We start from the raw sequence: 136,821 nt of genomic DNA on the forward strand, positions 1-136,821 counted from the left end.
CTGTCAACTAAGCCTACTAAGAATAAGTACATGGAGAGGACTTTTAGGACCAATAGACAGTCTAGAACTCCATTTGTGGTAGAAAACTCAGCTGTGATTTGTGAAGGATAATGCAACAACATTAGCTTATCTAGTCCAGGCACATATCACCATTTGGCAGTTGAATACACAGTAAAAGAAAGAAGAGGAGATTGATGGCTTCATCTGCAATAGACCTTCTGATAGGAAAATTGGTATCAGTTCTTGAAGACGAAGTGTTATTGTTAGGAGAAGTTCATGATGAGCTTGAGGAAATCAAGCATGAGCTGCTAACCATGAAAGCCTTTTTGGAGGATGCCAAAAGAAAACGAGCTCTCGGCAGTCATATGAGTGAAGTAGAGAAAACATGGGTGGCAAATGTGAGGGACGTCTCCATGGATGTTCAAGACATCCTTGATGAGTTCACATATGACATAAACAAGAAAAGAAGTAGGAGTCGATTGTCAAGAACCTTCCGTCAAAGCATTCGTTTCCCCAAGACTCTCTGGGAGAAGCATCAGACTGCGGTCAAATTGCGGAAGATCATCCAGCAAATCAAATCCATTCCTGAAAGAAACCAACGTTATGGTGTCGAAAGTATCGTGGTCAAGACTTCAAATTATGATCCCAATTGGATGAAAATCTTTGGAGAGTCATCTCTCTTCAATAAAGATGATGATCTCGTGGGAATCACAGATTCTAAAACCATCTTAATTGGATGGTTGTTGTCTGCAGAACCACAAAGAAGTGTAATTTCAGTGGTTGGAATGGGGGGTTCTGGTAAGACAACCTTAGTTGCAAACACCTTCAACAGTCAAACTGTAAAGAAACATTTCGATTTATACGCGTGGATCACTGTCTCACAAACTTACACAGTCAAAGATTTATTTAGAGTCATGATCAAGGAACTTTTCGGAGCAACTAAGGAAGATATTCCTCTAGACTTGAGCAACATGAGCTACAGACGTTTGGTGGAAATACTCGTCAACTATTTGCAGCCAAAGAGGTATGTGATTGTCTTTGATGATGTGTGGGATATAAATCTATGGAGATCAATAAATGTGGCACTTCCAGATGGAACACACGGAAGCCGGGTCATGCTTACTACTCGAAATGAAGACATTGCTTCTTTTCCATTTGGGGTTGGAAGTCATGTTCACCATATTCAACCACTCAAAAAGACAAAAAGAATGAGGCTTGGGATCTTTTTTGCATGAAAGCCTTTTCCAGCTGGCCTAATGGTTGTTGCCCACCAGAGCTTGAAGGCATAGCTAGAGATCTCGTTGGAAAGTGTGAAGGCTTACCTCTAGGAGTTGTGTCTCTGGGTGCTCTCATGTCAACCAAAAATTTGGTTACCGAGTGGAGGATAGTTTACAGCAGCTTGAATTGGGAGCTAAACAACAACTCGAGGCTTGAAGTTGTGAAGAGCATCTTATTGTTAAGCTTCAATGATCTACCCCATCGACTCAAGCATTGCTTCTTATATTTTTGCATTTTCCCAGAAGATTATGTGATTATGTGTGGAAGGCTTATTAGACTGTGGATGGCAGAGGGGTTTGTGGAACAAGTTAGAGGGGCTAAGCCAGAAGAGATAGCTGAGAGCTACATAGCGGAGCTCACTTGCCGATGCATGCTTGAGGTTGTAGAAAGGGAACCGTCTGGAAGAGCAAAAGCGCTTAAGATGCATGACCTTTTGCGAGAACTTGCTATTTCGATTTCAGGAGAAGAGAAATTTTGCAGAGTCGATAATGAGCAACAAGCAATTGAAGAGAGCAGAGTTTTCCGGCTGTCCATTCATGCAAATATTTGTGGAGAAATACAAACATATGGAGACATGTCAAAGGTTCGCACATTCTTTCTGTTTGCTCTTGATAAGGTCAACTCCTCTTCATTGAACGAATTGACATCTCATTTCAAACTGTTAAGGGTGTTAGATCTTGAAGATGTTCCAGTTTATCAATTACCAAATAGAACAGTGAGCTTCTTTAACTTGAAGTATTTAAACTTGAAAGGAACAAAAGTAGAAAAGCTTCCGAACAACATAGGAAAACTTCATAACCTAGAAACACTAGACATTAGAGATTCCAAAATTAGGTTACTTCCTGTTGGGATTGTGAAGTTACAAAACTTACGACATCTCTTTATTTTCCATTGCAATTATGGAGATTTGAAGGTTTTTGATCTCGTTTATGGCACACAAGCACCGTCGGACATATATAGGCTGATGAACTTACAAGTTTTGAATACTATCGAAGTAGGAGGCAATCGGGAGTTGATCAAAAAACTTGGATACATGACTCAACTGACAAGAATTGGCATAGCAGGTGTGACAGAAGCAGATGAGAAGGACTTGTGCAATTCAATTGAAAGCATGAAGCTCATTGAATGCTTAGTTGTTAAGGCAAGTAATGAGGAGGAGTTGTTACGCATGGATGCATTGTCATCAGCTCCTCCATTACTAAAGACACTTGTTCTCAGTGGAAAATTAGTGAAAGTTCCACTTTGGTTTCAGTCTCTTCAGAGTCTTACCACCTTGACTTTGCATTGGACGAGATTAACAGGAGAATTTCTTCCTCACATTCAAGCACTACCTAATTTGACTGACCTTGAGCTAAGTAATGCATATGCAGGAAATAACTTGCTCTTTTATTCAGGGTTCCCAAAGCTTAAACAGTTGCATCTAAACTACTTCCCGCAATTGAATTTTATTACCATAAAGGAAGGGGTGATGCCAGCGGTACAGAAGCTAGAAATTAGTGAATGCATGAACTTATGGGTAGTGCCTTATGGGATCGAACATCTTACATGTCTCCAAGAATTCAATTTGCGAAGTGTTCCCAATGAATTTGTAGAGCGCATACGTGCTGATGGAAGTGTGCAGTATTCAAAGGTTAAGCACATCCCCGACATAAATCTTTATATCTACAACACGGATTCTGGTTGGTCTGGCGAAAAGTTGTCATCCTCTCAACAACAAGATGCATAAAACCTCCTGTTCATTCTCATGAAAGGTACTCTTTCTCTCTCTGTCTCTCTGTCTCTCTGTCTCTCTCTGCCTCTCAAGGTCATTTTGCTAAGGATTTATAGTTTGGAACTCTTGTCCAATTTTAATTGTATTAATCCTGCGATTTTGGACAAATTTACACAGGTCTGTACATGGAATTATTATCCCAGGTTATGCTGGAATATTGTCTAATTTAACTGCATAGTCTAGCCCTTTTTATACCACCAAACAAGGGTCTTGTGCCCAATTTAATTGTAATTGTAATAGTCTAGTCTACACAATCTCTCAAAAGTCTGGCCTCTGCCACAGCTTGAACAATCTGTGCTGGTTTGCCTGTTAGAAAATTATACAAATTTACATGTGTTACACTTTGTTTTCTTTTAATGGTTAAATCAGAGTGGATGTTTCTTTTATTTTTTTATCATGAATATCAGGGTCATTTAAAACTTTCTAACTTATATTTCTGTAGAAATGTTAGACATAAGCTTGCTCATCAATGTTTTAAAAAAAACAAATATGAAGCTTAGATTTCATTATTTCCTTTTTATTCTGCTTTGATTGCCCCCTAATTCTCTTAATTGATAATTTACAGTCTGCTGGAGTTGAATTTGTACCATGAGAAGAGAACACTACCACTCTTTACTCCACCACCCAGCCAATAGTTTCCCCTGTTACAGCCTATGATGATGATGCTATTCAGGCTTCTCTGCAGTCTGATGCTTAAATGTATGTATAGAAGATTAAACATGTGCCAGTATTAGACTCCTCAGTCTAGCTTGCTGCTTTGTACTTCATTAATATAATCACAGTTAGTCAGTTACCAAAAGAGAAAAAAGAAAATCAATATCATTACAATTAAATATGATGTGTGTTGTGCAAGCTTTGTAATAGCAGAAGTTTTGACTATATATCCCAGAGGCCTTGTGATTTATTTCAATAACTTATATAGTCTTAAATAACCTTGTCAGTTCTTTGTTTGACTAGTACAATTTCCTCAACTTTATCAGCCAAGCAGCCATACCTTCTATTGCTATAAAATATGCCCATACAAGCAACCCTGTAGATGCAGTTGTATTTATCAGCAAGAAAGAGTTTATCTACTTTTCTAGCCTTGAAGTCCCTACAGATCAAAGCCCAAATCTGTTTTTAAGTATGATTGCCTTCATGAGCATTAATATTCTTGCAAACTTAATTAGCATCATTAGATTCCATTGTAAAGTAGCAAAATGATAAAATTCATAAATGAATGACTGCATCAGTTGATTTTACTATTTCTTAAGAGTGGTTTATGTTGTTTTAGAAAAGGGTTTTTTTTTTCAAATTTGGTACCTGAACTATTACTTGTGTCCCAATTAAGTACTTGAACTTTTATTTATCTCTATTAAGTACCTGAACTTTTATTTTGTACCAATGTAGTACCTAAGTTGATTTCCGTTAATAAAATTAACGGAAGCTGTGAAATCCAAGGCTTTTTTAGTCAATTCAAGTGGGATTGTTTACCCATCATCTCTCTTCCCCAGCTTGTCCTTTTCCCCACCATTGTCACCTTCTCTCCTGCGTTGACACCTTCTTTCCCACCATAACTAAGCCCCCATCCACCAAACTTCACCTATTTAAGACATAAATTGCAGAAAAAAGAGAGGAAAAGAAGCCCATTTTATTCCAACTTGACTACCAACTGACTATCCATTGATGGAAGAAGAAATTTCAAAGCTTTGAACCCAGGTAAATGTGTTATGAGTATTTCTAGTTTCTCTGGGGTGATGATATTCTTGATGTGGTTAACTGCGAAAAAAAAGAAGAAGCCAAATGTAGATTACAAATTTTGTGAGCGATGGGGTTTAGGATATGAGTAGTGTTACTAGTGTATGGTTTGGCAATGCTCTGTTTTTCTTTTTACTATTTTGTAACAAATGTTTGGTGGCTTTGTGATAGATAGAAGGCTATGTTTATTGACATTTGTGATGGAGGGCTAGGCTTGGTTGTTGTATGCAAACGTATATTTGGATATGCATCATCTAGCTAGTTGGATCAAGCTTGAATGTTACAGAGAGTGAGTTAGTGATTTTTAGTGGATCAAGTTGGATCATCAACTACGTTGGTGTATTTTTTAGTGATTGATTAATGAGTTAGTGACTCTATAATAATGTTTAAATTTTGGGTTAATTACATATATATACATCAACTATACATCACTTATCAGTTGGGTACCTCTGGTTTAAAAACTTTCATTAGGGTACATCAACTTATGTTTTTTGTTAATTGAATACCTCCGTTAGTCTGACCGTTAGGAAGACCGTTAAATGCCAACGTGGCGCTGACGTGGCACACGCGGACCCCACCATTAAATATTAATTTAGCATTTAAAAATAGCCACTAAACCAAAATTAATAAAAAAATAAAAAAAACCATTAAAATAATATAAAATTGAAAAAAAAGAAAAAAAGCCAACCCCCACCTAACACCCTCCCTCCCCTTCCTCCCCCACCCTTTCCCTACCCAGGCCACCCGCCCCTCCCCCCCAAACCCAAGCCACCCCCCACCTCCCCCGCCCTTCCCCCGCAAACCCAGGCCACCCCCTCCACCTCCCTCGCCCCTCCCCCCCAAACCCAACCCCCCTGGCCCGTCGTACCTCCCTCCCCCAAACCCAGTCGCACCCACCTCCCCCAAACCCAGTCGCACCCCCTCCACCTTCCTCGCCCCTCCCCCCCAAACCCAGGCCACCCCCCACCTCCCCCGCCCTTCCCCCCCAAACCCAGGCCACCCCCTCCACCTCCCTCGCCCCTCCCCCCGAAACCCAGTCGCACCCACCTCCCCCTCCATTTCGTGGTCCAACAATACATTGCTTGACTTCATGTGTCTGTGTATAATGTGAGGGATGCAATTGTGGTGGAGGAAACAGAGTCCTTTTGCTGCACCTCTTGCAATCTTTTCCTTTTCTCCCATGTTAGAATCCGTCTGTCACGTGTCTTGGTTCTCCCATGAAGCATTTCTTCAAGGCTTCCATACTCCATGTATTCTTACACCAGGAGCCTCTCTTCACCAATTTTGCAATAACCCAATAGGGGCACAAGATTTCGATGCTTAATCTTCCCCAGAGTTTCCATCTCTGCCATGAATTCATGGTTGCCTTGGCAACTCAACCTTATAAGTTTCTTGATTGCAACACTGGAGCCATCTTTCAACGTTGCCTTGAACAGTTCTCCAAAACCTCCACACCCTATAAGACTATCTGCTGAGAAGCCATTGGTTGCTTCAATGAGTTGGGAGAATTTGAGCTTCCTTACCTGTCTTTGGAAAGTAGCAACATTAATTACAACTGGGTTTGGGGGGGAGGGGCGAGGGAGGTGGAAGGGGTGGTCTGGGTTTGGGGGGGAAGGGCAGGGGAGGTGGGGGGTGGCCTGGGTTTGGGGGGGAGGGGCGGGGAAGGTGGAGGGGGTGCGACTGGGTTTGGGGGAGGTGGGTGCGACTGGGTTTGGGGGAGGGGGGGTGCGACGGGCCAGAGGGAAGAGAGGTTGGGGTTAGGTGGGAGAGGGGTGCGACGGGCCAGGGGGGTTGGGTTTAGGGGGGAGGGGCGGTGGCCTGGGTGGGGAAAGGGTAGGGGAGGAAGGGGAGGGAGGGTGTTAGGTGGGGGTTGGCTTTTTTTTTTTCAATTTTATATAATTTTAATGGTTTTTTTTATTTATTAATTTTGGTTTAGTGGCTATTTTTAAATGCTAAATTAATATTTAATGGTGGGGTCCGCGTGTGCCACGTCAGCGCCACGTAGGCATTTAACGGTCTTCCTAACGGTCAGACTAACGGAGGTATTCAATTGACAAAAAACATAAGTTGATGTACCCTAATGAAAGTTTTTAAACCAGAGGTACCCAACTAATAAGTGATGTATAGTTGATGTATATATATGTAATTAACCCTTAAATTTTTTTCTCATGGATTGAAAAGAAGCCATGTTATATATATATATATATATAGGCTCCTTCTATTGAGGTATACCTCAACTTATTTATGTTGAGGTATGACCTTGTTGGGGCTCACACGAGTCGTTTTGTGTCTATCCGAACCGTTCGCAAGGATAATCTTCATTGATAGATCTTCCTTGCAAAAAATTGGCCAAATCGGAAATTATTTGCCTATCTAACTTTGATAAAACAAATGGACGGTTTCATCAAAAATATTTAGTTCGTCCATTTATTTGATCAAAGTTAGATAGGCAAATGATTTCCGATTTGGCTAATTTTTTGCAAGGATCATCTATCTATGCAAATGTAAAAAATGAATGGTTCGGATCGACACAAAACGACTCTTGTGGGCCTTAATAGGGTATACCACAACAGAAGGAGCCTGTATATATATATATATATATATATAGCAAAACAATACAAGAAATGAAGGTATATTTAAACTTGACAATGACAAAAAATAATAGACCAAAAAAAAAATGATCATGCATTAATCCAAAAAAATTACAGACCCTATAATTCTTAGCTTCCAACAAAATAACAGACATGGGTTTATGAAGCAAAATGACCCTGCATTAATCCAACAAAATTACAAACCTAATAATCCTCAGTTTCCGACAAAATAACAGCCCCAAAATGAAATTCCATAGTCTAATTTCATAGTCTGGTTCTACTCAAAATACATTTTCATAGTGTAATTCCATCCAAAATACAGTTCCAATCACCCAACTAGATAATCTAATTAAATACACATAATCCAATCTTGCTCATGGCATCCAAATTGTCTTCTTTTTTGCAACTTTCTTAAATCTTATAGAAGATGTGCTTGTAACTGTGAAAGTTGGCTAAGATGGTTGTTGGGCCCTTGGCGTTGCTACATGAGTGGGTTGAGTTGCTTGTTGTGCTCTAGGTTGAGGAATTAATGCAGAAGTAGGTGGCATTGGTGCAGAGGTTTCTTTGGTTGATTTTCCCAAACCTTGCCTTGTCCTTTTAACCTATCCAACATTAAACCAAAGTTCTCATATATACATACATTTAAACCAAAACCAAAACCAAAGTACTCACACATGAATTTAAACATATGTACTGAGGTAATTTTGTTGGTCTTGTACCAACCCCTGATGCAGCAGCAGCCCTATTGGTGTTTGAAATTGTTCCTTCATTTGTTGATGAAGATAGTGCTCCACTGGTGCCTCTTATATTATGCTTTTTGTTCTTCTACATGGCAAATATTAAGTATTAGATAAATGCACACCTATACAAATGCACAAATACTAGTGTAGGGGTTTACCTTGGATTGAGTTGCGTGTTGTCTTCTGATGCATGATCTTTGGTTGTGCCCTTCCTCCCCACATATAGTGCACTTGATTTTGATGTAAAACCTTCTTAGCTTGTGTGGATTGTTAGGGTTGAGTATGGGGGCCCTCTTCTCACCAGGCTCTTTAATCCTAACCTTCTTGGGTCTTCCTGGTTGTTTATGGGATATGGGAGAAGCCAAAGGAGGAGTACCAGTTTTTACCCATTGATCTTGACCGAAAATTGGATGTATGAAAGGTCCATAAGCTTTGAGGTAGACATCTGACTTGTAACAGTTATCAAAAAAGTCTATAACATCATAGTCTTGCTTATATATTGCAGAAATAGCATGAGGACATGGTATGCCAGTTAGGTTCCACCTTCTACAACTACAGAAATTTTTTTGAAGGTCAACCGAAAAATTCCCTTCTTTCCAATGAGACACCTGGAACTTCAAGTCCCCTGGCCATACAGCTATGCAATACCCTGACTCTTGTTTGATCTTCTCTAAAATTCCACTAACCCTTGGCCCTATTCCATCAATCCATTTCTTCACAGAATCCTTCTTCTCTGCCATTCTGACCATGAGGTACATTCTAATTCTCTCAAGCATAGTTACTATGGGTTTATCTCTTGCATCTATAATGGCAACATTAAATGACTCACAGAGGTTGTTCAATAAAATATCACACTTGAGAGTGCAATTGAAATATGCCCTGCTCCAATGAGTTGGGGACTTATCAGCCAACCATATATTCAACTGCTTTGTCATACTCCAATTTCATTCTGCTCCATTTCATCCTTATATTTAGCCACAGTAGTGGCTCTTGCAGCAGCCCATAGTCTATTCTTGAGTGCAAGACCCTTATGCTCACCCTTAAAATTGTTATACAAATGTCTTACACAGTGCCTATGCTCTGAATTGGGCAACAACTTAGATACAGCTGGTAATAGTCCCTTTTGTTTGTCTGATATGAAACTCCAGTGCCACCCATTTTCTATGCCAACATCATTTATCAGAAATTTAAGAAACCATAGCCATGTGCTTTTATTTTCAACTTCAACCACTGCATAAGCAATAGGAAACAAGTCATTATTGCCATCTATTCCTACAACAGTTAACAATTGACCCGGATGAGGCCCTTTAATGTGACACCCATCCAAGCCTATCAATGTTCTGCATCCATCTCTAAAACCCTTCTTACAAGCTTCAAAACAAATGTAGACTCTCTGGAAGCATAATTGACTATCCATGTCCTCTTCAGTTTTCATAAAAATTGAACTGTCAGGGTTTGTCCTCCTTAGCTCTGCACAATAGTCCCAAAGTAATGCATATTGTTGTGCATATGTGCCTTCAATGGTAATTTGGGCCATCCTCCTAGCTCTATACAATTGGGACATGGATACTTTTAAAACAAAATCCTTCGTCACTGTCTCTCCAAAACTACTCACTGCCATATTAGGATGGATCTTGATCTGATCCACATATTTTTTTGAGAGCCACTTGTAGGTTGCAAACCTATTTTTTTGCTCTGTGTGGCATTTATGTGTGTTCATATACGTCTGAACTCGAAATGTGGAACTATCTTCAAGTTTGATAGCATACACTACCCATGGACACCCTTTATTTTTCTTTTTGAAAACTGCCCTCACTCTCTTTGTAGTGTTGTGCAAAAACCTAATAGGCCTACTAGTCTTGATTGAGTGTTCTTTCACAGCTTCCTTAAATAATGCACCAAATCCAAATTCCATCCCCACAATGAATCGAGGGTTGTTCATATCTGTTTGTGCATTAAATTGTGGAAATTTAGGCAACCTTTTCTTTTTCATATGTTTTCCAGTATCTTCATCATCATTTGATGAGCTATCCCCACTAAGTAGCTCATCAGATTCACCATAATCAGACTCAACAGCTTCTAATTCATTCAAATTGGGAGCACCAAAACTCGTATCCATATATTTATCAAATTGCTCATCATCATCACCACCATCTTCACACTCAGATTGTTCATAACATGAGTCAATAATATCTGAATCATCTTCTTCCTCTTCTCCCACTTCCCCAACATGAACATTAGTAAAGTAGGCATCTTCCTCTTCTTCCACTGCCCCAACAGGAACATTAGTAAAGTAGGCATCTTCCTCTTGTCCCACTGCCCCAACTGGATTTCCAATAAAGTGAGCCTCTTGCTCTATAAACTCATGATTAATAGATGGTTGGCCCTCCAAGATTCCACTAATGTTCTTGTGTTTCATATAAACTGTTGCAATTTTATTGTGTGGTAAATGTTTAGTGCACATATCTATGGCTTCTTTGTCAGTTAGTATACAAACTAAACTTCCAGTTTCAGAATTTTGATAACAAAATCTTACAGGGTCCATATAACCATGCAAGCTTTTTGGTGAAGTCATCCAACTCTATAAGTGACATGTAATCTATTTCACAGTGATCAAAGTAAGTGACCTGACCCCCAACCCGTACGTGTCTATGAACCTCCCTCCATGATGAATTTGGATGCTAAAATACCCAGATCCAGGATCTAAAAATAATAAAACCAACCAAGGGTCGCTATAATTATACATCAAACTTGCACAATAACAGATAAAGCATAATAACACATAATATAACTCATGTATTTGTTTTAAATGAGTAAATACTAAAGGACAAAACCTACTCTAGTGTTTCAATAACTATGTGCAGATTTGCAGTTGTTATTTTAAAGCCAAATGAAGTACACATGCCATTTTTTAAAAAAAAATTCTAAACAACAAATTAAAAGCAACAGTTCACATGCTATTAAACAAAATAGAGAACCATACAACACTCATTATGCAAACCCCAATACCACATATAGAGCACACAAAACTCTAACACATTTGTTGAAAACTAAGTAGAAATCAATATAATACAGGCGTAAATGCAACTTTAACTACCATTGGCCAACTCCATTGTCCCCCACCAACAAGATTCATGTGCAAAATGCCAAAAAAAAAAAATCCAAACATTACTTGAAAAGCAACAAAAAATTACCATATAACCCACAAAAGATAAAAAATAGAGAATCTATCACACTCACATCAATACATAGAGTATGATAAAAGTGAGAATCTTATACTTACCATACTGTGGATTTTCAGAACCGCGTCTAATGATTGGATTCATTTCTCTAAACCCTAATCTTCTTCGATTACACTTAATCAAAGAACTTTTTCACGTTTTTCCCTCTTCACTAACTGCCTCTCTCTCTTGCGCAAGTCCTAAGTTGTCTTCTCTTTCTCATTGACCTCAGTTGACCACAAATGAACATACGTACAGTGAAAGAAGATGTTAAAGTCACTAGAACAGAAAAGGGCTTTTATAGCACTCAAAAAACGCTATAAAAACCCTTTTATAGCGTTATTGAAAACGCTATGTCAGCCGACGTTATAATAGACCCAAGGTCTTTTATAGCATTTTTGGAACGCTATAAAAAAAAACATTTCTATAGCATTTTTAAAATGCTATAAAAGATATATATAATAGCGTGATCGAAATGCTATAGAAATATATACCATAGCGATTTTAAAATGCTATTATTGTGGCTTTTAATAGCATTTTAAAATTGCTACAATATGTAACAATCTTTCATAGCATTTTAGAGAAGCTATAATAATTATTACTATAGCATTGTTATAATGCTATCGTTAATTTTTTCAAATATATAATAATTATTGATTACATATTTTGGTACTAGAAATTTTTTATATATAGCATTTAGTATGAAAATTATGTGCTATCAAGTATATATGTAAATTAAAAGAAACAATTGGAACTAAAACACATCATTAAATATATTGGTCCTGAAATACAACATAAAGAAGTTATTACAAATACCAATGTTAAGGCTGGTTGCAAAAGCATAATAGTTTCATTCAGACAAGCACAAGGAATGGAGCAATCCTAGGCTTTATCTTGTGCCGCAATACAGAGAAATCACCACCTGAGAATATGACTCAACTTATAAGAACAAATTGCATACAAACAGAACTCTTCAGATAATTTCAGGCCAAACATGGATCATTTCAAACCCAAATAGTTGCACATTAAATGGCCAACTAAACCCCACACATGCAGTTGTAAAATGCTTAATTCAGCATACAGGTTGTTCTCTATCTCTGCCTTCTTTTTATTCAACATCTCTTATATGGTACTTATGCCGCAATTATAATGTACTTTTTTGTTTAATTTTCAAATTCCAAATATGGCAGTAGCATCCATATAATAAACCAGGAAAAAGGAGAAGAAACAAAGAAGCACAAATTTGAACAGATAAACATACCTTCTCAAAAAAGAAAAAGAAAAAGAAGCTAAACATACCTCATGACATGACATCGCGAAATCAGTTCATGATAGCAGAGGGGCAGCAGATTGCAAGGCCAAAGTTGTAAACCTAGAGATGAAGAAACACATTAAGCATATTAGAGACAAGATAAAGAACCATGCAAGAGATATCATGAGATATCAACTCAAGAGATATCATGCAATAAGTTATCAACTGCAGCTAAAACCTGCAGCAACATAAAGCTTGCAAAGAGAATATAGCATACATGACATGCATGAAATAATTTATCAAGCAGAGAAGCAAAACTAGGCAGCACTAACTTGACGCTTAACCCATGAGATCAGACAAGTAATGAGAACTTAAATAAACAGGTCAACATCAGAAAGCTTGTTTCACATTATTTACTTTTAGAACTAAGTATAATATAACTCCTAAATAAAACAGCTGAACAGTATAAATCTTCTAAACAAGTACCATTCTCTTGGACATGCTAAAAGAAAAATCTTGCACAGTTTCAAGAGCATAGATTTGAGATCCAAGATGGAATATACCACTGCGGCTAACAAAAAAGTGCTAATGCAGTCCACTAAGGTCCCTGTGGTGGGAGCTTGATGGTAAATCTACCATCCACCAAGAGCTTATCCATGGTCCAAATCCAGGCAATGTCCCTTATGTTGCCTAGCCAATGTTGTCCACTGAAAAGCTCAGCTACTCCAAGACTAATTCAGTTATGAATACTTTGAAATTCATACCTTCAATACTTTCAAATTCTCATCACTTTATGATGTATTATGCTCTATAGCGCCACAACTCAGCAGCTACACCACAAACTGTGCTCATAACCTGATTCTAAAAAATTTATTCAATTGTGCTCATAACCAGAACACTCCTTGGTTCGATGTAAAGCCTTTTCATCTAAAGTCAATATCCAATCTTCACCACAAGTTGGCTTTTGTTTTACCAAAATACTACCTAATGTCATATCCATCATTGTTTTCTTCCAACAGATGATGAAAAAAGACATTGCAGTAAAAAGGAAAGCAAACTCCAACTTAATTTTAAACTAGAATACATACATAACAGGACAAGAACTACCAATCAGTCAGAGCTTGCCCATCACAACAAGTAAGCAATCAAAACATCCCGAGATATAATCCTAATTTCTGCCAAGGTGCAGTCATCTAGACAACTGAAAAAACATTATTCCCTTGATTTGAAGTCTAAGGCCCAATAGATACAAAAGAGAGAATCCAGGAAATGAAACATCAAACTACCTTGATCACGGATTACTAGGAATTTCCTAAAAAATTTCACCAAGAGATATTGACACAAAATCCATCAGTCTGGTTTTAATGGAAAGTAAACCAAGTTTTATTTTTTGTACAGTCGCAACCAAGAGAGGGAAAGAATATTTAAAAAAAAAAAAAAAGAAGAAGAAGAAAAAACCGACGGTGAAAAGTCAGAAAATTAATCACTTACTTGACCAGAAACTCATCCTGCAGCTCCATTGTTGAGTGTCTTCCCAATGAACAGCATACCTCATGCTATGGATAAGCTTCTCTTACATTTAGCTGCTGTTCTTCTAAAACGAATGACATGGAAAGACTTCCTTTCTTTAAATAATAGTCCTTGAACCAAACTCAATGCACAAAACCCATGAAGGAGAAAAGAGGTCACTGTTTTCACACCTTAAATCATGTGTCCCTAACAGTCAACTCTTGTTGTTTAACAAATTTTGTAATTTATGTCTTGCCATAGTCCTAATAAAGTGAAGGAATATGACCATAGAACCTACTTGGATTGGATAGTCCATAAACTGAAATCCAGCCGTCAAAAAGGAAGGGGAAGGATAAAGACCTCTGAGAGAGAGAGAGAGAGAGGGAGCATCATACTAAAACTTTTGCATGATTCCCTTTAAAAACGGGTTTAGATGCAACAATGGTCTACACAACAGCTGCAGTGTGTCCATAACCACACTTCTCCTGCCCCAACTTTGGTGAAGGTTGAGAGCTTCACTACACAACAAATAAGAACCAAGCTACTTGTGTTTCCTGAAGGCAGGCATCAAGTATTGCCTAAATCAAGACAGGCTCAGGACACCTGGGCATAGAAAAAAGAAATAATATCCTAATAGTAGGCTAGCACAAAACAACACCAAGTTGAGTTATTATTTTAATTAATGAACTCTAGTCCTCTTTCAGTAATGAAGAGTAGAAGACAGAAGAAAAGACAAATTACTATGCTAAAGGACTTGAGTTTTCTAATGTATTAAAGAACTTGCAGAACAATTATCAAATATCAACTTGTACAGATTCTTAGACAGATGGTTTCTCACCAACCTCTCATGAGGATCATGGTTCTCAACTCACATGGAAGGAACAGTAACACAAATTATACATGACTGAAGCACTGTTCACACATGATATCAACAACATAACCTTTTGCCTAAAGGTCTAATAACCAAAGTGGCTATTGACAAATGAGGCTGTAAGAAAACCAAAGTTAATAAAATCAAACAATGTGGAACCTTCTTGAAAATATTTTAATAATTCCAAACTCATGGGTCCTGGAGACATGATGTCTACATGCTATAAGCCTAAATCAGTAGTAGTTGAATCAAAACCTGACAAATGATTACAAGAAAGGGAATAAAGCTAGGCACCTGAACAAAGTAAATGTGGTTGAGTCTTAAAGAGCACATACTGAGCCCAATGTCAAAATATATGCTTAGAAGCTAAAAAATATGACTATACGGTCATAACAAACTAAGGGTAGTCTTAAAGACAGTCATATAATAAGTAAAACCACTTTGCAATATTCCAAATTGCACAAGGAAGCGTCCTGAGGCACAAACCTAATTGAACCGTAAAATAGATTAGCAAACAAAATGCAGAAAGAAACTAACCTTAAACGAAAAACTATTCTTAATAAGAATCTCAAACAACAAACAATAATGGAGAAAATGAATTAATATATAAGGATCCTACGGGAAGATTATTAATTTATGGCGTTGGCTATAAAAAGGGGTTGACAAGTAAACGACAAAAATTCACATGACCAAGGGACAGCTAGCATAACTTTGCATTTATCCCAATAACAAACTTAGAGTTGTGAAAAGCACTAGCAATGTGCTTGCTTTAGATGACTAGAATTCAACAAATTGATCTTACAAACCAAACATCTCACATATGAAGAGCACAACAAAAATATACAAATATACATAAATATTTACGAAAAACATGATCTGCCATTTAAATATGACGTGCAGCAAAGTATATATAAATAGAACAAAAACAATTAATATCATAATGAAATGCACTTAGAGAAGTTGGAGCAAATATTTTCATCAAAGAACACCAAACTATCAATAGTGCACTGCACCTTCAAGGTAATATGGATTTATGATATGTTTAGGTACAGTTTCTAAAGACCAAATAGACAAGAAAATTTTCCAAAATGTCTAATATGAGATAACACTTCAATAACAGACCTAAGTATCTTGTATGGTGCATGCACAAAATTTAATTATGAATTGACACTTATGCAATGGCTTGTCCATCTGAAGTTGATGTCCCACATCCAAGTTCATTCAGTGCCACCAATCAATTATGAGTAGCAGATGACTACATAGAATATTGAAATATATGTTTAAAACAATAAATTGCTTAAAAGCACATACATATATAAATTGAAGTTACTCGATCAAAAGTCTTCAAAAATTTGAGGACCCAATGAACTCATATACTGATTTCACTCATGAAAGACAACACCTCATGAGACAAAATATTGGAATAACCTAAGAAGACATATGAGTTTATGAATATCTTCCATATAAATGCATATCATGATCAAGATTAGAACTAGATGTGGTAAAAATTTCAATCCACAATAACTAAACAATCTATTCATATGAACATGAGACATATCAATCACAAATCTTCAAAGGATTCATTTTTTATGATTTCTTTCTTATTCCTGAAAATCAGAACAAAAAAATTATCATCACTTTTAAATCAGCCTATATTAGTATGATATATATGTGAAAAAAGGCCAGCATCTAAAGCTGATTAAAGGCAACCAATAAACCACTTGTCTAATTATAGGCAGTTTTTTTTATAACCTAGACGTATGTACTTATCAAAAGAAAAAGAAAAGAGAATATAAAACCAAGCTCCTATCTTTACACAGATGTCTGATTAAAAAAGATTTAAAAAAAAAATCTAAGCAGAGGGATGACTGCATACCTGCAGTCACAAAGACCAATTGTCTCCATTTAATATGATGCTCGCAGAAATGTCCAATTAACCTCTACAAAATGCCTTTTAGTGAGGACACCTTATTAGTTTCAGCTTGTGAGAGATCTGTCAATGACTTCTTAATATTTGGTGTCCAGTACCTGAAGAAACCCTGCATATTTGTCTCTCATTGATCATTTACTTCCAGAAACCAACCCACTATCACCACGCAGTTTCCCAGACTCTGATACCGATCCTCCCCTCTCCACAACCTACGAAACATTTCCAAAAATAAGAAACTAAGTGCACACACAACCACACAAATTCTCATTCAAATCGATTCAGCCTAAGATATAATCCACCCAAAAATTCATCAAATTATCAAAGCAAACATAAAACTATTTCAGCTTTACAACAAACAGCTAAATAAGACGAGAAATTTCAAGCTCATTCATTTCAAAAACAGAAAAAGAAGAAAAACAAAAATAAATTAAACCTAACACCACACGGTCCACACTTCAATTTTGGAGCTGAATCATGTGGAAAATTACAAAATGCTCACTTTCCCCTTCCCCCTCAGATTCTATGCAAGAAACTTAACAACCTGAAATTCGTGCATAAACAATAGAAAATGTAACAATGTAAGAAGCAAAGTACCTGACTAGATCGAGCAACCAAGTGTGATGGTCGGTGACCCTTGGATTCGAAACCCTAAATCCCTAAATAGAAACCCTAAATAAAAATTACCTTCTTAAATTAGCGATGGGTGACTAAGTGAGAGTGATGGGTGAGAAAGAGAGAGGCGACGGTGGAAAGAGGGTGGCGAGAGGACACAACGGTGGCGAGAGGAAGCGACGGTGGCGAGAGGGTAGCGAGAGGGTGACGTGAGGACGTGATGGTGGCGAGAGGACGCGATGGTGGTGAGAAGGCGGCGAGAGAGAGTGGATCCGGTGAGGGAGAAAGGGCTGCAGGGAGAGAGACAGTGACAACTGGGGTGAGAAAGTAAGAAAGTGAAGAGAAGAAAGTGAAGAGATCGACTTTCTTTGTTCTCTCGGAGTTTTGAAAAGAAAAAAAAATAAAACAAAATAGGCCCATAGCGTTTTTAAAAAGTAATGCTATAATTATATTAAATATAATAGCACTTTTGAAACAATGCTATAACTAAATGCTATTATAGACCTCTTTTGTTGTAGTGAGTATTCATGAAATGGCTAAATTGGCCTTGGGTATGTGGTCACCTGCAAAGCACATGACTCACTTCCGTCCATTTCATTAACGGAAATCAACCTAGGTACTACATTAGTACAAAATAAAAGTTCAAATACTTAATATGGACAAATAAAAGTTCAGATACTTAATTGAGACATGGGTAATAGTTCAGGTATCAAATTTGAAAAAAACCCTTTAAAAAATTAGAATGATTAGTCACTTAATTATTCGACAATTATCCCCAGCCAATAAGGCAATAAGCATATTTTTACATGCTTGTTAAGTAGCTGTTATTATAAAAGTCTTGTCAAGTTGTCAGCCCATGTCTTTTATGAAAGACTTCATCCTCATTGAGTTTTTTTTTTTTTTTTTTTTTGTCTTGAGTGTTTGGCATATGCATGTGGCATGCATACAGATGCCTTAAAGAGGGCTAGAAACCCTTCAACATTTACCATTAAACAAGTTAAGCTAAAAAATATGCACCATGTATTTTTACAGCAATCCGAGCAATTTATTTGTTCATATCGATGCCATAGGGGCACTCTAGCAAAGATTTTTTAAGAAGCAGTGACACTTGTTAGGTATGTTGTCTTGACGCTCATAACATTACTAGGGGATTGGTTGACACTGACCACAAAGTAGGCATAGCTTATCATAAGTTCATAACTGAATTAGAGGGTTATACTGCCCATATGCATGTGGAGAAATTTTTGCATATTTAAGGGTTTTCAACTTATATGGACATGACAATTTTTCAATATATTGAAAAGTCTGCAAGTCCCAATTTTAAATAAATTGGGGTTGCAGCCCCAATAACTACATGATGTCTAACACGCTGACTGATCCACTCTTGCACACCACTCATGACTTGATCAAGTCTCACGGACTTAATTCAATTCAATGTAATGATGGTTTGAAAATTAGGTGTGTTTAATTTGTTTGTAGGGATTTAAGAATGGAGGAAATTAGGTGGTGGTTTTGTGAATTGCATTTACAGTGGTTGGCTAAGGTTGTCGGTGAGTATTTCGTGTGGCAGTTGGGAATTAATTTGGTGAATAATAACATTACTTGATATCCTTTATTGCTATTGACTGGATAGTGGATACAAAAAAATTTTAACTTCATAATAGATTATGCCTTGTATTTAAGCCAATAAATACTTAGACAGCCTCCATTTGTCTCTTATGTCTCCTTTTTCTTCAAAATGTAACATTTCTATCTTGTATGTTGCATGTATATATGACGTGACGTACTAGAAAATGACACTGATATTATCGTTTCTTTTCAACATGCTTATTTGTTTAGGATTATCTTTCCTGGTTTCAGTCAAACATTATTTAGCCGAAAGTCGTCTTCTACCACTCGTTTGCCGTAAGATTCTTGTAAGGCTGCTTTAACTTTGTGTCACTACAAATGGATAACTCTACACGTACACACCGACAACCTCACAGGGACAAAATAATATCTTCTTAGTTTGCTATATAAAACTATAAAAGGGGTTTCAGCTTCAGCTTCATCTCATATTCTCATTCCAGATTGTCAATCAGTTACCAACCGAAAGAAAGAAGAAGAAGTAAAGTTTCAGAGTAAGTATTAAATGGCGGCCGCGCAATTTACAGTGGAGTTCAACGTGGAAGAGAGTAAGCAGACCACCGAGTGGACAACTTACAAGAACTTCATCGAGGGCTTACGCCCTCGGTTAGGAGTGAGACGTTTACACGATGTTCCCGTCCTTCCACGTAAACAGAATCCACCCAGTCAATGGTTCGACATCGTACTGAAAACCAATACCCATTCGATCAAGCTCAGGATCCGAAGCGACAACCTCTACTTGGACGCCTACCAAATGCAAAACTCTAACCAATGGTTGGAGTTCGGGAAAGAACCTTCACCACATCTAATTCACGGATCCACCTTCCTGGGCTTTGGTTGTAACTATGTGGACTTGGCACGCGCATGCGATACTAAGATTGAGGACATCAAACTCGGCCAGAAGGCACTCACGAATGCTGTAAGTGAGCTGAGTAGCGCTACTACCACGGCGAGCCGTGCCCGGAATACGATCATCGTGATTCAGATGATATGTGAGTCGATTAGGTTTGCGGATTTCTCCAATCATTTCGCTAAAACATTCAAAGGCGACGGTTCGCCACCCGATAAGAGGATGCTAACCTTAGAGCATAAATGGGAAGACCTCTCTAAGGCGTTGCTCCGTGCCGATGCCAATCCTGAAAAATTCTTTAAACTTCCGCAACCCAACGATATGAAAATAGTGACTTATCTGGATGCGATCAAAGTACTTGGCATCCTGCTCAGTGACTGATTCGTTTTTGTGTCTGTTTGATTTTCACGTCTTTGTATAAATAAATAAAGGTTTTGTGTGGAAGGCGGTATATATAGAAATAGTAAGTTCCTTAAAAATGGTCAAGCTAGCTTCTCGAGCTCCTATTTTAAAAATAATGCGTGACTGATAGAGCTTTCTTGACTGTGGCCAACAATTCTTGAATACTCTGATCCCGATTCATTAATTACTTTCCCTCTCCATCTTTAACCTCAGCCATGCCTAGAATGTAGGGCAATATATTCATTAAACTCGACATCTCGGCTGATCACGAGCTTCTTAGTTCTTGGATTGTAGACGCGATAGCCTTTAAATTGGGAACTATATCCCATAAATCACTACAACAAAAGACTATATTAATAGCTTTTGATTATAGCGTTTTTTTGGAAATGCTATAAATTGTAAGATAGTAATAGCAATTTAACTAATAAATTCTATGAAAGTTTGGTCTTCACGCGGGGATGTTTTTTATTATAGCGTTTTTTAAAAACCCATTGTGCTTTAGCGGCTAATGAAAAAAGAAGCGATGCTTTTAAATTTTATACGTTTCGTAAATCCAAAAAACAAAAACTCAAATCTCATCTTTTCCTTCTCTCTATCCTCTCTTTCTCTCCATTGTCTACAGAGCACACATACAGCACCTTTATCCTCTGTGTCATAGGTAAGCACCTCTCATCCTCATCCTCTTCGTCTCGCTGTTTCTTTACTTCTATTGTGTCCGAGTAAGTTGATTCGATTCTAGGGTTAGGGTAAAGGGATTTTGACAAATCTGAGTTTGCGGATCTGCTCATACCAAATGCGAATCTGATGGTGCGCCTCTACCCTCACCGCCGAGCATAAGGCACACATGGAATTCCAAAAGCTGCTTGCCAAAGCCAGATGCAATCTCACTATCTGCTCCGACAGAGTCTCCAACTCTAAGTCCAAAGGTTAAGAAATTAATTAAACCCAAATTTCATTTTCATTTCATTTCCTTTCTGAATAAATAAAAATAAAATCTGATTTTTAATTTTGTAGGTAAAGGAGTGAAACTAGAGGAGCTGCTGGTGGAGGAGACGTGGGTGGAGGCTATACGCTAAGAACCTTTGCAAGTTCGTTGAGAGTGAGATTTGCGGTGGCCGTGGCCGTGGCGGTGGCATTCCCATATATTTGCTGACTCACTTGATCTTCAACACTCTCAACTCCACTCCTTTTGACCGGGTCAAGGCTATCATCCTGGGTCAGGACCCATATCATGGTCCGGGTCGAAGATACTAATCTTGTTGATGCCTACACAACCACCTATAATGTATGGAGCTATGATGAGCATCTCATCCGTGCAGTCATTTGCTATGGCCTATATCCTAGAATTTGCTCTGTTGTGGTAAGCCTAGCGCTTTTTTTAACCGTGTTTTCGCTAGATTATAATATGTTCTAATTACTTCTCTAAGTTCTTGATGCTATCAATCTCCTCCATCTATTGTATTCATCATGTTTACGCCATGATGAATACAGGCTTTTTTAATCATATTGGGAAGTAAACTTAAAATAGTCATAGGAAAGTAATTAAAAATGCTTTATCAACCACAGTTTGGCTACATGGTCCTCAATTGGCTAAATATTGTGCCAGTGTCTGTTTGTTGTGTGTGTATATATATAAAAAATTTGATTTGTCCCAATATGCATTATATGATTCATTTCCTCTTGTATGATTTTCTTGAGGGCTGACATAAATGGATATGCAGCACAATGAAAAGTCATTTTCGCTGAAAACTATGGAGGATGGCCAGGTGCTGCTATACTCAGTAAGGATTCTTGTTCATCTCATCAATGTATCATCAATATAAAGTAATGCCCTTGATTACGTGTCAGTTTGATTTTCTGTTCTTTGTCGTTTGCCTACAACTCTGTCAATGCTTGGGAATCTAAAATTCCATATCTGTGGCTAGTTTTCAATGAGAAGATAAAAGTGAACTCTGTTTTTCCTACGCGATTCAACAACTATGGGTCTGTCTTTCTCTGTCCCAGAGGGTGTCCAGTCTGGTTAATATATTCAAAGAACTTTACCAAGATGTTGACTGTTCAATCCCATCTCATGGCAATCTTGAAAAGTGGGTTGTCCAGGTTTCTTTTGTGAATTATGATTGACATTCATTTTTCAAATTTATTCCAGGGTGTTCTCTTGCTCAATGTTGTTCTCACTAGTGAGATTCTACTTGCCCTAAATTGTTCTCGTGTTAACACAGCCCTGTTGCTTGTCTTAGATTTTACAACTGTTTTTTATGTTACCAGTAATGAGATTCATGAAAATATGTTACCAGTCAGGTCAAAGAAAGAAAAGATGTTACTGGTAATTTTGTTAGTTCGATATTGTTCTAAACTATATTGTTCACAAAATGGCAATCGTTTTTGCTGCTTGTCTTTACCATTTTATCAATAAAATAAGTTGTAAGAGTCTTGCAGAAAGTGTGTTGTAACCAAAGGGTGATTCTTGCTTTTATTATCAATAAAATATATAGAACAGTTTCTTACTGAGCCTAATTGATGATCAATAGCGTGTATTGGTTGTTGCTATTACATGTGTACTAATTGATGAATAAATTTTAGCTTCAATGTGCTTTACGTATAGGTCGATCGAAATAGAAAATGTTTTTGTTCCTGAAAATGAGGTAGGCGCGCATGTGGTAGTGGCTTTTTGGCAAGAAAGTCAGTAGTATAGTTTTTCACAATAGTGGTCCAGGTGATGGATTTGTTGGAATTGCTGCACCTTCTATTGCAAGAATTCTACCGGTTTGTGATTTTAATCATGCCAAATTTCTATCAATAAGGCATTTTTTTGATACTTTTGCATAGCTTTTGATCGCAACCACCGTATATAACTTATGTATGGATTCTTCTTTTTTGACAGATTGATTTGGCAATGTTTGGTGGAGAGATTTTATGCCAGGTATAACTAACTTGTCCATTTGGGATTGTTCATTGTTTAACTGGTAATTGTTTTATGTCAGCTTCTATTCCCAGTTTTCTGTGAACAATTTTTGTCTTCATCAACTGAATTTTTATGCGAATTTGTTATAATTTTTGTAGCCAGATGCATTCCTTTGTTCTGTCATTGATGTTAAAGTCTGTAATACAATTGATCAAAGATCACATAATGTTATTTCTGGTGCGGAGGTGAGATATATATTGAGGAGTTTCTGAATTGCTTCTCAATCATTTTTTATTTTGTCTCTTTAATTTGTTTCTCAAAGCACGTTCATTTTTGTTTTCTTTTGTCTATCTGACTGTCATGTTAATGTCACTATAGGGATTTCTTAGACTGAAGCTATCTGGCTAAGGGCTTGCATTTATATATGCAGCTGGATATGGTATGCATTTCTTGACACATTTATATGTCTGCAAATTTCAGATTGTGCCCTCGTAAGAGTTTGGGTCTGGCCCAAATTCTACAAATAATGTTATTTCTAGCATAATATTGAAGGCATTTTATGCCTATTCAATGTCCAAATCAAATACAATGGTCCCATGAGAAGAGCAATGTTTGGTGTAAGTTGCTACCATTTATGGAAAGTTTCACTCTTTTTGCTATTGCTTCTATGTCGATTACATAAGGCAATGTATTACATGCTCATAATATTGCAGTTTGTCATGTATTATCAAACTGAAAGTTGATGTTATTCATTTCTTTTTCTTCTTTACTTTTCGAGGTTGTTAATTTCTTTTTTGCAATGTATGGAAATCTGATATTTAGTTTGGCAAGAAGAAGGATGTGTTCTAAGTGTAAAACTAACCATGAGTGTCAAAACTGCTACCTAAAGTAGCTTATTAATCGAATTCATTTTCTTCCCTTGTAAAATATATTCATAGTGTGATTGTTGTTAGTAGTTGTAGTTGCTAATGAAATAATGAAAGTGAATGATTGAGTGAAATATGGAGTTGGAAGATTTATGTACAAGTCCTGATTCTTCTAATGAAAAGTGGCTGCTATTTGTAACTTTAATTGTATATATATAAAAGATGATCTCTGCCAATTATGTAAGACTAACATTTAGAGTCTACTTTCTATTGTGAGGGACTTGAGATTTTGTGTTTTTTTTTTTTCATTGTTTTGACATTCAAGTTTGATTGTGGCAGCTTCTTTCAGGAATTTGGGACATGCACAGGTTTGATCTTGTGGGGATGTTTTTAGTTGAAGCATGTACGAGTTAGGCATTTGATGGACATGTTATCAAGTTCTTTTGAGAGAATATTATGTTAATTCCTTTTTATTGTAAAATGTATAATTTTTTATTAGCTCAACAATGTAAGCTTATATTTTGATACTTTTGTTTATTGGACCATATTACCATTGGCTTCCAGCGAGTGGGCCTGAGAGGTGCAAGGTAAATAATGGAGGTGGTTGGCATGAAGCTCAAGATGGACATGCATATTCTGCTTGTACGGCATTATCTTTATGTGTTCCCTTATTTTTCTGAAAAAAAAAACATTATGCTCTTGGAAAATAAATTTATTTTTAATTCCTATTATTTCTCTGAACATGATGATGGAGAGGTCAAATACAAGTGTCCTGTTGGGTTTAAAGGTGATGGTGTCAAAAGTTTTGAAGGTAAGAGAAATTAACGTTTTGGTATTTTTTGTTGTTGTTTTTTAGTTTCACTGTAATAGGAAATAAATATACTAATGGATTGATGTCTAAATAGCTCAAGTTCAAAAATTAAAGTCATATTTTTGTACTGTGACAACAATATGGGCTTCTTCCTCTTCCTTCAAGAATCCTAGGAATGGAGTCCTTGGCTTCTCTGATTCACTTCTTTCCAATATAATTACTTTCTCTTCCATTGGCATTGCTTGGTACTACAACAGGTCTTGTTCAATCTGATATGCTTTGTACTTTTGAATTAATCCTTGATAATCCTTCTTTTCTTTAATTTATTTTTCCCATTTTTTTTCTTGTGGTGATGAATTTGAGTTATGCATGCAGTAAATGAGTTGAAGGAGTGGTGAAATTGAGTTATTCATGCAGTCAAATTCACCACTCTATATAACTCACCCTTATTTATTTTGACTCTGTCATTTTCATGTATTGCATTTAGGTTGTTCTCTTGCAGGGTACAAGCTTATGTCATTAAGTTAAAGTCAAAATTATAATGTAATTTGCTATGCTATATATTTTCAGTGGTCTAATCCAAAGCACAAGCGAAGCGGTTACACCCAAGCACAAATTGATGAGGTGCGGGTTCAATGGGAACAGTTTGTCATCTCAAATTATATATAGCCATCTCGGTACGTATGGAGTAGGGTACGTTAGCCATTTTGTGGTATTTAGATGGCCAAGCCAATTTTTTGTAAAGAAAGAACAAGTGTATGCAGATTTTAGAACAATTTAGTCAAAGGTTAGGAAAATTGCTGCCATGCCAATATTTTGAAAGTGTAGGCAGCTTTGAATTGGAACAATTGATGGGTGTTATGCAATATTGATTATGGCTGTGACTATTGTTTTTGTGGGATTAATTTGTAATCCTTTTATTTTGTACTTAATTGGAATGTTTGGATGAATGGAATGCATTTTTATACTTAGAATGTTTGGATCAGAGATGGATCCAAGAATCCCAACTTGGGGGGTCATGTCAGGTGGAGCTTAGTGCTGCGAAGCGGCGGCAAAATTTTTTAGGGACCGAGCAGGTGACCGGCTTCGGTGGTGGAGGTTGGGTCAGTGGGTTGGATCTGTGTGGTGTGGGTTTTGGGAAATTTAATTAAGGAAGAGAATAAAAGTGACTGAGTGAGGAGTACACTGCACACACACACAAGTTAATAAATTCTGGAGATTTTTTTGTCTCGGAAAAATTCTTAAAAATATTGAGCAGGTGAGGTGTTGAAACCATTTGGCCATTTTGTTTTTTTCTTAAATTGATATTTATATGTCATATATTAAATGCTCTTAACAATGTCAATCAGTGTAAAAAACAAAACAAAAATTTGCCTAGAGCCGAACTTAAGGGTTTAGTAATATTAACAATCAACTTAAAAAAAAACTTTTTAGTTAAAAGGACTGCTCCACCAACTTGTATTAGCCCATTCCAATTGGTTTCCTTTTCAACTAGGCCCAGCCCACGTAGCCTTAAGTCAGCAGTATTCCCCTCTCACTCTTGATCTCTGTTCTCTCACTCTCTCAACTCTCAGCTCTCACTCTCTCTCACTACTCACCAGGCATCCAAATCATCACCACCCCCAGGCTGAGAGAAGTGAGGCCGTAAGGGTCACTGTCCAGAGAAGGGGGGTCGCCGTCCAGACACTCGGGGGGTCGTTGTCCAGAGAGATGGGGTGTTGTGGGCTTCTCGGCTGGCCGCCGGGGGGTCGCCTGAGCCCCCACCTTTGTATGTGGATCCGTCCCTGGTTTGGATGAAAGACAAATTTGAAAATGCACCAATTACAGGCCACACATTTGTGTACTTGCATGTCTAGAGCATTTATATGAGTTTTTGCACAAAAACAAAAAATTCAAACCAACCTTACACATCACTTTTTTCAAAGTTTTTAATATCAGTTCTATTAAAAAACTGATATATTTAGATGGATTTAACATCAGTTAATAACTAAGAACCGATATCAAAGTTTGTTTAAAAATCAGTTTAATAGGTAATGCGATATTTAAATATAGGTTTAACATCAGTTAATAATTGACCACCAATATGAAATTTAGTTTAGATATTAGTTTAATAAGTAATGCGATATATAAAGATGGTTTAATATCGGTTATTTACTGAAAGCTAGTATCAAAGTCAATTTAGATATTAGTTTAAAATACAAAAATGATATTTAAAATATGTTTAGATATCCGTTTTACCTAAATTCATTATCTTTTTGACATTTTAGATATCAGTTTGAGATGTTTGAATATCAATTTTTTCAAACTTTCTGATATTAAAACATGTAATAGTTATCAATGTATCACCGATATCTATTCTAGAGGTGGAATAGATATCACCCCTGAAAATATCGATTTTGCACTTTAATAGATATCAGTGTATTACTGATATCTATGACCTTTTTTTTTTTGTAGCAGTGACATGATGCCTAACCCACATTGACTGATCCACTTATGCACACTACTCAAGTCTCTCGGACTCAATTCAATGTAATGAAATTATTAATTATTTCGATTGAGGTGTACGTGTATGGTTCTTAATGATGGTTTGAAAATTATGTGTGTTTAATTTGTTTGTAGGGATTTAAGAATGGAGGAAATTAGGTGGTGGTTTTGTGAATTGCATTTACAGTGGTTGGCTAAGGTTGTCGGTGAGTATTTCGTGTGGCAGTTGGGAATTAATTTGGTGAATAATAACATTACTTGATATCCTTTATTGCTATTGACTGGATAGTGGATACAAAAAAATATTAACTTCATAATAGATTATGCCTTGTATTTAAGCCAATAAATACTTAGACAGCCTCCATTTGTCTCTTATGTCTCCTTTTTCTTCAAAATGTAAAATTTCTATCTTGTATGTTGCATGTATATATGACGTGACGTACTAGAAAATGACACTGATATTATCGTTTCTTTTCAACATGCTTATTTGTTTAGGATTATTTCCTGGTTTCAGTCAAACATTATGTAGCCGACAGTCGTCTTTTACCACTCGTTTGCCATAAGATTCTTGTAAGGCTGCTTTAACTTTGTGTCACTACAAATGGATAACTCTACACGTACACACCGACAACCTCACAGGGACAAAATAATATCTTCTTAGTTTGCTATATAAAAGGGGTTTCAGCTTCAGCTTCATCTCATATTCCCATTCCAGATTATCAATCAGTTACCAACCGAAAGAAAGAAGAAGTAAAGTTTCAGAGTAAGTATTAAATGGCGGCCGCGCAATTTACAGTGGAGTTCAACGTGGAAGAGAGTAAGCAGACCACCGAGTGGACAACTTACAAGAACTTCATCGAGGGCTTACGCCCTCGGTTGGGAGTGAGACGTTCACACAATGTTCCCGTCCTTCCACGTCAACAGAATCCACCCAATCAATGGTTCGACATCGTACTGAAAACCAATACCCATTCCATCAAGCTCAGGATCCGAAGCGACAACCTCTACTTGGACGCGTACCAAATGCAAAACTCTAACCAATGGTTGGAGTTCGGGAAAGAACCTTCTCCACATCTAATTCACGGATCCACCTTCCTGGGCTTTGGCAGTAGCTATGGGGACTTGGCACAAGCATGCAATACTAAGGTTGAGGACATCAAACTCGGCCAGAAGACACTCACGAATTCTGTAAGTGAGCTGAGTAGCGCTACTACCAAGGTGAGCCGTGCCCGGAATTTGATCATCGTGATTCAGATGATATGTGAGTCGATTAGGTTTGCTGATATCTCTGATCATTTCGCTAAAACATTCAAAGGCGACGGTGCGCCTCCCGATATGAGGATGCTGACCTTAGAGCGTAGCTGGGAAGGCCTCTCTACCGCGCTGCTCCGTGCCGATGCCAATGCTGAAAAATTCTTTATACTTCCCCAACCCAACGATATGAAAATAGTGACTTCTCTGGATGCGATCAAAGTACTTGGCATCCTGCTCAGTGACTAATTAATTCATTTTTGTGTCTGTTTGATTTTCACATCTTTGTATAAATAAATAAAGGTTTTGTGTGGAAGGCGGTATATATAGAGAGAGTTGAGGTATGTATTATTCTCTCTTTGATTTTCATATCTTTTTTATATATAAATAAAACGCCTCTTTGTTTAAGATCGCGCGATTACAGTTAATTACTTTCCCTCTCCATCTTTAATTAACCTCTGCCATGCCTAGAATGTAGGACAATATATTTAAGGTTATCTCATGAATTAGCAAAATCGACTTCACCCTAAAGCTCAGGTTAACTCACCATTTCATCTAGAGGTTTAACTTGTTAGTAGACCAACATTAAGCAAGGAGGATCAATGAGAACCTACAAAGCAATCCACGCATGCATATATGAAATTTCTACGTCAACAGAGAATAGATTAGAGTCAGAAACTATCTAAAAAATGATGAAAAGAAAAACAAAAGTTAAATAAGGATCGTCATGTCAAAAAACTTCTTGGGCTTCGGTGGTCGCTACAATGACTTGTCACTGGCTGCCAATGCTAGGATTGATAGCATGCATCAACCATGGTCAGCAGGCACTCACGAATGCTACTAGGGCGAGTCGCACACGGAATCTGATCATCGTGCAGCACTACTACAAAAATCTTCATCGATGACATCTAATATTTATCATACACATAATATGTGTCATAAAAACTTAATTTAAGTGTCGTTATAGATATTACATGACATCTCAAACGTGTCATAAAAACTTAATTTACATGTCTCTATAGATATTACATGATATCTAAACAATGTCATAAATTAATCAGATGAAAAAAGTCGTTTTACAGTAAAAATGACAGCTAAAACAAGTCATTGAAACTTTAAAATTGTCCCAAAAAAATAAATCCTTCGAATACACACCTCAAAAAGGTATTACTAACCAAACTTATATATTAGTAACCAAAATACTATGAATAGAAATACAAAACAATTTTCAAATTTACTAAAAAAAAAAATTACAATTAAACAAATAATTTGTTGTTAAAGAAATAAATAAACAATATATTAATTGCATCCACAGGCTTATCAACTATTGGCGTGAAGGTAGGTGTCATACTTGAAACCAACAAAAGATGAAGCGAATCGAATAAGCACATCAAATGATAAAGGCAAAGGCGAAATAGGAGTGCAGGATCTGCACTATATTTGAAAGTTAAAAACAAAATAAAGACACAACACAACTCCCTTGAGAACAGAATATTGCTACCTAGGTGAAGTTAAACAAAATATCTCATGCTTCTTACAGTGAAAATTTCTAGAGAAAAATAATCCGAGTCATAAAACAACAAATGCGTAGTGGAGCTAATATTCAATTACCAAAATCCATACTACTACAAAAAAGCTAATAGAGTACCGTGGAACAATTAAAAGACATTAAACAGATATTGGTACTTTAATTGGTGTATATGTGTGTGTTTGTGTGTGTGCATATAAAATACTGTTATTGAAGTAAAATAATAATAAATATAGAACTTTCGGTTAAAACTTGTACATGTGCTTCTTGAAATACTTAAAGGATTAGAACTTCTCATAACTTAGAAATAGATTTTTCTTCTATGTGATATATATTGCCTTCACTTTCATATTTGAATGAAGAAAATTAATATCACACAACTCACAATATTCACTCACACATTTGGAATATTTAAAGTAAGATGAAAAGGTTCAATTATAGACCGCATACACTAGAGACTCCCAGCAAATTATCTAGGAAGCAATCTTTTCCAAAGACGAATAAAGTAGGAATTAACCATGCATAGTTCTGTTAACAATATCCTGGTAGGCTACTTTCAGCCACAATGAAGAATATTTTGACACTCAATACACCCAATTGACTCAATTAACGGATAGAAAGATATATATATATATATATATATATATATATATATATATATTACAAACCCATCCAACCTAGAGAAAGCAGAATGTAACTAATAGTGTTATAAATTAATGATGTAACCAGAGAAAGCAGCTGGTAGATTAGTTGTGAACAAATCTTAAAAAAATAAAGGCAGGACCCATTAATATAAAAGATTAAATGCATCAGTGGATCTTTTGTTTTTAATTCAACAATAGAGTCCGTTAATATATAGGTATTGGCATCTAATTTTATTAATCAAAACCACTTAAAGCCTCATTCTTCCTTTGCGGGCCAACTACCACAAACCTATTCTTCATTTACGGACACCACACCACCACTAGATCCCCGCGCCACAAAAACCTCATCTAACCCGCCCATTGTTTTGACGAAAATAGATATAACAAAAACATAGCATGCAGACACCTTCCAAAATACCAGCATCAACGCATCACCAAAAGAACGGAAACTTAAACTGCAAGTCCGCAACTCCAATAAACTGCAGTTTCACTTGCAATTAGTAACTGCAACTGCAAGTCTAGAACTCCAATAAACTGCAGTTTCAGTTCACTTGCAGTTCCTAAAACTGCAGTTTCTGAAGTTTCAGTTCACTTGCAGTTCCAGAAATTGTAGTTTTCTGCAGTTTCAAAAACTGAACTAAACAAAAAAAATCAAGAACCTACTACTAATAAGGAAGGCACGAGAGTGGAGTTGGCTTCCCCAATAACCTTTTAGGCGTTGTTATAGTGAGGAACTTGATAGGGCGAGTCGCACACGGAATCTGATCATCGTGCAACACTACTACAAAAATCTTCATCGATAACATATAATATTTATCATACACATAATATGTGTCATAAAAACTTAATTTAAGTGTCGTCATAAGTATTACATGACATCTCAAAACGTGTCATAAAAACTTAATTTACATGACATCTAAACAGTGTCATAAATTAATCAAATAAAAAGAGTCGTTTTACAGTAAAGATGATAGCTAAAACGAGTCATTGAAACTTTAAAATTGTCCCAAAAAAAAAAAAATCCTTGGAATACACACCTCAAAAAGGTATTACTAGCCAAACTTATATATTAGTAACCAAAATACTATGAATAGAAATACAAAACAATTTTCAAATTTACTAAAAAAAAATTTACAATTAAACAAGTAATTTGTTGTTAAAGAAATAAATAAACAATATATTGCATCCACAGCCTTATCAACCATTGGAGTGAAGGTAGGTGTCATACTTTTTGGTGATTGAAACCAACAAAAGATGAAGCGAATGAGCACATCAAATGATAAAGGCAAAGGCGAAATAGGAGTGCAGGATCTGCACTATATTTGAAAGTTAAAACAAAATAAAGACACAACACAACTCCCTTGAGAACAGAATATTGCTACCTAGGTGAAGTTAAACAAAATATCTCATGCTCGTACAGTAGAAATTTCCAGAGAAAAATAATCCGAGTCATAAAACAACAAATGCAGAGTGGAGCTAATATTCAATTACCAAAACCCATACTACTACAAAAAAAGCTAATAGAGGACCGTGGAACAATTAAAAGACATTAAACACATATTGGTACTTTGGTGTATATGTGTGTGCGCATATAAAATACTGTTATTGAAGTAAAATAATAATAAATATAGAACTTTCGGTTAAAACTTGTACATGTGCTTCTTGAAATACTTAAAGGATTAGAACTTCTCATAACTTAGAAATAGATTTTTCTTCTATGTGATATATATTGCCTTCACTTTCATATTTGAATGAAGAAAATTAATATCACACAACTCACAATATTCAGTCACACATTTGGAATATTTAAAGTAAGGTGAAAAGGTTCAATTATAGACTGCATACACTAGAGACTCCCAGCAAATTATCTAGGAAGCAATCTTTTCCAAAGACGAATAAAGTAGGAATTAACCATGCATAGTTCTGTTAACAATATCCTGGTAGGCTACTTTCATTCTAAGCCACAATGAAGAATATTTTGACACTCAATACACCCAATTGACTCAATTAACGGATAGAAAGATATATATATATATATATATATATTACAAACCCATCCAACTAGAGAAAGCAGAATGTAACTAATAGTGTCATAAATTAATGATGTAACCAGAGAAAGCAGCTGGTAGATTAGTTGTGAACAAATCTTAAAAAAATAAAGGCAGGACCCATTAATATAAAAGATTAAATGCATCAGTGGATCTTTTGTTTTTAATTCAACAATAGAGTCCGTTAATATACAGGTATTGGCATCTAATTTTATTAACCAAAACCACCTAAAGCCTCATTCTTTCTTTGCGGGCCAACTACCACAAACCTATTCTTCATTTGCGGACACCACACCACCACTAGATCCCCGCGCCACAAAAACCTCATCTACCCCGCCCATTGTTTTGACGAAAATAGATATAACAAAAACATAGCATGCAGACACCTTCCAAAATACCAGCATCACCGCATCACCAAAAGAACGGAAACTTAAACTGCAAGTCCGCAACTCCAATAAACTGCAGTTTCACTTGTAATTAGTAACTGCAACTGCAAGTCTAGAACTCCAATAAACTGCAGTTTCAGTTCACTTGCAGTTCCTAAAACTGCAGTTTCTGAAGTTTCAGTTCACTTGCAGTTTCTACAGTTTCAGTTCACTTGCAGTTCCAGAAACTGCAGTTTTCTGCAGTTTCAAAAACTGAACTAAACAAAAAGAATCAAGAACCTACTACTGATAAGGAAGGCACGAGAGTGGCGTTGGCTTCCCCAATAACTTTTTAGGCGTTGTTATAGTGAGGAACTTGGCTTGTTCTTCGGCAACGTCGCGACAAGGCCGGGATCAGAGTCAACATCGGGGCTCCGATCGGGTCTGGGGGTTGCTAGGTGTTCCGAGCTCACAGGGATGAAGAGGGAAGAGAGAGGAACTCAGGAGTGGTCCTCTCATCGCCATCCATGACCGGATGCACACACACGCCGTCGAAGAAAGTTGTAGCGAGGGAGAGCAACAGAGAACACAGAGAGAATGCTTGGGGAGAGAGAAAGAGAGTGATGAAAGAGAAGATAAATTTCAGAAATGAGGGAGAGAGAGAGAGAGACATTAATTCAACATTCTTTATTATTAAATTATTAAATATTGTATGTTTGAAGTCAAAGGCAGTTAATAAATTTTCCACCCAGAGACAACAAGGCAACATGGCACGTGAATGGATTGGACATGAATGGTATGACCATCTGCTATGTGACTAATACTTACAAAAGTCTCCTTATTGTTAAATTTAAACAATAGGTATAGTAGAGGTTAAATAAAATGTTTGTCATGTATCCTACAGTAATTAATTCTCAACAATATGCTACCGTAAAACATAAAAGAAATAACTTGCAAGTGGAAGCCTCTTTAAGACATCTTATAATCCTTAATTTTATATATATGTATGATGTCCTAAAGATCTATAATTTTTTTTTTTGTACAAGAGCGGCCTAAGCCCAAAGAGGAAGACCTAAGGTCCTAAACAACTACAGCTCTAGCACAAGGAGTGCCAAGATCGAGCATCAGCAGAAAGCAAGGAAACGACCTCAGAAGGGGGAGAAACAAGCCAATTAATGAACTCCCGAATCCCTCCCCACACTCAAGGAGGCTAAGCAATCAGCAGGAAATATATTGTACGTTAAAACAAGCCAATTTTTTCGAGATTCAAGAGATGTTTTCTAGCAGACCATTACATTAAAACATCAATAACATAACCTGTATTGCCAACAGTTTCTTCAATATGCATGTATTGAAGTACATTTTGTAGAAATATATATACACACGCATATTAGATGTAAAATTCAAACAACCAATGAACACATATAGGACCCTACCTAGTTTCAAATTTCAATAAGCATCTACCATATACTATATTACTAATTTTATATCTTATAAATCAATTTATTGGTAGGTTATTTTATCAATTCTAGCATCGGATAATGATTTCTAGGTACTGAGCAAGAATTACAAAACACATCATCAAGACATTTAATTAGTCCCAGAGTAATTAGTAGCATAGCAACAGTCAGATACTCATTCTGAAACTAGAAGAGTTAGTAAATCAGAAAAGAGAGAAATACCTGCACAATTACCTCTATTGCAGTAGGATTGACAGGAAGGTATATATGGATTTGTATAGTCCCTGCAGGATCAATGCAAACAAAACTTATACACATTATGCAAAAGTTCCATGCACAAACTGATGTGAGAGTCTAACACATTGCCACAGAGTAGAAACACATCCATAAAGCCAATATTGAATCCAAAAAAAAAAAAGGCAGATCCGAATTACACATGTCTGTACATGGAATTATTATCCCAGGTTATGCTGGAATATTGCCTAATTTAACTCATAGTCTAGCCCTTTTTATGCCAGCAAACAAGGGTCTTGTGCCCAATTTAATTGTAATTGTAATAGTCTAGTCTACACAATCTCTCAAAAGTCTAGCATCTGCCAAAGCTTGAACAATCTGTGCTGGTTTGCCTGTTAGAAAATTATATAAATTTACATGTGTTACACTTTGTTTTCTTTTAATGGTTAAATCAGAGTGGATATTTGCTTTATGGTCATTTAAAGATTTCTAACTTATATTTCTGTGGAAATTTTAGACATAAGCTTGCTCATCAATGTTTAAAAAAATATATATATGAAGCTTAGATTTCAAATATTATTTCCTTCTTATTCTGCTTGGCTTGCCCCCTAATTCTCTTAATTGATAATTTACAGTCTGATGGAGTTGAATTTATGCCCATACAAGCAACCCTGTAGATGCAGTTGTATTTATCAGCAAGAAAGAGTTTATCTACTTTTCTAGCCTTGAAGCCCTACAGATCAAAGGCCAAATCTGTTTTTTAAGTATGATTGCCTTCATGAGCATTAATATTCTTGCAAACTTAATTAGGATCATTAGATTCCATTGTAAAGTAGCAAAATGATAAAATTCATAAATGAATGACTGCATCAGTTGATTTCACTATTTCTTATAGAGTGGTTTATGTTGTTTTTTGAAAATTAGAATGATTAGTCGCTTAATTATTCGACAATTATCCCCAGCCAATAAGGCAATAAGCATATTTTTACATACTTGTTAAGTTATTATAAAAGTCTTGTCAAGTTGTCAGTCCATGTCTTTTATGAAAGACTTCATCCTCATTGAGGATTTTTTTTTTTTTGTCTTGAGTGTTTGGCATATGCATGTGGCATGCATACAGATGCCTTAAGGAGGGCTAGAAACCCTTCAACATTTACCATTAAACAAGTTAAGCTAAAAAATATGCACCATGTATTTTTACAGCAATCCATTTGCCAAGCAATTTATTTATTCATATCGATGCCATAGGGGCACTCTAGCAAAGATTTTTTAAGAAGCAGTGACACTTTGTTAGGTGTGTCGTGAAAGTGTAGGACACCTGGCTGTTATTGACGCTCATAACATTACTAAGGGATTGGTTGACACTGACCACAAAGTAGGCATAGCTTATCATAATTAAGTTCATAACTGAATTAGAGGGTTATACTGCTCATATGCAAGGAATGAAATTTCGAAATTTCGATCGCCGAAAATTTCGTTTTTTTGGGTCACCAAGATTTTATCAAATACCCAATTATTTTCGGTAATTGTTTCAGCGAAATTTCTCGAAATTTCAGCTAGGTTTGGGGGAAAAGGGGCTGGGAGGGGCTAGGTTTGGGGAGGAGAGGGGCGGAGAGGGACTGGGTGAGGGGGGGTGTGTCGAGGATGGGCTGGGTTGGGGGGAGAGAGGCAGGGGGGCTGGTGCTTGGTGGGGAAGAAGAAGAGAGAGAGTCATGGGCAAGGAGGAAAAGGAAGGAAGAGAGAGAGAAGACTGTGAAGAATAAGAGAAAGAAAGAGAGTCACGGGTAGGAGGAAGAGGAAGGAAAAAAAAAACTTACTGTGAGCTTGTATGGGTGATGAAGAGATGATGGAGTGAAGGACAAAGCTTTTACATCAAATCCCCACGGCAGAGAAGAAAACGAAATCTAGGATTGTTATATAATTATATAGGCTTTTTAGCAAGATACCCACCTGAACTTTGACTCGATTTGCATGTTACCACATAAATTAAAAATTGAAGCAAGTTGTCCCCTGAATTAAATTTTGTTTGCAAGTTACCACCTCCATCTAAATCCTCATGGGGTTTTTGGTCTTTTCATAGAGAAGAACTTGGGTGGGGAAGCTTTTGTCACCTCACCATGCTAAGTGGCAAAGCCTAACCAATTACAAGTGGCCACATGTACAACCATTTTTTTATTTCTCTTTTCCTATTTTTACAAACTTTGAAATTAATTAAAAGTAGTTCCGGACTCAGAAAAATACACGAAAAATTCTTACGGACTCGTCTTGACTAATAGTAATTTACTATAGAGTCAAATTATCAATTTGCCCTCTGAGAGTTTCCAGTCCTAAATTTATTTCAAAAAAATTAAAGAAGTCCAAATTTATTTCTAAAAAATTAAAATACTCTTAATTCTTTAAAAATTCATAGGATAATCTCCCGAACTCCAAAAAATACAAGGTCTGCACAATTGGTCTTCTAAATCTCTGTTACACAGGTTAGCTTTTTCTTGTTTAGAAAAATAGCACACTCGTCCCCCAAGTCCCATCGGAGCAGATTTGACTCACCCTGAGAATGGAGAAGCTTCCAGCCCCTCCATTGCTGCTGTAAAATTCTTTACCATCAGGAACTTCTTTCGGCAATGTAAGTTGAGACCTTGTTGCTAATGGATGTTTGTACTATTGTAGGTAGTAGCTTCCCAGGATTGGTCTGAAGTGACCAAATATGTTGGATTAGTTTGTGCTGAAGCTCAAAGACAGGAACTCATTCAAGATTTATATAAAACATGGGAAGACCCTGTTCGTGGCACAGTCAGTGGTGGCATGAGGAGGTATGAGAGCTCTAGAATCACTTCTTTTGAACTTTCTCAAATAGTCAGTACTTCATTGGTTCACTCCCATTTGCTTGTACCAACCTTCTCTTGCCCATAGGCAAGCACACCAATATTCCCCAAAGTCTAAACTCATACAGACCCTTCAATTTGTTCCCTCGATATTCTGCTTGCCTATAATGCTACTCCCTGATGGAAATTGTTGCCATTTTATCTTTTTGTAAGGTGTTAATATTCTATCTCAATATCATATTCTATTTTGTCCAGGGATCTTCTGGTTTCGTGTAGGAAGGTAACAGGGCAGAAGCCACTAAGGATTATATTTTACAGGTACATGTTTGTATTCCTAGGTCAGTCTGTGCAACAAAAATTAACATTGGCACTGCATGTTTGTAAAAAATACTTGGGTTACCCTTCAACTAGGTTGCTCTGTTCTTATTTGAATGGCAAATATTTCTGATCAGGGATGGCGTAAGTGAAGGGCAATTTTATGAAGCCTTACTGTATGTGATTTATGCAATCCGAATGGTGATAATTGATTCATTTTGCTTCATTATCACTAGTATCAGAATGTTGGAGATAAAAAACGGAAATTTTTTTTGCAAGGAGCATCTAGATGTCTTAACACAATCATGACTCCATTATCAAATCAACTACATGTCTTAAAGCAATCTTGGGAATCCATTATCAGTTTACCCCTCCCCTCTAGAAAATAGTTATTAAAGAAAGAAAAACAAGGATTCAACAATTCAACAAGAAGAATATAGTCTCAACTTTTCTTAAAGAAGAAAGTACCCTTAATTGTTAATTTACTTGGCATAGAAGCCTACAGGTCATTCTAATTTACTTTCAATATACTTTTAGTTTCTCTCATTGTAGTTTTCTGTTATTTTTTAGTGTTTGTAATAAGTGGGTATTGATTATTTAATTCTTGATTCCTCACCCAGAGGTAATGTTGCTTTTTTCTTTTATTTATTTATAATTTTTGTATGAGTGTTTTATATGTTGAGGAGGAGCAGGTGTATTCTTTATTTTCTGTCATGTTCAAACAATGGATACTGCAGGCAGAAATTTGTAGCTATCCATATGTTGTGCAACTACATTCATTCATGATGCAGTAAGCCTTCAGTTGTTCTTTTGATGCTCCACCTTTTTTCTTTTGGATGTGAATGTATATTCAACGTAAAGTTGTAGCTAGAGGATTATAGCTTAGTATATTGGTTTTTTTTTTTGTTTTTGTTCTCAATAATTTTTTGAAACTTAGCATGACTTCAATTTTGTACAAGTTATGGAAAAAAGAAACAGGGATACTAATGGTGAAAATGAATGTTTTTTATATTTTCTCTCAAAGGTGAAACTATGGGCTGCTCTCGAGCTAGAAGGTATTTTTGAGATATTTCCATTACGAAACCTCAAGTCAGCAGTAGCTTAAGTGCATAATTTCACTCAGTTCTTGATTTGCTGCTAATTATATTTGGCTACCCACTCATTTTTACCCCGGTCTCCTTAATTAATTCATTACAAGTATACCCACAAGTTTATGACTCTGCTCCCCATTCGCTTGACCCTTTTATTTATTTATTTATTTTTTTCCATGAAGGACTCCTGGGTTAAGCAAACCAACATTCACATTGAAAGAAGTAAATTTGAAGGTGTTTGATCTGCAAGACAAGGTATTGTTGCAATTATGTTTCTGGATTAAGAAAATAATTGCTATGTTCTTTTATTCCACTTCAAATTTCAAATTTAATTTATGCATATATTCAAATCTCAACCACTCTCTTTTCTTAATGATATGAAAAACGTGATTCATAAATGCAGTTTTTTATTGTATGCAATTTGATAACAAAGTCATCTTTATTGAAGCATCCCAAATAATATTTTAGATATAACGTTTCAATACTTTAACTTGCTCGTTTAATTTTTTCAATTTTAATCACAGCCTATTTTATGTCATCATTTTCATCTAATTACAATATTATAACATTTTACCTTTTCATCCATTACAATATTTGTCCGCGGCATCAAATATTTTTTGTTTGCCTTTTCTTTGCGTTTGCTTGCTTGCCTTCTGTTTTTCTTCCTGGGTTTCGTTTGCTTGGTCGTCTGCATTGACCTGCAAGGTCCTCGAGCCTGTGAGTTTGTTTTGGGGGTGGCATTGTTATCAAATTCCCTCCACTTAATGCATGTGAATTTAAGCTTGCTAATTTTTTCCCTTTATGTTGGCAAAGATGGCAGTCTTTGATTTTCGTTATGGACTTGATTTCATTTCGTTTGCAACCCTTGAAAGGTTGGTTATGTCTAAGGCTGGTCTTGAAAGTAGGCAAATGAATGAGATACTTACATATCTCAGGCCGTCGAATATTTAGGACCCCAAAATTTTATAAATCCATTGTATATTATGTCTGCTTTTGGCAAGTTTCTACCTAAACAATAATGTTAATAAACACATAAACATGTTGTGAAATCATTTATTTTATCTTCAGGTTTCTTAAATAGTTGATGACATGCCCAAGAAAAGATGGTTTAATGGTGAATATTGACTATGTATAGATATAGCTACTTAGCTGGCTACAGACGTCGCTTAATTGATTTTGAAAGCTAATTCATGAGGTTTCTCAATTCAATTGTCCAACGTAAAATGGACATGCAGTCATTTGGGCCACGACTGTAAGTCTCTTAAAAAAGAGATTAGGCTTTCTGGTTTTCTTTTTTTCTTTGGCGAGGGGTGCTGTGGAAAAGTGGTTCCACTTTTTTGCCTTCTTATATAGATTATGATTTTAGTAGGTATCGATTCATGATTAAAACACTTTGATTAATCAAACACTTTGATTAAAATATTCTGATCATTTTGAATTAGTAGATGATACTTCTGTATTGCTCAGTAAGTTAGAGGTTCTTCCTTTGTTCTCAAAATTTGCATTTAAAAACATTTTTACAAATCAGTAAATTTGTACTACTGTGCAAAATTGCTTTTGACTGCTGATCTTTATGCTTAATCTATTAATTAGTATAAGTTACCAATTATCATAACATTTTAGGCTTGGTTACCACATTCTTGAACCAAGTTACCATTTTTTTGATCAAACCATCACGAAAGTTGTAACGTGTTTTGGTTGGCTGATTTGGTTACCATTTTCTTGATGTTTGGTTCAAGAAAATGGTAACTTCGATCAAGAATGTGGTAACTGACCATTTATTGAGAAAATGTAACCAATTCTTGAGAAAAAACATCAAGAAAATGGTAACTTTGGTCAACATTGGGCTAGGTTACCACATTCTTGAACCAAGTTACCATTTTAAAAACGAATGATCAAGAAAGTGGTAACGTTTTTTGCCCCACTGATTTGGTTACCATTTTCTTGATGTTTGGTTCAAGAAAATGGTAACTTCGATCAAGAAACTAGTAACTTACCATTTCTTGAGATTAAGTTACCAATTCTTGAAAACAAAATCAAAAAAATGGTAAGTTTGTTCAAGATGTAATTTTGTGATTGCATGTCCAAACCCGATTGGCAAACAGGAGCTTGTATATAATACTCGGAGAATGCAATTGCGTTTTCGTCTATATACAGTTGCATGCGTAGGTGGTTACCACATTCTTGATGTGAAGTTACCATTTTCTTGAATAAAAGATCAAGAAAGTGATAACTTGGGTTTTAAGCATTTGTGAAGTTACCACTCATTGAAACAACTCTCAAGAAAGTGGTAACTCTTAGTCAAGATTTGGTAAGACTGAGAGTTACCACTTTCTTGAGGCATGCATCAAAAAAGTGGTAAAACCCAAATCACACTCTCATTTCACTCTCCATTCAAAATAAATAACGTAGCCTCACCCAGACTCTCTCTCGCCGCCCTCGCCTTCTCAGTCTCTCACTTTCTCACTGAATCCTCGCCCTCTTGGTCTCTCACTCTCTCACTGAATCCTCGCCCTCTCGCCATCCTCGATCTCGCCATCCTCTCACCAAAAACTCAGAAACCCATCCCAGAAAGATCAGACTCTCTCTCGCCGTCCTCGCCCTCTCGTTGAATCCTCGCCCTCTAGTTGAATCATCGCCCTCTCGCCACCCTTTCGCCATCCTCTCACCAAAAACGCAGAAAACTCAGAAACCCATCCTAGCACGTCCATTGCCCAGCATCCCAGAAAACTCAGACCCTCTCTCTCACTGAGTTTCGAAACCTAGAAACCCAGAAATAGGAGTACATGGATTCATCTACACACTAGGGGGAGGGCATAGTATATTAATGGGGTTAAAGAGACCTGCTATCAATAGTTTTTAGACTAACCGATGGCGAAGTAGCTTCACCTGGTTCTCTACCTTCCATTTTTTTGAAGATTTTTTGTGGGACTTTGAAGGTTAGTGCGACAGTAAAAAGAAACTGTCAGAACTGAGCTCCAGTTTTTTAACTCTTGGTCTTGTTTCTCTCTATGCTTTGGTTTTCTTGTTATTGACACTTTTGGAGATCTCAAAAATTTAAATGTAGTTGGTATTGTGCAAAACTACGCTATTATAATACTCTTGGTCTTCTTTCCTTGAAGGCCATTAATCTATCAGGGGTTTCCTTGCTGGTACATCTCCATTAATTTTTTTTACTTATTATGCATTCTCATTTATCACCATGGTTGACCATTCTCTTTTCATCATTAGAATAAATTAAATGCATCTTTGCCTTCCTAAAAACCAATGTAGCTTGTAAGTTAATATTGATGAGGCCACATCCAACAAGTTGATATAACTATGGTTCTTTCTTGTCCTTGTCTTGTTTGGAATGAGTCGAATGACATGGGTCTTGTTATGGGCAACAACTTGATCTCTTTCAACTTCTGCAGGGAAGAGAAGAGGAGAGGTCTAAGGAAAAACAAAGCTGCCAGCAATAACAATGGTAGTGGAGAGTGAGCAATGGACAACCTTCCAAGTATGGGTGGTAAGTTACTGTGGGGGAATTAATGAGATGCTTCACTGGGAAGTAGATTGGCTTTTGAAAACTCTGCAGGGACTCATTGTAGCATGATACTTTCTTTGTAGCTAGGAATGAATCAGTTTCATATAGCTGGACCTCTGTGCTTTGTAGAAGTCCATAAAGTTTTGTTTAGTTCCTTTTGTTATTGGTTTTTGGCCAACAATTTGTTTGTTTGTTGAGAGCAGGAAAATGAATTAATATATTATTGTTTCAGAAACTCAAATAGTCAAATTTCTTGTATAGATCCCCAGTCCGAAACTCTCACTGAATCTCTTTCTCCCTTAATTTCCTGCTCGATCTCTTTCGCTGTTTCCTTCTCATCGATTCTCTCCTTGTAAGAGGCAATCCACACCTAATGTCATTTTAGTGGTCATCTCTTTTGCACAACAGAGAAAAGTAGAAAGAACATGCTCAAATCAGTAGTTGTCGATGGTACTCTTCTAGTTTCTTGGTTTGTTTTCGTTCTACTGTTGTGTGCTTGAGAATACCCATAGGTTTCAATGGAACAAAGAAACATAATCATGTTCTGCTGTGCAAATATGCGCTATGGATTCTTGTTTCCTTTCACATGCATCCCAGTAACTAACTTGCACACAAGTAAAAACTATTTTGCAATGGCCTTTTGAACTTGTTTCTAAGACACTTAACATTTAAACTTAGATGTGTTATGGGATTAATTGACTTTGAGTTTTAAGGAGACTATAGTAAGTTTCAATTTTCTTAAACATCCAACTTCAATAGAAGTTGAGTTGGTAATCACATATTTTGTTTATTCTAGTTTCCAGGATATGAAAGAAGACATTTAAACCAACTCGAAAGTTTTCACAAATTCAAGTTTGAAGAAGGCAGTAAAGATGCACCCCTGGCCTTCAAATTGCTCTGAGAAGTGATGTGAAGGACCAGTGCTTTCCTTTGGCTGTTAATTGTGCCTCTGTTATATGCTGCAGGGTCTCTCCAAAACAGAAGGATTTGGTAGGTCTATTATATATAATCTTCATTTTAGAAGTTAGGCAAACAGAAGGCTTCTTCTTCTTTTATATTCTGTACTGAATTTTATCATCTTACCAACTTCTGTAATTAAGAAAAACAAGCCGATTCCATCTTTTCATTTCAAAATATGTACGAGTGTCCTGAAATCAATCTTATATTTTTGCAGATTACTCGTTTGGTTTAAAAAAAAAAAAAACATACAGGAAGGACAACCTTGGCAATTGGAGATGGGGCAAATGATGTTGGCATGATTCAAGAGGCTGATATTGGAGTAGGAATCAATGGCATGGAAGGAATGCAGGTAAGCTTCAGAAATGATCTTTGACTTTAGGACTTATTTGTGGTGACATGGGTGATATGTATCTGTATAATATACCCTTGTTATTCAATTTGAAATTTGTCGTCTTTGCAGGCTGTTGAGATTTCAAGGACAGATTACAAGCCTTCGGAATGGACATCTTGTATCTAGAGATTTGCATTGTTGGGTTTTTTATTAAAATCTAAGTTGTGAGAGAGATGTACATGTTTTGATGGATAAACTTTGATATCCGAATACTAGTCACTTGTCATTTTGAAATGAAATGTATTAACATCTACTGTTGCTACTTATATTGAAAACAAAGCAGGATGTATTTAATGTTTTAATTTTGAAAAAATGAGTTTAAAATAGTAATTAAAATCGAATTTGTGACCAAATTCTATCACTAAATGTATCTACAATATTTTAGTGAAGAAATGGTAGGTTTTAGTAATGAAGATTTTGGTTACTATTTCATGTAACCACCAGATCCACCTCATCATATTTTAGGGATGAATATATTTATGTTCCTCACTAAACCATCATCTATGGTGATGAAACATAGGCCTTTAGTGACCAAAATTTTGGTATTTTTGGGATGGAATAGTTCATCAATAAATCAATTTTTTTAGTGAGGAAAGACTTTGGTCACTAAAAAGTATAGGTTTTAGTGATGAATATTTTTTGTTCCTCACTAATAGGCTTTAGTCACTTGGTTTGGGTTTCGGTCAATTTAGAAACTTAAACTTAAACTTAAACCCTATATTCTATATCCTAAATCCTACTGTGTTTTTTTCAAATTGTAAATCCTATAACTTACCCAATACACTATACCTTAAGACTATAATTCATAGTTGGTAACTTGGTATATAACTATAGAAGCAATTTGGTTGAGAATTTGGGATTGCATGTCAAAACCTGATTGTCAAACAGGAGCTTATGTTTAGTAGTCTGAGAATGTAATTGCTCTTTCGTCTATACACAGTTGCAGTGTGAAACAATTTTTGGCCCACTGATGATGTTACCATTTTCTTGATGTTTGGTTCAAGAAAATGGTAACTTTGATCAATAAAATGATAACTTACCATTTTTTGAAAAAAAAGTTACCATTTCTTGAGAAAAAAAATCAAAAAAATGGTAACTTTGGTCAAGGTTGGGCTTGGTTACCACTTTTTTGATCAAAGTTACCATTTTCTTGATTGAACAATCAAGAAAGTGGTAACGTTTTTTGCTTGGCTGATTTGGTTACCATTTTCTTGAGGATTGGATCAAGAAAATGGTAAGTTTGGTGAAGCTTGGGCTGGGTTACCACATTCTTGAACCAAATTACCATTTTCTTGATCGATCAATCAAGAAAGTGGTAACGTGTTTTGCTTGGCTGATTTGGTTACTATTTTCTTGATGTTTGGTTCAACAAAATGGTAACTTCGATCAAGAATGTGGTAACTTACCATTTCTTGAGAAAATGTTACTATTTCTTGAGGAAAAAAATCAAGAAAGTGGTAAATTTGGTCAAGATTGGCCTTGGTTACCACATACTTGAACCAAGTTACCATTTTCTTGATTGAACGATCAAGAAAGTGGTAACGTGTTTTGCTTGACTGATTTGGTTACCATTTTCTTCATGATTGGTTCAAGAAAATGGTAACTTTGATCAAGAATGTGGTAACATTACCATTTCTTGAGAAAATTTTACCATTTCTTGAGAAAAAAGATCAAGAAAATGGTAAGTTTGGTCAAGATTGGGCATGGTTACCACATTCTTGAATCAAGTTACCATTTTCTTGGTCGAACGATCAAGAAAGTGGTAACGTTTTTTACCCCACTGATTTGGTTACCATTTTCTTGATGTTTGGTTGAAGAAAATGGTAATTTCAATTAAGAAAATGGTAACTTACCATTTCTTGAGAAAAAAATCAAGAAAATAGTAAGTTTGGTCAAGATATAATTTTGTGATTGCATGTTCAAACCTGATTGGCAAACAGGAGCTTGTATTTAATACTCCGAGAATGCAATTGCTTTTTCATCTATAGACAGTTGCATGCGTAGGTGGTTACCACATTCTTGATGTGAAGTTACCATATTCTTGAATATAAGATCAAGAAACTAGTAACTTGGGTTTTAGACAGTTTTCTGAAGTTACCACTTTCTTGAGGGATGCATCAAAAAAATGGTAAAACCCAAATCACACAGAATTTCCGCTCATCTCACTCTCCATTCAAAATAAATAACCTAGCCTCACCCAGACCCTCTCTCGCCGCCCTCGCCCTCTCAGTCTCTCACTCTCTCGGTAAGCTATCCCTCCTCTCTTTCGCTTTGTAGCATTCTCTCTACCTTATCCTCTTGGGTTTCTTCTTTATGAAAAAGGGTTTCAAATTAGGGGTTTTTTGGGGTTTATGTTTTTCTTCAAATTAGGGGTTTTCTTAGGTTTGTTTGTTTCTTCAAATTAACTACACCTTCGTCCGACACTGGAGTCTCCCATTTTCTGCTTATCAAGGTTTTTTTCATTTTGGGGTTTTTATTTTCCTTCTGCATTTGGGATAGTTACAAGTTTGGTTTTTGGGCATGTTCGGCTCTGCATTTGGGTTTTGCATCTCACAGAGAGTGCAAAAAAAGACTAAGACAAGGAAATAGCCTTGTCCTTACCTACTGGCAGTGGCCCTGTTTACCTCACCATCATCGACGTACCCACTCGCATCCTCAAATATTGAGATATGGGTTGGTTGCTGCTATATCCAACTCCTCCAGCAAATTTATGGACATATGAGTGAGAAACCGTAGCCCTAAAACAGTTCTTTTATGTACTACTGAATTTGTAGATCTCACTGGCGCTATCAGGTGCTCGGCCTTTCTCTCTCAATTCAATCTCTGTTTTTGTTTTTGTATTTTTTTCTTTTTTAAATCTATTTATGTTGTCAATCAAAGTATATTTGGTTGAATTTTGTTGTAGGTTTTTGGTAGTTCTCTGTATCTATGTGAATCTGGTGTTGGTTTTATAAATTTCTTTATGATTTGGTATTATAGATCAACACTTAATTCCGCTGGATGTTCTGAGGCAAGAATAAAATCAAAAAAATCTGGCCTGAAGTTCCAGTTTTTGATATGCTTCCTTAATCCTTAGTTCTAAAATTATTTCTTCCCTTTTTCCTAATATAATTAGATATCCAAGTGTATATATTGAGGTGAGATTTTGAAACAGGATACTCGAACTTTGTTTACATGGGCTCTTGATGGTGAAATTCTTGTTCTTAACATTACCCAACAACAGATTTTTGCCTCCAACCCCCAATTAAATAGCATCAATGATTGCAGTTCTCATTTAAGAGGAATGATGCAAAACCCTGAATTTCTTTGTCAGTTGGCTTCTCCTGAGAATATGCAGGTATGGTAATGAGTTACTAGCTTGCTTTTGGAATTTTGAAGTGTTTGTTTACCTAGGCTACCCAATTCACATGAGAAGTCTACTGGATTGGGTTTCTACTTTGTAGTTGTTTTGGTTTGTTGTATTTCTTTCTACTTTTCTTGTTTGTATGAACCTCTTGTATCACTTTGGCGGTTTTCCTTTTAATGGTTGAAGTATTTTCTATTTTTCTTTTTTAGGAACATGTTTTGGGTTGGGATCATTGTAAATTGTGGAGTTGGAAATTAATAAAGCTATGTAAGGTCTTGATGCATGTTTTAAGTGAACTGCAATGAGTAAGGGAATATGTTGGTTTTGACTTGCAATAGAGCAGATGTAATTGGACACTTGATGAAATTTATATGAATAATACTTGAGAAATGTTTAGCCTTTTCTTTTCCTTAGATGATGGTGGTTCAGATCAATTTGTAGCTTTCAACTAAATTTATCACTTGTTATGGTTTTCTTTTGTAGGTTTGTATGTCAAGGGTAGTTAGTACGTACTCTGCATTGGGGTTTATTAGTTTTTTTGTAGTTGCGTGTGAATTATTGGAAAGATTTTCAAACATGTCATGCAGATTGGCCTGTAATGAGTTACAAGGAATTGTGTTAATGCATATTGGACTATAATGAGTTCCACAAAGCTAGGAAGACTGATATTTTGATTAACATACTCTGCAGTTGAAGGAGCATTTGAGGATGAGAATACTGGTATGTTTACTTTCTTATCTATTTTGTTTAATTTGTTTTCTATGTAAATGTCATCATAAGAAGGAAAAATTGATAACTTGTATTGCTGCTTTTGTACTGTGACAACTGAGCCAGCTGTTTGTTTGAGTACTGGTAAGCCCCTCTTGTTAGTATGGTGTTTTATTATCTGTTTGTTATTTTTTCATTCTGGGCTTGAATGTTGTGTTCACTATTTATTCATGGTAGATGTTGAGACGAATGCGTGCTTGGATAACAATGGTGGTTGCTGGCAAAATAAAGCAGCCAACCTCACAGCCTGCAAGGTATAGATCATAACTTACTAGCTCATCACATGCTTTTTGACAAATCAGAAAATCGTGTATTTTAACTCCTCTTCTTTGGGACTTCAGCTCGCACACTCAGGATACATTTCGTGGGAGGGTTTTTGAGTGCCCCCTAGTTGATGGTGTGCAGTTCAAAGGAGATGGTTACACTAGCTGTGAAGGTAAAACGAAAAAACTATATATTTTTTGTTTATGTCAAAAAAGACATGAAAATTAAATAGAGAAGGCAAAAGTGTGGTTAAAAAAAATTGTGGATTTTTTTAATGCTCCTGGTTTTTCATTCAAGTTGGTCAAAAGGTTTGATCAAGATTTAATGATCCTAGTTGTTTATATCTAGATATTGCAGACTTAGTTCTAAAAATAAATATGTATGGGTTACAGATCAATGGAAATCTGCACTGAAATTTCAGTTCTTATATTCTTCTTTATGTTAATCAAATTATAGCTAGAATACTTCCACTTTGCAAAAGTTTTCCTTTTGTTGTACATTGTATTTCAATATATTAATATTACCATTGGCTTCCAGCGAGTGGGCCTGGGAGGTGCAAGGTAAACAATGGAGGTGGTTGGCATGAAGCTCAAGATGGACATGCATATTCTGCTTGTACGGTAAGTGATCTTTATGTGTTCCCTTTTGTGAGACCCGGAAATTTTCAAAATTATTTTGTGATTTTTCCGTATTTTCAAAAAAGGTTTTATAGAATTTATTTGTTAGAAAATCTAATTTTTTTTTTCACCTTGAGCTTTAAATTGTTTGACCAATTTTGACTAGGGTTTTGACCCAAGTTAGAACTTTAAAAGGTAGTACTTTTACTCACGAACCCAACGGTGCAAGTCTCGTATTATTCTGAGTCCGGGAGATTATTTTATGAATTTCCTAAATTTTCTTAGTTTGTGGAGCTTGAAATTTTTGAAATTTTTTCTAAAGGGCAAATTGGTAATTTGACCTCATAGTTAATTAGTACTAGTCGATACGAGTCCGTAGTATTTTTCGGGGTATTTTTCTGAGTCCCGAGCTATTTTTAAATAATTTTTGAAGTTGGGGAATATAGGAAAAAGAAAATAAAATAGGAAATCACCAGATCGCGCCACGTGGCACGATCTGGGGCGTCCATCGCTGCATGGCAGCAAGATCTGATGGCTGCATGTGCAGCCAAGTGTCAAAGCCTTCGCCACGTGTCAATTTCTCATTGGTCAAAGTTATGACGGTTGACTTGAGTCAACCCAGTCAACTCGGATGAGTCAACCGAGTTGACTCACTCACTCTCCCTATAAATAGCAACGCACCCCCAGCTGATTTCCTCACAATTCAGCCGCACGCTTCCCAAGAGAGAGCTTCTCTCTCCTCTCTCCTCCTTTCTCTCTCTCTTCTTCAATCTTGTTTTGAGTTTATCTTGAGTTCTGAAGCTCCGATCGACGATCCGATTTCGCCTACGCGATCGTGGCGACGAGCTCTTCAATTCTAGTAGTGTGAAGGCTATGTTTTGGTGAAGTTTTAAAAAAATCATTTCTGAGCTCCATAGGTAATTTCTTGATCCCTGTCGAATTTCTGCCAAAATTTCGTTAAATTAATCTCTTGTTAATTAGGTTCTTTTAATCTTGTTACTTAGCAAGTCTAGTAGTACCGAGACTCTGCCCGTGGGAAGTCTTCAACAGGTATATCCTTAACCCAGCTTATTTAATCTGCAGTTATTTAAGTTGTGGTTATAGACGAAACGCTGTTTAACTGTTGTTATCAAATGAACTTAATAAATATTGAGGCCATATCAGTGGTAACCAAATAACGTGATGACTAAGGTCAGTCCATGAGCATACAGGCGTTGGGTACTGAGCCAGAGCTCCCTCAGTTTCCCCATGCACTGACCTGGTCACGTTGTAGGTTCATATCTGATCAACCTCCTCGACAATAAATTAAAATAGATATAGAAACCACCCGGTCTGACATGACTGTTTGCCTCGGGGTGCAAGGTCATATCGGATTAAGAATTCAGAGAAGCCTAGCAGTTACGCTAGTGCCAAACCTCTGAATTATACCTGGTCTTAACAGACAAGGTCATCAATTTACGTGAAGACTGTTTTTAACACCAGTTGTTGTCAAACTAGGAACTCCAGTTACCTAAAGGAGATCGTTGCGACATGGCAAATTGTGTTTTGTACTCGAAAACAGGCAAAAGCTTTGGACGCTAGGTAGGGGGACAACACACTCTGACTAGTGGATTTCCTGCATGTACTATATAATAAATACTGTGTGATAAAGATGCATGTTTTTTGATTGGCATATCTGCTTGGTTTTATGATGATGGGAATGATGACTGTTATGCATATTCTCGTGAGATTGTTATTGTGTTTGACTTGAGAGTGAAAGGTCCCTTACGGTAGACCCTGGGTTTCGATCCCCAAAACCTCATGAGGGGTTGTACGGACGGACTGGTCGATTGTCCTTCTTGGGAGGCCAGTCTAGGCGGTACAACCATGAAATGGCCACTTTCGCTACCCTGTCCCAGTCAAATGACTGCAGGACTTTGTTATGCTTTTGTGAGAGGGTAGTTAGCCCTAACGGCTGGTCAACAGGTATGATTCCGAACTTGGGCCCGGAAAACTGTATTTTGAAAATTGTATGAGCATGCTACTCGTTTTACAAAGCTTGACAACTGGTTTGTGTTGTGCATTTGATTTTAAATTATCCCAAACTATTTTTCAAACCTAGCAGGGAGTTCCCTGAGGGGGAGCAATGAACGTATGTGATGCTCACCCCTACATTGTTGTTTTTCTCCCTCTCAGGTGCTGCACGTGTGGACTTTGACGGCCTCGATTGAGGGGGTGGTGGTGCGGTCTCGAGCTTGTCAACTCCTGTGTTCCTGTTTAGTCAGTATATTTTTTCCTTGGGCAGGTCTTTGGTGTCCTTTTACTATCTTTATATACCCTTGGTCATATCTTGTATATACACTGAGTCCTTGGGTTGTCTACTTTTGAATTATCGAGTCTATATAAACAGTTTCTTTGAAGTTACTCTAAACAATAGTAGCTCCGAGGGTTGGTTTAATTATGAATTAACTATTTCTGAATAAATTTTCCGCTGCAAACTCAAGCACTCTGATCCAACCCATTTTTACTAAACCAAAAGGCTTAACCTATTTTGTGGATATTTGGGATTATAACACCGGGGGATTGGTTGTTGTAGTCTCTGGTATTCGCAAGATAGGTGCCTCTGTTACGTACCTGGGTTTCGGGGCGTGACAGTTAAAATGGTATCAGAGCGGTTTTCCTGAAAATGTTTTCAAAATAGAGTCTTCTGAAATTCTTTCTTCTTCCAAGAGTCTTGTTCGAAATTCTCTTGTTTATCATCCTTTTCTTCTATTCTTGAAAGTCATTGTTAAGTCTGCCCATTTTTCTTTTAGTCTGTCAGTTCTGTTGACAAGATGCCGCCCCGACGTCAAAACCGCGCTCAGCCACCAAACCAAATGAACGCACAGCAAAAGGGCAACGGCTAACATTGGGCGAACGACTGTTGTGAGGAGAAATTATCTCTAGTATCACTTATAGTCGAGATCAATGGAGGTCTCCGTTTTTCGCTTTAGTTTACGGGTTTGGTTATCAGAAGGATCCTCGACATTACGGTATCGTCAGATCAACGGAAGTGTCTTTGGGGACTGATATCAACCGTAGCTTGTTTTTATCTTTTTAAAAATGAGTCTCCAGTATTTCGACTTGATCAATAGAGGTATTTTTCTCGAGAGTTTTTGTTATGCATGCTTTATCACTCAAGTAAAGTTGGATTATGATTGATTGAGAACGTAAAGGAGAAAACGTTGTACGGGAACTAGAGTCCACGTACCCACTTTTGGTTCGAGCACCCTTGGTAATCTCGAGGACGAGATTTTTTCTAAGTAGGGGAGGATGTGAGACCCGGAAATTTTCAAAATTATTTTGTGATTTTTCCGTATTTTCAAAAAAGGTTTTATAGAATTTATTTGTTAGAAAATCTAATTTTTTTTTCACCTTGAGCTTTAAATTGTTTGACCAATTTTGACTAGGGTTTTGACCCAAGTTAGAACTTTAAAAGGTAGTACTTTTACTCACGAACCCAACGGTGCAAGTCTCGTATTATTCTGAGTCCGGGAGATTATTTTATGAATTTCCTAAATTTTCTTAGTTTGTGGAGCTTGAAATTTTTGAAATTTTTCTAAAGGGCAAATTGGTAATTTGACCTCATAGTTAATTAGTACTAGTCGATACGAGTCCGTAGTATTTTTCGGGGTATTTTTCTGAGTCCCGAGCTATTTTTAAATAATTTTTGAAGTTGGGGAATATAGGAAAAAGAAAATAAAATAGGAAATCACCAGATCGCGCCACGTGGCACGATCTGGGGCGTCCATCGCTGCATGGCAGCAAGATCTGATGGCTGCATGTGCAGCCAAGTGTCAAAGCCTTCGCCACGTGTCAATTTCTCATTGGTCAAAGTTATGACGGTTGACTTGAGTCAACCCAGTCAACTCGGATGAGTCAACCGAGTTGACTCACTCACTCTCCCTATAAATAGCAACGCACCCCCAGCTGATTTCCTCACAATTCAGCCGCACGCTTCCCAAGAGAGAGCTTCTCTCTCCTCTCTCCTCCTTTCTCTCTCTCTTCTTCAATCTTGTTTTGAGTTTATCTTGAGTTCTGAAGCTCCGATCGACGATCCGATTTCGCCTACGCGATCGTGGCGACGAGCTCTTCAATTCTAGTAGTGTGAAGGCTATGTTTTGGTGAAGTTTTAAAAAAATCATTTCTGAGCTCCATAGGTAATTTCTTGATCCCTGTCGAATTTCTGCCAAAATTTCGTTAAATTAATCTCTTGTTAATTAGGTTCTTTTAATCTTGTTACTTAGCAAGTCTAGTAGTACCGAGACTCTGCCCGTGGGAAGTCTTCAACAGGTATATCCTTAACCCAGCTTATTTAATCTGCAGTTATTTAAGTTGTGGTTATAGACGAAACGCTGTTTAACTGTTGTTATCAAATGAACTTAATAAATATTGAGGCCATATCAGTGGTAACCAAATAACGTGATGACTAAGGTCAGTCCATGAGCATACAGGCGTTGGGTACTGAGCCAGAGCTCCCTCAGTTTCCCCATGCACTGACCTGGTCACGTTGTAGGTTCATATCTGATCAACCTCCTCGACAATAAATTAAAATAGATATAGAAACCACCCGGTCTGACATGACTGTTTGCCTCGGGGTGCAAGGTCATATCGGATTAAGAATTCAGAGAAGCCTAGCAGTTACGCTAGTGCCAAACCTCTGAATTATACCTGGTCTTAACAGACAAGGTCATCAATTTACGTGAAGACTGTTTTTAACACCAGTTGTTGTCAAACTAGGAACTCCAGTTACCTAAAGGAGATCGTTGCGACATGGCAAATTGTGTTTTGTACTCGAAAACAGGCAAAAGCTTTGGACGCTAGGTAGGGGGACAACACACTCTGACTAGTGGATTTCCTGCATGTACTATATAATAAATACTGTGTGATAAAGATGCATGTTTTTTGATTGGCATATCTGCTTGGTTTTATGATGATGGGAATGATGACTGTTATGCATATTCTCGTGAGATTGTTATTGTGTTTGACTTGAGAGTGAAAGGTCCCTTACGGTAGACCCTGGGTTTCGATCCCCAAAACCTCATGAGGGGTTGTACGGACGGACTGGTCGATTGTCCTTCTTGGGAGGCCAGTCTAGGCGGTACAACCATGAAATGGCCACTTTCGCTACCCTGTCCCAGTCAAATGACTGCAGGACTTTGTTATGCTTTTGTGAGAGGGTAGTTAGCCCTAACGGCTGGTCAACAGGTATGATTCCGAACTTGGGCCCGGAAAACTGTATTTTGAAAATTGTATGAGCATGCTACTCGTTTTACAAAGCTTGACAACTGGTTTGTGTTGTGCATTTGATTTTAAATTATCCCAAACTATTTTTCAAACCTAGCAGGGAGTTCCCTGAGGGGGAGCAATGAACGTATGTGATGCTCACCCCTACATTGTTGTTTTTCTCCCTCTCAGGTGCTGCACGTGTGGACTTTGACGGCCTCGATTGAGGGGGTGGTGGTGCGGTCTCGAGCTTGTCAACTCCTGTGTTCCTGTTTAGTCAGTATATTTTTTCCTTGGGCAGGTCTTTGGTGTCCTTTTACTATCTTTATATACCCTTGGTCATATCTTGTATATACACTGAGTCCTTGGGTTGTCTACTTTTGAATTATCGAGTCTATATAAACAGTTTCTTTGAAGTTACTCTAAACAATAGTAGCTCCGAGGGTTGGTTTAATTATGAATTAACTATTTCTGAATAAATTTTCCGCTGCAAACTCAAGCACTCTGATCCAACCCATTTTTACTAAACCAAAAGGCTTAACCTATTTTGTGGATATTTGGGATTATAACACCGGGGGATTGGTTGTTGTAGTCTCTGGTATTCGCAAGATAGGTGCCTCTGTTACGTACCTGGGTTTCGGGGCGTGACACCTTTTTTTTAAAAAAAAACAAAACAAAACATTCTGCTCTTGGAAAATATATTTATTTTAAATTCCTATTATTTCTCTAAACATGATGATGGAGAGGTCAAATACAAGTGTCCTGCTGGGTTTAAAGGTGATGGTGTCAAAAGTTGTGAAGGTAAGAGAAATTAACGTCTTGGTATTTTTTGTTGTTGTTTTTCAATTTCACTATAATAGGAAATAAATCTAGTAATGCATTGATGTCTAAATAGCTCAAGTTCAGAAATTAAAGTCATGTTTTTGTACTGTGACAACAATGGTTCGATGCAATATATTGCCAATTTTGAAGGTAATCAACGCCCAGCCTGGGGATGCAAAGGGACTAATGTAAGTGAACGTTTTTGTTAAGTTTGGCCGACCATTTGTGCAACCAAAACATTGAAATGTCATAATGCATGTGTTTTGTATTAGGGTAAGGCTGACTGCCATGGCTGGATATGGGTAGATGAGTACAAGAACTGTGGATTCACCAATGTTTCGGCATCACAACCACCCAAAGATACCGGAGTGTCAAATGTCGCGGATTCATCACAAGGGTCAGCTGCCCCTGATTTATCTCAACAGTCCAGACCCTTGGATTTGGTGGATGAAGAACCTGGGAACGACTATCATTCAGAGTCATCGCCAGACTGCACCCCTGCCAATTAGCGTCCATGGTGGCCATCTGACTCATCGTGGTCACCTGATCCTGATGAAATTTACTCCCCGTATTAACAAATGTAATTATAATGTGCAAAACTGGTTGTGACGTCACTAAACTTGGCAGGCTACAATCAGGCAGATTGCTGTTACTCTTGATTAATTTTGCAGTTTTCATGTTGTGAGAATTGCTTCTTGGGTATCTGCTTGGTTATTGTTGTACTAAGACTCAATCTAAGTACTATGGATGAAGTGTATGCTTGGCCATTTTAGTTTATGCATTTTGTTCGTTCTGTTGTTTATGGATGTGAGTAATGTGACTGTGTATATATGAATACGTGGCTGCATTGTTTGGTAAATAAATGACGTATCGGTGTGCATCCTGAAAATTATGACAATTAAGTTATTGAGACGTTAATAAGTTCATGTTCGTTAGTAAATATTCAGGCACTCCAATTTAAACTAGCAGAGGATAATTGGGTATGTTAGACTAGACAAATACATTCATTTAAGAAGAGATGCTGAAAAACATAATGTCATGGGCAGGGGCTTGCCTCTGTAATAATATGCCTTATAGGAACCCTAGTTGTGCACGAGGATGCAGTAGACCTATCATTCAATCCCATGCAGAGTTCCATGTGTCCAAGAAGGAGGCAGATTCTTCAACAGATGCTGCCTCTGGCGCGTTTCCAGACTAGTCAAACTGTGTAATTTTGGATTGCATGTCAAAACCTGATTGTCAAACAGGAGCTCGTATTTAGCACTCTGAGAATGCAATTGCCCTTTCGTGTATATACAGTTGCAGTGCGAAACCTTTTTTTGGCCCAGTGATATTCAGCAACATGTAAATGCTTGATTCTAACATTGCTTGTTTATTAAGTCAAAACTATTACAAGGGGATCAATTAAATTTATAGTTTTTATGAAACTAGACAAACTCACATCTCCACGAAAAAGTTAAGTACATGTAGGGAATCAAATTGTAAGAGAAATGAGCTAAAAGGCTTCCGCCAAAATATATTAGTAGGAACCACAGTTACTGTCTAAATGTATAAATATGAGTGGTTTGGGTTTTGGTTAAATTAGAAACTTAAACTTAAACCCTATATTATATATCCTAAATCCTATTGTGTTTTTTTTTTTTAATTTTAAATCCTATAACTTACCCAATACCCTATACCTTAAGACTATATTTCATAGTTGGTAATTTGGTATATAACTATAGAAGCAATTTTGTTCAGAATTTTGGATTGCATGTCAAAACCTGATTGTCAAACAGGAGCTTGTATTTAGTAGTCTGCGAATGCAATTGCCCTTTCGTCTATGCACAGTTGCAGTGCGAAACGATTTTTGGCCCAGTGATGAAGTTACCATTCTCTTGATGTTTGGTTCAAGAAAATGGTAACTTGGATCAACAAAATGGTAACTGACCAATTTTTGACAAAAAGTTACCATTTCTTGAGAAAAAAAAATCAAAAAAATGGTAACTTTGGTCAAGGTTAGGCTTGGTTACCACTTTCTTGATCGAAGTTACCATTTTCTTGATCGAACGATTAAGAAAGTGGTAACGTTTTTGCATGCCCCACTGATTTGCTTACCAGTTTCTTGAGGATTGGTTCAAGAAAATGGTAACTCGGGTCAAGAAAATGGTAACTTACCATTTCTTGAGAAAAAGTTACCATTTCTTGAGAAAAATAATCAAGAAAATGATAACTTTGGTCAAGATTTGGCTTCGTTACCATATTCTTGACTGAGGTTACCATTTTCTTGATCGAACGATCAAGAAAGTGGTAACATTTTTTGCCCCACTGATTTGGTTACCATTTTCTTGATGTTTGGTTCAAGAAAATGGTAACTTGGATCAAGAAAATGGTAACTTACCATTTCTTGAGAAAAAGTTACCATTTCTTGAGAAAAAAAATCAAGAAAATGGTAACTTTGGTCAAGGTTGGGCTTGGTTACCACTTTCTTGATCAAAGTTACCATTTTCTTGATCGAACAATCAAGAAAGTGGTAACGATTTTTTCTTGGCTGATTTGGTTACCATTTTCTTGAGGATTGGTTCAAGAAAATGGTAACTTGGACCAAGAAAATAGTAACTTACCATTTCTTGAGAAAAAATTACCATTTCTTGAGGAAAAAAATCAAGAAAATGGTAACTTTGGTCAAGGTTGGGATTGGTTACCACATTCTTGAACCAAGTTACCATTTTCTTGATCGAACGATCAAGAAAGTGGTAACGTTTTTTGCTTGGCTGATTTGGTTACCATTTTCTTGAGGATTGGTTCAAGAAAATGGTAACTTGAATCAAGAAAATGGTAACTTACCATTTCTTGAGAAAAAGTTACCATTTTTTGAGGAAAAAAATCAAGAAAGTGGTAACTTTGGTCAAGATTGGGTTTCGTTACCACATTCTTGAACCAAGTTACCATTTTCTTGATCGAATGATCAAGAAAGTGGTAACGTTTTTTGCCCCACTGATTTGGTTACCATTTCTTGAGGATTGGTTCAAGAAAATGGTAACTTGGATCAAGAAAATGGTAACTTACCATTTCTTGAGAAAAAGTTACCATTTCTTGAGGAAAAAAATCAAGAAAATGGTAACTTTGGTCAAGATTGGGCTTGGTTACCATATTCTTGAACCAAGATACCATTTTCTTGATCGAACAATCAAGAAAGTGGTAACGTTTTTTGCCTCACTAATTTGTTACCATTTTCTTGATGTTTGGTTCAAGAATATGGTAACTTTGATCAAGAAAATGGTAACTTACCATTTCTTGAGAACAAGTAACCATTTCTTGAGGAAAAAAATCAAAAAAATGGTAATTTTGGTCATGATTGGGCTTGGTTACCACATTCTTGAACCAAGTTACCATTTTCTTGATTGAGCGATCAAAAAAGTGGTAACTTGGTTTGAGGCAAGGTTTTGGTTACCATTTTCTTGATGTTTGGTTCAAGAAAATGGTAACTTGGATCAAGAATATGGTAAGTTACCACATCTTGATCAAGAGTTACCTATCTTGAGGGATGCATCAAAAAAATGGTAAAACTTGTTTACCAGTTCAACAGGTTATCTATTTTTTTTTTTTTTTTGGTGGAGGCATTCTATGCCTGCAGTCATTATAGAAGCTCCCGACTACATGGTTCAATATACTGGCAAGAGGGTTACATCAACGGAGAAAGACCGCAACATAAGTTAACTTGAAATGGAAAAGAATCCATTCGATTGACCAAAAGAAAAATAACTTTGACATTTGATGCAAGGTGTAACCAGATGTCTATTATCACTTCTAATAGGTAGAATTACAAATGCACTATGCAACATGGTTCCAGTTATATTGCAACTAATGTACAAGGCAGTTGAAAATGCATGATGTGCAGCAAAGCACAGAAACTGTAATTAATTAATTAATAAATGACTTGGAAGTACAAATAGCAATACAAAGAAGTCTTGAAGCTCCAATTTAATTAAGTTGGTTCTCAAGTGAACAAAGATATTCAATCAGCTGACAATCTAAATTTTTGCTGACCTGGAACCTGCATTCATGCAAAACCTCATATGGACAATTGGCACGAAAATTTGGAGCATCCTTTATGTTAGACCTAATGCATGAAATAAAGTTCATTAAATAAGGTACTCAAAAGTATTACTCAATGTCCATTCAGCGTTTAAGATCACTGTATATCACAATTTCAGAACTAGCACCTCAAATAACTTACCCTTCTAGGCTCAAAGTGTAATATTAGCAAACAGTAGCACGTTTAAAGGTCTCCACTCTCCAACATCGAAATCTGCCCATAAAACAAGAAAAAAAATCAAAGGATTGCATGACCAAAATCTTATATAGCAATAGTGAATGACAACCGTAATTCACAATTGAAAGGGACCTAATTCACAATAGAGGAAGATATAATTATAAGAAATTCACAGTTGATCATAGAAATTATCATCAAAGAAAATACTGATTAACTGAAAATGTAAAAAGAAAAGTAATAATATGTACGTAAAAAAAAAAAAAAAAAATTTTAAGCCGCAAGTACCTTCTTAGTTTTTAGTACGTACCTTTCTTCCTCCAATATCTCTCATGGTACATATCATTAAGCCATTCACCAAGACTGACCAAGTTCCACCACCCACCAATTCTCAAATGAGGAGCTAAAATTAAACCCAAATGAGGAAACTAAAATGAAATTGCTTTCAAATACATTAGCCAATAACTTCGATTAATATGCAACACAAAAGGACTTACAAGTAAGCTTATTTGGATGATTTTGCCCTCTTCTTGAGCCTTTGAGTATGTTTACTACCCTTCAGTGCCTTTTTCTTAATCTGACAGCAAATATTAGCAAACTGAAAAAAAGTTGAGAACAGAATTAGCAATTTGCTAGAGTTATAGATAACATGAAAGCGGTAACTAGCTTTCACAATTTAACTACTTATATACATGTCAGAGAAGATTCAAAACACAGATCACCAGCTTAAGTTAAGCATTTTGGTGATTGTGGGAGGCCAAGAACGCAAGCACACAGTTCAAAACACGATGTTAACAGAGTGCCACAATCAAATATTAATAGCATGTTACCTTTTTAGTATAAGAGCTGAAATTGTAAGCTATAGGGAATTCCAAAACAGAGCTAGTCTGGTAGCAAATTTCATTCCACCGAGTAACTTTGGGATAATTACAATCATAATGTGGTTTAAGCACCATTTTAAGACAATTGGAATCCTGTCATATTAGACATTAAAATTTCATAATCATCATTAAGATTGCATCTTGATACTCAAGTCAAATGAAAGAATAAATAAACAATGCCATGGACCTGCATAAAGAACTAAATAGACAAACTTGCATATCTACAAACAAACTCTTCTTTAGCAAAATTCATTGAGCTAAAAAAGAAAAAAAATAATTGAAAAAAAAAAAGATAAAAGAATTAACAATAGAAGAGGTACCTGATTGAAAATTGAAAATAAGTTTCCACCAGTGCCAATGCAGGGGATGTGAGCAATATTGGGCCAATGCTTTCATTTCATTATTGCTTCTGCCGTAATATATAGATAAGATTGCCTTGCTTCTCTGTGCTTTGGAAGGGAGCTGGGGATTCATTGGTTTGATGTGCCTCCTGCTGAGGTCTTATCAATTTTGTTGGCTGATGCTTCAGGTTTCTCCTGTGCTAGAGCTGTGTTAGGCTAGTTTTTTTTTCTCGGCTTTAGATAAGAAAAATATAGTACTGAAAAAAAAATGGTTTATTCATACCATTGCCCCCTGTAAGATACACTTTTTTTCACTTTGCCCCCTGAAACTTAAATCCTCTCAGTTTGCCACCTGAACTTCGCAAAGTTGTTGCAAAAGACCCTATGCCGTTAACTCTGTCAATTTTTCCGTTAAAATAGCTGACATGGCACTTATATGACATGAGTGAGACCCTTTGTTAGTTATGTAAGATCCATGTAGACAAGCAAAATTATAAAAAATTGACATGGATCTTATTATTTTTAGTTTAAAAATTATTTTTTTTGTCCACATGGATTTTACATAACTAAAAAAGGGTCTCACTCATGCCATATAGGTGTCACGTCAGCTATTTTAACGGAAAAATTAACAGAGTTAACGGCATAGGGTCTTTTGTAATAACTTTGTGAAGTTCATGTGGCAAACTGAGAGGATTTAAGTTTCAGGGGGCAAAGTGAAAAAAAGTGTATCTTACAGGGGGTAATGGTGTAAATAAGCCAAAAAATATATATATATAGATAAGAAATATTTAATGACATGACAGCCTGAAACAATAAATAAATAATATTGTGCTTCTTCACTTAGTATGCATTAATTTTTAACATAAAGTGAAATGAAAAAAAACTCATATTAATTGGTACCTGATTCTTATTTGGGAGTTAAGAGGGAAATGAAAACCGAAACTTTTTGTGAGAGCTCATATGATCACTTGATCATCTATCTGTATGCAAGGAATCCGAGCAATCTTGGCCCAATCTTCTCTCGTCTTATTTTCAAAGTATCTTTTCTTCAGCGAAGAACAATCCTTGATACACAGTAAAGACAGAGATGACGGCAAACCCTCTGGCAGGCGTTCGAGATTGGGACAGTCACAGATTTGTAGGCTTTGAAGAGAAGTGAGGTGTTGAAGTCCCTTTCCGTTCAAAGATTTCAGGCTTAGGTCAGAGATCCAGAGAGTGTTGAGAGTTGTAGGGAGCAGCTGTTCCTTGAGCAACGTCTCCAACAGATGCTCAGTTCTGTAGATACGAAATGTTCGAAGGTTGGGAGGCAAACCCCCTTCTGCAATTGACACAACATTTGGAAGATGGGATATGCCCAAATATCGAAGGGCGGTGATGGTGTGAATTCGTTCGGGCAATGACTTCAAATTCTGGCATTCACTGACTGAAAATACAAACAGGTTGGGAGTGGGCAATCCTCCGTGGGGAAAAGAGACCAGATTTGGACACCTCCAGATATGCAAGTAGTTGAGATGGCTGAGATTTTCAACAACTCGTTCAATGGAAAGGGATTCCAGATTCACACAATCCCAGATTTCAAGATGGCTAAGTTTGGGAAAAATGCCCAACGGGAAGGACCTCAGTGAATCACAGCTGTCGTGTAAGAACAAAAGCTGAAGCGATGTCAATTTGGCCATCATCTCATGAGGTAGGAATTCTAATCTCCTACAATTTGTTATATGAAGTGTTTTCAACGTAGTAGGTAGACCATCTCTAGGGAACGACAACAGGGATGGACAATCATAGAGCCTCAAATATTGAAGACAGTTGCTGCTATGCACCATTTGCTTGGGCAAGCACTCTATATCACCAAAATTTTGAATATAAAATCTCTGAATTGAGGGCATAGACTCTGTTCTCTGACCTATTAATGATAACAGACCTGGGCATCCATCAACTCTCAATTCTTCGAGAGATTGTGGTAAGTAGTCCATGTTAAGGGTAGTAGTGCCCCTTTCGAATAGAACCACACACTTGTTCACTGAAAGTTTTTTCAAGCAAGGAAGATGATTAGGTAAGTTTCCTCTCAGCTTCGGACACTTCTTTAAAATCAGCTCTTGCAGACGAGGAAAATCTGAGCGTTGACCTCCACTTGGAAGCCATTCCTCCCACTCTGGCATCTTCTCAAACTCTAGCTTCTCCAGAGATTGAAACGACTGAATTATTGAAGATCCATTGCCATAGAACTCAGGACCTATCTTCGTAACAAATTCCATCGCAACGATAGTGAGCTCTTTGAGAGCAGGTAGCTGCCCAAGTGGTGGCAAGGACAAACAGTAACTACATTCACTTAGACACATGAATTTTATTTGAGAAAATGAAGAGTCTCCCAACCAATTTGGGAAGCTCGTTCCACCATAAAAATTGATGGTAAGTTTCTCCAAATTTATGGGAGGATGGAGCTTTTCAAGTACATCTCTCTCCTTTTCAGAATCATCAGTATCCTTACCCCATTCCAACATTAACTCCTTGAGATCTTTCTTTTCCTTCAAATTGGCATGCACGGCATCCATAGCATCAACTACATTTTGTAGCTTTCGAATACAAAGGTTTCCCTGAAGATGCAGTAATTGCCTCAATTCTCTAAGCCTTGAACCAGTTGACTTGCCAACAACAAATGCAGTCAATGTTCGCAAACTTTTTAGTCTACCCAATTGTAATGGCATCTGGTCTATTTTAGTTCCATGAATATCAAGATGACGCAAATTAATCAATTTTTTCATTTCGACAGGCAATTCAATGAGAGAGAAACAATTTAACAATAGTATTGTCTGTAAATTGCAGAGAGAACACACTATATCCGGTAACCTTTTGATTGCTGTGGAGGAAAGATCCAAATAACGCATGTGAATGAGATTACCAATAGAATTAGGTAACTCAACAATATTGGTATATTTTGACAATGACAGCACCCGCAAACATCCTAGTGTTAGCAAGAAATCATGTGAAATTCTTTTACTTATATAATTTGGCCAACAAAATGAATTTAAAGGTAGGAAGGTCCGCAAACACTTAACCCCATATAATGGCTCAAATTTTGAAGCAATATCGAATTCTCCTCTAATATACGAAATGTGACGAACTTTTTTGGGAGCTTCATGTGATTCCAACCCTTCCAACCTGAAACAAAATCCCTTAGCCACGAAGGTTGCCAGGTCATTAATGAGATCATGCATTATGAATCTGCTCCTTGATTTTTGAAATATTGATCGTGATAATAGTTCATCAAAGTATTCCTCAGCCACCTCTTCCATTCCTATTTCATTCTCAGCTTGTGGAATTAAACCATTTGCAACCCAAAGTAAAACTACATCTTTCTTTTCAAATTCATAATCTTTCGGAAAAATCGAACAATAAACGAAACATTGTTTTAATTGAGTTGGGAGATAATGGTAACTCAATTTCAGAGCTGGAAGAATATTACTTTTATTATGGGTTAGCTCCCACATATTGCTATGTAAGATGCTATTCCACTCCTTAGAATCTCTCTTGGAACGTAAGAGACCACCGAGTGTTTTTGCAGCTAAAGGCAAACCATTGCACTTGCGTGCAATTCTTTTACCAATTTCTACCAAGTTTGCATATTCACTTGGGTTTTCGTTTCCCAGTGCATGTTTTGAAAGTAGTGACCAACAATATTCATCCGACAATTGTTCCAAATAGTGAATAGGAACATTGTTCATGACAGATGCAACATTTTTATTCCGTGTTGTTATGATAACCTTGCTTCCCTTTGCTCCTAATGTAAAAGGAGCATGTAGGAGATTCCAATCATCATAGTTCTCATTCCACAGGTCATCCAACACAAATAAAAATTTTTTCCCCCCCACTTCTTCTCTTAGTTGAACTTGAAGAAGATTCAAGTCCATAATATTGTCATAAGATTTTGAAGTGACTGACTGAAGAAGGGCTTTAGTTACCCTAACCACATCAAAATCTTCCGAAACACAAGCCCAAGCTTTAAGAGTAAAATACTCTTTTACTTTGTCATCATTGTAAAGGAGCTGAGCAAGGGTTGTCTTACCAACCCCGCCCATACCAACAATGGGGATGACAGATACATCATTGTTGCTTGCATCATCAGAAAACAACAGTTTTGATAACTTTTCTTTATCTTCATCCCTACCATACACACAAGATTCATCGACCAAGGAAGTTGTTGGAGGTCTTTGTGAAACCTGATTCCCTCCAACGACTTCTGTCAGACCAAGGACAGTCTTTTGTTTTGCAAGGTGTTCTAATGTTTCAAATACCTCTCCTATCTTAGCATTCATGCCTTGACAAGAAGGATTAAAAGAAGGAGAGAGGAAGTTCCACACCTTGGTTAATTTGTGGGTTTGATCATATTCAGGTGCTTCTACCTTGCATCGCAAAGCTTCAGTGCTGATCTCATCAAGTAAGTCATCTGCATCAAAGACAGCATGTTTGAGCTCATCAAGCCACTCTCTCACAGCAGGGTTCACAATTTGCTTCTCCTCTGCATCATTGAGCAGTGCAGAAAGGGAAAGCAGTGTGATCTTCAGTTTCTTCAGGAGTGAATCGTCGAGCTTCTTCCTCCAAAACAAGTCGATGAAGTCGCGTGAGGCAATCCTGTCACACAACACCTGGATGGAAGCAGTGAGCAGCGCCTCTCCAACCAGAGCCATTTTTCTCTTGGATTCTTTGCAAAGGGTCGATAGGATTTCAATGAAGTTGGTGAATAACTTGAAAAACAGAACTGTTTTAGTCTTTTAGATTATAGCTCAGTGTCGTGCTTTTGTGGGAATGTGAGGCAGTTGGTCCACTCGGCTAAGCATATTATGTCTACAAAAAGCATACTTAGTCTAAAGATATTACTTGCAAAGGAAATTATTATATGCTAAGTACACACCCACTAGATATGCTAAGCATTCATAATTCATTCGATTTTTCTCATCACTGATAATTCATTCATTTCCAAAGTACTCTTATAATATAAATCTATTTTCTTAAAATATTTAATTAGACCATACATTTGATACTGATATTACAAATTAAATTGACAAATATATGTTTGCAAATTAAAAATGACAGCAAAATATAGGTATTGTGATTTTATAATAGAAATAAGTTTTAATATATAACAATATAAAAGATTATATGTAATTAAAGATTATATATGCTGTTAAGAGCTAGCTTTGTGAGTTTATGACATGGGTTGAAGATCAGCCAGATTGGCTTTCCTCTTTTCTGCATGCTAGTATGAATTATGAATTATGTGGGTGGGGTGGGTGGACATTAAATTATAAAATGTGCATCGCAATTGTCGGTGGACATTAAATTGGGTGGGTGGGTTCCACGGCCAAAGATGAGTAGTCCATAGTTATTGGACTTAAACATTTGGTGAGGTCCATGTATTTTTTGTGCCAACGCTTGCATTATTGGGGAGGTTTTACGTTTTTACCTCAGCTCATTAATTTTTGGAAAAAGAACTTTAATATATTTTGAGTAAAGTTAATCTGATCTGATAGTGAAAAATGATCGAGCTTATACAAAAACAATGGTAAAGCAAAAGAAATTGATGAACCTGTCATCTAGTTTTGAATTGGAGATTTTTTTAACCTCAATGAGAGGAGTTACCATGTATCTAAAGACTGGAAATCCTACCTTATCATCACTATCATAGTGAATGAAACATAATTATGTCAATGATATATTGTTTTATGAAATGGGTCTTTTATGTAAGAAGAAAGGCGTATAGGTGTTTAGAGCATCTCACTAGGGAATATAAAATTTACAGATAATAATTATAAAGTCTGCTTTTGGACTCTTAATGATAATTAAACCCACCTTTTAAAAAATTAACTTGGTGGTTCCTCTCTCTCCCTCCTCTTCTCCTTCTCTAATTACCTTTCTCTCTCTTCCTTCTTCGATCGAACCCTCACTATCGAACGAGTAAGGTCGACGGGACCATAACCCTGCTGCTCGTCTCCCTCTCCTCTCTCTTCCATAGCAGCCTTTCTCTTTCTACTTTGCTTATCTCTCTCTCTCTCTCTATTCTTTTAACTATAAGCCATTGTTGGATCCTTGAGGTCCAGATCGGAGTTTGTTGATCCACCAATCCAGAAGAGCACGCCAACCTCTAGATCCGAATGTGTTGAATTGCTGATCTGGAGGTACTATGCGAATTTCATCCATCTCTCTCTCTCTCTCTCTCTCTCTCTCTCTCTCTCTCTCTCTCTCTCTCTCTCTCTCTCTCTCTTTCTTCACTATAAAGCCATTGTTAGAGCCTTAAGGGTCTAGATCGGAGTTTGTCTACCGCCGATTTGGAAGTAGGCGCTGACCTCTAGATCTGGAGCTTCTATGCTGATTGTTACTATCAAACAATAACTATCTAGGACGATAGTTATTGTTGGGCAATGACAATTATTTGTTATTGTTAAAATTAAGATTTTTTACTCCAACAGCTTATTTTTTGTGTTGGTTTTATGCTTTTTTGACATGTTTATGGAGAGAAAAAAAAAAAAAAAGACAGTGGCAATTATCTGGTTTTGGGTATTGTTGCACAATAAGAATTGTCATTGTCCAATAGTGACTATAAGAAGACAGTGACAATTCTCCTGAGATGAAAAAACAAAGGCTAGGCGTGCTGGGCTTCATGCCCAGCGCATTTTTCCAAGTGATTTCATTAAAGTGGATTGCATTAAAGTTAATACAAAGTTAATCACCCTTTTGGGACCACCACACGATGTAATCTCATAACCTAAACGGTCCATTTTTCAGGCCCTACTTTAAAGATCATGTTTGTAAAAACACTCCAAAATCAAAAGTCACTTAGCCATTTGATTATAATAAGAACCATTTATATGCTTTTATCGAAAATTGTGTTCATCTATTTATTTGAACACAATTAGATAACTAAATAATTTTCGATTTCGTTGATTTTTTGCAATGATGATCTTTAAAGTGAGGCCTAAAAAATGGATTGTTCAGATTAGTCATATGGTGGTCTCAAAATGGTGGTTAGCTTCGTATTAACATGTTAAACAGTTAACTTTAGAGTGCTCCTCTATATAGAATGATAGGATCATGGGACAAAATTTTTGACAAATACTTTAACAAAGATTTTGAGCATTTAGATCTTAGAAGATCCAAGGGTCTGAAACAAAACTAATGTATATGGTATTTAATCATTAAATGACAGTGAATTGGGGTTGGCCAAGTTGGCCGAGGACAAAAATTCCCCCCTACACACCTGAGTTCGAACAACCCTTCTCCCTCCCTTGTAATAAAAAAAATCATTAAATGACAGGTCATTTAGTCATTTAATATGGAGTTAAGCAATACCAGACTTTTAATATTAGCCATTGAAATAAATACAATGATCAAAATTATGTCACATATTTAATAAACCAATTCTATTTTTCTCATTTTTCCCAGTTCACCTCTTTTGATCCTACATCGCGTTGGATACCTATAGCCACCTCCTTCATCTCATCTAATCTAATCTTGACGTTTGTCCAGTTCATCTCATCTCCCAAACTGAATTGCAAGAGCGAAATGTGTTGGGTTTCCTCTCATCTGCTAAACCACAATTTCCAAGAGCTAAAAAATGTGATGGGTTTCCTTTCAAACTCTCATCTTTGTTGGACTCCATTGATTTTAAAAGAAAGCTAGGAAGAAATAAGACTGGTGATGAAATCCCAAAGAAGAAATAGAATGAAGGAAATCCAGCCCAGCCCAAAAATTAAAGAAATAGGACAAAGAAATAAAGGCCAAAACGCAAAGCCACAGGCCTAGCCTAGATGGGAGGTGAACGATCACTTCGACGGGAGGAAGCTTCTGAAGCTTCCTTTCCGTGTTTTCCCTCTCCTCCGTGTGACGCTTGGCGAGTCACCATTTGCTACTCCAGCCCATGTGAGCTATTTGTCCTTTTTTTTTTTTTTTGCGGCAGTTATTCGGACCACCTAATGTTGCTGAGTTGATCACCCTCATCCTAATTTAGTAAAAGACATTTTTACCCCATTGTAAAATGACCATCTAGGACATCTTGTTTTCTTAAAGCATGTTTTCTCATTACACCCCTATATCCTCTTTACCACCATCAGCTGACTCCACCCACACCCACACCATCATCTTCATCTTCACACTTCACACCCAAACAATTTTACGTAACATTTTCATTAGGGTTTTCAAATTGCTGAATATTTTGAAACAAAATTCAACCAATAATCAACTACCCAAAAATATGACTCTTGCATGTAGGTTCTTTATAATTCAACTTCAAACCCATAACACCAAATTAACAAGGGGATCAGAAATTTGGGCTCCAATTTAAAATACAAACATACATATATATATATATATATATATATATCTGTGTGTGTGTGTGTATTGGAAAGAATTATATAACAAGCAACTGCTTAATAATTGGAAAGAATTTAGAACACCATAACCGAATGGAAGAACGAAAACCCTAAACCCACTTTCAAATCTCTTTCTAAATCATCTAAAATATCAAATCCTCAATGAAATTACCTAGTTTCAACGGATATTTAGACAAAGATTGTTGTGGGTGATGGAGGTGGTGGCTAGTGATGGTGACGGCGGCGCAATGACCGGAATTTAGCATAAACAACCGATATAGGTGGTTTAATGGGTTTAGAAAGTAAAGTTAGAAATTGGGGGTATTTGGGTCATTATGGGGTGGTGAACTCAACACAATTTTGAGAACTCAAAATAAAGGGTGGTGAACTAAGTAAGGGAGGTCAACTCAAAGACATTGGGTGGTCGGAATAGCCGCCGTCTTTTTTTTTTTTTTTTGCCAATTGGAAATTCCATTAGAATAAAAAAAACCATAAGGCAAATGCAAACACCAGTACAAATGACAAACATCACAGGAAACAACTACCAACACCATCAAAAACTATTGAGCATGCAACACAAAAAAAAAAAATGAAAAGACATTTCTTAGATTAATGTCAAAATATCCATGCTATTGTGTCTAGTAGATGTTGGGTTTTTTATGTTTTACAATATCCATTACAAGATTGTTGGAAATGCAACACCAAATTGATCTATTCAGTGTTGCTCAATCCAATTTATATAACTTCTTGAAAGACTTGATGAATTAATTCTCCAAAAAGGGAAGTAAAATATTCCAAATGAAACATTTTTTTGTTATTTTGTCAACCATTTCTAACAACAATTCATCTTATTGAGTTTATCAAGCTGGTTGAAAAATGGTTCTAAAGGTGGTTAGAATTTTGGATATGATAGGCTTCTTGTGAATGTTGTTCAGCTTAACGCTCCTTAAGATTCCTTATTTAGCTTTTTCTTACCAAATTGGGATGCTCAATTCAGTATTGATCGATGCTTATTTTATTCCTCCTAATCTTCTTTGATGGTTGTTATTTCATTTATGGGCTACTTTACTAGGCATTAATTATTATTTTTTTCTTTCCTCTTGAAGACTTGAGTCTTAAAAGCGGTTTAACCATACCAGCTGGAGTCCTGTGCATGTGCAATTGGTACAGATGGATGGTTCAGTTGGGGAAGTGATGCTGGTGAATTTAATCCATATCAGTTTTTGTCAAAGGCTACGGAGGGATTTGATTGTTTGCTCAATAACTCGATCATGTCTAGGTTTCTGCCAAAGTTTAGGGAAATAATTTTATGATATTGAATTAGGGCTGCCCTTTGGTTTGGTTTTTACCGAACCGACTGAATTTTTTTGGTTTGGTATACCGATTTTCACAATTCGAAAATTGTAAATCCAAAACCGAAAAAATCCTAAAAAAGTTGGTTTGGTTTTGGTAAAAATCGAAAAAAGTTTGTAAACCGACCGATTATCGAAAATTATTACTGAAAAAAACCGAATCGATTATTACCGAGAAAACCGAAATATATACCCAAAAAAACTAAAACAATTACCGAAATTTAGTTATATATACTTATATAATATTATTATGTTAGTGGTACAATAAATATTAAACTACTAATATCTTAAACAACTATAAGAAAATATAATTGTATAATGTTATCATATTAATATTATCAAAAGTGTGAGTTAAGATATAGAGTCATTCTCTAATAAAGTAAATATTATTATTTTTAGGAAAATAAGAATCTCATCTTTAGATAAGTAATGCATATATATATATACTCATATTTATCGGTATATATACATACTAAATTAATAAAATATGTACTAATACATATTATTGAACTAATTATACTACTATATATTATTACTAATATTAATATTATATATTACAATTAATACTAGTACTATACTAAACTACCAATACTACTCGTGCAAATATATATTCATCAAACATTATCTTTTATGCATTATATTTTATTAAATTTTAATTTATATTGGTATATAATAATTAGTATTATTATAATTAAACCGAAAATGAACTGAAGATATACTGAAGTAAACAAAAAATGAATTGAAGATATACCGAACTAAATCGAAAATAAACCGAAAGTATCCAAAACCAAAATTACCGAAACCGAACTGAAAACTGAAGTTTACAAAAAATTATCGAACCAAAACATACTGGAATTGAAAAATACCGAATTTTTTTGTTTTGATTTGGTAAGTCCCAATACCGACCGATGGGCAGCCCTATATTGAATAAAGACCACAATGGTGGTATAAGTACACATTCCAACTACAATTATAGGGAGGATTTATTGGTAAAAAAAATTTACAATCAATTACAGTTAATGGTATTTCTTAACTTTCTAACCACAGTTAATGTTATAGCTTGACTTTCTAACCATCAATACTGTTGACTCACTCTAACACTCCCCTTCAAGTTGGTGCATATATATCACACATGCCCAACTTGACAAGTGAGTTAAGGAACACTTTGCTGGCTACTGCCTTAGTAAGTACATCTGCTAGTAGGTCTTTGAACTTCACAAATGAAAAGCTAATAATTCCAGCTTCAAGCTTCTCTTTGATAAAATGTCTATCAATCTCTACATGTTTAGTCCGGTCATGCTGAACATGATTATAAGCAATATTAATTGTTGACTTGTTGTGATCACAATACAAATTCATTCCTTTCTTATGCTTGAACCCCAAGTCAATCAACAATTTACTTAACCAAAGCAGTTCACAAACACCAAGGGTGATAGCCCTATACTCAGCTTCAACACTAGATCTTACTACAACTAGTTGTTTCTTACTTCACAAAGTAACCAAACTCCTACCAACATAAGTAGAATACCCAGAAGTAGATCGTCTGTCATCAGTTGAACCTGCTCAATCTGCATTTGTATAGGCTTCAATATCAAGATGACCATGTTTTGCAAGCAGTAACCCCTTAATTACCAGGAGCAGATTTCAAATATCTCATAATTCGTTCCACCCCATTCATATATGGCTTGAGTGGAGCATGCATAAACTGACTTACAACACTAACAACATAGGCAATATCAGGATGTGTATGAGACAAATAAATTAATCTCCCTACAAGTCTCTGGTACCTTCCTTTATCAGTAGGAGAAGCACTAGAACACTCAAACAACTTATGATTTGCTCAATAGGAGTATCAACAAGCTTATAAGCAAGCATACATGTTTCAATCAACAAATCAAGCACATACTTCCTTTGAGATAAAAAGATTCCATGATTGGATCGAACCACCTCAATTCCCATAAAGTATTTCAGGTCCCCAAGTTGCTTCATCTCAAATTTAGCAGCCAAATATTTTTGCAATCTAGCAATCTCCTCATGATCATCATCTGTTAACACCATATTATCTACACAGATAATAAGGGTAGTAAGTTTATCATGCATGCGCTTTAAGAACAATGTATGGTCAGAATTACTTTGCTTTAAGTCAAGCTCTTGGAGACTACTTTAAGCCATACAAGGCTCTCTTCAACTTGCACACCATTCCAGTCTTTTTTAAATCTGGCATATAGTGAGGAAGATCCATAAACACCTCTTCCTTAAGCTCACCATATAGAAATGCATTATTCACATAAAACTGTAATAGGGGCCAATTACGATTAACTGCTAGAGGTAAAAGAACACGTACTGTATTAAGTTTAGCAACATGAACAAATGTCTCCTGATAATCTACCCCATATGATTGAGTATATCCTTTAGCCACCAGTCGAGCTTTGAATCTCTCGATCGAACCATCAGCTTTATGCTTAACTGCAAACACTCATTTACGTCCCACTATCTTCTTCCCCTTTGGTAAAAGAACGAGCTCTCAAGTGGAATTCTTCTGTAAAGCATCCATCTCTTTTGCCATAGTTAGGGTTCATCTAGAGTCTGCTAAAGCATCCTTCAATTTATTTTGAATAGATACAAAAGATAATTGATGCACAAAAGAACCATATGATTTAGCAGCCTATGAGAAGACAGGTGATTATTAATGGACTATTTAACCTTAGCTTTAGGATTAGGCTCATATTGAACAGGTGGTTGACCACAGGTAGAACGAGTTGAGAGTTCATATCTAGGTGGTTTTGGCTCAAGAGTAAACATGTTAACTAATTTATCATGGATATCAAGAATAGGTACAGACTCAACGTGATGTCACTCAAGCCTAACATGTAAATAATTCATATTGGGTGACATACGAGAACGTGTTGACATCGTTGAGCCTTAACACCTGTAATAACATGCTCTGATACCATGAATATATGGAATTGAAACATCCAACTCAAAACTAGTTGAAAATGGATGTGGAGGCCAACTCCCTAGCTATGAACCGCTAAGTTAGGCTATATCTTTTCAATGTAAGATCTTTCTCTCAACATATCCTACTTTGTTTCTTCCATGGTACTTTAAAGGAGTTTTAAGTTATTGTATGATATATAGACATTTTTTTCCTTCAAATAAAATAATTTTCATCTTAAACCAAAATTACCAGTTCACATATTTTAGAGAAACAAAATTCTACAACCACTATATCACATATTTTAATTAAAGAAAACAACTAAACCATATATTAAATATTTCTATAAATAATAAGTTAGCATCGCGGATTGATTTTGATGTTTAGCTAATAAATTAAGTTGGTAAATGGAGTTCTTGTTTTTAAATGATATACCACAATTCAAAGTGCATGGAAAACATGAGTATTAGAAGAAATGTGTCTACACATATTATACTTGTATAGGAATATTATGCCATTAATAGAAATTACATAGTTTTATTACGGTAGAAAAAAACAATTTAGGTCACTTTAAAACTCATTTAAAATTAATATAAAATTCTATGAATTATATGACATGTATGCATGCATGTTCTGTATCTTTTTTTTCTTTTTCTATTTTTGTCCAGAAAAAGAGAATATAAGTAAGAATGTTAATTTATAATTAATTCTCAAAAGTAATGCTCACCAAACTTCACGTACACATGTAGGATTAGGGGAGGTGCTTGAAGTTTCATTACAAAATGCGAAGTATTGACCACACACTTGGGATAGGTAACAATTCATTATCTCTAAAACAGGTTCTGATAATTCTACCAAGGCACATTATATATTTTGGATTCACAAGACGAGGGAGGAAGGTGAATGGCAAGTGAGGGAGGAAGAGAGGGAGAATGAGCATCTTTTGCTTGGTTTGTAGTAATTAATTTTGTGGTGCATAGTTGCTTTATATTATTGTATGGTTGGGCATTTGTTATAGGAAAAAATAAAGGGAGTGTGTAGTATTATATTATATTATTTTATTTTGTGCCACTAAACAGCCCAAGATTCCAGTCATATTCGTCCTAGATACAATTCTAGGAGAAAATCAGAGCTATTAGATATCCGCCACGTGGACAAATGCCCAATCGACACAACCATTACCTTACGCGGGCCATATCTTCCCTATATATAAAATCCTCAAAATATTCCTCTCCACGTTTCACCTACGTCACCCCTCTCTCTTTCTCACTACAAGAAAAATTGGATACAACAACACATATTTAACAGCGTGTATTTAATGTATGTTGCAAAAAATTAGTATTGACAACGTGCATTTTAGGCACTTTGTCAAACGTATATTTTGACTACATTCTTCTGTGCGTTGTTGGTTTTATTACTTATGACAATGTTCCTTGCATGTTGTAGATTTTTGCACTGAATACAACTTTTTTCTCCCGTTGGATAAAGTTCAAAGTTAAAGCTTTGTTAAAAAAAAAAAAAAAAAAAAAGAGAGTAAAAATGTTCTTACAGAATCATTTAGAAAGAGGGCATTAACTTTTCATACATCTGCCCAGTGAGAAACCCTAGCTCTCAAACTTCTGCGCTGACAAAAAATCTCTCACACCTAGAGGTGTACATCGGATTGGGTCGGGCCGGCCCGAATCCGACACGAACACAACCCGATTAAAGTCGGCTTGGCCCGTACTTATAGGTCAGGTTGGATCAAGATTTTCTATCTTGTTGGGTCAGCCCGGTACGAGCCCGTCATGGGTTGGGCCTTAGTTTTTCAATTATTTTTTTAAAATTTAAAGACTAATTTTTAGTTTCATAAATAAAAATGTTTTTCTAAAAAACTAAAATACAAGTATATATTCAATTACAAACTTATTTTCTATTAATTGCTATTTTTTAAATGTATATTGATATTGTTGATTAATTTTAAAAATTAAGTCTTTAATTTATTAAATAATTAATCAGCCGTTTAAAGTTGGCCTCGCACGAGCCTGTAATGGGTAACGGGCTTCGGCCGGCCTGTTTATATTAATTTTTCAATAATTTTTTTAAAATTTAAAGACTAATTTTAAGTTTCGTAAATAAAAATTTTTTTCCAAAAAACTAATGTATATTCAATTACAAATTTATTTTCTATTAATTGCTATTTTAAAAATATATATATTGACATTGTTGATTAATTTTAAAAATTAAAATTTTGTTTATTAAATAATTTTAAAATAATTGTGCTAACTCGGCCCGGCCCGATTATTAAATGGATCAGCTTGAGTACAGCACGAAGGACGAATGGGCCGGCCCATTGTACACCGATCTTCCCTTTCACCTTCAGTTTCTCTCTCTCTCTCTCTCTCTCTCTCCCTTTCTGCTACTTTTTGTTCTAAGCCGCCCCTTCAATTCTCACAGAGAGAGCCCCCAATGGCGTCCCAGAACGGGAATCTTACAGCCGAGGACCACCGCGACGCCCGATCGGCGCTCATCTTCCTCGGGACCGGGTGCTCCAGCTCCGTCCCCAACGCAATGTGCCTGATCCAGCCCTCCGATCCCCCCTGCCACGTCTGCTCTCAGGCGCTCTCTCTACCCCGAGACCAAAACCCTAATTACAGGTACTTTCATATCTTTCCTAGCGCTTTCGTCCTGTAATTGAAGCTTAGATTTGTAATTATGTGCTTGTTTACCGGGAAAGCTGGATTCAAATTAGCGTTTGAATATATGGTGTTTTTTTTTGGTGGGGTGGGGGGTTACTTTATGTCTACAGGTGCAATACATCGCTTTTGATTGATTATTGCCAAAGCGATGACAACCACATCTATATATTGATTGATGTTGGAAAGACGTTCAGGGAGCAAGTGCTTCGGTGGTTCACTCTCTATAAGATTCCTAGAGTTGATTCTGTGAGTTTTCTCTGTGCACATTTTGTCTCTCGCATTTATGACTAGTTGTGATGTCTGGACCATTTCACCTATTAAAAACCAATGTTTTAGCCAAATGCATGTTTGGTTTTGATAGTAATTCGGAATTACACAGTAATTTTCTAATCTGTACACTGAGGGATTTCGAGAAATAAACAAGAAAGAAGTTTGTTTTATTTGGAAAACATAGTAGGTGTAGTGAGGAATGCTGGGTTTCTCTGGATGTGTTCGCTATAACTTCCATAGGATGCTTGGTTGGGAAGAGGTTGTTTTCATTCTGTAAGAGCATGCTGAACACTCTTGATGTGAGGAGCTATAATTTGTACATAGGTTGAGGATTTTATTTTATGTTTTTAAGAAATATGGAGCAAATTATTTGATGGTGGATGGCTAATGTTTAAGAATGAAGTTCATGCCATCTGGGCTTTAATAGAATTTCCTCTTTCAGACTGTAACTTACTCTTTTCTAATAAAAAATTGTCTTGTGAATATGATAAGTTGAATGAAAATAACTTGTAGATGTTGCTGATATTCTTCTATTGACTATTATAATTTTAGGAGCAACCACTGCTTGTCATTGCAGTTTTTCATGTCCTTTGAATTCTTGTGCACTAGAAGGCCCGTGCAAACATGATGGTTTGCAACATGGCAAGAATTGGGGATGGAAAGAGAAAGGGAAAAAAGGGTTGGAGTCTAGAAGATAAGAGTGGGTTAGTTGAAACTTGAGAGAGGAAAGGTGATAGTAAAAATAAGAAAACAATTGGAAGTTGAACTAAAGGAATGGAGTAATGTGCAATGACCATGCCTCCTTGGTTCTTCAATATATTGTCAAAGTTGCTCATAAATAGTTGGTATATATAGGACACTTCATGTACACCTATGAACAAAGAGGGTTTCTTTAATAATGTTTCCAAGTTTGTTTAATACTTGAAAGCTTGTAATTATCGAGAGTATTATAACTAATTTTTGTATCAACTGCAGATTATTTTGACTCATGAACATGCTGATGCAGTTCTTGGTCTGGATGATATACGTGCTGTTCAACCATATAGTCCCACAAATGACATTGATCCTACTGCCATCTACCTAACTCATTTTGCAATGGAGAGGTACTGTATTTGACCTGGTTTATTATTTTAATACATGGGTGTATGATTTCTGAATATATTTTAAAGGTTAGAGATCTTTGTTAGCGAGCCTTTAAAAGGTTTTACAGTACAAAAAACAAACTTCATGAAATGAATGGATATATTACCGTTCAAGCTTCTGAATGGATATATGGTTGCAATTCATGTAATACCCTGGTTGCTTGTCTTCCTTTAGTGTTATGCCTTCATTAGTAGAATCAGATGCTTTCCGCCATTCTTTCAGATGTCCTGCCTAAAGAACCATAATAGATCATTCATGGCAAAATGAGTCGTAATTTGCTCACATGAACGCACTGACTTAAAACTTAGGATTCTCGTTGATCTTTTTTTTTTTTTTTAATAACTTATTTACTTAGCTATGCATGCAACTCAGTACATCTGAGTTAACATTTGAGCAAGAGCAATACAGTTTTATGTCTTGCAACCAAAATGAAGTTGATGAACACATCATAAAATGTAGATTGTGGATTCGACTGCTGAGAAAACTTTTCTGGATAAAACTACTCTGGGCTTTTTATTAGAAAATTTTTCATTCAATTTTTACGTGCAAATTGCAATCCAACTTATTGCTTTTGTGCTGTACCTTTGGATAGCATTGCTGTGAAGTTTCCTTACTTGGTTAAGAAAAAGCCTAAGGAAGGCCAAGAAGTGAGACGAGTAGCACAACTTGACTGGAGAATAATTGAGGAGAATTGCGAAAAACCGTTTGTTGCATCGGGCCTACAATTTGTTCCTTTGCCAGTTACTCTCGCCAAATCTCTTTTGCTCATGACATTAATATATTACTCCTTGTTTATCTTCTAGTTTTTTACTGTTTATTGCTCAAATGTAGGTGATGCATGGGGAAGATTATGTCTGTTTGGGTTATCTATTTGGTGAAAGATGTAGGATAGCTTATATATCTGACGTTTCACGCTTTCCTGCAAGCACAGAGAATGGTGAGTGGTCATTGGTTCCTTGTGCTTTATGGATAGTCCTTATACTTTAGTGCATATTATGAATCTTCACACTGTTGAAGATTAACCTTTGTATGATATTTATTTTTGCTTTATAGAATATTGTTTTCCATATAAATTTATTAGTTAGAAATCTCTAGGTTGACAAATGTCTAGATTAATTGGTCAAAAAAAGACAAATGTCTAGATTAATGGAACCTAAACTCCATTTGAGTATTTGAAGATAAGGGTTTTTGACTTTTTTGCTCTTACATTCACCAACAAAGCAGTGACCCCTTTACACAGGAGAATGTGAACACTCTTGGACATTTTAGTTTATACTTTTGTCAATAAGTTTGGATTAACTTATGCACAGATAAGGACAGCAGATCTGCCACCTTATGGAAGATCTGAGCTGTATTTTGATCTGGCAGATCTTATCTTTTTTTTTTTTCTTTGGGGGGAGAGAGTGGGGGAGGGGGAGGGGGGGGGGGGGGGGGGGGGGGGGGGGGGGTTTGCTATACACAAATTGTTTTATTAAGTGTATCCGTGTCTTGACTACAGGGATTGTTCTTATGGAACGGCATTTCGTAAAAACTTTCTCACCCAATAGAGAGGGTTGTTAAATGTATGTTACGTTTTCTATTTTTAACTGGTCAGTGGACTGTATCTTCTTGTTGGCATAACCATGCGGTAAGAGGCTCTCAATTTTGAACTGTTTGCCTTGAGGCATAGATACACTATAAGGACTTTGTTTATAAATAATGCTTACTAATGCTATCTGTCAAAATTTGAAGGGTATCAGTCTTTATATCTAGTAAGGAAGGTGATCATGTGAAAGCTGACATAACCCAAGATGTCTCCTCATGTGAAAAACTCCCCTTTTGGATTCACCATTTTCTTGTGCTTATTTATTGCTGTAAATCCTGATGTGCTTTGTCATTTAAAAAGCATTTGTTTTGTATAAAAAAAATACAAAAATAAAAAATAAACACAAGCGAGAATTTATATCATGGCTTAATTTTGCAGTTATTTCAAAAGATGGAGCTGGACAGTTGGATCTTCTTATCTTGGACACACTATATAAGGTCAGTAGAAATCTGTTCCAATATGTGTAGTATGTGTAGTTTGATGAACCATTAATACTCTAAATTGCATTCTCATTTAAAATGGGGATGCTGCCATTTCACCCCCCTCTTGATGCTTTTTTATGTAATTCCATACCAGAATGAAATTGTAAATATTTTTAAAAGGTGGGTGGGATGAATAGTTTGAGGGTGGCAAATAGCACTCTGATGTCCATGGTATATTTCCATTCATACATCAATCTGCATTGATATCTGTTAGCGAAAAATGTGATTATTCTGCCAACTCGTGTGCATCCTTTTCTTTCTGGAGCTTTGCTCATCATGCATTTCCTTATATTTTTCCAGGTATTCATATAGTTCATAATCTGCTTTGCCTTTTGTTTCATCGCAGAATGGATCCCATAATACTCACTTTTGCCTCCCACAGGTGTGGTTTATGTACTAAAAGAATATCTGCGTTTCTTATAGCCAAATGATTTTCATGTCACATTACTAGAATTGTTGCAGACTCTTGAAGCTGTGAAGAGGATTTGTCCTAAACGAGCCCTGTTAATTGGAATGACTCATGAGTTTGATCACCACAAGGACAATAAGTTTCTCATGGAATGGTCTAGAAGGTAAGAATTATGGTCACTTTCCTTTGCCCAATTGGATGACAGTCCCAGTGGTTCTGTGGCATTGGCATTAATCGTCTAGATTTAGAGTTGAGACTAAATGGAATTATGGTACTATTATTTTGTAATATGCACACTTCTTATATATAGGCAAGAAATATCATGACATAAGAAACTCATGTTTTCAGTTTTTTCTTTGTTTGCATATAGGGAAGGAATACCAGTGCAACTTGCGCATGATGGTTTAAGAATCCCCATAGACCTATGATAAGGTGTGCAAGCATTCTTAGAACTTTTCCTTTTAATCTGCCCATTTGTGAATTTTTGCAAGAATGCAAGTAGAAAAAGCCTATTTGAAATGCAAAGGTTACTGTGAACTTATTACTAAGTGGGATTCTAATTGAACAGCATGGAAGCCTTTGGAACTAGTGAATAAATAGATTACTTTTGCATTTCTTGTTTATCTATTCAGATATCAATACTGTTTGGAGAAAAATAAAAATGCTCATCTTTTCCGATGTTTTGTATGCAGGTTAATTTATTTGTGTGTTAAGATGATACATATATATACAGTTTCCATCCCATGTTGATGGGAGGAAGCAGATGCATATTCAGATATTCTTGAAGTCCAGATTATTATTAATCATATAAACCACTGTCTGAAGAGGTAATAACAGTTTTACAAGGATTAGGGTTGCTTTGTTACCAAAACCAACCTTACTTTGAGGCAGAAGAAATTTTATATTCATGAAACTTGTATTATGGTGAGCCTTGTATTTTGGTACGAGCCTTGTATTTTTCAGCTGATAAATCTTACATTTTTGAAAAGGAGTGTATATTAATTTGGAGGTGAACTCAAAATTTTAAGCTACGGTAATGACAATAATGCAAGAGCAGGTGAAGATCTTGAATACACTTGCATTATATAATTTCTTTTTTCCCATTTTTCACCTCAGATAAGTGTTCCATGTAATTCCATTTATTTATGTTTTGAACTCTTGGTTTTCTAGGAATTCATGGACTTATTTTTTGATTATCCACCTCATAGGCTCTGTTTAAGGTTTCAAAGCTTGATTATTACGTTATTTACGGATTTGCCAGCCTATATGCTTCTGCTTCTCACGGTCTGAAAGATTTTTTTTAGTCTCTTTTGCAATTACGGAATTGACCCTATTAATTACGTTTTATCTTAGTCTGAAAACAGACAAATTTAAAGGATGTTCATCCTAACACACGTAATACCCAATACAGATACTAGGCCTACAAAATCTCATTGGACCCACACATACTCACATGCAAAAACTCTCCTCACATAGCTATCTAAACCCATCTGTTTGATTCCCTTGGGGAATTACAATCTGTTCGTGGCTTTGTGCTTTGGCAGTCCCTGTTATTCAGCCCTGCAACTTGGTGGAGCGGTCCCTAAAGGTTTTTCTCTGGATAATGTGACTCTTCTTTACAAGAAGTGTATTTATGTTCCTCACTTTTTCGCATGGCAACACCGCATCATGACTGAATTTCATGCCACCCTTTCAGCCGATCATTCGGGGTGTTTGTGCACACTTACGCGCATTTCATGCAATTTTTGGTGGCTTGGAATTCGCAAAGATTTAAAATCATTTATCGCTTCTTGTAACCAAGACAAAACTATGAACCTATCCATTCTTTAGGTACCCTCCAACTGTTGCCTATTCTCGAATAGGTATGGGATGACATTGTCATGGACTTGACGGTCTTCTGCCCTCCAAAGGAAGGAAAAAATGACATTTGGGTTGTTGTGGATAGATTGAGCAAGTATGCTCACTTTATCCTAGGCCTGTAATATGGGCCGAGTCGGTTGGCCCGGCCTTAAGATAAAAAGGCCCAGGCCCTACCTGGCCCTAAAAGTTAGACGGGCTAGGCTGGGCCGACCCTATATTATTTTAGCTAAGTCCATGTCCTACCCAAAGCCCTATGACCTTCGGGCTTATGGCCAGGCCATTGGGTCGGATCCATTCAGCCTTACTAAATTTGCTCTTTTTTGTTCAAATAAAAAGTAATTTTGGTTAAAATGGGGTTTGAACATTGGTTCTACTAGTTTCTTTGATCACTCTTTTGCCACTTAAACAAAATATATTTCTTGTTGAAAGCAATGAATTAAAGTATAATATATAAATAAAGGGTGCCGCTATTCGGATCCAACTTTTTAATTAGTAGCCCCAACAACTTAATGAATTATTAATTTACAATTTTATCTTAATGTAATTTGACTATTAAGGACAAATATTTAATTTTAAAATTAAAAAACAATTAACGTAAAGTATATCCAACATTTTCAGTATACCTAACATCTTCACTCATCTCTTCAACATCTGTACACACGTCTCTTTTTTTATCAAAACTCTAAACCCTACCATACTAACATTTTTTATATCAAGGCAAACAAGTATAATATTGATGAATGAATACTCAAATTGCGATTTTGAAGTTTTCAAATGAGGTATTATCATCATTCTTTCGTGTTTTTTTCCAAAAATTTCATATTTTTAGAAACTGAAATCGCATCATATTTGGCACGTAACTGCCAAACATTTAATAGAATGTTCAGCACTGTAGAACTGAACATTAATAGAATTTTTCGAAATGAGTCAGCCGAACACGTGTTTTTTTTTTTTAATTCAAACATATTTGTTCCGTACAAAAAGACCAAGCACTACTACAACTACTGCAGGTGTTCGGCACATAGGAACCAAACACTTAGTGTAATGTTTAGCATAATACAACCGAACACTAAGTGTAATGTTCGGCATAGCGCGACCGATCACTGCTGTTACTGACATATTCATGCTTTTTATTCATCAGCAACAAGATTCGTCCATCCAAAGCAATGATGTTGGGACAAAATGTGTTATGGACTACAATAATGAGTTCATAACCAACGAGGTAAATAAACTTCTGTTTTGAATTGTTAGCTAGAAATTATTTACGTTGATTTAGCAAAATAATAAATGTTTATACATAGGTGTTCAAAAGTCGGGATGCATTAGTCAGGTGGACCTATGCACAAAGACAAAGGAATGGTATTGTAATCATTATTAAGAAATCTGATGCTGGGGAGTTAGTTTATTGAAGAGAGGTCGAATTAAATTTTCTTATGAAAGAAGTGGTAAACCTGCAAAGAAAAAAATTATTGTAAGATCAGATAACAATCAAATTGAAACAAAGATGTGTCATGAGAAATCTAATGGTCGGAAAAAAAAAAACACACACACACACACACATTCGAGCACGAAGAAGTGTGATTATCCATTTCTATTGAAAGGTATGAACATTGGTCATGGGGATGAGTGGAAGCTTGAGGTGGTATGTGGGGTGCATAATCATCTTACTGTATATCATAACGAAGGGCATTCTTCTGTAGGGTGGTTAACCAAAGAACAGAAAACCTTGTTGGTTGATATGTTAAAAAGTATAGTCGCCCTGAGGGACATATTATTTACTCTTAAACAAATAGATGAACTCAATGTCAGCACCATAAGAACAGTCTATAATGTAAAACAACGACAAAGAGTGATTGAGATGGCTGGGAAATCAGAGATGCAACTATTTCTAAGTAAGTTATTTGAACACAAATATGTAGAGTGACATTGATAATATTATCACTGATTTGTTTTGGGTCAACCCTGTTAGTGTCGATCTATTGCATGCATTTCTTCATGTTTTGATAATGAATTATATATACAAGACAAATAGGTTTCGGCTGCCACTCTTAGAGATTGTGGGAGTGACGTCCACAGATTTAACATTCTCTGTTGCATTTGTGTATCTTGTTGGTGAGGAAGAAGACAATTACACATGGGCCTTAATTAAATTGAAAAGTGTGATGAATGAGAATTGTCTTCCTAGTGTGATTGTCACTAATAGAGAGTTAGCACTTATGAATGTCATTGGTACAGTTTTTCCTAACACTCGACATTTATTGTGCATATGGCATATAGGCAAGAAAGTGTTGGAAAATTGCAAAAATTTATTTGATCATAAAGACTAGTGAGAAAAGTTTATATCGTCATAAAATATGTTGGTTTTATTGGATACAGAAGTTGAGTATGAAAGACGTCTATTTAAGCTAAATAGAGACTTCAACGAATATAATGATGCACTTTTTTATGTGAAAAACACTTGGTTGGATGAGAATAAAGAGATATTTATGGCTGTGTGGACTGATACTTGTATACATTTTGATAACACAACAACAAACAGGTAAATGTTATTATCATTTTTTTATGTCAACTACATATATAGTTTTGTTTATAAATATTAATTAATTTTTCTCTTTTGGTTGTTATGAATAGGGTGGAGAGGGTGCATGGGAAGCTAAAGAAACAACTTGGCACAAGTCTTTGTAGTTTTCAAACATTGTGGACCAAAACTCATGCTTTATTAGTGTTGCAACACACTGAAATAAAGGCAACATTTGAGAGAAGTTGAACATTTGTGTAACACAACTTTAGGAAGGAAGAATTAAGGCAATTGATAGGTTTTGTGTCACAAACTGCTCTAATAACAATTGTGTGCAAGTCCATGAAGATAGAATACATTGGAATTGATCGTATAGCTTGTAGTTGCATCATTCAACGAACACATGGATTGCTATGTGCTCATGAGATGACATAGTACAAAGAGGTTTGCCACCCAATTCCGCTTGATTATATTAATCTTCATTGGAAGAAATTAGATTTGGTTCATGTTCCACAAAATAGTGACCCCCTGATTCCTCCAATACAAGCATAAGTAGATAGATTCCTGAAATTGTACAATGAATGCGATGGTGAGACAAAGAGACATTTAAGTATGAAGTTAGAAGAGCTCATCAATCCTGCATCTACAGCATTTACAGTACCCCCAATAAAGATGAAGACCAAAGGTCATCCAAGTAAAATTGTTGCTTCAACTCATCGTAAACCGTTTGGATTTGAGATTGTCCAATCCACTCAAGATAGTCATTCTCCAACAGGCACCTCCAGATTAATTGGTAAGAAAATATCATATAAGCCAGAGGCTCAACCCTTCAAGTTACCTAAAATTTCGGTATTTACATACTTACTTTTGTGATATTTGAATATTTAAGTTATTATTTGCATATTTTACTTATGTTGATTTTATGATGCAAATGTCCAAAAATAATTATTTTCTTACACCAACTATAAATACTAAAAAAACATTGAAGTTACTGGTATGTATTTAGAGTATTATGTGTAAATTATTTCTCACTACGTATGTAATGTTCTTAAATTTGTATGTTATTACATTATATAGGTGTATAGGTCTGAAAGCATCGGTTCATCCCAATTGACACAAGTGTACAACAAGCAGTTTTGGGAGTCCATTAGACCATTTGTTTTAGGGGTGAAGGATGTCGAATTTGATGGTAATTGTGGTTTTAGATCCATAGCTGGACTACTGGGCTTTGGGGAGAATGAATGGTGTAAAGTGCGTCATGATTTATTAAAGGAGTTACGAAAAGATATAGATGAATATAAATTAATATTTTTCAATTGCAAGGACCTTGTTGAGAATGTTGAGTATAGGTTGAATCATTTTGATATAGGTTATGTACCTGAAGATAAGTGGATGGTTATGCTAGAAATGGGACATATCATTGTATCTTATTACAATGTTGTGCTGATGCATATTACTGGCGGAGAATGTCTTACTTTTCTTCCGATGAATAGTCATCCATTACCATCGATTGATCGTTGTGAGATTGTCATTGGACAAGTCAATGGTAACCATTTTGTGCAGGTATTGCATATCAATCAATGCCATTGATTGACGTTGTTATGAGTTTTCGGTTATATTATCCTTACAATATATGTTCATAAATTTTTTTGTTTTCATATAGGTTATTTGCAGTCAGACCATCCTATGCCAATAGTTAATAGTCGTTGGAACATTTTTCACCACCCACATGAAAAATTATGGTACAGCACAGATTACATTGAACATATTCTTCAGTTTAGACAACTTAATAGTGACAATAACTCTAATAGCGAAATATTCTATCAGATTGATATGTACTATAGTGTGAAAACATTGCATTTATTTGTTAAGTTACAGATTAATTTGACTAGTGAATTACTTTCTTTTATTTATGTTGATTTCTTTATATGAATTTGGAATATATAATAAAAGTTGGTTTTTGTGAATATCTAATATTTTTGGATAAAGTGTAATTAAAGTATTGAGATAGATATTATTACTAATGGATGCAGTAGTAATAGTAACATATACATATGATAAACATTAGAGTATACACATAAATTCCTTTTGCAGGATGTTCGTTCTTTGGCTAAAGAAGACGCATATGTTTTATGGTTTTTTTTTTTTTTTTCACTATGTGATCTTAAACTTGGCAAGATTTAATTACATATTATAATAGGATAGGTTAAAAATAATGAAAATAAGTTTAATAAGTTTAATAATGAAAATTACATATTATAATTTATCCATAAGCAGTAAAATTAATAATTAAGATATAATGGAATACATAATAAAATCATAATTCTAAATAACTGAATAACCAAATGCAAATAAAACAACAAATAAATATTAAGTCATGCTCTGTGATCAGTGGGATGACGAGATCTCCTACGCTGATACCCACGTGTGGTCGACACACGGGTACCCTCCAAAATATGTTTGATGGTCTCCATTGCCTCATAAAGCCCTGTCGGATGTCTCACAGACTCATCGCCACAAACAATGACTATGTTAGGTGATGCCCAAGGCACGAGCTATACGCTACATTGAAAATGAACAATATATCATTATTAAAATGAATTCGAAATCAACATATATAAAATAATAGTAATTGAAATAGTTACATGTTCTGGATTCAACCTCGCACTAAAGTCGACTGCAGCAAACCTACGTTCGGGGTGGTGGATGTACGAGTGGATGATGTTATGGTACCACACCATATACCTTGGAATGCAATCTAATGAAAACGTAAATGGTGCACTACGACTATTCCTGGACAACACGTGATCTTGCCACCTCGCCCAAAAGTCATTAACATAATCATATGTGACCTTATATGATTTAGAATCGACACTTTGTCTAACTTGGGAAGGGATATAAGACTTGTGGGGAATAGTCTGCACGCAGCGAAATTGACTTAGAACTTTATCAGGATAATAAGACTCAACAATATCCACATATTTGAGCATCCCTGAATAATATGCTATCTCTAGTAAGGGGTGCTGATCTTTAAGGCTATGGTATGGATCCCATATAACTTATAGCAAAAAAAAAAAACATATTACATTAGTAAGACAACATAGATAAATAGACAAAATTGATAAATTCTCAACAATAACATAGCTCATGTGCCTCCAATCGATTAAGTATTTGCCGCATAGCCTACACGTGATCTAATGATAAACGTACCTGTATATGATATCAACCCTGTTGCCAGTCTTGTCCACAAATAGTGTGCAACCTAATATATACAACATATATGTTCTAGCTGCTTACACTATAAACTGTGGAGTAGAAGCATCGGACACACCCTGAAAATTTTGCCTCAACCACTCAAATGTAACCTCATTCCCAAGGTTACGTGACAACTCTGCAAATGCTTTGTCAGTGGTAACTCCTAATGACCGAACTAATAAGTCGCGAATCTCCTGTTTCAACAATTTAGGTATACATATAGACCTACCAACCACAAGAATACCTAAAATGTTTGAGACGCCATCCCACGTGATTGTCATCTTACCGAATGGAAAGTGAAACGTATTGGTCTCAGGTTGCCACTTTCATAAAAGGCTAATACAACAACATTATTTGCAGTTCTGTATGAATAGTTAACTAATGGCATCGACTTAGACTGCCTAATATAATTCAAGTACACTTGGTTTGAAACTCTTGAATCAAACTGCCATTTAGCAAATTTACTTGCATGATTTTGCAATTTGAGGGATTTACTGTAATGTCCTATAATAATAATAATAATAAATAGATCAATAAACTTATTTTTATTTTGGCTTTAAAATTGGGCTACATTTCTAAGTTTGGGCTTTAGCCCAATTGTTTACAAGATACAATGCCCAACTTGAAAAAAAAAAAAAATGGAAGAAGGGATAACACCAACATCCATCAGCCCTCTAAATTTGGATCACCTAAGCTTAAGATCAATGGTGATGATCCCTTTAGAGGGATGAGTCCTTATCTAAATAATGATTAGATTCATTTCTTCATAACTGAATAAGCCAATTAGATGTTACTCTAACCAAAACTTTGGCTATAAATAAACTGTGTAAGTGTGCTTAAGCTACCCTTGAGCAGCAAGACTGAACAAAGAAAGAGAGAGAGAAAGAGAGAGAGAGAGAGAGAGAGAGAGAGAGAGAGAGAGAGAGAGAGAGAGAGAGAGAGAGCTGGAAAGGGGAGGGAAGAAACTTGAGAAAGAATCAAAAGTTTTAGCCTCTTTTTAACTCCAAAGAATAGGAAGGAAGACCCGACCACATAGGAACGGACCAAGAAGGAACTCGTGCTCAAGAAATTAAGGTAGGGTCTTTATTTCCGGCTCCAATGATTGGACTATATTACAATTAATCCTTGTGTCATATTGTGTGATTTTCTTGTGATAATTTATCTTTATTACTTACGATAATATTTCTTTATTAAATGTATCAAGTTCATTATATTTGAGAGGAAGCTTTTATTATTAATCTTGTGTGTGCACTGTGAAATTTCCTAAGTTTGTGATACACTCAAATTTCATAAGGTTGAATTATTATTAATGTACGATTTAATTTCTCTACACATACATTAATGTTTATCTTTACATGTGTAATCATAAATGCATAAGGAAAGTGTGATTGTGAACAATGTTAAGACAATGGTTAATTGAGATACCAAGAAGAGAGGGAGATGAACTTGGTGGTCTCGTGATTTATTGGAGACATCATGGAGAAAGGGAGATGTATATGGTGAGCTCATGATTTGTAGAAGAATTATTGAAGGAAAAGTGAAATTAATAATATTCAAAATATTTAGGATTAAGAGACGGACGAGTGTTGGCTCATACTTGGGACATTCGGGGCCACAGTGGAAGGATACACGGTATGGGACGTGTAGGTCTGTTTGTCTTGGGTATGTGTCAACAAGAATGGTTAAGGAGTGAGTACACATATTCTCATTACATATAATTGAAATCATTATCTGTATTTTTTTCCTTTTATTGAAACATTGATTAAATGTGATAATTGGCCATGAGGGATCACTATACCCTACTGAGCCTTAAAAGCTCACACTCTAATAGATTGTGCAGGTGACAAAAATATGACCAATGATGTGGAATACCCAAGGGAAATTTAGAAAATTTGCTGGAGTACTATATTTAGTTTGTTTATCAATAAATTGTAATATATAAGAAGATGAACATCTAGTATGGTACTCTTGGAACAGTAATTTGCTAAATAAAAGTCTGTTTTTCATTTTCACTTTACTTAGTTTCTCCAATTATTTTATATTATTTTCTTTTCTTTTCTTTTCACGTCTTAATTGTAGAAATAATTTTATTAATCTACGATTAGGACGTAAGTCACGCTTCACCCCGAAATATTATATTTTATTCAAGATTGGGGCGTGACAAGTTAGTATCAGAGCCTTATAGGTTTGAGAAATGAGACTAATTGGGTAGGATTATATTTCATCTACGATTTAAAAGGCAAAGGTAGAAGAAATAATATATGTATGTATATGATTGATTTTTGTTTGTTGTTTGCATTCAATATTTATTTTTTTATGTTCTACTAACCTTGTAGACAAATTAATTATGTTGACAGTATGGAAATAATTGAAGAAATGGATAGATTGGGGGGGGGGGGGGGTGGGGTTATCGCATCGGTCCTGAGAGGATAGCTCCTCTTAACCAAGCGGTATATCATGAAGCGGTCAATCAGGATGCTCATAACTTTCTGATTAATGAGATTAGAGATATCTTGATTTTGTTTCCTCACCTTGCACCGGAATCTCAAAGGGAAATGATTCGACACAGTGTAAGAGGACAACTCGGGCTTTAGTTGGGGCATTAGAGTTGGCTATGGATGATGAGATTTATGAGATTTCTTGTGAGATAGCAGTAGCACAAAATTTACATGCAGAACAACAAGTTATGGAAGCAATACATATAGCAGCAGTGGCACCTGTGTCAGAGATTTCTACAGAGTTAGCTTGTGGCGAGCCCCACACACCCCCATCATCAGTCACAGATGATAGTTCTGACGAAGAGTAGGATGGAGAGCACTAGAAATTAACTTAAAGATGACCATATTTAAGGGGGTTGATTTTGGAAACTGGAAATATTTTGGGGAATGTTTTGGAAATATTTTTGACTTAAACACTAGGATAATGAAAATGGATAGTCGGAGTTGTAAAAGATGACAAAGTCTAAAATAAAAAAAATATACCTGGATTTCTAACTATGATATTAAATGTTTGTTTACTCTTTTTGTTGTGTGGTTATAGATTATATATATTTGTGGTAGGGTAAAAAAGTTTGGAAATTATTTTATATTTGTAGAAATGCTAACTAGCATTAACTCTTATTCTATTAAGATGGCCAAAGAAGCAGAGGATGCGAACCACGTGTTGAATGGAAATGATGGAGTAATCGCTGCTATTCAAAACATGGCAAATGCGATTCGTGAAAGCAATCCAGGACGTCACGAAGAAGATGAAGTAGAATGAGTCATGCGAATTCAAGCAGAATTTCGAAAATCTCGACCCCCTGTCTTTAAGGGTATACCAGATCCAATAGTAGCAGAAGAATGATTACGTCAAATCAAAAGAAGTATGATTAATCAGAAGGTACCAGAAGGATTAGTAGTAACTATTGCCAGTTCTTATCTTTAGGGACAAGCATATCATTGGTGGGAATCAGTTCAAGGGATGCAAGACACAAAAAATATGACCTAGCAAGAGTTTGAAAGGATCTTCCTTGAAAAATATTTTCCTAGAGTTATACGAGAAGCAAAAGCACGTGAATTCATGTACCTTCTCCAAATGGAAATGACTGTGGTCCAGTATCAAGCCAAGTTTGAAGAACTATCATGTTTTGCACTTTACATGATACATGATGACGCTACAAAAGCAAAAAGGTTTGAGGAAGATCTTCGACCTGCAATCAAATAAAAAGTGGATATCCTCAAATTAACTCGTTATGCAGATGTCATAGATCGAACACTTATAGCTGAACGAAGTACTCCAGAGGTAAGGAAAAATTGGATTCATAAGAATACAAGTGGAGGACCAAGCAGCAAGCGCCCAAGGTTTGGACCTTCTCAACTTTCGCCACCAAGATCAAATGTGGTAAACCGAGACTCAATAATTTGCTACCATTGCGGGCAAGCTAGGCATTTCCAACGATTCTGTCCACAATTGCAGACATACCAGGCTCCCCATGCACCTCAATTCTAGTACCGTACTCCGTACCCGCCACAACATAACCAATGGAGGCCACAATGGTACAACAGCCACCACGTCCCGGAAGGCAACCCACTCAAATAAGACCTAAACCTCCACCCAATATAAAACGTTCTGAACAACCTGCCCAGGCAATAGTGTATGCTATGGGAGCAAATGTGGAATCAACAGAACCAGAGATGGTGGAAGGTACATTCCTAGTATTTAATTCTTGGGCTAAAATATTGTTTGACTCCAGCGCTACACATTTTTTCATCTCAAAGTCATTTGCATCCATCCTTGGGTTAGAATCTGAATTCATAAAATTTTCACTGAAAGTTCAGTCTCCATTAGGAGGTGCTAGAAAAATCGATAGAATATGTAAAACTTACATGATAGAAATAGCTGGTCATAAAGTATATTTTGATTTGATGATAATGGACATGTCGGAGTACGATATCATCCTCGGAATGGATTGACTCACACAATAACAAGTTATTATCGACTGTAGGAGAAAAATGGTAACAGTAAGTACATCAGATGGACAAACATTTAAATTTTACGGGGATAGGGAAACTCACCATCCTAGATTATCTGTTAACTTAAAAGATGATGATTTTATGAGCTTAATCGCTAACCTTAAGATCGAAAAAGAAGATGGCCATCATATTGAATTCATCCTAGTGGTGTGAGAATACAAAAATGTATTTCCTGATGATTTGCCCGGATTACCCCCTATAAGAGAAATAGAGTTCACCATAGAAGTTTATCCAGTCACATCACCTATCTCTATACTTCCACATCGAATGACACTGGTAGAGCTTAAGGAACTGAAGACTTAACTTCAGAAATTGCAAGAAAAATGGTCGTTCGTCCCAACACATCACCATGGGGTGCACCAGCTCTTTTCGTGAAGAAGAAAGACAGATCTCTCAGGATGTGTATCGACTACCGCCAACTGAATAGAGTCACGATAAAGAACAAATACCCGCTGCCTCAGATCGATGATTTATTTGATCAATTGAGAGGATCTTGTTTCTTTTCCAAGATAGACCTTTGATCTGGATACCACTAGCTTCATATCAAGGAGGAAGATGTACCAAAGATAGCCTTCCAAACTCGATACGGGCATTACGAGTTCTTGGTGATGTTATTCGGCTTAACGAACGCACCAGCAGCTTTCATGGATATGATGAACCGAATTTTTTGACCTTACCTGGATCGATTCGTGATCCTATTCATCGATGACATCCTTGTCTATTCCTCATCTAAAGAAGAGCATGAACAACACTTGCATTACGTCTTACAAACACTGAGAGAACACAAGTTATATGCAAAGTTTAACAAATGTGAGTTTTGGCTAACAGAGGTAAAAATTTTAGGGCATGTGATTTCTAAAAAAGGTATATCAGTAAATTCTTCCAAAGTTGATGCAATGTTGAAATGGAATCAACCGAAAAATATCACTGAAATACGGAGTTTTCTTGGGCTAGCCAGCTACTACAAAAGATTCATAAAAGATTTCTCCCGACTAGCAGCCCCAATGACAAAGTTGACACGTAAGGGGGCAAAGTTCGAGTGGAACGAGGAGTGCGAAAATTCATTCCAAGAACTGAAAATGCGATTAACCACTGCTCCGGTACTAATCATTCCTGAGCGAGGTATAGGCTATGTAGTATACACTGATGCTTCCTTACAAGGATTAGGAGGTGTCTTAATGCAATCTGACAATGTCATAGCTTACACCTCCCGACAACTAAAATCACATTAAAAGAATTATCCTGCACACGATTTGGAGCTTGCAGCAATTATTCATACTTTAAAGGTATGACAAAATTACTTATATGGCGAACGTTTTGAACTCTATTCCGATCACAAGAGTTTGAAGTATCTTTTCTCTCAAAAAGAGCTTAACTTGAGACAACGAAGATGAATGAAGTGTTTAGAAGACTATGATTTTGGACTACATTATCACCCAGGAAAAGCTAACGTAGTCGCAGTTGCATTGAGTAAAAAAGCTCAAGGAATAGTGGGAAGCTTACGGATTCAAAAGTGAAAAGTTGTATAAGCCATTCGTGAATATGATCTATACGTTGACGCCAATAACAATGGTGCTTATCTTTGCAATTTAATTGGTCAACCCAGCTTAAAGGAAAAAGTCATTGAAAAGCAACAAGAAGATGCATTATGCAAATCCATACGTGAAAAGCTCGTCGCAAAAGATGAAAATAAAGGATGGACTGTTCCCAAAGATGGTGGATTAAGATACTTGGGAAGGATATATGTGCCTGAAGTCCCGAAATTGCGAGACGAAGTACTACATGAAGCTCATTCCTCTACCTACACCATCTATCCAGGTAGCACTAAGATGTATCACGATTTTCGGCGACAATACTGGAGGAAGGGCAGAAAAAAGAAATAGAAACTTATGTTGCAAAGTGTCTTACGTGCCAACAGGTGAAAGCAAAACACCAAACCAGCAGGGATGCTCCAACCACTACATGTAGCTAAATGGAAATGGGATAACATCACAATGAACTTCGTAACGGGTCTACTGCGATCGTCAAAGGGACGAGATGCTATATGGGTTATTGTAGATCATTTAACCTAATCTGCTTATTTTCTACCCTTAAAAACTACTAATTCCATCGAAACATTGGGGAAGCTATACGTTAGGGATATAGTAAGACTACACGGAATCCCAATTTCGATCGTTTCAAGCAGAGATTCTAAATTCACTTCTCAACTATGGGAAAGTTTACAGCATGCACTTGGAACGAAACTGAACCTCAGTAACGCTTTTCATCCCCAAACTGACCGACAGTCTGAGAGAACTATCCAAATTTTGGAAGCCATGTTGAGGGCATGCATACTAGATTTTCAAGGAAATTGGGAAGACCACCTACCACTAGCAGAATTTGCCTATAACAACAGCTACCAGTCTAGTATAGGGATGACACCCTATGAAGCACTCTATGGAAGACCTTGTAGATTGCCTTTGTGTTGGGCTGAAGTGGGAGAAGATATTTTGTTAGGGCCAGACTTGGTTCAAGAAGCCACAGAGAAGATAAAGATCATCAGACAACGCTTGCTTACTGCACAAAATCGGCAAAAGAATTATGCAGATCAACAAAAAAGGCCACTAGAATACAACGTTGGCGATCATGTTTTTCTCAAAGTCTTGCCACGACGCGGAGTCAAGAGGTTTGGGAAATCTGGAAAACTTGCTCCAAGATTTATTGAACTGTTTGAAATTTTCGAACAGATTGGAGAGGTAGCATATCGATTAGTATTACCTCCCTAACTCTCTAGTATCCATAATGTTTTCCATATATCTATACTTCGAAAGTATGAACCGGATCTAGCACACGTTTTGGACTGGGGAGAATTCAGCGTTGATGAGCAAGTATCTTTTGAAAATCGACCAATTCAGATACTGGATCACAAAGAACAAGTTTTGCGCATGAAAACCATTCCATTAGTCAAGGTTTTGTGGCAACATGAGAATATAGAAGAAGCCACGTGCGAATTAGAATCTGACATGCGCAATAAATATCTAGAGATGTTTCTTGACACAGGTACGTCTAAATTTCGAGGACGAAATTTTTTTTTTAGGTGGGTAGATTGTAATGTCCTAAAAAAATATAATAATAAATAGATAAATAAACTTATTTTTATTTTGGCTTTAAAATTGGGCTACATTTATAAGTTTGGGCTTTAGCCCAATTGTCTACAAGATACAAAGCCTAACTTGAAAAAAAAAAAAAAAAAAATGGAAGAAGAGATAACACCAACTTCCATCAGCCTTCTCAATTTGGAACACCTAAGCTTAAGATCAATGGTGATGATCCCTTTAGAGGGATGGGTCCTTATCTAAATAATGATTAGATTCATTTATTCTTAACTGAATAAGCCAATTAGATGTTACGCTAACCAAAACTTTGGCTATAAATAAACTGTGTAAGTGTGCTTAAGCTACCCTTGAGCAGCAAGACTGAACAAAGAAAGAGAGAGAGAGTGTGTGTGTGAACTGGAAAGGGACAGAAAGGGAAGGGAAGAAACTTGAGAAGGAATCACAAATTTTAGCCTCTTTTTAACTCCAAAGGATATGAAGGAAGACTCGAACAATAGGAACAGACTAAGAAGGAACTTGTGCTCAAGAAATTAAGGTAAGGTCTTTATTTCCCCAATGATTGGACTATATTACAATTAATCCTTGTGTCATGTTGTGTGATTTTCGATCTTGTGATAATTTATCTTTATTACTTGCAATGATATTTCTTTATTAAATGTATCATGTTCATTATATTTGAGAGGAAGCTTTTATTATTAATTTTGTGTGTGCACTGTGAAATTTCCTAAGTTTGTGATACACTCAAATTGCATGAGATTGAATTATTATTAATGTACGATTTAATTTCTCTACACATACATTAATGTTTATCTTTACATGCGTAATCATAAATGCATAAGGAAAGTGTGATTGTGAACAATGTTAAGAAAATTATTAATTGAGACATTAAGAAGAGAGAGAGATGAATTTGGTGGTCTCGTGATTTATTGGAGACATCATGGAGAAAGGGAGATGTACCTGGTGAGCTCATTAGAAGAATTATTGAAGGAAAAGTGGAATTAACAATATTCAAAATATTTAGGCTTAAGGGACGGACGGGTGTTGGCTCACACTTGGGACATTCGGGGCCACAGTGGAAGGATGCATGGTATGAGACGTGTAAGCCTGTTTGTCTTGGGTATATGTCAGCATGAATGGTTAAGGAGTGAGTACACACATTCTCATTGCATATAATTGAAATCATTATCTGTATTTCTTTCCTTTTACTGAGACATTGATTAAATATGATAACTGGCCATGAAGGATCACTATATCCTATTGAGCCTTAAAAGCTCACACCCTAATAGATCGTGTAGGTGACGGAAATATACTCATGATGTAGAATACCCAAGGAAAATTTAGAGAATTTGCTAAATACTATATTTAGTTTGTTTATCAATAAATTGTAATATATATAAGAAGATGAACATCTAGTATGGTACTCTTGGAACAATAATTTGCTAAATAAAGTCTACTTTTCATTTTCACTTTACTTAGTTTCTCCAATTATTTTATATTATTTTCTTTTCTTTTCTTTTCACGTCTTAATTGTAGAAATAATTTTATTAATCTACAATTAGGACGTAAGTCACGCTTCACTCCGAGATATTAGATTTTATTTAGGATTGGGGCGTGACATTCACGCTCCTACACAATAAATATGCAAATTAAGATGGATATAACATGGCACTTGAGCCCATATTAGACAACTTAATATAAGTTATTATAAATTGATACCTTGTTAAACCAAATAAAAGCCGCTACATGATTTTTAAAACATTTTAGAATAGACGGATCTTGAGGACCACTAGGAAATGGCTCATTGAGTTTCTCGTCGCCATCACTAAATGGCTCGGGAGCAATCTCTTCCTCAGTACCACCCTCATGGCTTGTCTCGTGCTCTGCCTTATCCCTAACCACATTTTCATTCCTATAAGTACAGTTGAAGCCTTGGTGCGCACTCGAGAAGGACCTGCATCCATATTTACAAATGCAATGCAAAAATATTAAACAAATATAAAAAAAAAAAAGCATAAGAAACTGTGTTAGGTTATATAGAGCCGAACACGTTCAAGTTTGTTCGGTTGTACCCTACCGAACACACTCTTAGATGTTTGGCCAGTGTATATCGAACAATTCAAGTAGTGTTCGGTTATGGACGGTTGAACAAGTGCACGATATTTAAAAAAATTTCTTTGTTCTGTGGTTTATCGTCGAACCTACAGTGTAGTGTTTGGTTGCTAGACGCTGAACAATTTTTGGGTTGTTTAGTGAACTAGTGTTGAACAATACCCAAAATTTTTCACTACAAAGCCTTCCAATTCCTTTCAAATTCGACAATAACAACAAAAATATCCCAAATAATTTAAGATTAAACACGGAAATATACCAACTAACTTAAAACCAAGTCCTAAATCTAAAATTTAAATCATAGAAACAAAAATTTGAAAACATAGAATGCAAAATACCGTAATTGGGTGGTAGTGGTGGACAATGGGGATGATGGGTAACGATTGCAGGCGGTTGGTGCAGGGGCAGTGGCTTCAACGGAGGGCTGCCAGAATGCTCGAGGGTGAGGATGTTGGGTTTGAGAAGTAATGTGAAGATGGGGTGTCGTTGGTGTCTTGGATGGGTGTTTTTTTTTTTTGGCCAATTGGTTATGTATTTGTTGGGTGTGTGTTTTGTTGGGTTTACTAAGTAGAATTGTTGGGTTTAGTTGTTGGATTTCAATAAAGGTAGTTTAGGAAAACATATTGGGTATACTAATGAGTTTTAATATTTTTTTAAAATGCAGATAGATCTAAAAATAGTATTGGGGCTACTAATTAAAAAGTTGGGTCTGAATAGCGGCACTGACCAAAATTCTAAGACTAATAATTATGTTATAATGAGTTATTACCTTATTAAATAAATTTAAATTCAATCATATTCTAATAATAAAGACTTATACTTAACAACATATGGGCTAAATGAATTAATAACATTTTTGTATTTATTTGTAAGCATTTTAAATTCAAGGCTTATTCACACCATTGCCCCCTGTAAGATACACTTTTTTTCACTTTGCCCCCTGAAACTTAAATCCTCTCAGTTTGCCACCTGAACTTCACAAATTAAGTTGTTGCAAAAGACCCTATGCCGTTAACTCTGTCAATTTTTCCGTTAAAATAGCTGACATGGCACCTATATGGCATGAGTGAGACCCTTTTTTAGTTATGTAAGATCCATGTAGACAAGCAAAATTATAAAAAATTGACATGGATCTTATTATTTTTAGTTTAAAAATTATTTTTTTTGTCCACATGGATTTTACATAACTAAAAAAGAGTCTCACTCATGCCATATAGGTGTCACGTCAGCTATTTTAACGGGAAAATTGACAAAGTTAACGGCATAGGGTCTTTTGCAATAACTTTGTGAAGTTCAGGTGGCAAACTGAGATGATTTAAGTTTCAGGGGGCAAAGTGAAAAAAAATGTATCTTACAGGGGGCAATGATGTAAATAAGCCTAAATTCAATGCTACAACTGATGCATAATATTAATTTTTCTTTTAAAAAAATATTATTTTTAATAAATAATTTGGCAAGGCCGAGCTGTCCTAGGCCTACAAATGTAAGGCCCAAGCCCTACCCTTGACACAATGGGCCAGGCTAGGCCCACCCAAAACATTGGGCCGGGTAGGCCCATAGCCCTAAGAAAAGGGTCGAGTTTGGGCTGGTCCATCGGGCCTAGGCCATTTTTACAGGCCTAGCTACTCTATCCTTCTCTCCCACCCGTATTTTTCTGTTAAAGTTGCTAAGATCTTCATCAAAGAAATTTATCGCCTTCACGGTCTCCCTAAGTCTATTGTTAGCAAGTATGACCTAATATTACTCAGCCATTTTTTTTTTCCACTTTCTTCATGGAGCAAGGAACCACTTTACTCTACAGTTCTGCCTACCATCCCCAAATGGATGGCCAATCAAAGGTGCTAAACAAAACTTTGAAGCATTACTTGCGGTGATTTAGGTGATAAACTGACTTTATGGGTTGGCTAGCTTCCCTAAGACGTATTCTGTTATAAGACCAGCTACTAGCCTTGCCATCAATATGACTCCTTCCAAGCGATCTACAGTTGTGCCCCACTCTTCATCTACACTTACTTACTCGGCTCCATTGGTTGTTGACCTCGTCAACTCCACCCTCAAAGACCGCAATGCCCTGCTCCGTCTTCTTAAAATAAACTTTACGAAATCTTGTCGAAATTTGCCAAAATTTTCAAAATTTCACTTAATTGCATAAACCCAGCAATTTTTCCTATTTCACCGCTTCTCTTTGTCTTCTCTTTCTTTATCTTCGCTCACTTAATTGCACAAACCCAGCCAACTCCGGCAGATCTTGGCGGCCCAAGAGAGGGAGAAGAGATCAGAGAGGAGAGAAGGAAGAGAGGGAGATCGGGGAGGGAGGAAGAGGAGAATGAGGAAGGAGGAAAGAGGAAGGAGGAAGAGATGCGACTAGGAAGTTAAGGTATCCAAGCCTATCCCTCTCCATAGATCATTGGCAATGAACTCTCTTGGTCAAAGCTTGTATCAAGCTAGAATTGTTGCCAAGGGACCTTGATAAGTTATCACTCCCACTGTCATCACTCCACGAGTCGCTTTCAAATTGTGCTGAATCATTATCATCTCTCTAGTTCCTTAAAAAGGGAAAGAGTAATTGCTTTATTGAATTGAATTTTTTTTCAAGAGGAAATGCACAACTGCATGCTCAAAAAAAATTTAGCAGAAAGATCATGGAAATAAATTGCTTTTAGTACCTAGAAGAAACTATGTACTTGTAAAAGTATATCTGAATGGCAGATAGATAAGGGTTGATTGAGGTTTGAGGCCTTTGGACAATTAGAAATAAAAAAAAAAAGTTTGAGGTTTTGTTTAGTTGTTTTTAAACCCTAATATATTTTTATATAAAAAATAATTAAAATACACTAAAGGACTTAAACTTTAATATCTTATATCATATTATAAAGAATATAAAATATAGATTATAGAGTATATATGGTTTAATATATAGATTATAGAGTACAAAGAGTATATATGATTAGTGTATACATTATAGAGTATAAAGAATATACTAAATCCATTTATTCATTATACTAATTTTATTTCACAGTATTTGCCTCCAGCGCGCATTATATTCATTTTATATAACATAAAACTAACTATATAATTAAATTTCTACAATATTTTTTATCAATATAGTAAATAATATATTAAATAAATATATGATAAAATTTTATTCAAAATTTTTATATTTTGATAATAATTTTCGTTGTTTGTGTCTAATTTTTATTTAAATTTAATTTATCAAAATTTTTATTAAAATTTATGCGAAATTCGAAATTTTATTCTTTATTCCAGACCTTTTTATTTTTCACTCTTAATTTTTTTTTTAAATAAAGTAAAAAACAAATTATTTTGTTAATTTTTTCTCTTTCAGCTTAGCTAAACAAAAAAATATGGCCGAACTTGAACTCGGAAGAGGACTGTAAATCGGAAGCCAAGCATATACACGAGGCTGGGCTTTGAATTACTGGGAGCCCCAACTCATTCACTCATTTCTCTGGAGCTCAGGGCTCGGAGCCGCACAGCAATGACGATGGACTCTGATTCCTCCTCTCTGATTCGCCTTAACATCGGTCGGCTCCCTCTCTCCCTCTCTCTCTCTGTCTCTCTCTGTTGTAATCCATTTTAATGTGAATTTGCTCTTTCTTAAATCGATTCGATTGCTCTCAAAAGGAAGCGGAAACCTTAAATTTTTATTTTCTCCTCCCTTGTCTCTGACAACAATTCTTTGTTTGGTTCCTGAGAAAACCCTGCAAAACAAGCAAACAGAATTGAGTATTTTGTTTCTGTGGGATGAAATTGGGAAAAAATTCGGCCATGTAAGGCAATTAGTGCAACCACTGACCGGAAGAGTCTTTGCTTGTCTCAGTGTTGCAAATGTTTCCTAGGTTCTCTTCAACCAAAGCACAAGAGTTGGAATTAGGGTAAACCACACGAAGTTTTCAGAGAACAAACTTATTTGCATTAATAGGTCGAATTTTGGGAAAATTGTCAAAAATTTTGTGGAGTGCAATTTTGTATGTATGTGTAGGTGTGTTTGTGTGTGTGTGTGTACGTATAATCAAGTTTGCAATAATAGGTCTTAACTGTCTAAGTTTGCTAAAATTTTCAAATTTTTACCAATTCCGGGAAAAGGGGGGGGGGGGGGGGGGTTACAAATTGTGATGTAGTTTAACTGGACTGGGAACTGTCTAATAGTCTACCTAGTAGAATAAAGCTTGAGCTTTAGCTATATAATATGGTATGCTTTTCTTGTTTGTCAACAGGAGGAAAGAAATTCTGCACTTCTATCGATACTTTGACTCAGCGTGAGCCTGATTCGATGCTTGCTGCAATGTTCAGTGGTCGCCATAATTTGTGTCAGGACCCAGAAAAGGTATGCACTTCCTCTTTGGTGGCACATTTTCAGTCTTCCATGCACTTTCAATTGTCACTTGGCTAAAAGATGTAGATCAATTTCAATGTATTATTAAATCAGGCTATATAGATTAAATACTATCCGATTGCTTAATTACATGGTGAACGCCTGCATCAAATGAAGCGAAGTAGTTTGTTATATTTTCTTGATGTAGTTTAGTAGATGATTGTTAATTACTTCACCTCTTCGTATGGAACTGTTGTCTAAAACTTCTCAGATATTTGTATCTTCATTTACTTCTTCTCTCCATCCATTTTGGTGAGTTGGAACATTCAGTGATAAGTTGATAACATCCAAGCACCTTGACTAAAATCATAGACTAAAGACTGTTAAATTTTTTTATTTGCTATCTCTATATTTGTTTTCTTTTTTTCCAAAAAATTCATATAGTCATAGATTTGTGTTTTCATTTTTTTAATCACGAGGTTTCTCGGTGGAAAATATTTTCAGTGGCATGTCGCTTAATGTGTTTATTCCTTTTTTTTTTTTTCTTTTTCTATTTTTGTTTCCGCCTCTATCCGAATATTGTTGCTTAGCTAAAATTGGGCTTTGAAGGCCTGACCGTTCCTCTAGTTCTCACACCTAGTTACATTCTTATGTATGTATGGGTTGTTGTTATAAGTTTTGATCCGAAATTATATGTTGTGCTGATTTTTGTTTGTTTTTATTGTACATTATATAATTTAGAAAATTAGGATTAAATACCAAATCCTAATAATTTTTTAGAATAGCATGAACACTATATAATATTTCAATTGGACTACCAAATTTAAATGTAGTTTTTAAGATTATGTCATAAACATGTTGGCCCCTTTGTTTTGGGCCTTTCCATTTGACATTTTTGTCCTTAAGGTTTTTATATTGTCTTGAAAGTTGGCTAATGTAGTCTAATTGTACTTGTGAGCATAAAATTACAATGTTGCCCTTAATTTAGTTTAGGGTATAGAAATGTGATGTAGGGTATAGAAATGGGGTGCATGGTATATAAATGAGGTTTAGGGTTTAGAATTAGGGTTCCGGAGCTTATGGCTTAGGGTTTAGGTCTCTGCCCAAAACCCGGGAGCTAAACCCTAAGTCATTTTACTGTGTAGCAATCAAACACAAATGTACCTAATATTTTTTTATTATTTTATTTGTAATTGACCATATTTTTTTTATTATAGTGGCATGTGATGTAATATTTGTGAATTATAGTACCATTTACTATATTATTATATTTGACTTTTCAACTAGTACTTAATCTAAAATGCTATTAAATTTTGGTATCTAAACTAAAAAACTATTGAAATTTGGTACCTAAAGTCAACGAACCTTATATAATTTGGTATTCCCACATGGATGTTATGTTTTAAGGTTATAATGTCAACAGAGGTACCACTAACATAAATTAATTAGCATAAGTGCCGCAGGTGCTGTTTATTGGATGACCATTTATGCACTTATGAATGATTGCATATGTGAGAAGGTGGAAGTAGCACCCATTGAAGACAAATGAGACAAAACCAACGACAATGGTTTGGGCATGTTCAACAAAGACCAATATATGTGGCGGTTAGAAAGAATGATGTAATCAACATAGACGGTAGTGTTAAGAGAAGATAAGACAAAAAATAACATGGGATGGAAAAATGTAATAGACTTATATGAAAACATGACCCAGATAGGAGGAGAATGAAGGATTAGGATTCAAGTAGCTGACCCCAAATAATTGGACACGACCTTCTTGTTGTTGCCTTCATTGTTGTTATTGTGTTTTGTTCGTATGGATGAAATATCTTTTTTTGAATTTGAACAATGATAATCTGTTCCCCAATCTTCTTGAATTCTTGCAGGGATATGTTTTTCTTGATAGGGATGGCAAACATTTTCGGCACATCCTTAATTGGTTAAGGGATGGTGTTGTTCCCACATTAAAAGATTCCAAATATTCAGAACTTCTTAGGGAGGCAGAATACTATCAACTACTTGTAAGTGTGGTTTTAACATCCATTTATTCTTGTTTTAATAGTGTTCTCATTATACTTTGAGTTCATCAGGGTTGCACTCTAGTTGATGATTTATACTTGCTGCTTCAAATCATTAATTTTTGGTTGCTTTTCATATAAACTGATAGAAGGTTCAAGGTTCAAATAAACTTGAGTGCTTACTTTTACGAATGTAAGTGGTTTCAGCATGTCAAAGAAAGTTTTGACTCTTGATATAGATTGAAAAATGTCGTAATTTTGGTAAAATGGTACACTAGGCTTGAGAGAGAGCATTGTGGAGGAAATGCAGATATATGGATCTCTATAGAGGGCCTTACTCCATGCCCTTAATGGTAATGCTACTTGTTTCCAATCATGTGTGGTCCAGGGGATCAATTGTCTTGGTTTCCAAGTTGTCTTTTTATATACTGGTCAGTTGGCCTTATTTACATAAATTTTATGCAAGTGAACTCAGATACACATGTGATGTAATTAATCTTGGTTTCTGATAGGTCATGATTCTTCTAATTACGTTCTTATATGTATTTTGTACTATAATTATTCATTTTGAAACTATAGTATACTAATGCAATCAAACCTTTTTATGCTTTTTTTTTTTTTTTCTGGTCATTCCTAATTATGTTGAACTAGTGAAGTTTCTACCTGTGCCTCATGCATCACTCTACTAATAAATTTACATTTCAAACATTGTTCAGCGTTTTTGCCCCCTTTCCTTTCTCCCATCCCAGTTGATCCTGTCATATTTAGCAGAAAAACTTACCTATCACGTTTGTATACTCACATTGTCTCTCTATCTCTCTCATCACATGAAGGTCATGTGATGAGAAACAGAGAGACAATGGGTGCACACACCCGTTACATGGAAGTTTTACTCCATATTTAGATATGGGTGCTGCCTCGTTGCGTTTGATCAGTCATCAATGTTATGAATTCTTGAAACTATTTTCAGGGGCTGATAGATGGAATAAATGCTATTCTAAATAAGAAGAGGGAGGATGAAGAGTTAGATACAGAATTAACACGTACTGATATCATCAAGTGTATACAGTCTGAGAGAGTCAGGTTTCGAGGTGTTAATCTTTCTGGCCTTGATCTTTCGAAATTGGTAATTTTCTCAGGTTCTCAGTTCTGAAAAAACACTTCCATTAGTACACTTGTGCCTTCCAGATTTCAGTTTCTAGAAATTTGGAAAATCGTATTTAATTGCAAATTACAATTAGTGAATTTCTGTTTCGAAAATGTAGCATTAGCATTACAAGCATGGAATGAGGCCTCCTATAGAGATCCATACATCTGAATTTCCTCTGCAATGCTATCTCTCAAACCTAGTTTACCATTTTTTACCAAAATTTATGACATTTTAAATTTGTAGATATCAATTTCTATCCATAATTAAGAATCAAAATTTTCTTTAGCAAGCTAAAACCACTTACACTCATTAAAGTAAGAATTCAGGTTTATTTGAACTTTCTATCAATTTAAATGAAAGAGGAACCATTATTTCATGATTTGAAGCAGCAAGTACACATCAACTTGAGTTCAACCCTGATTGACTCAAAATATATTAAGAATGCTAATAAACAAGAATAAGTGAATATTAAAATCACATTTATGTAGAAATTGGAGCATCCAACCCAAAACCAAGTGGCAATGGGTGGAGAGGCGAGAGGCCCATGACATTATATTTTGTAATGCGGCCTTACATTTTTGAACAGTCTTTAGTCTGTAATTTTAGTCAAGATGTTGGTTTTCACCCAATGTTCCAGCTCACCAATATGGATGCTTATAAAATTTCTCCAAGCTTCATCCCTCCATATCTGACATCTGCTCAGGTTTTTGTGGGATAATATTCATAATGAAATGGTGTATAAGATAATGGCAGGCTTAACATATCACTGCAAGTGCAATGAAAGACAGAAGATGTGTTAATGGAGCAAAGTGTTCATTTTTTGGGGGTCATGGCACACAGTATGGATTGGCTACATTGCAGCAAGCATTGAATCGGGCTCACACTATTCAAAGTATTAATAGTACTGCAAAATTTATTCCTCCTGTTGACAGGCAAGAAAGTATATCAAAACATGTAGCTAATACTCAAGTTATATGTACACTATCAGACAGTTTTCAAGTCTAGTTAAAAACTTAAAATACATCATAAACTCTTGAATGTGCAGTTCTATTCTACTAGGTACACTTAAAGAACAGAACACTTCCAGAACTTTTCCAGTTTATGTTTATTTCACTAGAAAACCAACTGTGGAGGTTTATGCCAAGCAGTTGCTTTCACTTCTAAGAAAAGCTTATGTTGTGGGATAGAAGTATTTGAGAAGCAGATTAGGGTGCTATTCAAAAGATGCTTTTGTGGTAACAACATTTTAGCTTAAAGATGGTGACATATAATAAATAATCATATCAACTGGAGCAGTAATTATATCTATCCTGGTCATTTAGATCATCATCACACTTAATATTTACTAAATGTTTTGCGCAACACATAGGACCTGGAGCAATTCAATTACTTTACAGAAGCTTATCAACAGTTGATTTGAAGAAGCTATGGAAAAGCCAATTTAACCTAACCAATAATGTTACCAATTTGAGAGATTAATATTTCTTACTTTGCTTCATTTAGGAACTTCTTTTTGGATGGTAAAAAAATGCAAGATAAACAATCTGTTTGATACTGTCTCTGATGCTGTGGTCTTATTTTATAAATGGAATTGCAGGATCTGTCAATTGTGGACTTCAGCTATGCATGTCTGAGAAATGTATTCTTCTCACGTGCAAACCTTCATAGTGCCAAGTTCAAGGTAAGTTTTAGTTATACATAGTGCAGCTGGTCTGTTGAGAAGAACTACTGTTATTTGTGCATGTTATATATTGTTACAAATACCCGCTGTATCTTCTATGTAAAAACATTGGGCTGGTTTAACATCAAGAGTAATGCTCCAATATTTTTGTTGTATACTTCGTGTCAAAGTTAAGATTCTCTATTGTTTTATATTTTTTTTGACATATATGGTTACCCCTTCTGTTTATAACATCAGCATATCACTATTAAGCTTTTATATTTTGTCACAGGACGTGGATGCTGAGGGTGCCAACTTTCACAATGCAACTTTGAGAGAGTAAGGCATCTGAATTTCCAAGTAGTGCTGTTGATTATATATTTTAATGGTTTCCCGAATAATGTAATTATCTTGCCTAAGGAAGATGTGAATTTACTGGGGCAAATCTCCGCGGAGCTTTGTTGGCTGGTGCTAATCTTCAGAGTGCAAATCTACAAGGCAAACTTTTTTGCTTTCTGATAATTTTTTATTAGTATTCTATTCATTAGTTCCATCCTAATGTTGCCTTAAATTCCTTTGCATGTGTTCTGTTTATGTGATGTGAACTTCATTGTTTTTGTTTATACTGATAAGTTAATCTCTCTCTCTCTCGCTCTTGCATACATAGTTAACACTGTTCAAAATTAATTTTACTTTCATTTGTGTTTGTCTTTCTGCAGATGCATGCTTGATAAATAGTAGCTTCTGCCAGGCAGACCTGCGTTCTGCACACCTGCAGGTTCTGCTTTTATCATTCTCTAAATTACACAGCTCACTTTTTTTTTTGAGCAGTTTGTTTTGTTTTGGTGTTTTTTTTTTTTTTTTTTGACTTTCTGGAACATCCATTAATGAGATAGTAACTGTTTGTCTGAGATGCTTTGTGCAAGCACAATGAACTAGTCATCTAACATCATTGAATACTTAGTATGTTGACTAACATTTTTACTTCCATTTGTGAAGGCAAAGTTGATTGCATGCCTTATTTTCTATCCATTGCCTGTATTGCTGCTAATCCTCTTTTTGCATATCCTTTAATAATTGATTCTCAATAATGTTTGAGCTTGTAAAAGCTGATTTTTTTTTTTTCAATATAATACCATTGTCTTTTTTATTTTTATTTTTTAACATTAGAGATTTTTTTGTATGTATATTTTGTTAAAAAATAAGGAATAAATAAAGTTGTGGATATTTACGAATTAAACTAAAATAGAAATTAGGCTTAGAATTTGTGTGGCACGTGAAACAGATTTTTAACAAGGTTATTAACAAGTGTAGTAAATTCAAGATTTTAAATAAAGATTTCATATAGAAACCAATGTAAGACATCCCAGTCCCCTCCATAGCAGCGTAATTTCAGATTGCATGCTCTAATCATAATGACTATAAGGGCCTGTTTGGTAGTGCCTTTGGTATCCTTTATGGAAACTGTTGTTTGCTTCATCTATGGCATTTATAGATGAAAAAAGGGAGAAAATTCCTGTAAAACAGTTTTTGAGTAGGATACCAAACAAACCCTTAATTTGAGACTACAACCAGCATGACAATACATCCCTTGGCCCTAGCTAATTGCTAGAAAGCCTTTTTAGAATCGGTAGCTGCTCTGTAAAGATGTGCATATTCTTAACACTCTATAAATACAGTTCTTCGTAGGAATCCTAGCTTCAAAGCCTACTACATATCTGAGCTATGTATATATATGTATCTCAATCATTTAATCATTATGAATATAAATATGTTGTACTATGAGGTTTTTTTTTTTTTTTTTTTTGCCCAGATGTTGTATCATGATGTTGCCAGATTTTTTTTTTTTTGTAATTATTTACCTTTATGAAATGTGGAAAAAAAAAAAAAAAAAGGAACAATTTCCTGATTTTCCTGCGGATCACAATGCAATTTATCATTCTATCATTTATTTGCTGATGAGAGCATGTTGCCTTATGATTTGGTATTTGGAGTATATAATAGTATACTGTCTTGTTTTTTCTTAATTTGCCAGAATGCTGATCTAACAAATGCCAATTTAGAAGGAGCCATTCTGGAAGGAGCAAATTTGAAGGTAAAGTGGGTTGTGCCAAATAGAAAGAAAAAATTTAATTTGATGGGTTAATTGATAACTATACTCATACTAGTAGGAATTGTCTGAAAAAAAAAATGTGGTGACAATTATAAATTCTACTGAACTTATGGAGGTCTAGGCAGTGTGATGATGAAATTTGACTCTTGCTTAGTGGTGAATCACTATGAAAGAGGCTTTCCTTGGAGTGGGCAAGATAAGGGTTAGGACACAATTTGTTCTTCCTTGCCAGGTTGGTGGTCTGGGTCTGAGACATTTATGTGTTGATAGATGGTTTGGGGAAATGGCTGTGGTGATTACACTATATGGTCATTGGAGGCGGTTGGGAGAGGTATTAAAAGATGGCAATGTAAGAAAATACTTCAGTTATTTTCTACGTTGGATTTGGTGAGGTCTTTGTTGTTTAATAAGGCCGCATATGAGGTTTTGCATATAGGCTAGTTGTATGGGTTGGAAATGTGGATGACTTTTATTGAAATATGAGATTTAGGATGGTCCTAATTCTGAGAAATAAAATGTAAAACCTATTTGGTTTGATTATTTCTTTTTTACATGTTATAAGGGTTGAGGTTTGATGGAGGGTCAAACCAAAAAGAAAAGGCGAGTAAGGCCAGGCTGTCAGCTAATAGAAATTTGATGGTGAAATATATTATATAGCTTTTTGGGATCATCCTCGTGTTTGCCAATGGAAGGACATTTGGGAAGTAGCATCTTTTGCTCTAATGCCGTACTCTGAATATTTTGACATTGGGGAGGAAACGGTTTTTTGTTTATTGATGCTAAGAGTCAGTTTCTATTGTTTCACACTCTCTTTCTTAGCAGCTATTCCACATATTTTTTATAAATTATTATTTTTTTTAATAGATTCTGTAGGAAACAGTTTATGTTTCATTGATGTTGCATGAGTAGGAACAGTCAGTCAACCATTTGTTGTTGCATAGTCTCTTACTTAGAAGCTGTGCCAGACTTTTTCCCGGATGCTTCAAGTTAGATGGACTTTTAGTTAATGAATGAGTCATATGCAATGATATATTACTTTTGGAATTGCAGAATGATGGCCATTCTTTGGGTTATTTGGATGGAGAGGAATCGAAGAATTTTTGAGGATTATAGAGGAGTAGATGTTGAAGAATTGTGGGATTGGGTAGTTTTTTGGTCCTCCCTTTGGGCATCTGTTACTAGTGACTTCAGGGGTGTATATTTATTTGATATAATTTTAGATTGGTGGGCAGCACTTAGATAAATGGATTCTGCTTTATGAGGCCTAATTCTATGTTTTTCTTTTTGATCTTTTATCTTAATAATGGACATCTTGTCCATTGTGTGTATTGCTTTGAGTTTTGATCAACAAACAGTTTATTTCTTCTCAAAAAAAAAAAAAAAAAAATGCAATGATATATTACAAATGAACAAGAGCAGATGTGTGATCTAAATGAATTTAGGGAGTGTAAATGTGGAGGGTACAAGGGGTGGAGAAAGACAAGTTCATTGAAAAAAAAAAGAAATGGCTCAATTGCAAAAATGGATTTATGTGCCTGACATTAATTAAATTGACCGACATATTGAAATATGTCTGTACTTGACTTTAGGATTTGTTTATTGCTGCATAAAAGTTTTACAGAGCCAACTTTTGTTAATGTATTCATCTGTCTGTCATATTTTCCGTATAATTGTATGTGGCTGCTCACCATGGATGACAGAGACACACGTTTCTTATACTTTATTTGATTTAGTTCTGGAAAAAAGAACTCTCCATGATTCCTGAAATATTAATTATGTGATTTTGAGTGTTTCTAGTCATATATGCATGAAAATCATATAGGTTGGCATTATAGGCTGTTATGGAGAATCACTTGCTCCCCTTGTATGCATAAAATGAATAGTTAAAGAAAAAAACTCTGTAGTTTCATCTTATCACAATGTCTGCACAAAATCAATCTACAGAAAAAAAAAAAAAAAAATCTGATCTCTCTCTCTCAATTTATTCTTAATTTATATGTTTGAGTGAACTCTTTGCTGCCAGGGTGCCAAGTTGAGTAATACCAATTTGAAGGATGCAAACCTTCAACGAGCTTATTTACGGCAAGTGAATCTTCGAGATACGGTAATGAAAGCTGAGAATTTGCAGCATTCTGACAGTTCTTCTGGTTTTTGTTTTCAACACCAAGAAATAGATTGAATAAGTAACTAAAAATAAAGAACCTCGCTATCCAATCTGGTATTTACTTTTCTCTCTTGAAGTTCAATAAGGATGTCCGGGCTTATAAATAGAGAAGAAATATTTCATTTTATTTGCCTCAAATTGTAGTCATATTTCAGGCCAAAGAATTTTTTTGCAGTTTCTGTTCATTACCTAACATCAAATGTAGCATTAAGAATGCTACATTTGTTGAGATTGTTGATGCTTGTGTCACTGAATGCTTGCAGTTCAGGATTTAACTCTTATCCTATGTTTTGAACAGCATTTGGAAGGTGCAAAGCTTGATGGTGCAAATTTGCTCGGAGCAATCAGATGACACTATTTAGATCATGTGGAGGTTTGTAATTTCTGTGTGTATAAACTATTTTATTTCACATCCTTTGTCTTCTGTCTGCCACTCTGCCCAGATCCCTATGAGAGAATAATTGTCTAATTTCTTTATTGATGCTTCCTTAGTAATTAAATGATGTGGCTTGTACATAATTGTTGGACACAAGTCTAAGTTATTTGCTGATAATGTCTTGTAATTCATAAAAGTTCAAATCAATGTCAAACATTTACCCTTTTTTTCCTCTACCTTCTCTCTCCAAAAAAAAAAAAAAGGAAAATGTCATTAAATATCTCTTTTTAATACAACAATATTTTTTCTAACCCTTCCCTTTCCTTCCATCTTTATTTTTTATGACTCCGACCACTTTTGAGACCAAATTACCCTCTCTCTCTCTCTCTCTCTCTCTCTCTCTCTCTCGCACCCCCTGTCGATTCCTATGACGATGCTCCCTCCTAGCCACGCACATCGCCGCTGGCCTTGGAGAATAGTCATCCCACCACCCTCTCGTTCTCTGTGAATCATTTTATGTGGTGATTCTTTACTCTGTGAATCATTCCTTGTGTGGGTGCTCAAGCTCTCTTTGCCGTGGCTGAACCAGTCAACAATCAGAAAACCACTGGCCTTGGAGAATCAGCCACCTCCTCCACCACCCTCTCGTTCCTTTCTCGATCTTCCTCTCTCCTACTTCTTCCACTTTTCTCTCTTCTCGTCCCCCTCTGTTATTGGATCTAACACGGTTTGGGTAAATTGTTTCTATGGAAAAATCACTGTTGCATGCACCATATTAATTTTTTCTAACAAACCTGAAATAAGAAAAGAGACATCAAGGGTTGGTCTATGGCGATTTGAGAAATCGATTATGCAGAATGATTTGTTGTTCCAGATCTGAATTTCTATTTGGATTTGTTGTTTTGGATCTGAAATTCCAACCTAGGTTCATTGTTCTAGATTTGAAATTTTGATGGTTGACAAATAGTCGACTATGTGGCGATTAAAAGGGTATTTTTGTCTAAAAATGGGCCAAAGAATTATAAAAGATAAAGCTATGAAGAGAGGGTTAAAAAAGATAGAATTGTATTAAACGTGGCTATTTAATGAAATTTTCTATAAAAAAAAAAAAAATTGTCAATTTAACTAGCACCACATGAAAAATGGTTACTATGGATTGATGATAAAAGCATCTACTTTGTTTTTTATTATTTTTTTAAAGATAGGGTTTCTCAGAAAGTATGATGACAAGACGATGATGATGACACGGTGGACCAACGTGCTTCCCACATTGATGTTATAATGATTCTTGGAATAGGAACCAAAATAAAAGGATGGGCCTTCCACAATGTCGGCAAGTTGTGCACCGTACACGTGTCGAGCACTGGAACATGGAAAGAAAAATGAAAAAACATATTCTAAACTATTTATAAAGAAATAATAAATGAGGATTCATGCATCTTACTGTTTGGGCCATTGCTACTCGTATGGTGTGTATTGGATCTGTACCGTTGTGTAAGGATCATTGTCCAATTTTTTGATAGCAAAGTGTCAGTAACACATCAACTTCTCGTGGCCATGCTTCAATCCATGCCTGATTCTTGCTTATCCATGTGTTCATAAAAGAAAAATATATTTTATCTTTATAGATTTTGGTTCATCCACTTCGATGGATTTCGTTAGAGTATATTTTTTTATGACAATTTTGCTCGATCTATTCTGATATTTCCATGATCTACTTAAGCTCTAGAAGGGCTTTGCAATTTTTTATATTAAAAGTTGTTCTCTACTATTAAAAGGCATTGACATAAAGTAGAGTTTTTTCCCTTATCATCTCTACTCGTATCTATAACTGATAGGACGGTGGGGAAAATTGACCGATTATCTAAGCCAAGTATAATTAATTAAGATGATATTTTAAGATGGCGACTTATAGACTTATAGTTCAGTAATAGATAACTTCCACATACACAACCTAGGTTCAATTGTTACCTTCTTGTTGATATAAAAATTTTCTTTTGTTTTTTTATTTTATATTTTTTAGTATGAGAAGAAGGAAATTCAAACTTCAAACATCTTTAACAACACGGAAAGAAATATTGCTAAACTAATATTTAGTTTATTTGTTTGAAAAAAAGTATTTTAAGCGTGTTTGAAACTATAATTTTATGCACAAGTGTCAAAAGAGTGATAGGAGCCGAATGAGTCTATTTTTGTTCATAACAAAAAGGTATTATGAATAGTGAGATACATGTCACTCATTTATAATGACATTATAGTAATACTCACAAAAAAATGAACCCGGACCGAATGATAGGCTAAATTAAGAAAAGGCTTATTATAGGCGTATTAGGAAGAATAGGATGATGGATGGCCTTACCCACATCCGACAAATGTGGAGTGGAGTGGGGTATATCCAAAGTTGTGGGGGTCCTACTTCAATATCGCAACGGGCAATTGCTACCACTAGTATGGGCATTTTCGTAATTTACATCAAAAACAAAAAATAAAAAAATAAAAAAACGTCCTCTGTTTCCTTATAAATACGCATGTATGTGATCATTGTTAGAGACACATTTGAGAGAAAGAGAGAAATTAAAGAAGGTAATTGAGTGAAAATGGCGGGAATCATCCACACGATCGGAGAGAAGCTGCACATAGGCGGCGGCGGCGGCGGCGACCGCAAGAAAGAGGAGGAGCAGCACGACAAGCAGAAAATCGGCGACCAGAAGCACAAAATCGGCGACGACCACAAGTACAAGAAGGAAGATGAGTACAAACACAAGGACAACAAGGACCATCATGACCACAAAGACAACAAGGACGACAGCAAGAAGAAGAAGAAGAAGAAGGACAAGAAGAAGGACGGCCACGGTTCCGGCGACAGCAGCAGCGACAGCGACTGATCATCCCCAATCCATCTCTTCTGCATGATCGCCTTCTTGCCTAATCATTCAATAATCAGGTACCTACGTTTCATCGATTCATCCTTTTTCATATGTTTTCTCTCTATATAAATCCTATTTTTGTGCTTGGCAAACCTGAAAGTTAATCTCAATTTTTAATTTGGTTGATTTTTTGCGATCTTAATTTTTGAGGTTAGGGCACTTTTGTATACACTTATATTTTTAAGGGATGTGTGATGAATATGATATTTATATACTTGAGAAATGGATAATTTGTTAACATGTTAATATGAAATTAAATATATTTTTAACCCATTATATTATATAATTTTATAATTTAAATTGTTTATCATCTTTATAAAAATTTCTCAAATTGAAATTTTTTTAATCATTTGACTACAATAATAACTATTTATATATTTTTATTAAAATATAATGTTCGTTTATTTATTTAATTATAATTAAATAAATAAATAATTTTTAATTTGATTAATTTTTTGTAATAATAATCTTTGAAGTGAGGTTTAAAAAATAAATATTTTGGATTATGAAATTATTCATGTGATAGACATAAAAAGAGTAGTTAGATTCGTATTAACATATTAATCGGTTAACTTTTAGAGTGCCCCTTTTTGTAAACAATGCTAAAGACATTAAATTTGGTTATCAAATAATGTGTTATTAATTTATTATGTTATTTTTTAAAAGATAAATAATGTTTAAATTACGGCTCAAATTTCGAAATACAACTTATATTGTTTATTGGTGACAGTACTCTTTGTTAATCTCTACTTAACATGGTAGCATTGTTTCATTTGCCTTGCAGGTGTTTTGGGGGCGTCATGAGAACATTGCTCAGGTCCTGTTTTTTTTTTTTTGTTGAAGCCAGAATTTACATTTCAAGAAAAAGGCTTGTTCCATAGCCCAGCAAAGAAAAAAAAAAAAAAGTATTTAATTAGTTGCTGTACGTTACTTGCTACATGTAAAAACGCCTTTCTTATGAAATAATAATAAGGATTACCATCTCTGTCTTGATATTTAAGTGGTTTTATGTATCTTTTTGACAAGAGATGCATGTTATATACTATATTTCTAACAACCTAAGCTTTCCGTATTGAAACAAACCTCATACAATTTTCTAGAATGAATGAGTGAAAAGAATTAAACAAGTAAATCCAAGTGGTGGTGATGATAGAAGAGATAGTAGATTAGTATTAGAATTAATTTGATTCCCTTGAATTGAACAGAAAAAATTATACATCTTGCTATTTTCTAGTTGAACCTTGAAATATGAAAGGAATTTTAATAAAAATCAAATTGAATTACACAAGTTCTCAAGCAGGGCATTCTAAAATTAAAAAAATAAAAAAAAATTTCCAAAATAAGGCTTATCTTGTTAAAAGACTCTCTAAAGAAGCAGACATACATAAGGCCTTCCACTATGGTAAAGCCATTTTTTGTGACCCAAAACCCATTTTGGGTCACAAATAGTGCTGTGACCCAATTCTCCCATTTATGGTGCTGTGACCCATTTTGGGTCACAGTGTTTTATACATATTTAAAATATGCCTAATATTGATTAAGTGATATTTAATTGATAATTTTAAATTTAAAGTATAATAAAAATGATTCTAGTGATCTTATTTTAATGAGATCTTTAAAATAAGGTCAATATTGAATATATTTAAAATAAGAAAATTTCATAAATTAGACAACATAAGCCTTACAACATCGGGACTTCAACAACCACAAACAAGAAAAACAACACGATGATTTAAAGGAAAAACAAGTACAACATGATCACTAAAAGGAAAAACAAGAACAATACGATGATTTAAAGAAAAAACAACAACAACAACTGCATTCGACATGACAGAAAATGAATCGAACTTCTTATTCGGAGTCCGATGATGAAGAATTGACACCCACGTAATTATACCAATCTGTGATCTTCTGTTCGGTTTCACACTCATCACATGGTTGAATCGGAGGGTTCTTCCCGCATGTGCATGGCACGGGTGGTTTGGGCTCTGGCAGGTGGTTCAACCATTGGTGGCGAAGATTTGGGTGGTTGGCTAGATCCTTGAGCTCCAATCTCTTGCAAAATGCACACAAAGGGACCAAAATATCATCCGAACACTTGCAGCACCTCCAGTCTGGTTCTTTTGCACGCTCCATCATTAAACAATAATCGCACAATGGTGCAGCACAGTTAGGAAGGCACTTACAGAAGCTTTGATCGCACTGTTGTTTGGAGATCTCACCGGTGCCTTGCTTGGAGATCTCACCAACGCCTTGCTTGGAGCTCTCACCGACACTTTGCTTGGAAGAGGAAGCCATTTCTAAATGATAGTTATGTGGATGTGTTGGCCTTATAGTTAAATCTTGGTATTTATAGGGAAAAAATGTGCATAACTTGCCCATTGGATTCCCTGATGGATAATTTAATACTCGAATCTCACATGTGAAGCAACAGTGTTATGCATGTGATGGAGTGTGGAGTCAGTGTATAGTCTTGTCATTGGTTCAGTGAATTATTTTGCTATATGTGATGGTTGTGTCATGTCATGTCAGGTAAGAGAAATCAATGCCTTTATTTCATTTCAGAAACTGCAACTGACAAACACAAACACACTTAAACGGCAAATACAAAGACAAATAACAAACTTCAGGATCAACTGCGAAGATTAACCTAACAAATCATAATGAGAACAATATTGACGAACCATGATCCAGGTCGTCAATATGTTGGGGCAAGTGGTGGGTTCCCCTCTCGGATCCAGATGTGCTCAATCAAATTAGTTTTTAGGGATTCGTTGACATTTCGGTCCCTAAGCAAATTCCGCCGAACATTCATCTCAGGTAATGATGATGGAGCGGCACCGGTCGGACATGGTTCTACACCTTCGTATTCAGCTTCTGCCATTCTAGTGCTCGCTTCTGGGTCTATTGGGTCATCCCTACCGTCATCCTCAGGGCGCTCATCCTCCACGATCATATTGTGCAATATTATGCACGCCTTCATGATATACCCAAGCTCAATCGGACGCCAATAACGAGCAGGTCGTTTTATAATCTGCCACCGGGCTTTTAAAATTCCGAACGCCCTCTCCACATCCTTCCTGTATCCCTCCTGTCTAGCGGCAAACAACTTATGGTGGGGAAGAACGGGACTGTGCAATGTAGTGATAAGAGTTGACCATTGAGGGTAGATCCCATCTGCAAGAAAGTATGGAATGGTGTAGTCTATCCCATTCACAGTGAATTTCACCCTGTGGTTTCGGCCGGAAATCATATCATCAAAGAGATGAGAACAGTCCAGCACATTGATATCATTATTCGACCCAGGTATACCAAAATTTGCATGCCATATCCACGTGTCGTACCCAGCAACGGCTTCAAGGATAACTGTTGGGACACGATAATGCCCACGGTACACAGCTTGCTCGGCCATTGGGCAATTTTGCCATACCCAATGCATGCAATCCAAGCTACCAATCATACCTGGAAATCCTCTACGGCTCCCCTTTCGCAAAAGTTTCCTCAAATCGGCCGGAGTAGGCCTCCGGAGATACTCTGGTCCGAAGACGTCAGTGATGGCTCTCACGAACTTCAAGAATGATTGTCGTATGGTGGTTTGGCTAATGGTCATTGACTCTGAGACCAAATCATATGGAATGCCATATGCCATCACCCGCAGTGCTGCAGTCACCTTTTGGTGAGGTGTGCAACCCACTCTACCGACGGCATCAACTGTTGGCCGGAAATACTCATCCTGGAGGCAGACCGCTTCGAGAATTCTATTGAATAGCGGTTGGTGCATGCGGTATCGCCTGCGGAAAGTCACGGTGTCCTCGATTGGCGAGGGGATGAAGTAGTTGTCCATGAGACGTTCGTGGGCGGCTTCTCGATTCCGGTGTGTGTACCGGCGATTTGAAGAAGTACCGCCATGCCTTGGTGTACCGGCGACGACGGTATGACCCATTGACACAATCAACTTACCCACCATCTCCCTTCCCTCCTCTTCCCTATCCCATTCAGCATCAGAGTCCGAAGACGAGGAGGAGGATGAATACACATACAAAGTATTCATTTGGGTGTTTATGGAATGAGAAATGATCCTGAAATAAGATTGAGTGTAACATGGTAAATATAGTGGTATTTATACTGAAACCACTTGCATTTGAGATAAGGAATGAATGGTCCACATTCATTTGCTTTATGATGGTGTAGTCATTTCATGCATCAGTCTTATCTACTGTAAAGCATGCATCAGTCTTATCTACTGTAAAGCATGCATCAGTCTTATCTACTGTAAAGCATGCATCAGTCTGTGGTTAATAAGGGAGAATCCAATGTTGGGTGGAAATGTAAACATTAATTGAATAAATAGCAAACCATGACTTAAAACAAGATTGACGTTCAAATTAAAGGATACAATTAAAGAGCAAACATAATTTAAAACAAGATTAACATTCAAACTAAAAAACACAATTGAAGAGCAAGGTCTAATTCTAATTATTAGGCGGGTACCCCTGGTTTGAGTGAGTGAGGTTGGAAAGATCCGGGTAGTATCCAGATGGAGTGGACTCCGAATGGTGGTTAGCACGCATTTGCCTCCTTGCAATGACTTCAGCCATCTTTTGCTCCCAATACATCCGTTGCCCATCATTCATTTTGGAGAGGTCTTGGCCCATAATATTTTGTTCTTCCCATTCTAGCTGCCTCTCGATCCTCATCCTTTCTCTTGCGTCCTTTGCGGCGTCTCTTTCACTCCTTGCACGCTCTCTGTCAACTCTCGTTTGTATGAAAATCCTTGAATTTTCATTATAATGATCTACTGCCTCAACCATATGAGTTTGGACGGGCTCGGCTGCCTTGGCCCGTTTTGCATGGTTTCTCCCTGGTGGCCTTGGCCGCGAGGAACCGCATGGTTGGAATGGTGGTGGGTTTTCGTCCTCGCCAAGTGGTATGACTGGATCGGTCTCCTCGGGATCATCATCGGCGGGAGTGTCGGCATCGTCGGTGGCGGGGGTCTCTGAATCACTAACCCGAACAGGAGCATGAACGGCAGCATACTTTGCACTTTCCTTTATTTTTTCCCAAATGTGCACCCATGGAAACTTGAATCCAGTCTTGTTTCGAAAGCCTTCAAGTGCTTGCGTAAACTACAATAATAAAATAAAAATTAAAATATATAAATTTTCTTGTGGAAATGCAAACATAACTTACATAAATAGTAAATTTGCTACATTTATAAACAAAACAAAAACCAACATCATACAAATATATAAATATGCTTGATAGATAAACAAAATAGTGGAAATACAATATAATAATATCATTATACAAATATGCTACATTTATAAACACAACCAAAAATAATCATACAAATATATAAATATGTTTGATACATATACAAAACAATAAAATAGTAATACCATTATATAAATATGCTTCATTTATAAACAAAACATATAATAATTATACAAATATATAAATATGCTTGATAATTGGAGGATACAAAAAATAATCATGCAAATATATAAATGCATAAAAACTTACCACATTGGCATCATTTGCACCGCTTGCACGCATTCGCTCGGCCTCCAATAAGCAAGCATAAAATTTGTTGCAATCACGCGCAATATCTTTGAATCGTGCTTTAACACCGCCAACCTTACGAATTGTTTCACCCCCCATGTTACGCTTGAAAATTTCATAAATTTGTTCCCAAAGCATGGCGGCTCTAATTTGGGCACCAAGACAACCGTCGGGAGACCTCTCTAGGTATGCCATCACTAGGGCTTCATCTTCAGCTACCACCCAAGCACTTCCTCTTGGAGCCATGACAAAGAAAAAAAAATTTCCAATCAATTTGGTAAACAAAGGTTGTAAATTGTGATGAAACCATATGAGTGTTGTGTGATATATATAGACATCCTTGAAAATATAGCTGTTGGAGGGTTTGGGGAATTTTTTAAAATTTTTTCGAAATTTTTTGGCAATTTTTCGGATATTATATATATTTTAAATGATTTATTAAATATTTGTTTAAAAAAAAAAAGAAAAGGCCGATCTGGACCGTTGATTATCAACGGTCCATTAATCCCAGCCGTTAGATCCATCCCCGGCCCATCTAAAAAAAAAAGCCCAAAACGCAGCAGCCGTTGATCACCAACGGTCGGCCGATCTGGACCGTTGGTGAGAAGGAAGCCAGCCACGCGTCAAGCTTCCAATTCCCCAGCGCTGCAACCAAGCCAGCACGTGACGTCATCCGACAGGCGCGTCAGCAACTGCAGCTTCCGTCAGCAGCAATAGGCGCGGGCCCCACCTCCTGTTCAGCTCAGCAGCTCTCTCTCTCTCTTCACGTGGGCTGCTTTTTGGATTTGGGTCACAACACAATTTGGGTCACACATGAAACCCACTTCTGAGTTACACTTTGGGTTACACCCCATTTTGGGTCACACATTCCGGCCCGTAGTGAGGAGTTGTGACCCATTTGTGGCCCAAAATGGGTTTTTGGGTCACAAAATCCGGTGCATAGTGGAAGGCCTAACAAGCTAATCTATAAACCAAGGGAAATTATATTCATACCCTACAATCTTTTTTTTTACCCAACATAAATTTTGAACATGAATGGACCATTATATCCCAGTATGAAATTACTATTAAGGACAAATTATAATTTAAAAAAAAAACTCAATTTACTCTCTATACCTAACTCTCTATACCCAACAACCTTAGTCTTCATCAACCTCACTCTCTCACTTTCACTCTCAAACTCACTTTCAACCTCACTTTCAAATTAACACCAAACTCTAAATAATTTTGGAACCCATAACATCAAAATAATGTATTTTAGGCAAATGGAGGGTGAAATTGTTCCTTATGAGCCTCCAAATGAGATATGTGTGCATATATTTTTCATTTTTCTGCAATTTTTCATGTCTATGACGTCTTAGGAAAATGATGGTTCGCGTTTTGTTCGCTGGACCAATACCGAACACGATAACTATTTTCGACGACTGTCAACCGAATATTGAACACTAATTCGGTGGACACCTGCCAAATAAGTCTTCTCCATTCGGAACCCCTTAGCCGAATGGTTATATTTGGCAAAAAACAATTTATTTGGTGGAGATGTGCCGAACAAAGTACATATATTCGGTGATTGGGTGTTTGATACTGTCATCATATTCGGCACAACAGTGCCGAACCAACCCCTTCGACAATCACACCCATAACTCGCATTTACCATAGAAAAACTCAAATCAATCCTTAAAATTCATACAAAAATATCATATTTATCATCAAATATGAAGGATCTGTAAAAAATTAAAAAAAAAAAAAACATATAAAAAGTGTTTGTCTTACCTTGGATTTTCTTGGATTAGGGTTGGTTGTGTGTATCTTGGATTTTCGATGGGAAGAGTTTGGTTGGATAGGTTGGGTATTGATGTTGGGTATTGGTGTGAGATAATTATTGGGTAAGGAGAAAAATTTTAGTGTTAGTCTAGATTTTAGTAACATAGGGGTATAATAGGAAAGTGAATTGGGTATAATGAGAAAATGAAGGAAACATAAAGTGAATGTTGGATGTAGTGAGAATGTTGGGTAAGAAAAAAAGATTGTTGTGTATGAATAGAATTTTCCATGAACTAAACTAAGGGTGGGGACGATACGGTAACCATACGGAACTTGTAATACCGCATGTCGACCGATAAGGGTCGAAACCCCTCTTTTCGTCTCTAATGCCATACTGTCGGAATGCGGTTACCGCATTTTTTAGTGCGGTACAATATGGTGCAGACTGGCACGGTAATGGTACTTCTGAAACCATTTTAATTGGGCTTAATTAATTTTGAAGCCCAAAATGCTTTTCAACAAAAATGCATTCAAAATTTCATTTTAATGGGCAATTCTATATTTCTACTTCACATATCATCCATAATTCCATACAAATTAGTAAATTACCCACACATATACACATTTACATAATCACATCATCACATCATGCATGCTTAATAAATCACAATACCCTAACGGACTTAACAAATCCAACCATAACATACTTAAGTTACTTAACAGTCTCCGCTCCCCAACCCCAACTTTCTCTTTCTCACACACTTAACATGTTAACCAGTTAATCCCATTAACAATTAACAAATTAGAAGGAGGAACTAAGAACTAGAAAGTTTAAGGTTTACAAATTAGTAAATTATAGGACCAAGAAAGGGAAAGGGAAATGGAAACTTAAGTTACAAATTACAAATTACATTCATGTTTAAAACTTAAATTACATAAGTAGGCATAAATCAAAGTATGCAGCTGGGAAAGGGCAGATGGAAGGTAGCAGAAATCAAGCTGGGATAGGTATGCAATTGCCTCTTAGTCCTAAGCCCATCTTGGCCTGCACATTGAAGTTGAAAACCAAACCAAGTAACTTAGTAACCAACTGCAAACAGAAATCAAAGTATACCAAACCAGGTAGCCAGCAAAATTGAAGATGGAAATTTTAAAACAAATAAATGACAAACAAATCAAAGTAACCAAACCAAGCAGCCAGCAACTACGTCAGATTTAATCATGTAGTAGTAGAAGGAGGAGGCAGGGCACTTGCACTTGCACTTCCTTGAATCAAAGTGGAGGTTGCATGTAAAATAAATAAGTAAAGTGAAGTTACAAATTTAGAAAAAAGAACAATCAATATAATTTAAATTGTATTGAAATTTGAAGCACCAAAATCTTACTTCCTTCTATTTCTTCAAGATCCCTATCAAATTCAACATCTTCGTCCATTGGTTCCTTGTAAAAGTTAAATTCTTCCGCTCTAAGCCAATCACCAGTACACACTAATGCCTCTACCATTTTTGGAGTCAATGATGCTCTAAAAGGATCAACAATCCTCTCTCCTAGGCTAAAAGCATTCTTACTAGCAACGGTAGAACTTGGAATTGCAAAGAAATCATTAGCAATCTTTGCAAGGATTGGATATCTTGTTGCATTTCCTTTCCACCAATTCAAGATGTTGAAATCTTCCAATGTCGCACTCTCAAAAGGATCCAACAAGTATTTATCCACTTCATTGGATGCCTCCACAAGTCATTGCTCAACCCTTTGTTGTATAAGGACTCTCCACATGTTGGCTCCTAGCTCTTCTTCTCGATCATCATCAGCCATCTCAACCCTTACCCGACCCCCTACATCTCGGGCAGCTTGACTCCCATTGGTTCCACTCCCTTTATACTCATCATACAAAGTAAGCAAGCAAGCATTGTTTAACCTCACCCACAACTTCTTCTACCCTAGATGGATCAGCTCTAATATTGGAGAAGGATATTTTAATCATTTCAAATTGAAGAATAGGGTCTAGTGCTTCGACTACAAATACAAGCTTGTTTATTATCTCAAAACTCCCCCAATACTTGTTAAATTTGGCCTTCATCGAAGAAGCCACCCTTTGCAATGTAGGATCTCTTACATCTCTCATTTTTTTCATTACCTCACTTTGTAACCCAACCATTTGTTGCCAAATTATGGGTGAAGTATAAGTCTTGGTGGCACTAAGCTTCAATGTTGTTTGATAAAATCTTTTAAGAAAATGCACATAGGCTTTTGCCTTGTCCCAATCCTCATCTCCCGGGGGCCCCACTCTCTTAACTAGGTTTTTTGATGCATCTTTTTCATACTCATTAAAATAAGTCACAAAAGGAGCCGATTCCTCCCCAATCCTTTTGAACACCATTCTATACTTGAATGCACTCTCAAGCATCTTATATGTGGCATTCCACAAACATCCATGGGCACATTTGCCATCTTGTCCATCATCTCTAAGATGGAAAATTCCCTAAACTTGTCTAACCTAGCCGAGGATGAGTGAATGTACTTCATGCAATTCTTTATCCCCTCAATTGAGCTATAAAGCTACTTCAACTCATCCTTCACAATTAAATTTAAGATGTGACAAGCACACCTCATATGCAAGTACTTGCCATCAAAGCATTGAAGTGTTTAATGCCTTGAACCTTTTGTCCATGTAGTCAACAGCCCCATCATTTGTCTTAGCATTATCCATTGTAATGCTAAACACCTTCTTTATCCCCTAACTTCTCAAACACACTTATAGACACCTCCCTTTATCATCCACCTTGTGACTTGTGATCTTGGTGAAATTAATGATCATCTTATGCAAATTTCAGTCATTGTCTAAGAAATGGGCAGTGGCTACCATATAATTGAAGTTTTGGATCGAGGTCCAAGTATCGGTTGTGATACTTACCCTTTGGTCACCTATCACACTCAATATCTTAGCGGATAGGACCGTCCTCAGATTTCATTCTGAAACCTGGAGTGATCTTGTGGAATCCAAAACCAAGAAAAATTCTATCGAAACTTCGGCAAAACCTCCCCTGAAATTGGATTAACCCAATTTTTAAAATACTTGTAAAATACATTTTTATTCCTCAACAGTCACCCCAACCATAACCGACAAGGGTTTCTGACCCGTCCAAATTATACAAATACAATCATCTATCATTTTCCATGGGTCATCAGAGTTTCAAAACTAAAGGACCATATTTTTACACAACTAACTACATGGAGAACACTGAACCTACAATGTCTACAGAACAAAGTGTAGTTGCCTCGACGTCATTGACTCGACCGCTCCTACCTGGGGGAAAGGTTAACACAAAACAAAGAAAACGTGAAGGAAAAACCTCAATGAGTGGGCATAAAAGTAAAATAGAAAATGAATACCTTTCACAAATCATTTTCTAAGGAAATCTGTGTTTTTCTCAAAAACACTCCCAAATTTTGAAATCCCTCAGTTTTTAAAACCATATCAAAATTTTTTTCACAAACAAATTTAACAAACTAGCCCATGTAAAGATTTTCATTATTCAAGTAAACATGAAATTCATAAAAAACTTCCATAAAACATGTAAGGTAAAATATTAAGTATAATATCACGCCAAAAAATAACCACATTTACATCTATGCAATCTATCCATCTCTAGGCTATGAAATAAACATCACATCATATTCGTATTTGGAAAAACTGCAAATCATACACTTAGGAACATAAGCTCATCACATCTCGTGCAGGCAAATAAGCTCACCACTTCCTGTGCAGAGTGATCTCGATGCACAGGCAAGCAGGTAAGCTCGCCACTTCCCATGCAAAGCGATCTCGATGCATGAGCAGGCATGAATGCTCTCCACTTCCCGTGTAGAGAGAATCGATGCACGGGCAGACATGAATGCTCACCACTTCCCGTGCAAAGCTAGTCATTGCATGGGCAAACAGGTATCCTCGCACAAACTCTCACACTACAATTACCAGTAATAGAATATACCAACACAAGATTCCCAAAAACAACTCATAAACTATCTTTATTTAATGTTATAAATGCCTCTTGAATTTCAGATTCATCTTCATGTATGCAAACATCATTAAAACTTGCTTGTGATAAATTTATACTTAAATCATAAATTCAAAAACTCAAATCAAAACTTATTTTAATAACCAATAAGCTACACTCATAAATAAAATTAAAGCTTCCAAAGTGTATAAATAAAAATCCAATTTAAACATTTATCCTCCACCACAATAATCTTCTCATGTTAAATAAATCAAGCCTCAAATAAACATCAACAATCCTCAAAATTTCTCAAATTTTACAATTCTAATAAACAAATTTCAGGTTCCTAGGGGTGGAAATTGTCCAAACACGTCCAAGAACACCTCCCAAATTGAAATTCAAAGGGAACCTGAAATGGGTTCCTAAATCCCAAATTTTCAAGTTTCTAAATACTCAAAATAAATCAACAAACTCATAGGAAAAGGAAAGCCCAAAAGAAGAGAAGAATAACCCACCAAAAATTTGGGTGATCGGAGGCCGAAGGTCACCAAAATCGGCGAAAGAATGGCGGTGGGGCTGGGTGTTTCCAGGCTTGTTTCTGCATGTGTGGGGGCTGGCCGGCTATAGGGGGACTACTAGTGGTTGGTGCCGGCGAGAGGAGTGCGCCGTTGGTCGCCGTTGGCCGAGAGGTGGCCGGAGAAGGGAAGTTTGGCCGGGTCGTTCGTCGCAAGTGCGGGTCGTGGGTTACTGGAGGGTTCTAGGTTGATGTGTGCGGGAGTGAGGAGAGAGAAAGGGGTTGGGGTGTATTTAAATTGGCTTTTGTGAAATTACCAATTTGTCCTTGAATTTCAATTGTCCATAATATTGTGTACGTAACTCGTATTTGCGATCCGTTTTCGCCTACGTGTTCGTGAGCTCGAAATCTATTTAACCGTTTAAAAATTTTGGAACAAAGTCCTCTCTTTTAATTTCCTAAATTTTAAACTCAAAATCACCTTAATTGACTTAAATAAATCCCAATAAATCCTTGTATCCTCAATTAAATTGACAAAATTCTCCGACCACTTGATTCGTCTCCAAAATACTTAGAAAATATTTTCTAAGGTCCATGACTCAATTTTTCTTTAAACTTCTTAAGTCTACAACTGATATAAATTTAAATTTCACTAGAATTTTGAGTCGGGTCGTTACATTAGCCCTTTCCACTAAGAACAAATCCCACACTAGGGCAACCACCTTCTTCCTATCGAGTATCTTGAACCTAGGTTGAAGATCTTTGATGAAGGCCCTCCACCTTTTTCCCTCAATTGTCCTAAAGGGCTGCTCATCAATAATGATGTACTGCACAAGCATTTGTTCATGTCTTTGTTGGTTAAAGGACCAAGGAACCAATGGAACACCCATTGTCTCATTTGTCAATAAAGGTTGAGTAGGATCTTCCTTTTCATAAAAAGGACTAAGCTTGCATCTATCTACAGTAGGTGACTTTTCAACCCAGTGGTCCCATTATTCCTAGAGTCAGCAGGTATCTCTTTCTTGCAATAGTTGCAAACCCCCATGGTATGCTCTATCCCCTTATCATCTTTTTATTTTTTATTTTCTTGTAGTGTTCCCACATCATAGAACCACCATTTTCCTCTTTCCTCCCACTTCAGTGACTGTTTGGGGTTGAGATTGTGTTTGGGGTGAAGGTTGTGTTTATGTTTGGGATTGTGGTACAGACCCTAATGAGGTACCTAGTGTATTTGATTGGCTTGAGGAATCCATCCTATCCTAAAATAGAGACACACACAAATCACAATCACACAAATGCAACCTTGCAAATCATACAAGCATACATATTACATAATGTAATACATTTGAAGTGTAATGTAATACTAATACATGTGAAATGTAATGTAATATATTGCAAATCATTTGAATTTTGAAATGTAACATTTCAGCAAGCAAGCACAATTAACATTTAACATATTCACATTAACATTTCAGATTCACAAGCATAATTAACATTTCAGATTCACAGATTCACAGATTCACATTAACATTAACATTCACAGATTCACATTAACGTACATTCACATTCACAGATTCAGATTTAAGTGAGAAATCTTACCCCCTTTGCACAACAAACAAGCAGCACAAGCCACTAGGGGTGGGCGTGGTCCGGTTTGAGCATCAAACTCGAAACTAAACCAATAAAATTGAACGGTTTGGTCTGGTCTAGTTTGGCACAAAAATAAGTTGTAAACCAAACCAAACCATTAATAACAAGTTTGGTTTGACGGTTTGGCCAAATAAAAAAAAAATAAAATACATTAGAAATTTAGAATTGGGGTTTGGCCAAATAAAAAAAATACAATTACACTACTACAAAATCACTTATTCCTAGCGGAACTAAATCGCCAGGAATAACAATTTGCTGGCGGACAAATAGCCAAATCCGCCAGGATTATGCAACAGTGGCGAATAGGGTCTCCACCAGCATTAAAACCGCAGGCAAAACACTTTTCCTAGCGGACAGCTGTCCAAATCCGCCAGGAATACCATTTCACGCTGACAAGGCATTCAACTTTTCCTGGCGGATATATCCGCCGTCATTAATTAATTCGTAGCGAATATATCTGTCGGCATTGATAATATATCCGCCAGGAAAAGTAATAAAATATATTTAAAAAATCCTTTCCTGGCGGATACAACTGCCATGATTATTGAATATAAATAAAAAAATAAATAAAATTATATTTGAAATAATTAATATAAAACATTTCAAATAATAATTATATACTAATAAAGATAAAATCCTTCAACTAACAATATATGTCAAATAATATTGTTTAATCAATAGAGATAAGATAAAGTAGGCAAATAAAAATAATCTACTCAAGTCCAGCAGCAGAATCCGAATCAGAAGCTGAATGTGACCCTGATCCTCCCTGCGGACCAAACTGTCTCATAAATTCATCATCACCTAAATTGCCAGAAAGCAATCCGGAAAATCCAACACCCGTAGAATGATGTGACCCACCAGGAGATGGCTGAGAAGGTACCTCTGGCCGATACATAGGCATCTGCAAAGGTGACTGCGGCATAAACGGCATCTGGTACATAGGATGCATCGAGAACATTCCATAGGGAGAATGTAGAGGCTGACTCTGGCCAGAAGGCTGTTGTTGATGAGAGCTCTGCGGGTGTGTCTGAGGCATAAACGGCATCACTGGTTGTTGTTGCTGCATAAACATCATCATCTGCTGCTGCTGCTGTAGCTGTAGCTGAGTCTTTAACAGCTCAATTGCCTCATCTTGGGCATCCTGCTTAGCCTGCACAGCCTCATGCTTCTTCTGCCATTCGAGGCACTGTGCCTCCAAAAGAGCTTCTCTTGTCTTTGATGATCTCCGAGAAGAAGTACTAGATTGAGCCCTAGCATAAAGCACCATTTCAGGTGTCACCCCATGTCCATAGAGCCGAACTCTATTTTTCCTCTCAGGACCCATCTTCTCAACATACACTTTTGTACGAAGTTCAGAAGTGTCATCCGCTTCAGACTCAACTCGTGAGTCAACGGAACTCTCCATAGACATCTAATAAACAAATATTTAGATAAATTTGTAAGTAAAATTTAAGAACATAAAATACACATTATGGAAAAAAAATATATATATATAAATATTTACCCCTCTCTGCTCCGATGGCACATCAATCCAACTATTGTCTTTGCGTGTGGGTGACACGAAAGAAAGTAACGGGATCGGGTTCAACTCCATGCTTCTTCTTCTAAAAATTTAAACCATTAAAAAAAATAATTTAGAACATATTTATGTGCTCTAATTAAATAAAATTGTAACTCAATATGATGAAAAAAATTAACTATACTCACATAATCTTCACGAAGACGTTCAAATGTCCACGATCCTGATGTATGGCTCATCGTTTGTTGAGAACAATTAGCTTTATTTTTCACAGCTATCTCCTAAAAAGTTAAACATAATATAAATTAGTCATAATTGCACATACTAGTATTATTAAATATTTGGTTAAAGAGTGTCACCTGAGTTTTCGGGTTATCTCAATGTTCCACCATATATCTTCGCCCACTGCACAGGATCTACATTATTGGGACATCTCAACCGCCGCTGACCTGTCCTGCCAGTGTAGTACTTCCCTTTCAAATATGCTCTGTATTCTTTATAAGCATGTTCAGCAATTGCCAAGGTCATGGTCTTAATCACGGGCATTTTTACCAAATCCTCATCACGAAAAGTGATAGTGCCCTACATCCATAAAAAAAAAAAAAAAAACAATTATAAGTAAATATTTGCAGGTATTTTACTTTTAAGATTATTTCAAAAAAATAAATTGATACCCGTATTTTGTCCCACAAAGTGTTCTTTGTCTCTTCTTCAACCAATCTCCAATCATGCACTAGAGGAACCTTATTGGGATCTTTTACTTCAGAAGATATAAACTTCGAAAACTCTATACTGTTCTGAGAAATACACTTCCCGCTCGGACTAAATTCACAATACTCTTTCCCCCTATGATCTTTACCAGCCCACTTAATCTTTCCAGGACCACGTCTTCTCCTTTGGGGCATTTCTACATATTAATCCAAATTAATATACATAAATGACAAAAATATTGTAAATAATAGAATAAATAAAAACTTTATATAAACAAACTATAGCTTACCATTTGAACTAGCCTCAACCTGTTCATCGTGGTGCTCGTCCATATGTTCTTCATTATCACTCATCTAAATAAATTATATATATATATACACCACCAAATACATACTACATAAATATTAATTAATTAAATAAAACTAAATTGCTATAAAACCAATATCTAAACACACAAATATATTTTAACATGGAAAACCCTTGAAAGGTAAAAACCACGGGACCTAGTCCAGCACAAAAAAAATTCAGTAATAAAAAAGTATTACATAAGAGTTCTTAATTACAAAACAACACAAAAAAAATAAAAAAATAAATTTAAACATCCATATCATCATCAAGCTCATCGTCAGCAATTGAATTAACCAGCTCAGTAGGCAAAGGTAATGCTTCATCAAAAGGTGTCTCTTCCACGCCAACCCTTGTTTGCATATCTTCATTGTCAAGTACCCGATCATCCAGATTTGGTATGGCATAATCATCAATTGTATCTTTATCTTCTAATACACCAAAAAAATCCCTCGGATGCGTTCGGACCACTACATGCCAATCTTTTTCAATCGAATCTGCAACATAAAATACTTGCATTGCTTGTGAAGCTAGTATGAAAGGGTCATCCCTAAATCCCAATCGATTGAAGTTCACCAAGGTAAAACCATATTGATCTGTCTTCATACCCCTAGGACTTCCACTATGAACCCAATCACACTTAAACAACATTACACAATGACCCATATCTTCTGCCTCGGTGGGACCACAATATCTAACCAAAAACATATCTGTGACAACACCATAGCAATTAACTTGTCCAACACCACCCGGAATATTTGCATGTACAAATACACCACAATTTTGATTCTTATGCTTATCACCCACTGATTTTATTCGAAATCTAAAACCATTAATAGCGTGGCTTTTGTATTTCGTCACAAGTGTGCGAGGAGGATTAGCAAGCCAATGCAAGTCATCGGATATCAACGGATCATTAGCATAAAACCTTGCATTAATCTGGGAAAAAGATGATGTAGAGACATTAGGTAAAAATTAATATTACAGACATGATGTAGAAACTTAGTAATTGAATTCTTACATGTTTCTTGAACCATTCAGGAAATTCCTTCTTGCTTATCTCCATGATTTGTCTCCTAGTGAACCTTTCCCTTCGATGTTTATCTCTCAAAAAGTCCTCATGTTGCCTTCTAAAAGGGATTACTACATCACAATTATCAAGAATGTATCTGTGGCATCGATTCCTATCATTTAGATCAAGCTCCACATTTTCACCTGAACCTAAATATTGACCTGTGGAGTCAAAAATTGATAACCCACCACATATTCCACGTCCAATACCATCTGCATTTCGACCCTTACGATTACGACGAGTATCAACATCTCTAAGGTACATGGAACAAAAAGATAAACCCTCATCAACCAAATACCCCTCAGCAATAGAACCTTCAGGACGACTTTTATTTCGCACATACCGCTTCAGTGTTTGCAAATACCTTCAATATTTAACATGACAAAAAAAAAAATTAGAGAATCAAAACTAAAATGAATGCAAATTAAGCATAAGGAAAGACCATTACCGTTCAATGGGATACATCCATCTATATTGAACTGGCCCTGCAATGGCAGCTTCATTTGCCAAGTGAATTGGGAGATGCACCATGACATCAAAAAATGAAGGAGGGAAAATCTTCTCCATCTGACATAAGGTTAATGCAATTCTAGAGTTCAGTTGATTGAATGATGCCTCAGTTTCCTTCTTGCTACACAACTGTCTAAAGATTGCACTCAACTCTAGTAAAACCATTGTGAAAGATTTGGGTAACACACCACGTATTGCAAGTGGAAGTAATTGTTACATTAAAACATGGCAATCGTGACTTTTCAACTCATTTATTTTCTCTCATTCACATTCACACATCGAGACAAATTTGCTGAATATCCATCAGGAACTCGAATAGTAGACAACACTTTGCAAAATGAGATTTTTTCTTCTTTGCTCAATGTGAATATTGCCGGAGGCAAAAATGTTTTATCTCACTCTCTGCGAAGGTGTTGACTATGTCTTATATTCAAGACTTCAAGATCTGCACGTGCAGCCAATCCATCCTTTGTCCTCTTCGCAATATCCAACAATGTTCCAACCACATTATCACATACATTCTTCTCAATATGCATGACATCGAGATTGTGTCTAATCAAAAGATGCCTCCAATAGGGTAGTTCAAAAAATATGCTTTTCTTTCTCCACTGACTGTAATTACTTCTAGAAATTGAAGGCCTGCGTCTTCTTTGTCCAACAGGAGCATTTTGGTCATGCTTTCCAAAAGTGAACCTCAAACTAGATAGTTGTTCAAGACATTGTAACCCATTCAACTATCTTGGTGCATGACGATCTTCTCGATGACAATTAAATGTTGCTTGTTCCTTTCGAAACCTTTGTCCAATGGGTAAAAATCTTCGATGCCCCAAATAACAAATCTTACGACTCACAGGAAAATGTTCTGATACATTATCATCCATGCAATGCGGACATGCTTTATATCCCTTAGTACTCCATCCAGACAACATTCCATAAGCTGGAAAATCACTAATGGTTCATAACACAGCAGCCTTCATCGTAAAAGTTTAGTTTGAAAACACATCATACGTGGTAGAGCCAACCTCCCACAACTCATTCAACTCATCAATTAATGGTCGCAAATACACATCAATATCATTTCCAGGACTTCTCGGTCCTGGAATCAATAAGGACAATAATAAATTTGGTTGCTTCATACACATCCATGAAGGCAAATTGTAAACAGAAAGCACCACCGACCATGTGCTATGGGCATTGCTCATATGGCCAAAAGGATTAAATCCATCACTTGCCAGCCCTAAACGCACATTTCGAATTTCTAACGCAAACTCAGGGTACAAAGTATCTAAATGCTTCCATGCCGGAGAATCTGATGGATGCCTCATAAACCCATCCTTGGGACATTTAGTTGCATGCCACCTCATATGTTCGGCAATAAGCTTCGACATATAAAACCTCTTCAATCTCGACTTTAGAGGGAAGTACCACATAACCTTAGCTGAGACTTTCTTTCTAGAAGTATCATCTTCCTTGTTATCTTTATATCTTGATTTGCCACACACCGAACATGCAGTCAATTTTGAGGTTTCTTTCCAAATATCATGCAATCATTAGGACATGCATCAATCTTCTCATACGTGAGACCTAACCCATTTATAAGTTTTTTTGCCTTATAACAAGATTCAGGCAAACAATCTCCATCAGGCAACATTCTTTTTACCAATTCTAGTAATGTAGTGAATAAACTATCTGGCAAACTCCCTAAACACTTAATCTGGTACAATCTTACAACGGCCTCCAATTTCTTAAACTCTTTACAACCAGGATACAACTCTTGATATGCCTCTTCAAGCAACTTGAAAAAACTTTCAGCCTCTGCTAAACGCCCATCCACAATAGGGGGTTGTGTCGACGACCCGACCTCTTCTTCCGTTACTGGTTGAACAAATATGTCATTAAGAAAATCGTGCATACCATCCATCTCCCCTACTACATCATCTTCTATCATCCTTAAAATTGGCTCTCCAATGTTAGGCTCCCCATGATGACGCCACCAAGCTTTTTTATAATCTTTATCCATATCATGCCAAACAAGATGATCCACAATAGTTTGTCTTCCAAAGGTATATCGATTGCAACATTTTTTACAAGGACATTTGAACTTATCTGGCCCAACACCATTCGCAACCGCTTGATCCAAAAACAAATTGATTCCATCTACGTATGCCTCTAACTGTCGCGGTATCGTCAACCAACTTCTATCCATGCTTTACCTCCTAATAATCACAAGATATTACGCGACTCTTAGATGAAAGCTCTAGACTCTAACGCCTACAATCTTTCAATCCCTATCATGTAGGCGTACCTATCCATACCTATTAGACTAAATTCAAAAAACATTCAATATATTAGAAGGAACAAATTAATAAATTAAATTCACACATTAATAAATTAGGAGGAACAAATTAATAAATTAAATTCACAAATTAATAAATTAGGATGATCAAATTAATAAATTAATTTCTCTTATAATTTTTATTTTTAAGGTTGATACATGAATTTTTAAAGTTAAATAGTATGTTAGCTAAATAACTAATATTTTTCATACTACCCTAATAATATATTAACACTAACATGCAATATATGACAAAATAAACACAAATCTAACACATACATATATATATATATCAATTAAATTAAGCATAAATAATTTTTAACATATTTTTAGCACTAACAAATTTTTAACTACCACACATCAACATACAACCACAAAAAACAAATATCCAAGACATAGAAAAACCTTGTTGCCAAATCAAAATCTCCACCCAAACCTTGCTACACCAACGGGTAGGCCTGCAAAATAAAACACAAAAAATCATAGTTTAGATCCAAATCAAACACATAAAATCAGACCCAAATCAAAGGCAAAACTGAATACTCAACGTAAAAATCCAAGGATGCACAAACTGAAACACCAATCGATCTTTGTTACACCTTTGACGATCGAACCTGAAAAAAAAAAGAGAAAATAAAACCCAAAATCAGATCTGTTTGAAACTCAAATCAAAGAAGGAAGACCCAAAATCAACACAAAAATACCCAAAATCAAACTCCAATCAACCTGAAATCGTGTTCAAACGAAGGAAGACCCAAATCAAACCCCAGCCGATCGAGTTCCAAAGGCCGCACCTGAAAATAAAGAAAAAAAGAATATATTACGAAGAAGAAGAAGGGAAAAAGAAGAAAAGAAGAAGAAGAAAAGAAGAAAAGAAGAAAAAGAAATGAAGAAATGAAAAAGAAGATCACTGTGAACTGAAATGAAGAAAGAGAAGGAGGCGCACGGCGAAGGAGAAGAGAAAACGCGAAGGAGAAGGAGAAATGAAAGGGGGGAGGCTGCACAGCGTAAGTAGGTTAGAGCAATCCTGGCGGTTTAGAACGCCTGGATTAAATATGATGGCGGTCCAATCCGCCAGGATTGAGTTTGACCGTCAACAGGCCTTCTGAACGCTAGAATTTTCCCGCTTGTTTAATCCTAGCGGATATAACCGCCAGGAATGAGTAATCTTGGCGGTCCCGTCCGCCAGGATTGAGTTTGACTCTCAACAAGTGTTCTGAACGCGAGAATTTTCCCACTTATTTAATCCTGGCGGATATAACCGCCACGTATGAATATTCCTGGCGGTTTAATCCGCCATAATTGAGTAATACTGGCGGTTTTATGTGTCCGCTAGGAATAGAGTAGCATTCGAGTCGGATAGGACTAATCCGCCAGCACTGTCTGCCACAATAGACATTTTTTGTAGTAGTGTTGGATTAGGGATTGGCCAAACTAAAAAAGACATTAGGATTAGAGTATTAACAATTTAAGCTTATAACTTTATATAACTACTAACTAGCTAGTTTATGTAACTACTAACTACATTAACTAGTTAATGTATACATTAAACAATGATAGGTATATTAGTTAAATTATTATACAATGATAGGTGTGTTTAAAGAAAAAAATGGAAACTAAATTATTAAAAGCTTCAATTCAACCATTTGTGTGTTTTAACTTTTAACAAACAATTAAACAAAAATTATTAGTTAAATAGAAGATTATTCATTAAACCTTTTTTTTTTTTATCAAACAATTTGTTAAATATCCTCAATTAAACCATTTGTGTGTAATAAAAATATTTAAATTAATTAATAAATTGTATATATCCGGTCCAGTCCGGTCTAGGCGGTTTGTGAAAAACTCAAACCGGTCCCCTTTTTTCAAAATGTTGACTTTTTGTTGACCGGTACCAAACCAAACCATTTTTTCCGATTTGGTCTGGTCGGTTTGAACAGTTTGACTGGTTTTTGCCCACCCTTACAAGCCACAAATGCACAAACCCTTAACCCAAGAATCTGAAACACAAAAAAGGCATAAATTCAATTAATAAGAAACTCAATTAAAACCCTAATAAAAAACTTAATTAAAACCCCAATCAGAAATCTCCAATCAGCTTAATTAAATCCCTAATTTGAACCCTTATTAGAAACCCTAATTCTAAACCCCCAATGCCCTTAAATAGTTAATTCCCTAATTCAAATCTCTAATTAAAAACCTCCAATTACCCTAATTAAATCCCTAAGAAGAAACCCTAATTAAATCCCAAATCAAACCCTAATTCGAACCTTAATCAAACCCTAATCAAACCCCCATTACCTGAGTGGTGAAGTGACTGTTGAGAGCCTGAGACTTGAGAGTTAGACAGAGAGAGACAACGAGATAGCGAGATGGAGAGATGGAGATGGAGAGACAGGGAGATTGAGAGAGCGAGGCAGGGAGATGGAGACTGATAGGTGATTTAGGCCTTTAGGGTGGAGTTCGCAGTGGACTGGTGTTGGTTCAGAGACTCAAAAATGGTGGAGACTGGAGATTGGAGATGGTGGAATTGAATCGTAGAGAGAGAGAGAGAGAGAGAGACTGGGAGAAGAGAGAGATCAAAAAGGGAGGGTCTAAAATGCTAGGTTTTTTTTAATCCAACGGCCAGGATTTGGCCACATATTTAAAAATAATAATAAAAAATAAAAATGTATTTAAATGTAGTACGGTACGGTATACTGCGATATTGACATACGGGTAGCCAAATCCGTGCCGTTTATATGCATTACTGCACGATATGTTTGCTGATACCGTATTCCACTATTTTCATACCGTACCGTGCGGTATTTTTCGACATGGTTTGCGGTTTTTTTGGGTATTTTGGTTAAAAAACCCACCCCTAAACTAAACCAGGGTGTTAAATTTCGAAGTTTTCGGCG

At 36.1% G+C, this 136,821-nt stretch overlaps 11 protein-coding genes, 3 long non-coding RNA genes and 1 pseudogene across 16 annotated transcripts; 8 read left to right on the forward strand and 7 right to left on the reverse strand.

Moving 5' to 3' along the window:
• The first annotated feature begins 176 nt into the window (after nt 1-176).
• Nucleotides 177-4,060, forward strand: LOC147282915 (disease resistance protein RPM1-like). Its single transcript, XM_086247864.1, is given in 3 exon segments — nt 177-1,193; nt 1,196-3,029; nt 3,615-4,060. Coding segments are annotated over 2 exon segments (2,808 nt in total). The 5' UTR covers nt 177-194; the 3' UTR covers nt 3,005-3,029; nt 3,615-4,060.
• Nucleotides 4,061-28,230: 24,170 nt separating this feature from the next.
• On the forward strand, nt 28,231-28,956 carry LOC147282916 (ribosome-inactivating protein charybdin-like). The gene has a single exon (XM_086248304.1). It carries the CDS (start codon nt 28,231-28,233, stop codon nt 28,954-28,956), a length of 726 nt encoding a protein of 241 aa, XP_086104430.1.
• An 8,526-nt stretch (nt 28,957-37,482) lies between these two features.
• Nucleotides 37,483-49,181, forward strand: LOC147282917 (vacuolar-sorting receptor 3-like). Its single transcript, XM_086248305.1, has 10 exons — nt 37,483-37,572; nt 37,654-37,796; nt 38,064-38,126; nt 47,359-47,428; nt 48,128-48,157; nt 48,274-48,289; nt 48,383-48,459; nt 48,560-48,641; nt 49,007-49,116; nt 49,173-49,181. The coding sequence occupies exons 2-10, from the start codon at nt 37,789-37,791 to the stop codon at nt 49,179-49,181; spliced, it is 465 nt and encodes a 154-aa protein (XP_086104431.1). The 5' UTR covers nt 37,483-37,572; nt 37,654-37,788.
• Nucleotides 49,182-49,800: 619 nt separating this feature from the next.
• LOC147282918 (uncharacterized) lies at nt 49,801-51,917 on the forward strand. Its single transcript, XR_015123086.1, has 4 exons — nt 49,801-50,003; nt 50,091-50,136; nt 50,584-50,667; nt 51,262-51,917. It is a non-coding gene; the product is annotated as an uncharacterized LOC147282918 (long non-coding RNA).
• A 1,144-nt stretch (nt 51,918-53,061) lies between these two features.
• On the forward strand, nt 53,062-55,785 carry LOC147282919 (uncharacterized). The gene is made up of 6 exons (XR_015123035.1): nt 53,062-53,264; nt 53,352-53,397; nt 53,845-53,928; nt 54,523-55,131; nt 55,226-55,340; nt 55,425-55,785. It is a non-coding gene; the product is annotated as an uncharacterized LOC147282919 (long non-coding RNA).
• A 3,264-nt stretch (nt 55,786-59,049) lies between these two features.
• LOC147282920 (uncharacterized) lies at nt 59,050-59,993 on the reverse strand. Its single transcript, XR_015123142.1, has 4 exons — nt 59,902-59,993; nt 59,715-59,807; nt 59,372-59,443; nt 59,050-59,254 (listed from the first exon to the last, which is right to left on the reverse strand). It is a non-coding gene; the product is annotated as an uncharacterized LOC147282920 (long non-coding RNA).
• Nucleotides 59,994-60,065: 72 nt separating this feature from the next.
• On the reverse strand, nt 60,066-65,365 carry LOC147282921 (putative disease resistance RPP13-like protein 1). 2 transcript variants are annotated; one of them, XM_086246490.1, is made up of 3 exons: nt 61,527-65,365; nt 60,606-60,694; nt 60,066-60,378 (listed from the first exon to the last, which is right to left on the reverse strand). In XM_086246490.1, exon 1 carries the CDS (start codon nt 65,309-65,311, stop codon nt 61,583-61,585), a length of 3,729 nt encoding a protein of 1,242 aa, XP_086102616.1. In that variant the 5' UTR covers nt 65,312-65,365; the 3' UTR covers nt 60,066-60,378; nt 60,606-60,694; nt 61,527-61,582. The 2 variants fall into 2 exon arrangements, with proteins under 2 accessions (XP_086102616.1, XP_086102617.1); XM_086246491.1 differs by lacking the exons at nt 60,066-60,378; nt 60,606-60,694 and adding an exon at nt 61,403-61,430.
• Nucleotides 65,366-71,448: 6,083 nt separating this feature from the next.
• LOC147282922 (uncharacterized) lies at nt 71,449-72,399 on the reverse strand. Its single transcript, XM_086248306.1, has 3 exons — nt 72,129-72,399; nt 71,842-71,900; nt 71,449-71,640 (listed from the first exon to the last, which is right to left on the reverse strand). The coding sequence occupies exons 1-3, from the start codon at nt 72,397-72,399 to the stop codon at nt 71,449-71,451; spliced, it is 522 nt and encodes a 173-aa protein (XP_086104432.1).
• Nucleotides 72,400-75,654: 3,255 nt separating this feature from the next.
• LOC147282923 (putative hydrolase C777.06c) lies at nt 75,655-80,946 on the forward strand. Its single transcript, XM_086247195.1, has 10 exons — nt 75,655-75,912; nt 76,065-76,200; nt 77,200-77,327; nt 77,960-78,107; nt 78,199-78,304; nt 79,331-79,389; nt 79,781-79,816; nt 79,897-80,006; nt 80,214-80,275; nt 80,536-80,946. The coding sequence occupies exons 1-9, from the start codon at nt 75,725-75,727 to the stop codon at nt 80,269-80,271; spliced, it is 969 nt and encodes a 322-aa protein (XP_086103321.1). The 5' UTR covers nt 75,655-75,724; the 3' UTR covers nt 80,272-80,275; nt 80,536-80,946.
• A 19,635-nt stretch (nt 80,947-100,581) lies between these two features.
• Nucleotides 100,582-111,243, forward strand: FIP2 (potassium channel tetramerization domain-containing protein / pentapeptide repeat-containing protein). Of its 2 annotated transcripts, XM_086248759.1 has the most exons (11): nt 100,584-100,739; nt 101,433-101,542; nt 103,417-103,551; nt 104,519-104,674; nt 106,296-106,379; nt 106,651-106,697; nt 106,783-106,856; nt 107,078-107,136; nt 108,394-108,453; nt 110,495-110,575; nt 110,934-111,243. In XM_086248759.1, the coding sequence occupies exons 1-11, from the start codon at nt 100,694-100,696 to the stop codon at nt 110,985-110,987; spliced, it is 906 nt and encodes a 301-aa protein (XP_086104885.1). In that variant the 5' UTR covers nt 100,584-100,693; the 3' UTR covers nt 110,988-111,243. The 2 variants fall into 2 exon arrangements, with proteins under 2 accessions (XP_086104886.1, XP_086104885.1); XM_086248760.1 differs by lacking the exon at nt 104,519-104,674 and having other exon boundaries at nt 100,582-100,739.
• Nucleotides 111,244-113,552: 2,309 nt separating this feature from the next.
• LOC147282925 (dehydrin family protein) lies at nt 113,553-114,923 on the forward strand. The gene is made up of 2 exons (XM_086247411.1): nt 113,553-113,955; nt 114,723-114,923. The coding sequence occupies exon 1, from the start codon at nt 113,609-113,611 to the stop codon at nt 113,894-113,896; it is 288 nt and encodes a 95-aa protein (XP_086103537.1). The 5' UTR covers nt 113,553-113,608; the 3' UTR covers nt 113,897-113,955; nt 114,723-114,923.
• Nucleotides 114,924-116,636: 1,713 nt separating this feature from the next.
• LOC147282926 (uncharacterized) lies at nt 116,637-119,746 on the reverse strand. Its single transcript, XM_086248307.1, has 3 exons — nt 119,462-119,746; nt 118,430-119,064; nt 116,637-118,017 (listed from the first exon to the last, which is right to left on the reverse strand). The coding sequence occupies exons 1-3, from the start codon at nt 119,744-119,746 to the stop codon at nt 116,637-116,639; spliced, it is 2,301 nt and encodes a 766-aa protein (XP_086104433.1).
• An 8,392-nt stretch (nt 119,747-128,138) lies between these two features.
• On the reverse strand, nt 128,139-130,012 carry LOC147282927 (uncharacterized; annotated as a pseudogene).
• A 241-nt stretch (nt 130,013-130,253) lies between these two features.
• On the reverse strand, nt 130,254-133,792 carry LOC147282928 (uncharacterized). The gene is made up of 3 exons (XM_086248308.1): nt 131,525-133,792; nt 131,026-131,440; nt 130,254-130,943 (listed from the first exon to the last, which is right to left on the reverse strand). The coding sequence occupies exons 1-3, from the start codon at nt 131,749-131,751 to the stop codon at nt 130,254-130,256; spliced, it is 1,332 nt and encodes a 443-aa protein (XP_086104434.1). The 5' UTR covers nt 131,752-133,792.
• On the reverse strand, nt 131,982-133,792 carry LOC147282929 (uncharacterized). The gene is made up of 4 exons (XM_086248309.1): nt 133,164-133,792; nt 132,609-133,071; nt 132,438-132,523; nt 131,982-132,285 (listed from the first exon to the last, which is right to left on the reverse strand). The coding sequence occupies exons 1-4, from the start codon at nt 133,790-133,792 to the stop codon at nt 131,982-131,984; spliced, it is 1,482 nt and encodes a 493-aa protein (XP_086104435.1).
• Nucleotides 133,793-136,821: the final 3,029 nt, after the last annotated feature.

The sequence above is a fragment of the Dryas octopetala genome, chromosome 6 (assembly GCF_963921425.1).
Source record: "Dryas octopetala chromosome 6, drDryOcto1.1, whole genome shotgun sequence".
Taxonomy (NCBI): domain Eukaryota; kingdom Viridiplantae; phylum Streptophyta; class Magnoliopsida; order Rosales; family Rosaceae; genus Dryas; species Dryas octopetala.

Excerpts from the sequence above, each read along its gene's own strand:
- LOC147282923 (XM_086247195.1), top strand. The coding sequence starts at position 75,725 with ATGGCGTCCCAGAACGGGAATCTTACAGCCGAGGACCACCGCGACGCC. Across the intron at positions 76,201-77,199 it reads AGATTCCTAGAGTTGATTCT|ATTATTTTGACTCATGAACA; the intron begins GTGAGTTTTCTC and ends TATCAACTGCAG. Across the intron at positions 77,328-77,959 it reads ACTCATTTTGCAATGGAGAG|CATTGCTGTGAAGTTTCCTT; the intron begins GTACTGTATTTG and ends ACCTTTGGATAG.
- FIP2 (XM_086248759.1), top strand. The coding sequence starts at position 100,694 with ATGACGATGGACTCTGATTCCTCCTCTCTGATTCGCCTTAACATCG. Across the intron at positions 104,675-106,295 it reads GCCTTGATCTTTCGAAATTG|GATCTGTCAATTGTGGACTT; the intron begins GTAATTTTCTCA and ends ATGGAATTGCAG. Across the intron at positions 106,698-106,782 it reads CACAATGCAACTTTGAGAGA|ATGTGAATTTACTGGGGCAA; the intron begins GTAAGGCATCTG and ends TGCCTAAGGAAG.
- LOC147282926 (XM_086248307.1), bottom strand. The coding sequence starts at position 119,746 with ATGGCTCCAAGAGGAAGTGCTTGGGTGGTAGCTGAAGATGAAGCCCTA. Across the intron at positions 119,065-119,461 it reads GTGCAAATGATGCCAATGTG|TTTACGCAAGCACTTGAAGG; the intron begins GTAAGTTTTTAT and ends TTATTATTGTAG. Across the intron at positions 118,018-118,429 it reads CTCACTCACTCAAACCAGGG|GATCATTTCTCATTCCATAA; the intron begins GTACCCGCCTAA and ends ATCTTATTTCAG.
- LOC147282929 (XM_086248309.1), bottom strand. The coding sequence starts at position 133,792 with ATGGATAGAAGTTGGTTGACGATACCGCGACAGTTAGAGGCATACGTA. Across the intron at positions 133,072-133,163 it reads ATAAATGGGTTAGGTCTCAC|ATATAAAGATAACAAGGAAG; the intron begins GTATGAGAAGAT and ends TGGCAAATCAAG. Across the intron at positions 132,524-132,608 it reads AGTTGAATGAGTTGTGGGAG|CTTATGGAATGTTGTCTGGA; the intron begins GTTGGCTCTACC and ends GTGATTTTCCAG.
- LOC147282925 (XM_086247411.1), top strand. The coding sequence starts at position 113,609 with ATGGCGGGAATCATCCACACGATCGGAGAGAAGCTGCACATAGGCGGC.
- LOC147282921 (XM_086246490.1), bottom strand. The coding sequence starts at position 65,311 with ATGGCTCTGGTTGGAGAGGCGCTGCTCACTGCTTCCATCCAGGTGTTG.
- LOC147282917 (XM_086248305.1), top strand. Across the intron at positions 38,127-47,358 it reads CTAAGGATTATATTTTACAG|TTCTCATTTAAGAGGAATGA; the intron begins GTACATGTTTGT and ends CAATGATTGCAG. Across the intron at positions 47,429-48,127 it reads CTTCTCCTGAGAATATGCAG|TTGAAGGAGCATTTGAGGAT; the intron begins GTATGGTAATGA and ends CATACTCTGCAG.
- LOC147282922 (XM_086248306.1), bottom strand. The coding sequence starts at position 72,399 with ATGGTGTTAACAGATGATGATCATGAGGAGATTGCTAGATTGCAAAAA. Across the intron at positions 71,901-72,128 it reads TCTCCTACTGATAAAGGAAG|GTTCAACTGATGACAGACGA; the intron begins GTACCAGAGACT and ends CAGATTGAGCAG. Across the intron at positions 71,641-71,841 it reads CTTATGTTGGTAGGAGTTTG|CATGACCGGACTAAACATGT; the intron begins GTTACTTTGTGA and ends AATCATGTTCAG.
- LOC147282916 (XM_086248304.1), top strand. The coding sequence starts at position 28,231 with ATGGCGGCCGCGCAATTTACAGTGGAGTTCAACGTGGAAGAGAGTAAG.
- LOC147282928 (XM_086248308.1), bottom strand. The coding sequence starts at position 131,751 with ATGGTTTTACTAGAGTTGAGTGCAATCTTTAGACAGTTGTGTAGCAAG. Across the intron at positions 131,441-131,524 it reads TGGATGTATCCCATTGAACG|GTATTTGCAAACACTGAAGC; the intron begins GTAATGGTCTTT and ends TAAATATTGAAG. Across the intron at positions 130,944-131,025 it reads CTGAATGGTTCAAGAAACAT|ATTAATGCAAGGTTTTATGC; the intron begins GTAAGAATTCAA and ends TCTTTTTCCCAG.